The following is a 144,179-nucleotide window of genomic DNA, read 5'->3' on the forward strand; positions in this document are numbered from 1 at the left end:
AGGGAACTCGGTTCCAGAGATTTTTTCTCAAAAAAGTTTTTTTTTTATCTCTGGTTTTATGTGTCGGGCTTCAGTTGCCTTTGGCCTAGTTCAAATCTCAAATTTGAACACGGTCAATTTAGACACACATTCTGCGGCAACAATGCTGGTGTGCGAGGATTTGGTACCGTTTCATGTTAAGACTGATGACATTAAAAAACGTAATCCGCCCAGCTGTCCAGTTGTACTTGTTTGTGTTGTTGTTTTGTTTTTGAAAGTTGTAAACTCGAGAAGAACGGTTTGTGCCATGGAAATCGGATGTGCCCGACTTTATTGCCGTGTAGTGCTTGTTCTTGCCATACACTGCCAACACAGAAACACATCAAGAAACAAGTGCAACTAAACTGCATCAGTTCACGGGCGTATCATAATATCTACAAACCAGAACTTACAATATAAAGCCTATTAACATTACAAGATCACATCGCACAGACTTTTAGTTCAGTGTATGTACCAAACAATCCAGTGATGTCTGTAGATGAGACAAGACATTAAATGAAAAGCTCCCACCAACGTCCAACAGTTTAGAATATCACACTGAGCAAGTGAACTACCTAGTGCATGTTTGGAAACAGTATCTGCAGCCAAACATAATCCTTCACCAGTTGACCATGGTTGGATAATTTGTGATGGTCAGCTTATCCGTTTTCTAGTCTCCTGATGTCGCGAGATTCTGCTCCCCGTGGATTGCTTGAACTGCCAGCAGAGAGGTCTATGTCAATGCAGATAGACTGATTTACACAGAGGCATGTCTTTTTGTATGGCAGGTGATTGTTGCCCGAACAGCTTTAGCTGTTAGATGACTCCAATTCTGACATGATGTAACATATGATATGAAAGAAAATGAAGATGTGAGTTAATTGTGAGCTTCTGAATGTATCAAAAGTGATTAAGACATATCTGACAGACCACTATATAGCTACAAGAGCAAAGACGCAGTTATCGACCGTGAAGCATAGTTTTTTAATACTTTGGATTCATCAACTATATTAGAAAGGTGAAGCTTTTATTAACCATAGCACTGAAATTTAGTTTTTTTTCTCTACACTGTGTTAAACATGTGACACCAAATGAATTGTTTGTTTACATATCAGTACAAACATAATCCTCTGCTATGTGTAAGTAGTAAAACTACAAATGGCGGCCATCTTGAATTCTGGATAATTTGAAATATTTCCATATAACATGCGGTCATTCTAGAAGTAAACAGGAAACAAAATATGTCAAATTCTACATCCTTTTAGCAATACACGTGTCTTATTGAAAGTGATCAGACTGATAGTAGTAAAACTATCCATGATTAACTTTTGAGATGTTGTCGGGCACCAAACCAAATGTCATGAAAATGCTCACCGACCCCAACCACTTAAATGGCCTGTGAAAAAAAAACGATACCACAGTCTGAGAGTATGAAAGGCCTTTTCATGAGCCCAAGACATCATACTAACTAAAAATAGTGTTACTCCAAATCAGTACTGGGGAGGCTACATCAGATTTTTCCGCTGCCTCCTAATGGACTATGGGGCAGAGAAAGAAATACGAGGAACTTGATAAGAGACTTCTCATGTTCAAGACGAAAGTTGTAAGCTGCACAAGACCTCTAATGTAGCGAGCTGATACAGTGTCTCAACATATTTTTCACTTTGATATATTCTGCTATTATCTAGAATGTATTTTTTTATGTACGTGTGTTGTGCTGACGCTAAAAAAGAGTGCTAACTGACACAGATATATAGATCTAGGAGTGTCCACATATGATGGATAGATAGATAATCACACGTCTTTATAACCTTATATTCTTATGCGAGAGTTACAATTCTGCTTTAGGGGCGACTCGAAGTCCGATGTGAACAATAGCTTAATTGGCCATAGAAATATCAATTAACCGCATCGCTGCACAAAACTGACTTTGATATATCTGCCACAAGGGTGAAATACACAGACATGGGTTTAACCACAGAATGGCGTACAGGATACAACACTGCACAGTTAACCGAGGCACCAATTACATTAGTTACTGTTTTTCAAGTTTCAGGGGTGGGATAATGATTAACATAGATACCTACTCCATTTCAGGTGTGTTGTGCACATATTTTCTATTCTATTTTCTGATAACCATTTGACAAAATCACAAAGGAACAGAAGCAAATGTCGTTTGTATTTTTTTATTTCCCCTTTTTTACAGACTCCACTGCTTAGATGATGCCAATCTGTTGAGAGAAAAAAAAGGTGTAATGAGTATATGCAAAATAGGGAATAAGGCACTAAACATGTAAATTTACACACATTTTCAGTTTTCAAGCCATTGTGAATTTCTTGCAAAATTAATGCTGATTATTGAAATCTAATGAAATCAGCCGAAGTTTAGAGGTTTTGACATGCGGAAAACATGTCAAATTTCAAATCCAATCTCTACTTTGAAGTATATAGTCAGCAATATTACAGTGGTCAGCTATATGATGCAGGAACCCCTGAAAGGATGCAGGTCCCAGACAATAACACTTTGGGCACCTTAGCTGAGATGGCCATTCATGCAAACTTTGAGTATGAATAGAGGCTACAATCATCACAGAAGAAAAACAATTATTTGATGCAAGAACATGTTCTAATTTTAAGTTTGGGAAACAGTGTTTGACCAAAGGTCCAAAAATTTCATATTTATGTCTCCAACTTGTGGCCATGTGAAACATGCCGTGATCATGTGTTTACATCAAAGATCACTACATTGTGCAAACAAGCCATCATCTGCACTCTCTCCGCATGTCCGAAAGTACTGAATGTTGCTCATGAACGTATCAAATGATCAACTTGCCTTATTTGCAACATCCAGAGCATCGTAATCTGATGCTAGCCGCACATATGCCTTCTTCTCCCCATCAGGTCTGAAAATATGACAAAAGTATCACATGTATTTAACAAACAGGTGACATCAAATTTAATTATCTTTTACAACATTGATGACGGCATATTTGTGCTGGGGAAAGAAAAATACTCTCCTTTAACTGAAGGCACATCTTCAAATACTGTCTACACACAGGTAGTGACCATACGTCCAACCAAAAATAGGTGTTACCACTGTCAATATGTACAGAATGACACATATACCATCGAGTTCCAGGGAAACTGGTGAGTCAACATGGTCAAACAAATTTAACATGCAAAGGAAGCCCTCTCTCCCAGCAGTCCTTGAAATATGGCATGCCATCAATATCTGCACTGGAAGTTGGTTCCCACAGAAGCTATCTAATTTATGATCATTTACATATCAGCTACTCCAGCATCAGTCTACTTTCTGTTTTGGCACAACTAAGACTGCCTGATTGACTATTTTGTACAGTAAATGATGCTCACTAGACCGGCATGATGTATCTTGGCTCTCCTGTTGATCAGCTGATTGGCTGAACGTGTATCGACAACACAGTGGATCACCATTGACATTAATGTCACTGATGTTGCCTGATAATACGAGTATGGATAAGGACCCTGAGTATGGATTCGATCCTGACACTTCAAAGTTGCTGGATCGCTAGTCTGGGGCTTTAATCAGCTTGCCCACCGCTCTCCTAAACGCAGGATCTGGTGATCTCTGCTGACCCTGAATACCTCTACCTCGGAACTGCAGCACAAAGCACCAGAACATACCTGACCAATGTGTTTACTTTAGCAACTTCAATATCATACAGCTTCTTGACGGAGCTCTTGATGAGGGGTTTGTTAGCTCGCTTGTCCACAATAAACACCAGGGTGTTGTTGTCTTCGATCTTCTTCATGGCGGATTCTGTGGTCAAGGGGAACTTGACAATCTTGTATCTGTCCAACCTGAAAGAAGATCATCACAAGGATAGAAGTGAAAGCATTTGTGTAAACTTGTGTTTCCAGCAAAGAAATACCCATTAAAATCCTTTGGGCAACAGGGCTGAAAACCAACATTTTCACAAGTTTAGAAATAGGATTTACAGAAAGACACCCATCAAAAGGACAATACAGCTTTTGTGTACACAAACTGTCCCAATAAATGGTTGTGAAGCTGTAACCAAACAGTTTAACAAAAACCTGAACACTCAAACACCTAAAAAACCCAAATGAACAATAAAATGGTACTGAGAATAGTTGAGAAATGTTAATATCCACTATATTATTTCTACTATCTGTTTTACCTGTCCCTTCTTGCAACACTTTTACGGGGATATCTAGGAGCCCTAGGCAACTTAATGGTTTTAGGTCGCCTGAATTTGACAGAAGTCCTTGTTTTCCTGTTCCTTTTATCATGGACACCACGTAGGACTGCTTTCTTAGCTTTCAGGGCCTTGTCCTTGGCACTTTTAGGTGGTGGTGCAGCAGCCTTTTTGGCAGGTTCAGCTTTTGGCTTGTCAGCCTCTGAAGCAAAGTGTTATTGCAGCAATCAAACATAATTTTTCATCGACTTCATAGTGAGTACAGTGAGTGAGTTTAGTTTTACACCACACTAAGCAATATTTCAGCTATGTGGTTGTGGTCTGTACAAAATCAAGACTGGAATAGACAATGATGAACAGTACAGACCTGTTCAATGGGGAACCGAAGACATGTCAATCCAGTCATCGAGCCTGACAACGGATCCTGTTAGTTGCCTCTTACAATAAGCAGAGTTGCCTTTTGTGGCAAGCAGGGGTTGATGTAGGTAGACCTATTCTACCCTAGATTTTCACAGATAATAACAAAAATTGATCATGACATGGCTGAAATACTGCCAATATGACATCATGGAATTTTTTGTCAGTTTACTCAATAATGGCATTACTTCTATAAACTTTCTCTCTGACAGAACATCAAAAATGTAATACTGCCAGCAGTGCTCAAAATTAATTGGGATAACAAGCTCCTTCTAATACACTGACAAACTATCTTCAAGGTATGTTTGAAGCAACCTTGAAACCATGAACTGCGAGAAATGGAATTATAACAGAGACCCTTTGTCTTTTAAATGATTATACCCTCTTGTGACTCTTCAATGTGTAGATGCAAATGTCATGAATACTGAAATTTCACTGCTTATTAAAAAGACAATAAACTTAACCGCCACAGATCCGCCCTGACTTATCCACTTGAACAGTATGTCTCGTTAATATCACACATACTCCTGCTTGTACAAATTAGGTTTGAGGACATTACACACTTTCAGATACCAGTGTCAGACACAAGTGTGTTGCATCAAACAGACAATGCAAATTCTTGAATGAAGACTTGAGTCTTGGATAAGATTATCTTTTATTAAAATGCATAGGTACAATTGTGCATGCAACAAGCAAGAAACTATGGAAGTTCTCAATTGTCTGACAACTCAGCACAAAATAATTTTAAAAACAGCACACTGCCTTATATGCCTACAACTGACCAGTAGCAACGTCACATAACCCTGAACACATGACACTTTTCATGCCATACTTGTCCACTCTCAACAAAATCAACCATAGTAAACTGTGACACTTCAAGAACACATTGCTATCCAAGGAAAACCAAGACCTCTACATTTCCAGTGTGTACTCTTTTGTGTTTTAATCATAGATTCTTCGTCCTACATGGCTATAGATTAAGTCTTCTTATTTACAATATTATCACATATAATCCCAAACTAACTGGCTTTGTGACTATTGTTACCTTTGGGCTTCAACCACTTAGCATTTTGTGAGCATGTATATATGTATTATTTCTGTGCACTGACTTAGAATTCACCTGATATATAATAAGCTATGAAAAACATTATACAGAAAACAAAATGTTACCATACATGTGTTGATTCAACTTGTAAATGCCCTGAAAGAACATTATTTACATAAGCTTGAAGTTGCAACAAGACAAGTACTCTAAGAGGAGTGACTTAAGAATTCTTGAAAAAAATGTGAAATCATTATCAGACAGATATTCATTCAGTGTTTCAGGCCATGTGACCTATACTGTAGTACAGTTATGTTGTCACATGTTTTACATTGCAGTCTCGTAGATTGAGCGAGTGAGTTTACTTTTACCCAGAACTCAGCAATATTCCAGCTACATTGCGGCAGTCTGTAAATAATCGAGTCTGGACCAGATGATCCAGTGATCAACAACATGAGCATCGATCTGCGCAATTGGGAATCGATGACAAGTGTCAACCATGTCAGCGAGCCTAACCACCCGATCCTGTTAGCCGCCTCTTATGGCAAGCAAGGTCTATTCTACCCTGGGACCTTCACGGGTCCACAGTCACGTGGAATAAAAAATTTACAAACATATACTATTACATCATCAAAACATTATAGTGAGGTTACTGACCAACATGCCCCTAATGCACAGAATAATAGAATTAATCCGACATCTATTCCACTACAATTTTATGATGAGTGGGGAATTGTCCTACTAGTTACAGAACAGAAGTGGGGAAACGTCATATGGGGAGTTGTCCTGATGGGGAATTGTCGGTACACCAAACAATTAATGCATGCTGCCATTTTATGTGTTCACAATTGCAGATTTTCACAGATTAAAGTAATTTTAAGTCGCCTTAACTGTGTGTAAGTGATGTCAATGACACAGCCGATCTTATTTTAATACATGAATAACATTCACGAACGTGTGCGATCGGACCTCTTCAGAACACACATGTGCCTTCACCCCTTTCAACTTAACATGGGCATGGTTTTCCTTGATCCTACATTCTTATGTTCATATTTGATTGCCCAAAACAAGTGTGACAACTGCGAGGGTTGACGGTACAATTATATCCCGTGAAAGACAATTATTTAATGAGGTACATATCATGTTTTGTACGCACTTGCCGCTGGCTTCTTCTTAGCAGCCATGTTGGTGTGAAAGAGATCAAATTGGGGCTCCACGTGCTTGATCACGGTGGACGTGCATTAGATTTCCGCTTCCTGAATTCTGTTGCGCATATAAATATACGCGCTTCCGTTTCCGGTAAATTCCAAACACATGAACACGAGCAGTGTGCAGCTGGAGATACCAAGCCATGTATGTTAAAAATTCACTTCTGTATCAAAACATATCCTTTACTCAGAAATGCTGAACTGAACTGGTGTGCAGAGATAGTATTTTGCAGTGCAAACTAACGTTTTCATTGAAAAAACGATTTGTGTTACGATTCACGTTTTGGCATGACAACACTCTGAAAACGATATCATTCTCAACTTTGGTACAGCACAGGATCTGGTAAAAATGTAGCAACATTGATAAAAACGTATGTTCATTCCATTGGACAACATTTGTTGTTATTGTTGCATTATGTTTTAACTGTGATATGTTCGTTATAACTGTGTTATTACCTCGATGTTTCTTTAAGTTTAATTGTGTGTGGAGTGAATGCCAATTACCCGAATCAAATATTAATCTTTTAATAAAATGACGTTTGAATTAAATCTCCCACTCTTGGGAGATAAAACAACCACTGACCCCTACTGTCGAACTTATAAATGAGAACATTTTGTTGATAATGTTTTCTTCGCTACGGTGCAGATCTCACCGGTAATAACAGCATCGTTATCTTTCATAAATTTACATTTGTTCATTTACGATTTGTAAGCGCTCACCCCAGTGCCAGTTGTGTCGTAGCCAGCCATGCTTGTGCCCTCTTGTTTCTTACTGTGGTCCACATTGCCCTTACAGTTACAATATTCCTTACCACACAAAATCACCAGGAGAATATTTAAAAAAAAAAGAAAGAAAAAAAATCCCTCATGCATATTTGTTGGTAAAACCTTAGTACTTGTAGAGAACAAGCAAGTTGCAAACAAGTCTGACAGACAGTGCTGTGATCTCTTGAAAATGAGCATGTTACACTTATTTATCAGATACGAAATGTATGAGTCTCTGAAAATGATACAACATGTCAACATGGCAGATTCCTATTCTGTTAAAGGGGTACTGATGCGGAGCGAAAAATGTTTCTCGCCAACAGTCTAATTACAAAATCAAACTGCAAATTGGTCAGCGTCCACTCTCTCGACCATGACGGACAAAGGGACTGGGCTCCTGTCCATATTAGCAGAATTTCTTCGCCTAAACAGTCAGGAGGCCGGATGCATATCATATGCCATTATTTAAAAATATCCATGGTATTCCTTGTCTGATCGTAACAAAATATCCCAGCAGTGTAGTTTTTTTCGGATGCTTGGATGGTATAGTGACTGATCCAATTTGATCCTATTTCTGTGTTTTTAACCTCGATATTTAATCATGTTATGTGAAAATATGATGTCTACAGGCACGTAGCAAGCCATTTGTTTCAGTCCGAAAGATGGCAAAGCTTTATATTTAGATACTTTTTGGTGTTGGTTCAGCTGTGATAGCAAATACCATATGTAAATTTTGGTAGCTATGGTAGCTACCCTGGTATATTATTTATGGTAATAAAAACACACAGCTGATATATTTGAATTCATAAACTAAAAACGATGACTTTGCCTTTGGTACAGAAATATGAAAATCTTCTTACGTAAAAAAAACAACTTATTACACCTATTTATTTAAGTACACAGCAAATGCCTGTATGTATTCCTTATGTAACGAAGTTCCATTAGTATCCTCAAACCAGTTTGGGCCCGTAAGTGTTTTCAGGCTGCATACGACACAGAGATTACATCTTCCTTACTGTAACTCTCATTTGATGGTGTAAACCTACACGTGTTATTTGTCGTCATTCTCTGGATGGTCAGTTAATGAATTTATAACAGGTATAATTAGAAGGAACAACACTCAGGTTACTCAACAAAGGCTCCCATTTGGCATTTCTGCTGTCTGGAGTAAATACTCAACATCATAAATTAAGGTCTGTAATGGCAAATGTACTGTGTGTTATGTAATATGTGCATGTAAGTGATGCAAGAGGGTTTATCAGCTGAGTTACAAAAACAAACATTGATCAAAGGATGAACCGATAACACACTGATTGATGAATTACTTTTATCTTCTACAGTGGATTTGTCAAAAGGCAGTGTGTGTAGATGTACTAATCTATACTGACTACATCCTGTCGTAAAGTTCGAGTGTAAAAACAACATCCTCCCTTCAAAGAATTAACCACCTTTGCGTTGATTGATTGATTGCTCATGATTGGTTAACTAAATTACTTAGAATGGCGGACATGATACAATTAGTTGCCAGGTGATCTTGGGTGACCAATGAGAGGTTTATCAGGTTTTCACCAATGTGAAAGACGTTAAAAGATGTGTTACTTTTTCGCACATTAGACTGTTGTAAGACACATGACACAGAGCAGGATTATTTACCAGCTGCAGATGAATGGAATATCGTTCTTTTATGTGGATATTGATGGATACATTCTTGAACAAGGTAGTAGCCTGATATTGTTGCTATAAAATTAGTCTGTTTTACATTCATTATTTGCATTTTGTTTTAATGTAATGTATTCGTTGTAGCATTCAGCAGAATCTGTATGACAGAAAACACACACTAGATCGCGTATGTGTGTGAAATAGGAATCCACATTGGCAATCTATACAATGTACAAAATGTTGCTGTCATGTTAGAAATTTACTTTAAGTATAAGCAGGCCGTCTGTTCTTTTATTAATTTTCAAAATCATATGATTATGACAATAAACTAATTAGGGTTATGAGACAAAATACAGAGACGTACACTTGCTTCGTTGTTTTTCCGTCCTAATAGTTTTCTACCACTGGCAGATGATTAACCTTCAAAGTGTTTCATTTGTTTTCATAATACATTTGTAATGAAGTAAAATAACTTCACATTAGTTGATCGGTCTATATTTAAACTCTCAATTGCGCATACAGACTGCGCGGCAGAGGTCACGAACCAGTCACGAATTCTGGGATATCATCCGGGTACTCACGGGAGAAAAACAATAACAAAAGTTTACACCTGTCCACGGAAATTGCTCCGAATCAGTGCCCCTTTAACTGGTGTGCTGTTGTGGACAAATGATGTAATGAAACATCTATGACTCATTGCCAGTCTTATGAAACTTCCAGTTCAAATGCATAAGAGACATACCTCTATATCTGTCTGTATGTGGCATCATATACATATGGCTAGAGTTGGTTATAGATATAGACCATAGAGAACAGTGATTGTTAACTAAATATCAATTACTGGTAAATATTGGAGCAGTAACTTTGACCAAAAAGTACTCAAACTAAATAAATTCACATCATAATGAGTGGTGAGACATTTTTACAGAGGTTATTTATGAAAAAAACCCAGCTTTTTGAACTTATTTTGGAAGTGACCAGGTGATAAGGACATAACTTTATGCATTGTGTGTATGATTTAAAACTGTCTCATTGCAATAGTTCATGTAAGATAGTTTGAATGACACAGTTTTCATATCTATAATTGCTAATAATTCTTCCTGTCAACAGTATTTCTGATAATCAATCTTTTTGACCAGTTCTAGGAGCCCTGGTTGTGTTGGGCTAACAGTCAAGTCACATAAAACTTGTCCTGATTTTAGGAGTGTTCAATCAGTTTATGGTCGATTCTGCAAAAATCCCTCTTCAACTACAAAGAAAAGGTGGTCACTCAATTGGTCCCAAAGGGGAGTGGTTGAAGCACTGTATCACATCGGTTTTCATGCTTAAAAGCATTAGACAATATAGAGAGGACAGTTCTTTATTCCGACCAAGCAATATGACTATGAAAATATGATGATAACAATGAACAAATCTTTGAAGCTGGAACAGGGACTTTTTCTAGTGTCTGTTAATCATTAGACAGATCAGTTTTGGTGAAGCAGGCCTGCGCCATGGCCAGCATCATCAAGGTCAGTGAGAAGCTGCTCAGCGAGGTCAGACTTCAGGCTACAAAGTCTTTGTCTATCAGTCAGTATGTCCTCTTACAGATGGATGCTTATAGGTGGCCTTCTAACTGCTACACTTCAGTATTTTTTGTCCGTCCCTTCTTCCCCCAGCACGAAACTTGTTCCTATCTAAATATGAATTAATACCGTGTCCAAACTCAATGAAAATCAGCTGTACTTGTACATTAGGAATTGTGTTAGGTACATCATCATAATCATTTAGGTGTTATATGACGACTTCTTGCTGGGACTTATGCCTCCAACAGGGTATGTGGGAGCTAGTTAAATAAGTAAACAATTGTATATTATGGAATAAACTGCCGAAAAATGTAGATAATGGGATGTTAAACCCACCTGAATGTGCAATGAAACGTTTGAAAACATGAAATAAAACAAACAAAAGGCCAAGGTTTAGGAAGAGAAAATAAAAATGAACTGTTGTTTGGTTAGTAATAGGAGTAAAAAGAAAACTGTTAATCTTAATCAGTCAGTTTTTTTACAGGTACAGTCTCTTTGATTTTCATCTGAGACCAAGGAATTGCTAACTAACACAAAATCTAACAATTGCAACAAAACAACATTAGCAAACTCTTGTTTTGGTGTCTGTTTTCGTTATTTTTTATGACAAAATCGCAAAAAGTGACAACAAAGTAATGATGGTTAAACAACTATATTAATTATGACACAACTCATTAGAGTTTGTCTGCTGAGTTCATGTGCGTGCAAAATTTGGTTTCATTGCAATTATTAGACTTTGTGTCAGTAAGCAAGTCATCAGGCTCAGTTGAAATCAAACGCACTGTAGGTGCTGCTGTGTTTGTGTTGAGCTGGCACATACAAAGGTCGATCAGAAAGTAGCTGACCTCACCAAGACAATAATACAAATGTTATGTTTTCTGTTTCTGTTACGTTATCAACGTCAACCTCAAGCAAATTGTTTTTTATATGTTCCAGCCTCATGGTTGTCATTTTCTTCGAGTTTTTATCTTGATACTCCCCGCAAATGCCAGATCTTGAATAAATGCATCAAAACTTATGCAAGGAAACAAACCATGCAAACAGCATTTTGTGTGTTTGCAATAGTTTGAAGTTCTCTAGAATCAGTCTTGGGTATAAAGGTGCATTAAAATGCAGTTTGAAACTACAGTCACTTGTTGAAGTGACTCCCCCTTCATACTTACTAAAAGAATTTGTTTTGGAGACATACCCACTCCATTTCAGATGACGTCATCATAAAGACATTAGTTATTGTAATGTTTTCACTCATTCATACTTGATGCCAAGTGTTCAGACTGAATACTGAATGGTCACACAATTATTAGCTCTCAGGATAAAGCAAACAGGGCAGCCAGCTTGAATACTTGGACACAATGGTTTTGATTGACGGAAATGGGGATGTCATTAAAACATTTCCCATCTAAATATAAATAAATTAAGCAATCCAAATCTTTGACTATTGATTTTGAGGGAAAGTCATCCAATGTCATACAATTACTGAAAATATTTTATATGATATTATCTTAGGGCATATCATTATCAAAGAGGAACAATTACTAGAAGAGAGGTCAATTTTCGTTTTCTGCAATTTATGTTTGGAAATATTATAAGTTAATAGATAATAATAAGAGTGTTTATATAGTGACTTTCACCACACAAAGACAATGCTCAAAGCGCTGACAAGCATGTAACCCAGTGGGTGATGACTCACATATGCAAAATTTTGGATATGGCTTTGCTCACGATTCCTTCAAAATAACATGGAAGCTTTTCAAACATTGGACATCGAGAATCTAATTAACCTGACTATTTTTTGACTGACCCTCATGGGACTTAAGCTTATGTCTCATCTAATGTCATTTCATCACACTTAAATGAATATCTAAATATGTCGACTTTGAGTTAGACATTACACTTGCATTTCTGCCATGGCAACTGCATGTTTGGAGATGAGCCTAAGATGCAACCTGAAGCAACCTGGGTGAAACATCCTGGGGTGAAACTATGCTTGGCTGAACATGTTTGGGTGAAACTGTGCTGGCTGAACATGTTTGGGTGAAACTGTGCTGGGCTGAACATGTTTGGGTGAAACTGTGCTGGGCTGAACACGTTTGGGTGAAACTGTGCTAGGTTGAACATGTTTGGGGTGAAATAACTCATTGCTGTAAATTCCAGTACAGTGTTTTAGCTCCTCCATGCTACACTATACTTGATATATGCAACACCAAACGGATAATGGGAGCTTGTTTCTCTTTTCGTTTCTAATCTCTGATAAAAGTTTCTATTTTCATCATGTTCATTGTACTGGAAAATGACTCTCAATATATGAGAGCCATCCAACAGAATCTGCTTCAAAACTCTGGCTAGCCCAGGGAGATTCAAATCATCTGTCTGGATCGTCATGAATCAAAATGGCTGTTTAAACCATTCACAAGCAACTATTACATATACATCATGCAGGGCAGGTTTTTCCTGGGCAGGTGTGTTTTGGAGTAGTTTAGTCAGGGGCCATGCTGAAAAGACCATTTGCTGAACCTACTGAAATAGGTATTCCACCATTTTATGTCTTCCTTTCATCATGTTCATTAAGACTGCACAGGATTATCAGGATCCTGGTTCACCAATGTAAACTTTTCAAATGATGCATGTTTGACATTTGGTCGAGAGTGCTGTGTTCGGTAAATAAGAGATGTGAAGTTTTCTGATTATCTCTATCGTTTGAGTTAAGAATCTTAACCATCCATCCTAATTTTGAGACTGCTTTTATCACAACCCTAGCACTAGTTATTAAGACCTTAGTATGTACAAGGAGCAGCCTAGTGTTCAAAGCTTTTGCTCGTCATGTGGAAAACCTGGGTTCCATTCCCTTCATTGGTATAGTGTGTGAGGCATATATATTGCTGGGTATTGCTGGCATATTGCTGAAAGTGACGTAAAACCAAACTCACTCAGCCACACACTATGTACAAAGGGCGTGTTCTCTTTTTGCCTGCAGGTATTGTTATGGGATTAAAAGTGATAGACCGTAATAATCCTTACAACAAACACACTAGGCAGGGTTCATCTCAAACTTCACACCATACTTTAATAAAGAAAGTAATATACCACCTAGAAGTTTACAAATTCACATTTTAATTTATCATCACATCACAGTCACATTTTTACTTAAAGACTTCACAGTCACATTTTAAAATGCAATATATCATGGAAAATTTCATGAAGTTTACATCACTCCTATTTAAAATTTACATATATATCACGTATAATTTAGCCATATTTCAGTTTACAAGAGAACCACAGGCTCCCAGTTGCAGAATGGTCACTTCAGTATGGCATTGTTCAAATTTGATGATGTTAATCAGCTTGAACACATGTTGGAGAGCTACATAGCTACTATAGTTGGCAAGAGTTGGATGTTCATGAGATGGGCTTCTCAACGATGACCTGGAACAAAAAACGTATATGAATGTACCATTCACAAAGCAAAGGAATACTTTTTATGGCATATCATTGGGAATTGGGAACAAATTGAACACATGCCTCTGCCATTGTTGATTGTAACATTGAAAGTCAAAATTCTCAATTTGATTACTGGTGATCACAGATGATAACTGAGTTCACTTATTCTTATGGACCAGTGAAGTAGAATAGGACTTCAGCAACCTATGACTGCCGTATGAGGCGACTAATGGGATCAAGTGGTAAGACTTGCTGACTTGGTTGACACATGTCATCGGTTCCCAATTGCGCAGATCGATGCTCATGTTGTTGGTCACTCGGACTCGATTATTTACAGACCGCCATCATATAGCTGGAATATTGCTGAGTTCCGCATAGAACTAAACTCACTCACTCACTCACTCACTCACTCACTCACTCACTCACTCACTCACTCACTCACTCACTCACTCACTCACTCACTCACTCACTCACTCACTCACTCACTCATTATGAGTACACGGCAAGTGGGCGAACTCACGTGTGTGAGACGACCCCCGGCCTTAGATAAACACGGAGGGTGCTGCCCCTGACGACCTTTACTCCTAATCCGCTTATAGCCAATTAAGGTGCCGGCAAAAAGAGAATAAACCGTACAAAGTATGATCTACATGTAGAATCAGTGTCACTCACTTTGAAATGCTTCAGCTCCCAGTGTATCACAGTGTGTGTTGCAACCTGAATTAAAATATATTACAAAACAATTTACTTGCCCAAACACAGCCCTACCGTTAATAATATTTCCTCCATCAAGTTATATTACAATCTTTATGAACACGAAATATTTGGAATATTTTATCAACACTTTTATTTTTCAGTTGATATGCAGAAATAATCATTTTCAAGGCTTGTTGCAATCAGTCCGTCCATACACCACTGTGTCTGCTGTGTGACAGCATCATGTCTGCAGCTCGTACAATTACATCATCTGTGGCAAAGGACAGGGTCATTTCCAAGTTCCCTCAAGTAAGCAGTTCCCTCAAGTAAGGATGTACATTGTAATGAGGGCTTAGGCGTGGAAGTGTGCTTTTAATTTCACCCAGTGAAAGCTGTCATCATGAGTGAGAGGCCACATTGGTTGCATCCTGGAGACTATGTTTGAACTGATGAGTGCGTCTGATTTTTGAATTGATTGATTCACTGGCAGGTATCATGTTGTGTATATGTGTCTTCATTCCAGGCCTTCCATCCAGATGCAACTCCATATCAGAAGATGAACTTCCACCCCAAGGTGAAAGCAGCATGTACAGAAAACAAAACAGGAAGAGTCGGGTACGTAGTACGGTATACCCACCTGGCCCCATACACTCTCCAGGATCTATCCCAGGTACTCTCCAGGATCTGTCTCAGGTACTCTCCAAGATCTGTCCCAGGTACTCTCCAGGATCTGTCACAAAAGACTCTGCAGGATTTGTCCCACGGATTCTCCAGGATCTGTCCCCATACGCTCTCCAGAATTTGTCCAATACACTCTCCAGGATCTGTCCCCATACACTCTCCAGTATCTGTCCCATAGACTCTCCAGGATCTGTCCCATATGTTGTCCAGGATTTGTCTCCTTACACACACCAGTATCTGTCCCATACACTCTCCAGGGTCTGTCCCATACACTCTCCAGGATTTGGCCCATACACTCTCCAGGATCTGTCCCCAAAGACTGTCCAGGATTCGGGCCACTGACTCTCCAGAATCTGTCCCCAAAGACTACACACAATCTGTCCCTATAGACTGTCCAGGATCTGTCCCCATGCACTCTCCAGTATCTGTCCCTATGGACTCTCCAGGATCTGTCACAGATACTCTCCAGGATCTGTCCCCTATACACTCTCCAGAATCTGTCCCCATAGGCTCTCCAGGATCTGTCCCAGACGCCCTCCAGGATCTGTCGCAGACACTCTCCAGGATCTGTCCCATATAGACTCTCCAGGATCTGTCCCATACTATCTCCAGGATCTGTCCCATAGTCTCTCCAGGGTCTGCCTTGACACTCTCCAGAATCTGTCCCCAAAGACTCTCCAGGATCAGTGCCCAAAGACTCTCCAGGATCTGTCACAGACATTCTCCAGGATCTGTCCCAGATGCTTTCCAGGATGTGTCCCCAAAGACTGCACACAGTCTGTCCCTATAGACTCTCCATCATCTGTCCCCATATGCTGTCTAGAATCTGTCCCATACACTCTCCCGGATCTGTCCCCATAGACTCTTCAGGATCTCTGTCCCATACACTCTCCAGTATCTGTCCCATACACTCTCCAGGATTTGGCCCATACACTCTCCAGGATCTGTCCCCAAAGACTGTCCAGGATTTGTCCCACTGACTCTCCAGAATCTGTCCCCAAAGACTACACACAATCTGTCCCTATAGACTGTCCAGGATCTGTCTCCATACACTCTCCAGTATCTGTCCTCATAGACTCTCCAGGATCTGTCCCACAGACTTTCCAGGATCTGTCATCTGTCTCTACCTCACTCAAAGAAGAATTCATGAAAGTACCTGACAAATCATAAATGGTATCATTCTGCAAAGAAGTCTTGGAAGAAATGCCAGGAGGTGATTGTTTTACCATACACTGCTGGCTTGTGAGTTTGCACATTTCATCAACCATTGCTTGTCTGGTTTATGCTTGTTCCTTTCCAAATAGTGGTATTATACCTGGAATATTGTTAATTGTGCATCTGTCAAAATATGAAATTCAGTGATTACAGCCTTTTTTCTAGTTTGACATGTATCTGTCTTGTGTTCATATGCTTTGTAGTGTTTCCTTGGTTACAGGTCTGATGTGTTTGTTGTTGCAGGTTAAAGATATCCAAGGCAGTGCTAGTGGGAGATGTAGCTGTTGGGAAGACCTGCCTCGTCAATAGGTAAGGGAGACACACCTGGGAGGAAAGATGGCACAATGTGCTTGAGGTGCTGGGTAGGCTAATTGTATAAAACTCTCGCATTTACTCTCTTTGATTTCTAACAAAGGTAAGGTTTATGAAACTCAGCTTGTGAAGTGATGATGATGATGATGATGATGATGATGATGATGATGATGATGATGATGATTATGATGATTATGATGATCTGTTTGAGAGGCATTCAAGAAGATGTAAGCAATGGGTATGATAAGTCCACGTAACAAGATGGTATGTATCTACCATAGCTATATTTTGAGCCTTTCATAAAAAACTATCCATTCATTCATGTATAAGACGTGTGAAGAAGTTATGTATAAGAGACCAGTGACAATTCCAAAGTTGAGACTGTGTGAATGATCCCCAGATTCTGCCATGATGTGTTTGACCGGGACTACAAGGCTACAATAGGAGTGGACTTTGAAGTGGAGAAGTTCAGCATTTTGTCCACACCTTTCACCTTACAAATGTGAGTGGTTCACACCTGTTGTATCATACATGTTATGTATAGTGGTTAGTGAATAAGAACATAGGTACAGTATAAACATTACATACCAAGTATGGTCAGAAGCGAGCAGTTGGTGTGTTATTCCTTGTGTCACTGAAACGATAACAAATAAAGCTTTCTCAGTGCTGACTTAGACAATGTGAATTTATCATGACAGTGACCATGATAACATTGCTGTCCAGTGGACCATATATGACCATTATCCTTCATGGCTTGTATACAGTGCACTCTGTCCAACTCGGAGTCTGTCTTTCTTGGATTGCTGTATAAACAGTCCTGATGTAATCCTTCTTTGTTGTCATCATGAAAAAGCTATGTATCTCAGACTCTCATTATTTCAGATTTGGTACCAAAGTGTCACCCCAAAAAGGTAGTTACAAGTAAAAACATTGCCTTATAAGTCAGACTGAGCAGGAAGTCTGCTTGGCCAATAAACCTTAAATAAACAACCTGTTGATTGGTTTGGGTATTGTCTCCTATTTGCTGAGCAGTAAGTCCTCTTGGTCAAAAAAATCTTGAATAAACAACCTGTTGATTGTTTTGTCTGTTTGTGTGTAGCAGTGAATTTTCCTTTGATGCGATTAACACTAGTTTATGAACTATAATTGAGATGACACTATACTATAATTGCGATGATCAGGCATTGTTAACCAAAAGTTCAGTGCAACTCGGACTGCAGTCTGATTTGAACTTTTCACTTGGTTCAGCTTAGACAGAGTGCACTGTAGTTTCATTTTACATGTCACACTTGGACAGTGAAATTTAAGTTCAAAGTATCATTTTTAAAGACATTCAGAACATATGATTTGAGTGATTGCAAATAATGGGTTGAATTCATGAAGGGATATAGCATGATATAGTGTTATGATATAAGTGAATCATAACAGCCACAGACCACAGACATTCTCAAAGCTTTGTGCATTCTGTGAGCATACAGGCACTAAATGTTTTCCATTGAGGAGTAATGCAAGATAAGTGTTCAAATATGAAACATACTTACATCATGATTTTGGTGGTTATTTGGTTTATATTTATTGTTTAATACACATTATTTTATTTCCCACATGAGGAGCTGGTGCATTGTTTGTTGGTTTCCTGTACTGAGTTACCTCCCTTGTGTTAGCTAAGTACAGGCTAGAATGTAAGATGTGCCCATGATTATTGGTTTGACCTCATTTTTGCTCATGTGTTTCATCCAAGATGTACCATATCAAGCTGACAGAGTATCATTACAGAAATACTCTTCATGTCAGCTCAGGATACAGTCTGCTTTTAAATGTTAATTTTTAACTTACCTTACAATAGGACATATGCATATTACCTCAAGCTTCGGTTAGAAGAGATCAGACAGTCGTTGATTCGCCATTCTCATGAATGGCTATTCATGAATCAACGAGTGTATAGGCACGGTCGTAAGAGGCGACTAACGGGATCGAGTGGTCAGACTCGCTGACTTGGTTGACATATGTCATCGGTTCCCAATTGCACAGATCGATGCTCATGTTGTTGATCACTGGATTGTCTGGTCCAGACTCAATTATTTACAGACCGCCGCCATATAGCTTGAATATTGCTGAGTGCGGTGTAAAACTAAACTCTCTCGCTATAGACACGGAAGTGGTGTGATCTCCTGAACCATTCAAAATTCACTTTTACTTCAAGTGTCCTTGTGTACGGACGTTTTGTTTGGTTCGCTATAGTTTGAGTTTTCTCAGACTTCTACCTTGTTTTTGGTTATTCTTACAGCGGTAGGTATGTTTTTTGCTTTCATGTTATGTGAGTGAAGAATAGAATTAATTCACTTACCTGGCTACCTCATGTAAATTTATCACTTGCCATTCGATGTGGGTCCTTCGTTTTCTCACAACTCAGTGGTTCTTGCCTGGTCTTGGCATGGTGTGCGTAACTTGGGTTAGTTCCTACACCATCTTATACTTGACTTTCTTTATGGTTTATCCATTTGCTCTTTACTTTTTCCTTTTTTCTCACATAGCACATCTTTGGTTGTGGGGGCAGCCATCTTGGTTGTTGTCTCTGCCCCACCTTTGGACATGCCTATTTCTATTATTTAGGGGTGTTCGTCGCATTTTTTATGTAGGTGTGTTTTCTGCTACGCGAGTTTCCTAAGTTTTTCTCACTTGTTGTATGTTGCAGTAGCTGTTTATGACTCAACAGTTTTGTACTGTGTGTAAAGTCCTAAAGTCAGTGAAGGACCCCCCACCCCTGGTGTCCAGACTGTGCCATCGTTTCCTGCTCTCTTGACCAGTGCTGTGTGCATTGCAAGCCCCTGTCAACAGTTGAGTTCAAGGCTTATCTCACTGTGAGAGGGAAGCGTTTTTCACAAAGGAGCAGGAAGATGTTGTCAACAGCGATGTCGTTAGGATCCCGTTCGTCGCTACAGGAAACTGCCGATGCAGGATTCTACTCACGACTCAACATGCGATCAGCCGTCTCCGGAGCTGCAGTGTCCTGATTCCTTCATAGACTTATCTCACCCCGATGCTGGAGGTGGAGAAGCTGCTCCGGTCTTTATTACAGCCTGCTGTTGTGACGTCTCATCCTGGATCGTCGCCAATGCCAATGCAGTTGCTGCCTTCTGCTCCGATGCCAGTGCCGCCTCCCTCTACTGAGCCTGCTTTGTTGGATTCGGCATCTAAATCGTCTTCTGTGTTTCCTACGCTGACGCCGACTTTGGCGCCTGTACTGGTGCCGACGCCGACACGCCCTCATAGCAGAGGGAAGGGCAAGAGGCCTTATTCCTCCCGAACGCTCACGACTGGGTCCTCCCAGTCGTGCCTGTTCACCCAACAGTTGGTGGTAGACTAGGAATCTTTTGGCCAATCTGGACATTCCTAGAAGATCCCTACATCACAAACATCTTAAAGACCGGTTACAAACTTCCGATTGTCACCCTGCCACCACTAACATCTGCACCTCAGGCGCGAGTGTACTCTCAGGAACAGCAGCTCTTACTTGAAGCCAATATTCAAGTGTTGTTGGAGAAGCAAGCCATAGAGTTAGTAGTCGATCCCGTTCACTCCCCAGGGTTTTACTCTCCTATCTTCCTTGTCCCCAAGGAGGATTCAGACAATTATCGGATGATCCACAACATGACCGTGTATACCTTACGGACCCGCCTCATTTTTGTATGGTTACCCTAGATCTACTGTGTGCCAAGCTGCAACCAGGAATGTGGTTAGCCAGTCTCGACTTGCAGGACGCATACCCCCATGATCCAATTTTTCGACGCCACCGGAAGTTTCTTCGGTTCATCTTCAACAGGGTGCATTACCAATGGAGGATCGTCCCGTTTGGAATTTCTTCGGCCCCGTGGCTGTTTACAAGGATCACGTCTCTGATCGCCCCGATTCCATCAACTGAGGGCAATTGACTTCGATCCCTACATAGAAGACTGCCTCCTGAACAACATGGAGCCTCAGTTGCTTTGCAGACAGTTGAACTTCACCACTCGCCTTCTTCAGCAGCTGGGGTGGATTATCAATCTCGACAAGTCACATCTCTTGCTGTCACAGGAACTGACGTTTATAGGGGGTCTCTCTGTGACTCATTCCAGTCTGGTCAGAGTCCCTCCAGCCTATTGAGAGAAGATTCTCAGGTTTGCGACCCTAGGCCTCTCTCAGCCTTACCCTCACAGTGGTGGTCTCTGTTGGGCCTCCTCACTTTGGCTCAAGATCTTACCCACAGAGGTCACCTCATGCTCCGGAGACCCATGAAGGTCCCGGGGTAGAATAGGCCTTCAGCAACCCATGCTTGCCATTAAAGGCGACTCAGCTTGTCGTAAGAGGCGACTAACGGGATCGGGTGATCAGGCTCGCTGACTTAGTTGACACATGTCATCGGTTCCCAATTATGCAGACCGATGCTCATGTTGTTGATCACTGGATTGTCTGGTCCAGACTCGATTGTTTCCAGACTGCCGCCATATAGCTGGAATATTGCTGAGTGCGGCGTAAAACTAAAACTCACTCACTCATGCTCCGGACGCTTCAACGGTTTCTTCTACCTTTCATTCAGAGGGACGAACTACATGTGCGCTTCCTGTTACCTCAGCATCTACATCCATACCTCCGTTGGTGGAGGTACACTACAAGATCTGGATGGTCCCATCGAACATTTGCGCCGGCATCTCTTTGAAAGAATTCACCCACGATCACGAGCTGTTCATAGATGCGTCCGTCCAAGGATTGGGTGCCCATCTCAACGGGCAGACCACCTCCAGGCTGTGGTCAGGTGCAGAACAAAGCTGGCACATCAACATCCTCGAGGTGCAAGCGGTCATTCTGGCAGTACGCCATTGGATTCCTGTCTTGGAGAATTCCATACTTCTCATAGCGTCGGACAGTTCCACTGTTGTATGGGTCATTCGGAATCAGGGAACCACCCAGTCAAAGAAATTGTTAGACCAGATGTTTCACCTCTCAGAGCTTGTAGACAGCAACAACATCATAGCAACAGCTCTACATATTCCGGGTTGCAGGAACGTTCTGGCCGATGCTCTGTCCAGGCTCGGAAGACCATCTCCAACGGAATGGATGCTCAACCCAGAAGCGTTCCACCTTCCGTGCCAGAATCTCGGGCGTCCCCTGATAGATCTGTTTGCCACAAGTCTAAATCATCAGTTGCCGGTATACGTGTCCCCAATTCCAGATCCAGCAGCTTTGGCAGTCGACGGCATGTCCCTCTCATGGGAAGGATTGGATGTTTACGCCGTCCCTCCGCCAGTTCTACTGCCGGCAATCATCAGCAAAATCAGACAGACAAAGAGGATTCGTCTGCTTTTGGTCGCGACCGGGTGGCCAACCAGATCGTGGTTTCCAGAGCTGCGCCGTCTCGCTGACGGACATGTCCTTCCATTACCAGAGTGGCCCAACCTTCTGCGCCACCCTCACAGTCATCAGTTACATCCAGACCCGATGAGGTGTCATCTGCATGGATGGCTCATGTACAAAAGGCATTGAGAGCAAAGGGTTATTCTACTTAGGTATCTAAGGTCATCGCCCAAGCTCATCGTACCTCTACCAGATCTTTGTATGATGATAAATGGTTGTCCTTTGAGAAGCTCAGTGCCCAGAAGTCTCAAGATCCCTTGTCTGCTTCACCGCAATTCATTGCTGATTTCCTTATTTTCATCCACTCTTCTAGGCGTCTCAAGGGCAGTACCATAGGAACTTGTTTGTCAGCGTTGAACTCTGATCTGGCTGTCAAATGTGATAGACAAGTTTCTAAAGTCCCAGAGCTTACAGCTATGCTCAAGGTGTTCACACTAGAGGATCAGAAGATCAGATTTCATCCTCCAGCGTGGGACCTTAACATTGTCCTGACACATCTTCGAGGCCGTCCCTACGAGCCTTTGGAGGAGCTTCTTTTCACTTGTCCAGAAAGACAGTTTTTCTTCTGGCTCTGGCTACAGCTGCCAGGGTAAGTGAGATCCACGCTCTGGATGTTATGCGGATCAAGTTTGACCAGTCTTGTCATGGATGTGCCCATTTAGGTTTGTTATGGGACGTTATTGCGAAAAATCAGTTGCCAGGTCAGCCCGGTCAACTGTTTACCATTCCTCCTCTCTCTGTGATTTTGGCCTCTGACGATACGGATGAAAATCTACTGTGCCCGGTGCGTGCTGTAAAACTTTAAATAGCTCGGTCTGCTCCGAGACGAGGTCGGAAGAGATTGTTCATTCCTTTTTCGTCTACGTGCAAGGGCGAGGTAAATAGGAACACCGTTGCTTTATGGATGCGTTCTACAATCCTGGCCACTCACAACCCCCATGAAATTAGAGCTTTAGCTTCAACGATGGCTCTCCACAGGAATTGCACAGTTCCAGCTATAATGGAGGGTTGCTTCTGGAGATCATCAATGGTCTTTGCCAGCCACTACCTAAGCGACTTGGCAGTGGAGGACGTGCAAGGTCTCCAGTCCTTTGGTCCTCTAGTGGTCGCTCAACGGCTCGCCCGTCCTGCCACTCATTAGGTAACTACTGATTCTTACCTGTAGGTCTCATGGTTCTCTTTCATATTGTGCTATGATCGGCTCCATGGAGTTCCTCGAGTTACTACCTTTTTTCTGTTGTTACAGGATGTTTCCTGTACCTGACTCCAGTGGTTTCTCAGGATTGCATGATATCTGCTGGCATCAGTTGGTTTTGGTCCTCTGGAGCCCGACACCACCAACCTACTGTTGAAGCTTTATGCATATGTCCTGTGGTAAGGTAAGTTAAAAATTTGTTAAAATCTAAATATTTTAGATATTTAAATACTTACCTCACCATAGGATGGTGATTTCCCTCCCAACGCTGGATGCTTCTCCCCTCTTTGGACTCTTTGGACTGGATATCCTTTTTCAGTAAAAGTGAATTTTGAAAGGTCCGCGCTTGCACGGTTCAGGAGATCACGCCACCTCCATGCCTATAAACTCATCGATACAAGAGGTAGCCATTCATGAGAATGGCGAATCAACGACTGTCTGATCTCTTCTAAGCGAAGCTTGAGGTAACATGCTTATGTCCTATGGTAAGGTAAGTATTTAAATATCTAAAATATTTAGATTTTAACAATTCTGAATTAAAATGTCAAATAATTTACTGCTGTTGTTATCCCTTGTGACCTTGGTGAAAGTTATTTATAAGTTGTCACACGCGTCATCTAGATTAGAGATTAAAATGTGCTTATTTCTGTATTATGTCTCCAGGTGTTAGGATTACTTGTGAGACAGTGTCTACAGACTTATAACTCCAGCCAGGTTGTTTAGACACTTCCGTGCAATACGAGGACCCTACTGAGATAGCAGCCTGTTATGTATATATACGTTTTCCTGTTGGCAGATGGGACACGGCTGGCCAGGAGAGGTTCAAGTGTATAGCAGCTTCCTACTACAGGGGAGCCAACAGTGAGTGCACCAAGGGGAGATTACTCTGTCCTATTTCATGATCTCTGTTGCTCTCAAGTACTGACTGCTAAAGATGTTAAAGATGATAGATGAATGATTCTTCTTCCAAGTTGGACCACTTTAAAACATGCTGGAACCCTTAGGGCTTATTTAAGAATATATATTCCTTTCCTTGGATTTAATATTCAGTGTTTCTGATTAAATTGTAGACAGTTGTTCAGTGACTGCAACTATTCGACCTGACATGACTCTATGTCATTTGAAGAAAATTAACAATATCCCTCATTTGTTTTCGTTAATTCTTTGGTTTACATCTTGTATTTGGAAAGTCTGTGGCTATGCAATGAAATAGTGAGGGAGACTGTTTGTGTGTTTTTAGTTGTGATCGTTGCATTTGACCTGTCTGACGAGGCGTCATTACGGAGTGTTCCCAAGTGGATGGATGAAGCATGTGAGAATGCTGCTGACCCAGTCAAATGTCTGGTTGGAACCAAGAAAGATCTGATGGTACGTAGTGATTCCACCAAGAGAAGAGATTCCAGGTCTAGGCCCTATGTGAGTGTAGAAATGTGGACATGATTCACTATGTCAGTGATTACTGACGCATACATCGTTAAACTTGAAACATGCCGTTTCTTGGAAGAGACTGTTTGGAGAAGGTTATAGAAATTTTTCAGCTTTCATTTGTGTTTCCCTTTTATGTGTAAAATCCTGAGATTTCAATCATTACCAGTTTGGGAAGTTTGCCAAGGTAAGTAGTCAGAAACGGTAGTGCATGAGTTTAAACTGGACCAATATCATCATGATCATTTCATTTTTCTTATGATTGCCCAACAGAGATCTATGGATATCCAGTTCTCCCTAGGAAAAACTTGCATTTGGCATAAGAACATCAGAACAGGCTGCATGTGTTTTCTAATCATTTAATCTTGAAAGGGGTGAAAATAGGGTGTTCCAAATGAACATATATCTTGTGTAGATTGGACATGAGTAATGTTGCTATGTTTCATGTTTTCAGATTTTGTATTGAGATTTTTCTCACAGTAATTTTCAAAGAATATTTGGGATGGACATCATCATTTTGATGCAGTGGCTTTAAAGGGGAATATGAGACAATGGCAGTAATTTGCTGGGTGAAAGATAAAGCCATCAGAAACATATAACCATATATTCAATTAAAAATATCTATATTTATGTTTTAATCGTGAAAACAGTTTCTGTAATCTGGGCCTCAGCGATTATGCATATTGCGCTCAAACGTACCTGACCTTTCCACACGTGACATCAGATGTACGTAGAGTCTGCCATATGGTTTAAACATAGCTTATTCACTTGGAAATGGATTGGCAAACAAGCCTGAATGGCTTATATTAATGCCTCTCCAGAACATACTTTGTTTACATTTGTATGAGGAAATTTTACGTGATATTACTATACATTGACATAATGTTGTATTAGATGAGTCGTACGATAAACAAAATCAGTCATCAAGAACAGACTGCATTGGTATTATAAGCTTTAAGTGACATTAAGAAGTAAATGTAGTAGCTTTACTAATATTTGGTCATATTTGTTTTGTGGCCAGTTAATACACAGAAGTTATTACCTACTAAAACTTTTAAGAATCAAATCATTTCGATGCAATGATGAACTGAGTGTAGAATATCCATATTTGTCTGATATGAAACTGAATTATTGCCATTCAGCACATCCCGTAGTGTGAAACCTTTCTTATAGAAATATGATTCATATTGTATACTGTTATGTTTAGGACACTTGAAGAAATAATGGAAAGCATCCTCAGGAACATGTGAGCAGGAGCAAGAAGCATTATCAGAAATGAAACGGTTGTATTTGTCACTGTTTAAGTCACTGCATCCCAGCCTAAGGCGACTGTGAAATATTTGACAGAATAGACTACCATAGTCTAGATCAAACTAAATATCAGCATTTGCGCAGGATGTGATTTGATTCTTACACTGTCCAACAGAAAAAGCACTAGTCGCTTAAGTGAAGGTGTTCTAGTGACAATGATTGCTTTTTTGCAATTGTCCCAGAAATGACAACAATAATCAAATAGTTGTAGAATGAAGGATTTGTACATTGTGTCCAATGTTTCCAATATCTACAACTACGAAAACAATTAATCATGGGGATAATTTTGCTGATCATTTCATGTATGTGGGAGTGGTAAGGTAAGTTATCCTGAAAGGTAATACCTAAATGTTTATGAGTCTGAACTTCTTTTATGATGGTACCATTCATGGTGAGGGGAGGTTTTACAAAATGTTCAGTTTTACATGAGAATTGGGTTGTGTCAGTTTTGTGTGGATTAAATTTAACTTGCCAGATTTCTACCCATGGGGATACTCAGTCTAGATCTGGGTTTAGGGTAAATGCACTTGTATAAGGATCGTCAATTATCACATAGAGTGACTCACTATGTGCATCCACTAGACTTTCAAATCATCATTCCAGTCTGAATTATAACTTACAGCACCAAGTATAAGAACTTGATTCATGCTTTCTGTAAATTATGCAGTGCATCCTGTCTATTGAGACAAAAAAATGTGCTATTGAAAACATTCCTGTATGCACTATGTATGTTGTGATCTAGGAGTTCTCGAAAATGAGTACCTATTATTATTTGCATGTGAAAGGTATGTGGATGTCTGTAAAAAATATTTACATAGTATCAATTACAAAAGTCTATCTGTTCTTAACACTAAAATATGCAAACCAACACTTATCACAATTTTCATGAATCATGTTTTCCTTGTCATGAAGATGTACATATCTTCTTCCTGTCACGTGTTACAACTATGTTTTCACAGTCAATTGTACTTTGGGCCTCATTGCCAAAATACCGAATAAATGAATTGAAGGGAATTGAATTGAATCAAGTGGTGCCTTCATTTCGATGGATTCTTCTTTTTCATCTTTACTGGAAGTTTCTCTTGTAAGATGTAAAATCATCATGTCATGTGACGCCTACCTCTGCTCATTAACTGTTAGGTGTTTCTGTAATAGGTGGAAAATCAAGGATGTTTTTCACATTTCTATTGCAATTTTACAAACCTTACGTAAAATTTTAATAAGGAAAGGTGACTTTTAGGATTCCTTTTTCCATATAAAAAAAAATATGTTAGTACTCTCTTTTAACACTGATGAAAACTGTGTTCCCATTGACTTATGTCACTTTCTTGTTAGACATTTGAAGTCAGCCATGGATTACACCCCACTCAAAAACATTGTTACTATGGTTACTGATCCAAGCCAACAGGACATATTCACAGACCCACACTGGTCATCTCTTAATGATCATTGTCTGTGCTGAATTGTTTGGTGTTTTGTTACAAAAGTTAGGCCATAAGTGTCAAATCTGGAATAGTAAGTAATACAATTGCTGGTTAATTTCAGGATTAATCCCCTGTCTTTACTTTCCAGTCTCCAGCAGGATACATCGATGTTGAGTTCCGCGCCATGGCGCTGGCAAATCAGTTAGGTGCTGAGTTTTGGGCAGTTTCTTCCAAGACAGGTAACTTTGTGTAAAGGGAATTGAAATGACTGATGTCTTTGTAGATGTTCACTCACTGTTCCAACACCTTAAAATTATGACATTTTATGTCTTTAGGTTGTTTTATCTTTATTATTACAGGATGTTGCAAAAAGGTGATTTGTCAGTGAACTTCAAATTTATTAATACATTTGCAAGTGAGGTCGCAGAGAATACTTGTGTAATAATGGTGGGGTGAACACATCACATGATATTGACCTGAGTTATAGTATCTGCTTTGGTTTAGTCTATTCCGCTTGTGTGGTTTAATTTAAATATTACCTTTCATATATTGTTGATTCCCTATGTTGATAAGAATGTGCTAATATTAACCCCATGGTACATCCTGTGTTAATACTGACCCCCTGTGATACCCAGTGGTAATATTTACTCTGTTATCCTGTGTTCATACTGACCCCTATTGTACCCCCTGGCATTAATCCTGTGTTAATACTGACCCCTATGTGATACCCTGTGTTAGTACTTACTCTGTTACCCTGTGTTAATCCTGAACCCCAGTGTAGCCCCAGCTGTTACGTCCTGTTAATACTGACCTCCTGTGTTACCCTGGGCTAATACTGACTCCTGTTTTACCCTGGATGAATACTGACCTGTGTTACCCTGGGTTAATACTGACATCCTGAGTTACCCTGGGTTAATACTGACCTCCTGTGTTACTTAGGAGATAAAGATCATGTGTTATTGAGTATTTGAAGCACAGGAATATTTCATTTGAAACCTCTGGCTGAAATATTCCTGTGCTTCAAATACTCAGTAACACCCGGAAATTGGCCAACACATGATGTTTGTTGACATTGTAAACAAAAAAGTAAATTAAAGGGGTTTTACTGTCTGCACTCATTTACATTGAGTATGGGTACAGCAGTGAGGTGTCATCAGCTGGCCATTTCAGCTGGTTCCCATGGTAGCATCTGGAGTTGTTCATTTGTGACGTCATTCAAACTTTACGTCACAATATGATTTGAATTACGTCACCACTGTTAATGACACAACCAAACAATTGTTTACGTGTCAATACGCGGTGAATAGTCTTGCAGTTTCCGGGAATCTAATACCATTTGATCATGTTTTTCAACCAATCACATTACAGAATGCAGTGACTTTTGGTTTACAATCTGTGTTAATACTGACCACCCTCTGTTACCCTTTGTTAGTAATGACCCTGTATTACTCTGTGGCAATTCTGACTGGCTGTGTTACTCGTGTTAATACTGACCATCTGTGTTAGCCTGTGTTGATATACAGGTGAGAGTGTGGGTGCATGAGTATGCTGCACCTGTTTGGAGCTCTGACTTATCATGGATGTATCACATGAAGGAAAGTGCCTATAGTTGTGGTTCTTGGCAAGGATATGTATCAAGTATCTAACATCATGATAGTGTGCTTTTTGATGACACTTGGGTTATATTCTGGATAACATTTGCAGATACATACTTCATCAACTGTGAAACGAAATCATGTTTACTCATCCGCTCTGAAAGCCATGCCTATTGTTCTCCAATTAACTTATTCCAGTAGAGGTAATCAGCCATGACTCTAACCACGTTCTTGATTAGCTGTGTAAGGCTAACAATAATCGCCTGTCTACCAGCTGAAGTGAAATCTCTTGAGAAGCATGCTTGTCACACTGTTTCATTACCCATTCTCCATTTGTTGTTTGCACTTACCACTTCTAAATTGAAGAAAACCTGTTGGAGGACCAAGGGCAGGACTTTCCTTCAAGCATGTACCAATCAGACTGTTACATTCAGTAAGATCTCTAAAGGCATGTACATCTTACATGGATGAGAGTGACTCTGTGAAAGATCTATAATAATCTTGCCATTCTGGTAATGACAGAAACATGGTTATGGGGATGTAGATGTAGATGATCTCATGTGTAATAAAATAGCACCATCAAGTTACAAACCTGTACATAATCCCCGGAAATCAAAATTTAGCTATGTATAATATACTCCACGGCCAGAAACAGTCACAGCTTTGGCTACGATATCAAGGCAACAATATTTTGTCAATGCTGTTGACAGGACCAAGAACCAAAAGGACATGTATCAAACAGACTGTTCTTCTGGCACTAAGCCAAGAAATGCTTTAGCAAAGGAGTTCTGTCAGTTCTTCCAAGACAAGATACAACTGATTAATTCAAGTCTCAAAGCAACTAAACCTCCAAGTACAGCACCAAGTGTTTTTCAAGCCCCACTCCAATCTCTGTCTAATTTTTTACTTTCAATAGAACAGAACAGGAAATCAAACAGATCATTCTGAAATCACCAACCAAATGGATCCATTACCCATGTGGCTGCTCAAGGAATGTTTTGATGAAACTCTGCCAGTAGTCATACACATTATGAACCAGTCCCTTGAACAGTATACTGTACCCAGTAACATGAAACAGGCCTTAGTAATAGCTTTGATAAAGAAGGCTAACCTAGATGCAGAAGTTCTCAACAACTACAGGCCTGTCTCCAATTTGTCATTTGTATCCAAACTATTGGAGCGAGTTGTAGCAGCAAGGCTAAACCAACATGTTATGGCCACTGGCAATGCTGAAGTCATGCAGTCAGCGTATTAATGCCATCACATTACTGAAGCTGCACATTTAGAGTACAGATAGACATTTTGGAAGCTGTTGATCAGTGGAGCTGCAATTGTTGTATTACTAGATCTAATAGCTGCATTTGACATAATCAACCAGACCATCTTGCTGCAGACCCTAAACCAAACATTTGGTGTTGACAGTTCCGCATATGACTGGCTTTAATCCTATCTATCAGGACATACTCAAGACATGAAGATGAAGAATAGTGTATCTAGGAAGGAACATGTTCGGTATGGTGTGTCTCAGGGATCTGTTTTATGGCCAGTCTTATTCACCTTATATACTTCACCTTTTGGAGATATAGCATGCCATCATGGTTTGTCCACACATCTCTATGATGCATTCGAACCCACCATCCAGACATCTATCAGCTCGGCTTTCAGTCTGATGACGCTCTGTGCACAATACATAAAACAGTGGATGGCTTGCAGCTTCTTAAAGCTGAACAGTGAGAAAAAGGAAGTCATTGTCTTTTGTGCCAATTCTGCATGACAGATGTTGAGTCTTCCATCATTTCACATTGGAGACCATGTCATAAAACCAGCACAGGCTTTGTCCTTGAATCAACTCTTTCAGCTGAATCACACATCAGCAAAATATGTGACAGGGCATATGCCAGTATCTGCAATATCAGCCAAGTAGAAGTTCCTCACTACCAAAGCTGCTGTTTCACTGGTCCAGTTGTGTGCTCTGACATCTGGACTATTGCAACGCTCTGTTGTATGGACCACCCAAGACCCTCATCAATAAGTTTCAGTGAGTACAGAACTCAGCAGTTAGAGTGGCAACAAGAACATGGAACTCCGATAGCATAGCGCCTGTTCATTGGTTAAAAGTGGAACAAAAGATGAAATACAAAGTACTGATGATTGTGCTTAATTCAAATCACAAACTTCCTCCATTCTATCTTCAAGATCTTATCACAGATTATCAGCCAGACAGAGCCTTATGGTCAGCTAGCCAGAATCTGCTTGATCCCCTATCTTCAAGGTCAGAAACTTATGGTGACTGTAGATTTGCAGCAGCAGGCCCAGCACTGTGGAACTTACTTCCAGAAAGCATACTGTCTATTTCATATCTGTACTATTTCAAGAATGGCATCAAGACTCATCTGTTCCAGGAGGATTACGAATAGACATTTCCTAGCATTGTGTATATCCATGTGTTGTCACACTTGAGCAGCACTTTTGAGCCGTTATGACACATGAGAGTCCCGGGGTAGAATAGGCCTTCAGCAACCCATGCTTGCTATAAAAAAGTGACTATGCTTGTAGTAAGAGGCGACTAACGGGATCGGGTGGTCAGGCTCGCTGACTTGGTTGACACATGTCATTGGTTCCCAACTGCGCAGATCGATGCTCATTTTGTTGATCACGGGATTGTCTGGTCCAGACTCGATTATTTACAGACCGCCGCCATATAGCTGGAATATTGCTGAGTGCGGCGTAAAACTGAACTCACTCACTCACTCACTTTGAGTCGTTAAATCTATAGTTATTATTGTCAATATGGACCCCCTGTGTTTCCCTGTGCCTATGACCTCTTGTGTTACTCTGTGTTAGTACTGACCAATTGTGTTACCTATGATATTACTGACTCTGTCTGTTACCATGTTACGCTGATACTCAGTGTGACAATCAGTTGTGCATGTTCCATACTGTCAATATTTTCAATCATTTTGCCAGAATGTTTAGTCATCCTTCATGTTCTGATCTCATTTCAGGTGAGAATGTGCGTGACTTTGTCTTCAGAGCAGTGTCATTGGCCTTTGACAGTGCTCTTCTTAAAGAAGTTGATACCTCTTCCACTTCTCCCACAAAACAAATAGGAAATGACTTGATAAGTGAGTATCACTATTGTCTTCACATTTAAACATTTGAGTACAGATACAGTAGTATAGGGAATGACAGTTCTGGACCACTTTCAAGAAATGTCTCTACAAAGCCTTATTTACTAAATAAGGCTTTGGTTGGGACCTTAGATCTTGCTACTATTACCCCTACTACAAAAAGGTTGGGTGCCTATGTCACGTTTATATCGATGAAACAGTTTAACGTGAACCGCCTACGATCTCTTTGGTGTTCATAATAAAGGCTTGCTGGGCTTTTTTGTATCCCCTGTGCTATGTACTTTTTTTTCTCGTCCTCGCTGATAGCAGACTTACGAGACTTGGATCGAATATCTTGTTTCATTCCGTTATATTTTTTGAGTTCAGAGAGGATTGAACGAAACTCCTCTTCTGAGATCTTACTATCAGAGAGTGCCGTGGAAATACGCTCACTCACTGTGTTCAGTTTTGCTTCGGCCAGAACCCTGATCTCGTCGTGTTTCAATGCCTTACGATGCAGTCTGCGTGATACCAACTTAAGCGCCAACCCTAACACCCCCGCTATCCCAGCTGTTATTTCAAAACCTAGCACTATAGGTGCAGCCACGATGGTGGTTAACAACCCAACACCTGCAGCCCCTAGTCCCATGCTGGTTGCCGTAAGGGTAGTGTCAGCCCCGTCCACGATATTGAAAGCTCTATTGTACTTCTTACATAGTGCTTTCCGCGTGTCACGGTCTTGTTCTAGTTAACGTTTTACATCACATAACTGCCTCAAGCGGAACCCATCTACGGTTTCCAACGTCTTCGCTACTTCCTCTACGACTGGGTACAGACCCATCCTATAATATATATTATGAAAGATATTTTAATTGGGTTTCAGTTAATACTCTATCAATGTATTTGAAGTCTACAAGATTTAGACTATTAGTCAGGGTAATAGGTGAGAGGCTAATAGACTTTCCTGTTGTAACAAAAACCCCACTGAGGTTTATTAAGTGGTTTATAGGACCCGTGGTATCCTGTTGTATAACAATATGGCAATATTGGTATATATGTTGTTGGTCATACCAGTGTATTGACACCCCGGGTAAAATTTGGTGTACTCTTGAGATGTTTTCATTTTCTACAGGCAAAAAGAAGACTTCTATGATGAGCGTGAAAGGGGGGTATATTCTATAAGTATTATAGCTAAATGTTAATTTATTTTTTGATTCAGACTTTAACCCTATTTTTGTCCTGTCCACAATAATTATCATGTGTAATTCCCTCTCCGGAATGAAATCCCCGGGCCAGATACCGTTGTTCCTAATCTTAGAGACCAACGTATTGTTTAATGTGATATAAGGTGAGGTGAGTGTTAAGTTGATCAACCATTTGGGCTCTTTAAAATCTGATAACGACACCCGTCTGTACACGTTGTCTTTGAAGTGTAGGATGTATAATTCATCTTCCTCACCAGGCTGATCGAATCCCTCCGTATCTCCTAGGTCGTTAAGTGTAGTGTTGGGTCGATGACTGGTCATTATTATACTATTATGATATAATTTCCAACTGGTTTTTTGATAATAGTTCAGGGGTGAACTTCATACCCATGAAGTGTATGTTGTCAGGCAGGAAGATATTGGTTAGTGATATCTTGTTTTCCACGATCACGTTGACCCCCTGCAGACTGGTGTTGGAGTCGGAACCCACCCGCACGTAAACGTTACAAACTTGATACTGGTGTCGTTTCACCCACCCGAGTTTGATCCCCTTCACGATCTCGATATTATTCCCTGATGGTTCCCCTAGGTAGACTTTGATGATCAGTGTTGAGTTTGCCGGTAGACTCTCTAGTATACTGACCACGCCTTTGAATTCAGACACCAACTGCAATTTCACGTTTTGTATGGCCGGTTTACTCGATAGCATGTGGGCTGCCATAGTGTCGAGTGGGCTGACGACTATGCTACGTCTCTGAGTTGGGACGTAAGCCACGAGCAGGGTTCCATTGTTCACGACTTTGTTTAGGTGGTTGTCTTTGTTATCCGTGAACACGTCGGGAGAGACGAGTCTAATATTGAGAAACCAGTCGTCGTTATTGGGTAACAACACCCACTTGTCATCTTCAGTGAAGACGAGCATATATGGTTTGTTTTGGACGACGGTAGTGCTCTCAACATCGTCTAAGTCGAACAGTTTACCACCGAACGATGGGTATATTATCCAATTATTATCACCGGTGTTGACAAGGGCGTACTTAGTGTTGACTGTTGCTCTTGTGGTATCTACTATATCACTTAGGGTTCCACCGGAGGGGATTTCAACGCGTTTGTAAATGTTGTTTTTCAGTTGAAAGGCGTACAATTTACCATCTACTCCGGGAGCGTCGAAACCGCGCGTGTCTCCGAGGTCGGAGATCCCGATATTGACGCATTTTTTCACTCCGGGCCCTTGTGCGCTGGTCATTTTACATGAAGCGTTAAGCTGAGGTATCCTATATTTACAGGATTATGATTTATATCTAACACCGATATTGTCAGCTCAGGTATGTTGCCCTGGATTAATCTCTTATACTGCCGTGGTGAAAACGACTCGGTTCTACCGTCGTTGTATTTCTCAGTTTTCACTGGCACTGCTCTCAGTATAGTGGAAGGGTGACCTCCTTGAATGTTGTACGTTGTGCTCACCTGACTGAGATGAATGTACAGCTCTCGGTACGGTACTAGGTCGGGTAACTTCGTGCCTGTGACGGTTGTTGTTGGTTTTATCTCGTCAGGAGACATACCGAGTATCCTCGCTAATGGTCGGCCGAGCCTCAAGGGGTTTCTTCCGTTGTTGATTAACACCACTGTACCGTTTGAGTCGTTCATCTTGAGTTCGGCTCCAAGGGGTTTGAAGACCTCGTCGTTTAGAGAGCACACGCTGTAGTAGCCGTCAGTTATCTGGCTGCGAGTTCCACTGACGAACAGCTTATTGTTGCTGACGTTGATGTTAGTCCATTGCGGTAGGTAGGTGATATCGAAGAGTGCGACTTCGAGTTGGCCTGACGTGTTATCGATCGCGTGCGTCAGCTGAACGGCCTCACCGCTCGTTATTCCTGGAAGTGTTATGTACATATTATAATATATAATTTATATATTATAATATGGACTTAGCACACTTGAAAATCGTGGTGGTAGGTAGTACGGGGTTTAAAACAACCTTTATTAATATCTTTGAAAACTATGTCGTGTCCGTTAATAACGCGCAGGCGGTGGTAAACTGGAATCAAAACCCAATGCAGTTTTGGCAGAACCAACTCAACTTTGCTGTGTGGTGTGCGACGACAGGGTCGGGTGTGACACTAGACTACAGTATAGACGAACTGAGTAAGGCGGTTATTTTGTTTCATATTTATTATCAAACGAGACGAATATTGAAGGAAATAAGTGCTCCTCTTCCCCAAGATAAAGCGTGGAGTATGACAAATAACCCCTATGATAAACGCGCTTATGAACGTGTTTGTGGGGAGTTTGAGATTCCAACGAATAAAGACTTTCGCCTTCCTGGTGTGAACCATGGTCTCGGTATAGTTCTCGTGTACTTCTACAGGTCCGGAACATATCAGGCCGGTTCTAAAGATGGTTCATACAACCCACACCGTCATACATTTACAGGCCCCACAACGAATGAACAGATCCATGTCAGCTGTATAAAGCAAACCAATCCTGATGCAGCCACAGCCTGGACTAAAATGATCTCAAAAACATCGAAAGAATTCACTCGTGCTGGTACAATACGCTTGAACGACTCGATTCGAACGTACGTGTGGGCGCTGTTGGGTGCGCAGTCTATGACGCGTTCCAACATCCTCGGTAAGGGAACTGCTTACGACGCTCAGAAACAGTTCGTTTCTAACGTTGAGGATGCTATCAATTCTCCAGTTGATCTCCCGCGGGCCATCGAACGCTACCAAAACGTGTTAGAATACGCCAGATCGAAAGTCAATTACGTGTTCGGCGTGGGGTTGTACATGGCTCCGAGTGATATGCAACTGAGAATAAAAAAAGTGGTGGGTTATAACAACAAAATAGTCATAGCCACGAAGGATCAAAAGTTGGGTATCAACCCCGATATTAACACCGCCTATATCCCACACATCCCACCACGTGAAACGGGTATAGTGGCGCCACCCCCGGAGTGTAAAGTTCAACCAACACCACACCCCCATATTCATGTGGGGGTACCCCCCTATCAGCAGCATATTGATAGTAAAACGGCCCTGGTGGTTGGTGGGGTAGCTTTGGGACTTATTTGGTTAAAGATTTTTTAGCCGCTACGTACACCAGACCCGCCACGGCGACGATGGCTGCCCACAGGTTTTGACTGAGCCACATGGCAGTTTTAGACAGAGCGCTCAACAACCACGAGACGATGCTACCCAGGATGCCGGGAAGGGCTTCGGCGGCTTTACCAGCCAGTTTAGCTAGGCCTTCCCCGAGTTTTTTTATCCAGTCTTTAACACCACCGCCTGTGGGAGTGGGAGTTCCCCCGCCGGCAGGTGTGGGGGTTCCCCCTGTCAGTGACACCACCAAGGTTGATATGATGAAACCCAATGCAGTCAGAATGCTGGCGATGGCGATCCCTTGCTCCCGGAACAATATCCTAATCCTGTCTGCTAACGTGGTGTCTCGGTAGAGGACTTGATTGATGGTTTCCCGCACACGGTTGACCTGGGATCGAAGCTTTTCTTTGTAGCCGGACGCTGTCTCCAACCAAACCTGCCTTTCATCTTCCAAATTACGTATTCGTTCCTCGATGGTGGCTTTCATAGACTCGTCCTCAGTTTCACCGAGTTTTTCCTTTTCACGGGCGATGTGGTCGTCTATCTCACTCACTTTGGCCGTGCTTTTCCAGAGCTGACCACGAATGGTTTGCATCAACAGGTCCAACCCCTTAAGTTCCCGAAAGGTAATTTCGAGGCCCGGGAAGGGCTTGTTCTCGTAGTCGGCCAACACCTTTTCAATATTATAAGTCATGTTTTGAACCGATGTGGCGTCCCTGATGACTTCCAGATCTTGATTGACCTTCGGGGGAATCTTCTTCGGTCGCGTGCCACCGTACTCTGTGAAACCTAGTTCATCTTGGACAAAGCCAATATTATGGTTTTTTCTCAGTGTTGATAAAGCAAGCGGTTTTCTCTTTGTTTGATGAAAGAGATCGATCTCCGGGTGATCCTTCAAAAACAGCTTACCCTCGTCATCAACGGTAAACTTGGTATAGTCCTTTACCAACGGCTTGATTTTGTCTCTTTCTGCAACTGCGTTGTAATAAGCGTCGACGGCGTCCTTCAAGAGTTTGGTCCTTGGTGAGATCTCCTGCTCGACAGCCGGCTGTAGGCTGAATGAGGTCTCCTGGTCATCATTGAATGCCTGGGCACTATCGTCCCACATCTCCCTCATAGGTATGTCTTCATCCATTATTTAGTATTAAAAATATATTTCATATATATATAACAATGTACGGCAGAAAATTAGATCCTTTCAGAAGATTGAGAGAGCCATTAGGAGCCAGAGCCGTGCGTCAGTCGGTGACCATCACCAACAATCCCAGCAAGATAGACCAGAATCAAACTCTGCTGGTTAGATTTCCAAACCTTGGTGAGAATGACCTCATTGTACCAGGCACTGTTCGACTGGCGTTCAATATCACGTTGACCTCCGACAACGACAAACGCGAGCTAGTGCGGAACGTGGGGCGAGCCATCATCAAGAAAACGACCGTCAAGATCAGCGGTAACGAGGTGCTGAGCATCGACGACAGCGACGTGTTTCACTGCTACAGGGATCTCTGGAAAAGCGAGAGAGAATACATACTTATGGGGAAGACCGAGGCCTGTGGTAGGAAATGCAGGAATCAGGGGTTCTGTTGTTTCCATATGGGAAGTCCTAACTACACGTGTTCTGTGTGTGGTATCGGGGTTAAAGGACACTACTGTCTATGTAAAGCTCACGGAGCGAACGTAGTCAGACATCAACTCATCTACGAGAATAAAAAAGGCTACATAAAAGAACGTAGGCGACTGCTCAAGATAGACTCCAATTACAGTGCGTGAAACAGCCACTTAAGGGTTACCTCCCTTTACTGTGAACCAATTAGACATTGGTTCTCTTAGGTGTAAACACTATGTCTACTGTACGCGAGCTGAAGCGGGTCGCAAAACAGAGAGGTGTGATCGGGTATTCTCGAATGCGGAATTGTTGAGATTACTAGGTTTAGAAGCCCCTCCTACGGTAACACAATTAAAAGCTCAAGCAAAACAGCTTGGATACACGGGTTATTCAAACCTGGGGAGAGCCGGGTTAACCGCATTGTTATCACATGCCCCCGTAGCAAAACCTCCCACTGTAAAACAACTGAAAGCCGAGGCACACGATTTGGGTTTAGGCGGGTATTCCCGTATGAGAAAACCACAGCTTGTAGAATTATTACGACAGAATAGAGCTATTGACCTACAGTTCGTGCGCACTGAGCGCGCTGTAGGCAACTATTTGAGAGGTTGGCGCATGCACGTTGATAGAAACATAGACATTACAGATATCAAGCCTCTGATAGCTGATAAGGTCAACCAGGAACTAAATAACCTAGGAAGTATCAAGTTTCAGATCACAGTGAAAATGTCGCTCGATAAGCAGGTTGGGAGTACCACTGAATATGTTCAGCCTTACTTCCGAGGTCAACAAGAGGTCGTCACACATACAGAGACCATTGACGCATCAATCGATACCAGTTTTCAGCAGATACGAGAATACCTAGAACGCTACACACACTTGGGGTCCGGGTGGGCTGTAGATAAAATCGATAATGTCTATCTAGACATAGCTAACTACGTGCCGTTCAGAGGCGGGTCATACCTAGCCTTGCCTCCCTACTATAAGAACAAACATGCCATAGTAAACGTTAAGAATAGAGGAAACGATTGCCTGAGGTTAGCTATCAGGTCAGCCTTATTTCCAGCTGGCACTCATTCAGATAGGCTTTCTAGCTATCCCCAAGACGATGGGCTCAACTGGGATGGTATAGATGAACCCACCCCCATATCCCAGATCACTAAAGTAGAAAAACAGAATAATCTGGCTATAAATGTCTTTGGGCACGAAGGTAACACAACAATAGTACACAGGGTCAGCCCGGTGAAGGATCGCCAAGTTATCAATATATTCATGATCCAACAAGGTGAAAAGTATCACTACACGTGGATAAAACATCTCAGCCGGTTGTTGCACGACCAGTCGAAACACGATGGGGAAAAACACTTTTGTGTACGATGCCTACACGGTTTCAGTCGAGCTGATTTATTAGAATCCCACCGGGATGATTGTCAAGGTGTGGGGCAGACGGCCAGACCAGACTACCCCCTATTGACTGTTTTTATAGCAAGCTGAATGAGGCGTCCGTCTCACGAGATGATTACTCGCACGCGACTAACGTATGGAATAAACTGGGTTGTAAGAACCTGGGTGATTATCACGACCTGTACTTGAGGACAGATGTACTGTTGTTAGCCGACGTGTTTGAAACGTTTAGGCGGACGTGTTTAAAGCAGTATAAACTCGACCCCGCATGGTATTACACCAGCCCAGGTCTGTCGTGGGACGCCTTGCTTAAAAAAAACGGAGTTAATTTGGAATTGCTCACAGATTACGACATGCACCTTTTCATTGAGAAAGGCTTGCGAGGTGGGATTTCCATGGCATCCAAACGATACGCTAAAGCAAATAATCAATACGTGAAAGGTTACGATCCTAACAAGCCAACCAATCACATTCTCTACCTCGACGCAAACAACCTGTACGGCTGGGCCATGAGCCAGTATCTACCTACAGGGGGATTCAAATGGGTACCCCACGTTGATGTTATGGGGGTTGCACCAGATTCGAACAAAGGGTATATCCTCGAGGTTGACTTAGAGTACACCAAGGAATTACACACATCACACAACAGCTACCCCCTGGCCCCCGAACGTATGAGGGTTAACCCAGACTGGATGTCTGAGTACCAACATAACTTGTCAGGTGGTCGTGTGACAGACGTTGAAAAACTCGTGCCTAACTTAATGAATAAGACCAAGTACATCGTTCACTATCGCAACCTACAGCTGTACCTGTCGTTGGGTATGAAGCTGACCAAAATACACAGGGTGCTCATGTTCGACCAGAGCCCATGGATGGAGCCCTACATCAGAATGAACACAGACCTACGAAAAAAAGCCACCAGTGATTTTGAGAAAAATCTCTACAAGCTCATGAACAACTCGGTGTTTGGTAAGACTATGGAGAACCTGAGGAAACGCGTGACCGTGAAGCTGGTTCGGTCGAGTGAGGAAGACAAGCTCAGGAGATTGATAGCCAGTCCGGCATTCAACCGTAGTAAGATATTCACGGACAACCTGGTTGCCCTACACATGAAGAAAAGCCACATAAAATTCAACCGGCCTGTTTACGTGGGGATGAGCATCCTCGATTTATCCAAACACCTGATGTACGACTTTTACTACAACGAGCTCAAGAAACAGTACGGTGACACGTGTGAAGTGCTGTACACTGACACGGATTCCCTGCTGATGGAGATTCGAACCGAGGACGTGTACGAGGACATGAAAAAACACCTCGATTTATACGACACCAGCGACTACCCTAAGACCCATGCCATACACAGTACGGTAAATAAAAAGGTCCTAGGTAAGATGAAGGACGAGTGTGCTGGCACGCCCATAGCCGAGTACATAGGTTTGAGACCTAAGATGTACTCCATACTGAAAGCCGACAATAGTGAGATCCGGAAGGCTAAGGGGGTTAAGAAGTATGTGGTGAAACAACACATCAAACACGCCAGATTCAAGGAAGCCCTGTTCAAGACCCGTACCTTTAGGCATAAAATGAACACACTTAGAAGTGATGGACATAAGATATACGGACTGACTATAAACAAGACGTCCCTGTCGCCTATGGACACGAAACGTTGGATAGCTATTGATGGGATAAACACATACGCGTATGGACATGAAAAAATTTGAGGCTATTTTCTACAGCCCGCGTGGGTACTGGAAAGGAGCTAGCGCAGTAGATAAGCTAGCTAAAATAGCGCCAGTACCCCCGGAGGAAGCCAAAGCGTGGCTTGAAAAACAAGCCCTGTGGCAGATCTATTTGCCGGCACCACGCTACGTGCCTAGAAGGAGGTTCGGTATTAACATACCTAATAGCGTTCACCAGGCAGACCTACTGTTCCTACCCCACGACAAGAGGTACAAGTATGCCTTAACCGTAGTGGACGTAGCCAGTCGTTACAAGGAAGCCGAACCCTTGACCACGAAAGATTCGGCCCAGGTAGCCAGAGGATTCGAACGCATATACAAACGCAGCCCGCTGACGTGGCCAACAGAGCTGCAAGTTGACCCCGGACGGGAGTTCATGGGTGCCGTGTCACAACTGCTAGCCAAACACGATACAAAGGTCAGGCGTGGCACGGCCGGAGCCCATCGCAGCCAAGCCATAGTTGAGAGATTTAATAGGACTTTGGCTGAGCGCTTGTTCGGCTATCAGTATGCTAGGGAGATGGCCACCCCTGGAAAACGATCGACTGAATGGGTCACGAGGTTACCCAAGGTGGTGTCGGCAATCAACCATGAAGTCACCCGTCTCACCGGTAAGAAACCGGCAGACGCTATCAAACTAAAATCAATAGTTGCAGAGTCGGCCGCTCCATTGCGTGGGAAGGAGAAACAGATACCAGATAGGGCCCTAGTGAGGTATCTATACCAGCCGGGGGAACACGAGGGTGATAGCCGTAAGCGGGCCACCGATCCTATATGGGTCAGTCAAAACTTACAACATAGATAAAGTAGATATGAAAGCCGACGAACCTAACTTGTACTACTTGAGGGATGGGCCGGGTAGGGGTTTTGTAAGAGAAGAATTATTGATCGTACCGTACGGCACAGTGTTACCTCCTACCAACACACGGTAATAGTAGCAAGTCACGTTTGTAGTAGGGGTAATAGTAGCAAGAGCTAAGGTCCCAACCAAAGCCTTATTTAGTAAATAAGGCTTTGTAGAGACTTTTCTTGAAAGTGGTCCAGAACTGTCATTCCCTATACTACTGATACCCTATTATCTTCACATTTAAACATTTGAGTAGTGATACCCTGTTATCTTCACATTTAAACTCTGTATAAACTTCACATTTTAATGTTTGAGTGAGTGAGTGAGTGAGTTTAGCTTTACGCCGCTTTTAGCAATATTCCAGCAATATCACGGCGGGGGACACCAGAAAATGGGCTTTGCTGAATCGAACGCGGGTCTTCGGCGTGACAAGCGAATGCTTTAACCACTAGGCTACCCCACCGCTCCTTTTAACATTTGAGTACTGATACTGTATAATCTTCACATTTTAACATTTGAGTACTGATACTGTATAATCTTCACATTTTAACATTTGAGTACTGATACTGTATAATCTTCACATTTTAACATTTGAGTACTGATACTGTATAATCTTCACATTTTAACATTTGAGTACTGTAATCTTCACATTTTAACATTTGAGCACTGATACTCATCTTCTGTTGACTCTTGTTTTAATAGTGGAAATGCTTATCTTTTGTTATTTATTATGGGAATATGTTCATAGCTCTGGCAATAGTCATAATTCTTACAATAACTTTGATAAAGTGAGAATTATCTCTGTAACTCTGTGTAGCTTGAATCTGACAATAACTTTGTATGTAAAAAGATTGGATTGAAAAATCATCGTCCAGTACCAGATGTGCAGAGTCCAATTATGTGGGTACATTTAAAGATGGAACGTTTACTTTCACTAAAAACTCATGCGGAAGGTGGGGTTTCCAGAAATATGGAGTCCTTGTAAACGGGGCTCGCGTGTATTGGAAATTCTTTCTGTAACTCTGAATACATTTGGAATATAGGTACTCCTTGACAAACACTCTAAATTTTCAGATGTACAGCGGGAAAATACAGACATGTTTGAAAGACGGAAAAAGAAGATGAACTGTTGCTAGTGAGGACAGTGATGGGATGAGGGCAGGAAGTATCTACTTGCTGCTTCTGCTGCTGCTGCTGCTGCTGATGATGATGATCGGATGAAGACTGGCTGCATATACTTCATGCTGATAGTGTGCTGTGGTAGACAATGCATACTTACATAGAAAAAAGTAGCATTAGTTTATGACCAAAACTGTCCAATCCAAGCAGGCTAATCTCTCATTAAAGGCTAATGTACAGATTGTAGAAGCAAGTTTGGACAGTTGATAAAATTAGCCATAATGATTTTGAAGAGTGATGTCCCTTTGCCACGGGCTGGATCACATAGATATGGCTCTGAGATTCCAGTCAATCATGTAGCATCATGTCTGTGCTTATTGATGTCTGGAGTCATGCTGATACGCCTGATTGACTACAGATGGCACTGAAGTTGATGGCTGAATTAAACTGTGGTTTTGTCCGTCCCTCTGTATGTACAGATTGAATTATCTTAAGAACCGTTGGCTTGATTCTTTCATGCTTGGTACCTAAGTTCATCACACAATGGGTTCTTGACCTTCATTTCCAGGTCACAAGGAGACTTTGACATTTTACCTTTGTCAGTGGGATCATGTCTTACATTAACAACCTTGCCAGCTTGTTTTCTGTGTTTTGGTCCTATGGATAGAGGTCACCCTGTCATGCTAAAGTGTGGGCTGAGTTAATCGTGTAGCAGGACCAACATACCATAGCCCAGCATCAAGGAAGCTCATGACTGACTCAGTAACTGGCTTTATGCTGTTAACTTACACTCAGAGATGGACACCATTCAGGTCAAACATGAATCTCAATAAGGCCTTTAAACTTCAATTAGTTGGTTAATAGCACATGGCATATTACCAAAATCATATAGGCTTTTATAATGCTTGTATAGTATAATTACATAATCATGGCTCTAAGGAAATGGTTGAGGACCCAATACATGTAATGTGTTATCCTGGTTAATGTTGTTAATGTTCCACCTGTATGCCAGTGTGCTGTGTTTGATTAAAGAAAGGATGGCTCTGCATAGTACACTTTCTTTCTTAATCCTGACCACGTAGCTGGAATATAGCTGAGTGTGGCTTAAACTAAACTTAAACCTGACCACATAACTGGAATATAGCTGAGTGTGGTTAAAAGTAAAGTGGAATTTCCTGCTTATTGTTTCATGGAAATTAAATGACTTACCAGGTCTACAGTCTCAGTGTTATTTTATACAGTTCAGTGTGTTTCTAGTTCAGAGGGAGGTTGACCCAGATGTTGTCACTGACATATATTAAAGTTATGCCATATTCTGTTTGACTTGTGTTCAATCAGCTGCTATTTGTTTGTATATAGCATGGACACCTGACCCACCTAATGAACACACTCAGTGATATATGATGATGTGATAATAATGCAAGTGTCACAATGTTCATTCTTGGGTTGCATTACATAGCATTCTAGAAAGGTGATGATTTACATTTGTGATTCAACTTCATAATTCCTGTTGTGACTGAAACAAGGTTTGTGAGGACATATGTGGTATTACTCTTTACTTCATAGTGTCACAAGACTGCATATAAAACACTACTAAAACTAGGGTTAGCTTACAACATGATTCTTTCAGCAAGGCCTGAGATATTTGTTCAATAGCTTTTATGGGTGAAATGATTGATGCACAAGATTTGTAGTGATTTGTGTTTTTGTTTTATACCATGAACATGATGAATGACATCAGAAGGACATTCCTGCCTTGACAGCTGAGGCTGACAAGCTGCGATATTAATGTAACACTTGCAGATACTTTGAGTTTTGAACTCCTTGCCTTTCTGTGCAAAGCCATTTATAAGATGTGTATTACTTTACATATATTTTTAGTAAGATGTATTTTGTTAGATATTCTGCAAATTTTATCACCATAACCGTCCATAGACTCTAGTTGTACTTTCATGGCAAATCTGTTTTTAAATCAGAGGATAATTCCCACCTGACTGTTGTTTTGGTATCATGCATGTGTAATTGTATGACCATTGAATTAAACTCCATGAATAAAGTTGCCATGTTATGTGTGCTGATCTAATTTTTAAGTGTAATGTAGTTGAAGGTGACTGTGTAGGTTATCAAGGAACCAGGACTTACCCCACAACAATGTGTTGTGTAGAGAACTGTTAGCAGGACCAGTGTGTCCCCTGTTTGGCCTGTCTGCCTTCAGTGACATAACACAGGGAGGGCAGTGCTGTATCCTATGTTTGGCCTGCCTGCCTGCCTTCGTGCCTTCAATGACATAACACATGTTGGGCAGTGCTGTGTCCTATGTTTAGCCCGTCTGCCTTCATGCCTTCAGTGACATAACAGATGCAATAACAGGTTGGGCAGTGCTGTGTTCTAGATTTGGTCTGCCTGCCCTCGTGCCTTCAGTGACATAACACAGGTTGGGCAGTGCTGTGTTCTAGATTCGGTCTGCCTGCCCTCGTGCCTTCAGTGACATAACACAGGGAGGGCAGTGCTGTGTCCTGCGTTCGACCTGCCTGCCTTCGTGCCTTCAATGACATAACACATGTTGGGCAGTGCTGTGTCCTATGTTTAGCCCGTCTGCCTTCGTGCCTTCAGTGACATAACAGATGCAATAACAGGTTGGGCAGTGCTGTGTTCTAGATTTGGTCTGCCTGCCCTCGTGCCTTCAGTGACATAACACAGGTTGGGCAGTGCTGTGTTCTAGATTCGGTCTGCCTGCCCTCGTGCCTTCAGTGACATAACACAGGGAGGGCAGTGCTGTGTCCTGCGTTCGACCTGCCTGCCTTCATGCCTTCAATGGCATAACACAGGGATGGCAGTGCTGTGTCCTACGTTCGACCTGCCTGCCTTCATGCCTTCAGTGACATAACACAGGGATGGCAGTGCTGTGTCCTACATTCGACCTGCCTGCCTTCATGCCTTCAATGACATAACACAGGGAGGGCAGTGCTGGGTTCTAGATTCGGCCTGCCTGCCTTCATGCCTTCCGTGACATAACACAGGGAGGGCAGTGCTGTGTCCTACATTCGACCTGCCTGCCTTCATGCCTTCAATGACATAACACAGGGAGGGCAGTGCTGTGTTCAATGTTCAACCTGCCTGCCTTCATGCCTTCAGTGACATAACACAGGGAGGTCAGTGCTGTGTCCCGTGTTGGTCCACAATCTTATCCATAAGCAGATGATTACATGTACAACATGTACAACTTACATGTACAACTTGGGCCTGCCACCCGGATGGCATGAGGCTGGAATCATTCAGCCTGAAAAGAATGTTTATGGAATAGATGTTGAACCTTACTCACTTACACACAACATACAGATTGTGTGACATTGTCAGGCAATATAGCACACACAGCTTGTCACACACATTCTTTCCTTCATGTTCCAAGAACCTGTTCACCCATTAGCATATCTCCACTGTCATTGTAGTCAGTTCAAAGTTCACATCTGTTAAAGAGTTTATGTTCAGCATGTTCAAAAGAAATGGCATAGAAAATAATGTGTTGTTTATACATTTTGTACATGTCCACATAAAGATCTTGTCAGATATTTTCATTTCGTTTGATATTTTTCATGTTGCAGTTTTTGCTTTTCCAGGGTATGTGTTCATAATTCTACTTTGATCATGGTTTACAAAGGGTCTCATGCTGAGCATAATGATGTATTATGAATGGTATAAGCTTATGAAAGAATAAATATGGCTTTAATAAAATTAATTATTTTTGCTTTTATTCTGTAAGTGTCTTCAAATGTTTGAAATATACGCTGTATTTTGTGTGCTGTATTTTGTCATCAGATGTTATTGATTGAGAATGAACACTACAAAACAGCATATACAACATGAAGATGATGGTTGAAGACACACAGCGTTATGTCAGTGTGGGATAGTGGCAACATGTCATCTCCACCCATTGCATAGATTTATACACATTTGGTTGATCATTTGATTGTCTGATTCAGTTGCAGACCTCCCTCATATAACTGGGATATTGTTGAGTGTGGTGGTAAAACAACAGACATCTAATCCACTTGTAACAGCTCTGGGTCTGGGTGACGGTAGGTTTATGGTGCATTGCCCAAGAAAGAAAAACTCCCTGTGTGCAAAATACGGCGTCACTGCGTTGCGAGAAATACATGGGGCTGGGCATTAATGTTCACAACGAGGACTGATGGTCTCGGGAGTCCTTATAATTTGTCTGTGTGGGGCATTAATGCTCAACTGCGGCATGGTATTTCAGTGAGCTGGCACTATAAAACCAGCTGAAGTCAGGACTAGTACATAGTACCACACATACACACGCATGTGAGCGAAGTATTCTTAAGTACCATGTTAAACCCATGTCACGTTTTTACCTACTATTCCATACCACAGGAAGCCACAATTCATTCCCACGGAGTTGAGTGTCCGAGTCATGTATCTCCTTCAGGCTCCAGCTTCAGTACCTCGTGGATTTCTCTAGTATGTAATAGGCCACGAATTTCTTCTATATATATATATCAAGTAAATACACAACGAGTATGTCTAATTGCAGAATTGTATTTGCAACACTTCATTCAGATATAACATGTATAATATAGCACATAATTGTGCCCAATATCAGTTTAACAAACCTGCTTACATCTCCATACGAAGGACAATTGCATATTTAGACAGTGATAGTTACAAGGAACACAAAAGAAGCGGGTTAGCTACCCAACAGGAAGTAGGTCGGCACAGCCGAGGACGCACAGGACATGGCACAGATGATAGCTGTTGTTGAATTAGGCCGTGACAGGCACAACACGATGCAAAATGAATATGAAGTTTACTTGAGAGTTTTAACAAGTTAAACAGTATCAAGACTTGTTTGTTTGTAGAAACTAGAACAGCTCGCCGGGGTCGCAAAGAATCCAGAATCGAGCCTGAAAAAAACGTTAGTAGTTTTGAGATTGTGACGGCATCTGCTAACGAGTTTATTGAAAATGAAAAAAAAGCTTTTTATTTCTTATAATTTTTATATCCCACAATAATTGTATTTACGAGCTGAAATTGGAAAGACCTAGGTAACGTGTTTATCAAATAATGTTCACGGTGATGTTCATAAAAATCGACCTTGACAAATTATGCTTTTGAGAGTACAGCTAACATCAATTTAACAACTACTCCCCGTTAAGGATGTGTCTTTCTATAAGTACATATTTTCTCTTTTGGTACAAACCAGTTGATGTGACACGTTGATGTTGGTTATAGAGGACTCGCACAAGAAGACTGGGAATTAAGCGTGTGTATGTGCTGATCACTATGTCTGTGGACACATGAGACTTACCCAGTCAACGAAGCCTACAAACGACTTATAGAGGTAGCCCTGGCCAACCTGGACTGGACATTCACGGGTGGAGATTTTACCTGGTGGAAAAAGAGGAGGACCAAGGAATGAAGGGTAGTATATGTGTTCCACAGTCAACCATAACTGATATGCGAAACAGTTGACGAGTCGCTCAACATTCAATGCAACCCCCAATGTGATCGTACCATCATATCTAGCGTTAACGGTTTAATGAATACGTAAATGAAGCACATGCTTTATGGTTTGGACCCTACTATCCGATAACTATCATATTCACCTGGTGTCGCCAACGCACCATTTGTGAGTTTACCCAACTCACAGCAAGTCGTGGAGCAGGAACTCACCTCCAACTGTCACTGTGTCAGTACGGCTGACTCCACCTGCCGTCTGTACACTTCCTGTCAAGTCGTATGCTCCTCCCTCAGTTCGCACATACCTTAGCTCCAGAGTGACCCAGCCCTGAAAAATACATATAGAGATCAAGTCATCTCTAGATAGGTTGCATGTATGACGTTGGCCATAAGCACGGGAAGTCAATTCACTGTTTGGGGTTGCGCTCCTTGGCTTGCCAATATTTGCCTTGATTATGATCATAGTTTTGCCAACATCTCCCTCATGATCGTAGATTTCACTTGGATATCAAGCGCTCCTCGTCACGGAACTTTATCCCACAATAAGTTAAGACATGTTTTAATGAAAAGTTGCACAAAGTGAACTTTCCAATCATAACGAACTTACATCAGAGTCAGTTGTATAGTCAAGGCCGACTGCTGTCTCTTGGCTGTTACCCTCAGCAACCACCTTGAAGTATGCTCTTCCGCTACTGGAGCTGGTCGGGACTACGGTGATGGCCATGCTAGCAGTAACGTTGCAGTCACCGTTGCTGATAACGGCGTATTCTTCACCGGTGGACAGGAGGGATGTTTGGATGCGCACACGGGCCACAAACACGGGGTTGTGGAAGCCAGACTTAGTGAAAGGATTGATGAACACGCGGCTGTTACCGGTGAAATTACCAGCTTTTCTGTCGGCACCAGTTCTTGTAACCAGATCGACGTTCTCGAACCCGAAAGAGCTGTTGCTTTTATCGTTAAACTCAATGGGCCAGTCAGCACTGACACAGGAGTCTGCAGTTAACGAAATAAATCAATTTGAGATCAAACAAAATCCAGTATGTGGGCAATAACGATCAGTCATAGCTTACCAACATGTCTAATGACACAGCAGTTGGCAACAGTGTGTCTCCAGGATGTGGGAACATTGTCTTTGGAACCAACGACAAGCATAAACCGTTCTTCATTCAAAGTTTAAGACTGAAATCAGACAATCCACCGACTTGCCAAAATACAGTACCATAGGACTCGTGAACCTTCACTTAATATAAGATCGGTATAATCTGCTTTGTGTCAGGGCTGGCTGATAATTCACTGTGGCCTGTCAGTACACCTGGTCTACAGTTTCACTATGTGGTTAATGCCTGTCCCAACACCGTGTTGACAACAGCGTCAAACTTAAACACACCCACTAACTCTTTGACCGAGCGCGGCCCTGAGCTTACCGACTCGCTGTCTGGGTCTTGTGTCACGCACACATACGCAGTTGTCCAGATCGAACACGGTGCCTGGGCCACAGGTGAATGTCTCCCTCTCAAGCCCACTCATCATGTAGAAGGTTCGCGGTTCAGCTGGCTCAGGAATTAGGTGACATCCTTGAAACAACAAATGCTTTTATCGTAAATAGAGGAAGGCAGGGCATTTTCTACACTCTGAGAAATAACGGCATTATAACACCATGTTACCAAGGACCGCTTATACATTAAGGGGGACCGTGTTGTGGCCTAGTGGTTAAAGCATGGCTCGTCACGGAGACCTGGGTTCGAATCCCCACGTGTGTACAATGTGTGCAGCCCATTTCTGGTGTCTTACGCCGTGATATTGCTGCAGTATTGCTAAAGCGGCGTCAGAGTTCATTCACTTACTCTATAAGGACTGCTCAGTTACATCAGGAAACCCTTACCAGTGAAGACTATTTACGTGTCTCCTGTGTTGTGCTGACGGTGAGATCGGTCTCAAGTGGGATCTCATCCCGGCAGTAGAAGTCGGCGCCATTTTTAATTAGCTGATGGCAGTCGGAAGAGTTAGACGGGATATATGTGCCGATTGTAGCGGTTGCGTTGCGTTACTTACGCAGATTGGTATGGTATACTGCTGTGTCTCTTTACGCCACACCTGCACACTTGGATAGGTTAAAACGTCAACTTATTTTTGTGTCAAACGTGTCATAGTAGCGACTGTTGACCGACATACCATCAGGCTCTATGTTTCAGGACACAGACAGTTTGTCCCGCGGTCTTGTGAGAGCTGAGAAATTTTCAACATCCAAGCCTCACACATATCATATCGTTTCCACGATGGCTGATCTAGCCCTAATTTTTGGAGCATGTTCATGCTTGAGTTGTATTAGACATTAAGATGTCTTGATGTTTCTTTTTTTGATTTGTCTTGATGTTTTTCTCGATTCCATATAGAAAGTTTTGGTGTATTGTAAAAGTGTCACATGAATAAACTGTTTTGTTAATTCAGGCATCTTTATCTTTTTGCGGGTTTGTAGCGTAATCTGTTTTACGATGATGGTCTTAAACGTTAGACGTGTTTTACCGCGAATGTCTTGAACGTAATACTTGAATATGCGAACACTTTCATCACTTTATGACGTCATATAACCCAAGGTAAATATCAGTTGAGCAATTTAGTAACATCAATTTTGTAAATTCGCTGTTATGTTTTGATGACGACTTTAACTACTTTCTCTTTGGCTCCTTACTCTTTTCTCCAGGGCATGGCGGTTTGCTAGTCTCGTCACGCTCGCAGGTTTCGGCGCAGTTGGGGTCAGGGAAGCAGTCACCCAGTAAGCGGTCGTAGGCCTCCCCGGCGGGACAGCACATGCTCTGGGCGGTCCTTCCATTGAAACAACGCCAGTAGGGCTGGCACTCCCTGATATGGGAGTACGTGCTGTTGTTTGCTTTACCAATACAGAAGTCTGGAAATGGCATGAGATGGAAAATATTCTTTTACTGTCATCAGGTGATGTTAGGTGACCATGTGGTCGTTAAGAGCATATATAAATACTAACAAGATCTGAATCTTGTTCAGAAGGGGACTCGATGTTTTAACCAAACAATAATATCTTTTTAAAATATAGGGATAGCTATCTTAAAATTTTCAAAATCACTTTAACGTGCTGCTGTGTCAGGTGGAAGCCCTGATAGAGTTGCAAGGGCACCATGATCATGATCACTGGGCACCCCGGCATATTCAAATGGAGAATGGGGACTGTCATTTCAGGATACCTTCTTTGTATACGGTACGCACAATACGCGTATGCTTACACACTCCTGGGCGGATTGTAGCAGTATGTTTGTTGATAAATATTTTATGTTTTTAGAATATTTAAACACATTTGCGAGCACACCCTGTTTGTATGACCTTACCGTCTCTACAGGAGACCTGGGCGGGGTGGTTGCAGGTAAGCGTTCCCTGATCGAAAAGAGTTCCAGGAGGACACTCAAAGATGGTTGGCACTGGTGGCCCGCTGATAGCCTCCACACAGCGCACAAACAAGTCACATCTCTGCTGGACACCAGTGTAGCCAACGCCGTTCCGGTAGGTACAGTTATCACATAGGTTTGCTGGAATCAGTGCGTCGACATTCAGGAAACAACGTTAACTCATGGACACTATTAGACAAGCATACAGGAGTACGTATTACATACTTAATTATACTGATTCTTTAGATGCCATATACCTTGTCAGAAATGGGAGATATAATTTCGGTTTTAACCTAAAGTGACTGGGGACACTTGACAATCAAACAATTGCAAAGGTTTAATGAGTTCCCCACTGGCTCATAAAAGTTATACCTCTCAGTTCAATATCACATCGAGGTCCTCCCATAAATCTTGGACATGTGGTGCAGGCACAGCGGCCATGACAGTCTCTGGTGGCCACGCCTCCTGGACCGCAGAGTTCCTCGGAATTGTCGCAGGTAAGTACCCTTGTAGCTGGAGGAAGAACAGAGAGGCACCACTTAACTCAACCCACCCACTGCCGCGAGATCCAACAAATAACCTAACACCGAGACATAAGAGCCCAGCGTCTCGATCCACATACAGTCGACATCAGTAGGTTTACAACAGGTCGTAACGTTACAAATGGTTTGTTATTTGAACCCTGAGGTTTGTTTCCAATCCATGTCTGTTGAGTGTAACGTCATGCCGCCAACAGTGATATATATTATGCATTGGTTTCTAAGGATAAAATAGAGAGGAAATGATGGCAAGATTTCTCCGGAAGTTACTCACTACTATCTGTGAACTGACACAAATTCCCAGTGTAGCCAGGGCGACACTGACAGTAGCACGTGTTTCTATCCAAGGTACCCCCATTCTGACAGTTGTCACACGTGGAAATCTCATCTGAAATATAACGCAACATTGACATGAATATGATTTTGTGGGTGTGTTTGTGAAAACAGCGTAGAACAGCGTTCAGTCACCCCGCGGACATTTTTCTGACCGACATGAGTCTCTCGGGTTTCAACGTGACACGTGATTGGTTGGTACCTACCGCTGCAGGTCAGCCCAGTGAAACCAGGATCACAGTTACACGAACAGGCACCATTAGAGGTCACAGCTCTGCCGTTCCCGCAGTAGGTCCGACTGCAGTCTGAAAACAATTGTCATTATTACATAGAGTCAATTTCGGTAGGTACATGTATCCATATGTTTATGGAGTGTACGAGTGCCGGTGTTTGATACCCGACAGGTTCATGGCCTGGTGGCTGTGTGGGGCAATACAGCGTGACACAAGGATCTTCCCACATAGGGATAGGATACATGCCATGAATTTTACTGATGAAATGTATCTGTATCCGTAACGTGCTCCTATGTTTGTAAAAACTGTTTCCTCTGTTAATTATCTCCCCCTGAAGTCATACCGGGAGGATTGTGTCCCCTTGACGTCATTTCACGTGAATTCTCTGATGGTGTCGAATCTGAGTGACCAGCCTGGCGTAGTTATTTTACATTTGTGAAATCGTAGAGGGACTCTAATAGACATTTCATATGGTAATAAAAGTGTTTTGGTGGTAATATGTAAAGAACAGACTATTGAAGAGCATACAAATCAAGACGTGGATGTACACGGTTTTTGCTGCGGTGCTGTCTAAAATCACAATATGTCCGCCGGACAATCAGAATATGTTCGCTGGAGCGGATGGTTGTACTGGTGACAAAAAGCCCAAACCCCTGGAATGTACACGATTTGGTATACGTAGCAGTGGTATGGCACAATACTGATTAATACATGCCGCTCGCTGGCTCACGGTGATATTCGTCAGAAAGTCGGAATCACATTGTTGTAACTGAGGAGCATCGTATATGACAAATCACGTGACTCCGTACATAATAATCATTTGATCACACAACAAGATTTGGCAAGCAGACAGGATTAAGTCAACATGGTACTGACCGAAACTGGAAGACTTTGACTACATAACCCGAATCTGAGCATTTACCTCGTGGAACAATTTCACACTTGAGACCGGAAGTTCCCACGGGGCATTGGCATCTGCAGGTGCTTCCAAATGGCCTGTTGATTCCGCCGTTCTGGCACTCCCTCTGGTCGCAAGCTTTAAGACAACTTACAATTACACTTCACACACACACACCTTGTAAGTACAAATGAAATTTGTGATAATCTAAACGAGTCCATAACAGAAATGTATGATAACTACGATGAATGAATGAGTTCTTGTTGAACCAAAAATCTCCACTAAATTCCTGACAAATTCATTTTGATGCCATCATCAGTCCATATTGTAGTGGAAGGAAGTCCTTTTCAAAATACTTTACAAAAGATTGAGATTTAAATGATAATAAATAAAAATCTCATGATCACATATGCTTCACGTATTCCTCTACACACTTGGCCACATTTATCATCGTTTCGAAGAAATAAGCCTGCACCTATTTGTAAAAGCCGAAGGCTTTCTTACTGCCTGGCTTAATACTACTGGGCATGCGCAGTTACACTGTGTGTTTGATCATGGGAATCCTCCGTTTTGACATGGATTTGATGCATACGCGGAAACCATCAATTTGTTTTCACATGTTGTAACAACTCGTCTTTGACATGTCGCCAGCTGCACTAATCTTGTACGGAAGTTAAACCCATTTGACTGAAAACTCGTTCAAAGTGACGTTCCACTCAACTACCCCCAAACCCTTTACAGTGGGCTATGCTGACACTCACTGTCACACTGCTCTCCTGTATATCCTTGGTTGCACCGACAGAAGCATGGCCTGTTGGCTGTGGCCTCGACCAGGGTACCAAACCGACACGTCAGCGAGCACCTGAGCCGGGAATCTGGGGGAGAAGTTCCACATTACATAAATAGTAGTCGGGGGAGACTGAAGTTTATCTCATCCAGTGATACTTGTATGTAAGTATTTTCGGAGGTAATTATGTGTTTTGTTTCATAAGAATAGATCAATGTTCTATTTATGAAGTATTTTTGGTGATACGTGCTATGGAGTTCTGAAAACAGGGAAGACTAAGAGTAGTTCCGGAATGAACATCTTTAATAAAGTCATTTTTTCATTCCGGTGAAATATAGTTGTTATGTTTTAGGAAAATCAGTACTATGAAGGTTTAACTGTAATAATTGGTCGCACCTATTTCACACTGGTTACCAGAGAAATCAGGAAGACAAGTGCATGGACAGACGCCATTGGATGGTCGAGGGACACGCTGGGGGGTTCCCCCATTCAAACAGATCTGGCTACCATCGCAGACTAAAGGAAAAGATAACGTTGCAAACACCGTCAGAAAGATCTTGTATACTTCATTTGAACGTCATGTACAAGCGTTATTATGGGTACATCACAGCTGTAAATGCCATGAAGTCAATCACATACAGTTAGTCTCTGTTACATTGACACAGTAGTCACTGCAAGATCGTTTTGTTCTGAGAAATTTTGGTCAGAAATCTTTACGGAATCTCACAGTAACAACGCAAACTTGACAACACAGAACTGATCTGCAGAGCGCAGGAAGAGTTCTCTTCTTGTGTTCCTAAGGTTGAAGTGTTTTTTTTTAATTACTCGACACAATGGAAAATATCGTTCGCTTTAAATTATTTGGTACGAGGAAAGGAGAGAACGAAAAAATTGTGAAAGTTCTTACATGGTGTTTCACAGCGACCCCCTGTGTAATCTGAGGGACAAATACAGACACATTGGCCGTTCTGCTGGCTGACACGTCCGTTGTTAAGACACGAGAATGATGCACATGGGTCGACTGAAAGCAATCACGATCATTTATCACCCTCATGATGAGTCTTGCAACGAAGCTATTGCAGTTGAAAAAGCTTCATTTCCTCAAACATACGTTATTCCATGTGTTTGAGGACCATGCGGATGATACCTGTTCCCTCAGTCCTTATACAAGCGGACCCCTTGTCAAAATAAACATGTTTTAAAGTAAACGACTGCTGTTTTACAATTTCCATACCGTCGGTGCTCCTCATTGTGATGTTAATACCAGACTTGTATATACACGTGATGAAGGAGCAAGTATTAGCTCCGACACGTCGTGTACAGAATGAAAAGATGTTGCTATCCATAAAACTTACACTAATCTTGTACGGAAGAAAAACCCACCCCATTTTTCACCTCACTCTATTCTATCTAGGACCTCAAGAACCCGATCGATCACCGTTTCTTCACCACCTGAGCTAGTATCTTGATCTGAACTTGTAAACATTTACTGGCTTAATTAAAGGGTTGTCCTGCAGCGTAGTTATGTGAGGCTTTGACTTAACTGAAATATCGTTCAAAGTGACGTTCCACTCAACTACCCCCAAACCCTTTACAGTGGGCTATGCTGACACTCACTGTCACACTGCTCTCCTGTATATCCTTGGTTGCACCGACAGAAGCATGGCCTGTTGGCTGTGGCCTCGACCAGGGTACCAAACCGACACGTCAGCGAGCACCTGAGCCGGGAATCTGGGGGGAGAAGTTCCACATTACACAAACAGTAGTCGGGGGAGACTGAAGTTTATCTCATCCAGTGATACTTGTATGTAAGTATTTTCGGAGGTAATTATATGTTTTCTTTCCACAAGAAAAGATCAATGTTCTATTCATAAAGTATTTTTGGTGATACGTGCTATGGAGTTCTGAAAACAGGGCAGATTAAAAGTAGTTCCGGAATGAACATCTTTAATGAAGTCATTTTTTTCATTCCAGTCAAACACAGTTGTTATGTTTTGGGAAACTCAGTACTCTGAAAGTTTAAATGAAATAATTGGTCGCACCTATTTCACACTGGTTACCAGAGAAGCCAGGAAGACAAGTGCATGGACAGACGCCATTGGATGGTCGAGGGACACGCTGGGGGGTTCCCCCATTCAAACAGATTTGGCTACCATCGCAGACTAAAGGAAAAGATAATGTTGCAAACACCGTCAGAAAGATCTTGTATACTTCATTTGAACGTCATGTACAAGCGTTATTATAGGTACATCAGACTTGACAACACAGAACTGATCTGCAGAGCGCAGGAAGAGTTCTCCTCTTGTGTTCCTAACCACTACTTGTTGATTTGACTTATTTTTAATTACTCGACATCAAAATATGATTCAAATATGCATATAATAGACATAGAGACACAAGCACACATACACATTCACCACCACCACAAATGAAAAACAAATGATGGTGGGGTAGCAAGGATCAATTGCTGGTTCGGGACAATATCCTTGAAGAGGCAGAAACTTTATCATCTTAACCTCTAAGCAGAAACGACTACGATTCTGTACCCCACGAATGGACCATTCAGTCACATGAATGTATTCATCCCTCTGAACAATCACATCACAATCACAATTTACTCAGATGTTAAATGACCAGCTGGTCAACCCAGCTTGAGATGCATTACAAGGCCAGGTGCTGATTTCAGAACCCATTTCCAGAAACAGGACTATTCACTTTTCTGTGTGCGTGTGTGTGTAGAAGGGACAAGGGGACAGAGGTGATAACGAGCTTACCCTGGATCAGGATCATCACCACCATCCACACTGCATCGGCATTAACAATAACATAACCATTCCAAGCGAATACTCCTAACAGAACAATAACGATTTTAGTTATTACTGATTCTGGACACCATTTTCATGTGCTACTCACCGGGTGTTTGGCAAAATTGCCCGCTAAATGGTACTGGGCATGCGCAATTGCACTGTGCGTTTGGTGATGGGAATCCTCCGTTTTGGCATGGGTTTGATGCGCACGCTGAAATGATCAACTTGTTTTCATATCAGATGTAGCAACTCGTTCTTGTACGGAAGTTAAACCCACCCCATTTTTCACCTCACTCTAGTCTTTCCAGGACCTCAAGAACCCCATCGATCACCGTTTCTTCAATCCCTGAGCTAGTATCTTGATCTGAACTTGTAAACATTTACTGGCTTACTTAAAGGGTTGTCCTGCAGCGTAGTTATGTGAGGCTTTGACTTAACTGAAAACTCGTTCAAAGTGACGTTCCACTCAACTACCCCAAACCCTTTACAGTGGGCTATGCTGACACTCACTGTCACACTGCTCTCCTGTATATCCTTGGTTGCACCGACAGAAGCATGGCCTGTTGGCTGTGGCCTCGACCAGGGTACCAAACCGACACGTCAGCGAGCACCTGAGCCGGGAATCTGGGGGAGAAGTTCCACATTACACAAACAGTAGTCGAGGGAGATTGAAGTTTATCCCATCTAGTGATACTTGTATGTAAGTATTTTCGGAGGTAATTATATGTTTTCTTTCCACAAGAATAGATCAATGCTCTATTTATGAAGTATTTTTGGTGATACGTGCTATGGAGTTCTGAAAACAGGGCAGATTAAAAGTAGTTCCGGAATGAACATCTTTAATAAAGTCATTTTTTTTCATTCCAGTCAAACAGAGTTGTTATGTTTTAGGAAACTCAGTACTCTGAAGGTTTAAATGTGATAAATGATCGCACCTGTTTCACACTGGTTACCAGAGAAGCCAGGAAGACAAGTGCATGGACAGACGCCATTGGATGGTCGAGGGACACGCTGGGGGGTTCCACCATTCAAACAGATTTGGCGACCATCGCAGACTAAAGGAAAAGATAACGTTGCAAACGCCGTCAGAAAGATCTTGTATACTTCATTTGAACGCCATGTACAAGCGTTATTATGGGTACATCACAGCTGTAAATGCCATGAAGTCAATCACATACAGTTAGTCTCTGTTACATTGACACAGTAGTCACTGCAAGATCGTTTTGTTCTGAGAAATTTGGTCAGAAATCTTTACGGAATCTCACAGTAACAATGCAAACTTGACAACACAGAACTGATCTGCAGAGCGCAGGAAGAGTTCTCTTCTTGTGTTCCTAAGGTTGAGGTGTTTTTTTTAATTACTCGACACAATGGAAAATATCGTTCGCTTTAAATTATTTGGTACGAGGAAAGGAGAGAACGAAAAAATTGTGAAAGTTCTTACATGGTGTTTCACAGCGACCCCCTGTGTAATCTGAGGGACAAATACAGACACATTGGCCGTTCTGCTGGCTGACACGTCCGTTGTTAAGACACGAGAATGATGCACATGGGTCGACTGAAAGCAATCACGATCATTTATCACCCTCATGATGAGTCTTGCAACGAAGCTATTGCAGTTGAAAAAGCTTCATTTCCTCAAACATACGTTATTCCATGTGTTTGAGGACCATGCGGATGATACCTGTTCCCTCAGTCCTTATACAAGCGGACCCCTTGTCAAAATAAACATGTTTTAAAGTAAACGACTGCTGTTTTACAATTTCCATACCGTCGGTGCTCCTCATTGTGATGTTAATACCAGACTTGTATATACACGTGATGAAGGAGCAAGTATTAGCTCCGACACGTCGTGTACAGAATGAAAAGATGTTGCTATCCATAAAACTTGTATACAGTGCATGTGGTGTGCTTGACATAACAGGTATGCAGCAATATGAACATATCCTCCCTGAAACCTGCATGGTAAGCCTAATAACCATACACATGATACAGCATTTGGATACACTGTGTGAAAATGTGAAAATAAACAAATAAACAAATGCCTGAAAACAAAATTCGATAAGATTACGGATGTACAATATCCTTTATGTTCAAAGCTAGTGCTGTATTATTAAAGATATTCATATTATAACAAGCTGAAAGTCAATATACAAAGCAAAACTGGAACATACATCAGCATATGTAAAAATAACAGATTAAAATGTGGCAAAACGAACCGCAAAAAGAGCACTTTCTGTTCAACAGGTAACATTTTATAATCCCGTAATAGAAAGAGGAACATTTTAGGCAGCCCCTACTTATATAAGGGAAAACCAGAAAAGAAATCAAGTCAGCTTGGTTTACCGAGTGTGAAAAGTAATACAATCAAATATATTCAAGATGTTCACTTCGATAGCATGAGAGGAAAGGCAGGGAGACTAGATATGTTCACGGTGTGCTCTTTTCCTGCAGCAGACCGTAGAGAAATATTTATAACATGCACAGACATAGACATGCCCATAACCCCGGCAAAGCGTCACACATTGAAACACGAGGTGTCGATATGGCGTCATCGTGCATATGGACAAAGAACCAGGCAGCATGTCTTAAACAAGAGGGACGAGTTAGCTTCAACATGCATACAGATAGTCAGTTCTTACGTAATGCACGAAAATGCCACCAAACCTCGTATCAACAAAGCATCACACGAGAAATACAAGGATACTGAAATGGATTCATCATTAAGGAAGAAAATTTGTATGAAAGGTTTGAACACTTCTTCACACATGTTCCGAACACAAAAAAGACATGCATAGTACAGGACAGGGACATCACATCATGCGGTCATACTTCCAGTATTCTCGCATCGCAGTCCAAAGTATCCGTCCATGCATGCACACTGGCATCTTTCCAGATCGATATCCCATGTACCCTCCCGGGAACAGTCGAGATCAGCAGCAGTGCACTGTGGACCTAATGCGCGTAAACAAAATGCGACGACAGAGTGAAAGGGACAACAGAGAAAAAGCAAAACGAATCACTCTTTCAGGAAAATATCCAGTATTCCTATTAAAACATCAAATCGGAGAGTAAACCAGTTCATCTTAAAGTAAACAGACAGCAGCATAATGCGGAAATTTCGCATTTGAACAGAATACTAACACGAGAAGACCTTTGAATGTATCAAGGAAAGAACATGTCGAACCTAGGGAAGACTAAATGAATGTGAATAGAAAGAGCTTTCCTCTTATGAATGAAAGGAAAGAGAATCCTACTCTGGTCTTCACAGGTGTCTCCAGTGAAACCAACTTTGCAGAGACATGTACAGGAACCGGTGTCCGTCTCTGCGGTTCCAGCTGTGTCACAGCTTAGACCAGGACAAACTGCAGACACGTCATCTGAAACATTGTCTTGATTGAAAAGAACTGTACTTGTCATAAATTATATTTAGGCTTCCAGCAATATCAACCCTTTTTTTCCGCAAAGTGAAGCATTTACATCATGTCCTAAATGCCAATGGAACCAACTGAACTGGTTGTTGTCACATGTGTGTAACGTTAGAAACTGTTATACCCCATTGACAGGAATCTCACAAGTACTCAGGTTTGCTGACAATAGCCAGTTGTTCACATCCCTGAGGATGGTACCATCTCTCTTACAGGTCTACTGTCCAGGCGGACTGGTCGGTGGTTGGGTTGGTTAGACCTAACCATAAGCAATTTTAGTCCCAATTAACAATGGAAGTCACATAACTACTAAATGAAACGAATCTAACAGATTCCGACCAGCTGTTTCTATGACTGATGCTAATCCAATTCAAATTATCAAGGCCTTTACTGAAAACTTGAAGGAAACTAATAGAGAGTGATATAGAAAAGAGATTAAAAAAGTAACTTAAAAAGAAAAAGAAAACAGAAAAAACACACTATTCAATTCCAGATGACAAAAATGTATAAGAAAGAGGAAATGCACATTGCACAGCCAATAGAGGGAAAGCAAGAGTTACCCCTCTGAAAAAAGTTCCCAGAATATCCACGTTTACAGGTATATCTACAGTAAATGGGTTACCAAAATACTACCTTCAGTGGTGAAGGAAGTGCACAGGATAGACCAAGTCCAGTGAAGAGGTGAAAAAGAGAAAGAAGAGTTACCCCTCTGACAAGAGTCCCCAGAATATCCACGTCTACAGATACATCTACAGTTCCTGATATCTCTCCTTGCTGTCCCCGCCTGGTTACAGTTAAGGCTGGTACAAGTTTGTCCAGGTGGGCCAGTTGGGGATGGAGTTGTTCGTGGTGGCACTCCTGGTCCTACATATGTATTTAGCACAAGGGTCAGTAAAACGATGGACGCATGAATGTAAAGATTGAAAGAAATTTCAAAATTGCTTAATGACAAAACTACCTTATATGATGATAGAAATGCACAGGATAGACCAAGTCCAGTGAAGAGGTGAACAAGAGACAGAAAAGTTACCCCTCTGACACGAGTCCCCAGAATATCCAAGTCTACATTTATACCTACAGTAAATTGGTTAGCGAGAATACTACCTTGTATGATGATAGGAATGCACAGGATAGACGAAATGAAGTGAAAAGGTGAAAAGGGAAAGCAAGAGTTACCCCTCTGACAAGAGTCCCCAGAATATCCACGTCTACAGATACATCTACAGTTCCTGATATCTCTCCTTGCTGTCCCCGCCTGGTTACAGTTAAGGCTGGTACAAGTTTGTCCAGGTGGACCAGTTGGGGATGGAGTTGTTCGTGGTGGCACTCCTGGTCCTATGCATTTATTTAGGACATGCTTCAATAAAATGTTCACTACCCAAATGCACTATGGCTTTGGAGATATTTATTGAATGAAATCTTGTAAAAACACAGAAGAAATCAGTGTCTTGTAGATGAAAGATATTAATATGATTGATGAAATACACATCGAAAAAGTAGAAAAGGGAAAGCAAGAGTTACCCCTCTGACAAGAGTCCCCAGAATATCCACGTCTACATTTATACCTACAGTAAATTGGTTAGCGAGAATACTACCTTGTATGATGATAGGAATGCACAGGATAGACGAAATGAAGTGAAAAGGTGAAAAGGGAAAGCAAGAGTTACCCCTCTGACAAGAGTCCCCAGAATATCCACGTCTACAGATACATCTACAGTTCCTGATATCTCTCCTTGCTGTCCCCGCCTGGTTACAGTTAAGGCTGGTACAAGTTTGTCCAGGTGGACCAGTTGGGGATGGAGTTGTTCGTGGTGGCACTCCTGGTCCTACACATGTATTTAGCACATGCGTCAGTAAAACAATGGACGCATGAATGTAAAGATTGAAAGAAATTTCTAAATTGCTTAATGACAAAACTACCTTGTATGATGATAGAAATGCACAGGATAGACCAAGTCCAGTGAAGAGGTGAAAAAGAGAAAGAAAAGTTACCCCTCTGACAAGAGTCCCCAGAATATCCACGTCTACAGATACATCTACAGTTCCTGATATCTCTCCTTGCTGTCCCCGCCTGGTTACAGTTAAGGCTGGTACAAGTTTGTCCAGGTGGACCAGTTGGGGATGGAGTTGTTCGTGGTGGCACTCCTGGTCCTACACATGTATTTAGCACATGCGTCAGTAAAACAATGGACGCATGAATGTAAAGATTGAAAGAAATTTCAAGATTGCTTAATGACAAAACTACCTTGTATGATGATAGAAATGTACAGGATAGACGAAATGAAGTGAAAAGGTGAAAAGGGAAAGCAAGAGTTACCCCTCTGACAAGAGTCCCCAGAATATCCACGTCTACAGATACATCTACAGTTCCTGATATCTCTCCTTGCTGTCCCCGCCTGGTTACAGGTAAGGCCGGTACAAGTTTGTCCAGGTGGGCCAGTTGGGGATGGAGTTGTTCGTGGTGGCACTCCTGGTCCTACACATGTATTTAGCACATGCGTCAGTAAAACAATGGACGCATGAATGTAAAGATTGAAAGAAATTTCAAAATTGCTTAATGACAAAACTACCTTGTATGATGATAGAAATGCACAGGATAGACCAAGTCCAGTGAAGAGGTGAAAAAGAGAAAGAAAAGTTACCCCTCTGACAAGAGTCCCCAGAATATCCACGTCTACAGATACATCTACAGTTCCTGATATCTCTCCTTGCTGTCCCCGCCTGGTTACAGTTAAGGCTGGTACAAGTTTGTCCAGGTGGGCCAGTTGGGGATGGAGTTGTTCGTGGTGGCACTCCTGGTCCTACACATGTATTTAGCACATGCGTCAGTAAAACAATGGACGCATGAATGTAAAGATTGAAAGAAATTTCAAAATTGCTTAATGACAAAACTACCTTATATGATGATACAAATGTACAGGATAGACGAAATGAAGTGAAAAGGTGAAAAGAGAAAGCAAGAGTTACCCCTCTGACAAGAGTCCCCAGAATATCCACGTCTACAGATACATCTACAGTTCCTGATATCTCTCCTTGCTGTCCCCGCCTGGTTACAGTTAAGGCTGGTACAAGTTTGTCCAGGTGGACCAGTTGGGGATGGACCTGTTCGTGGTGGCACTCCTGGTCCTACACATGTATTTAGCACATGCGTCAGTAAAACAATGGACGCATGAATGTAAAGATTGAAAGAAATTTCAAAATTGCTTAATGACAAAACTACCTTGTATGATGATAGAAATGCACAGGATAGACCAAGTCCAGTGAAGAGGTGAAAAAGAGAAAGAAAAGTTACCCCTCTGACAAGAGTCCCCAGAATATCCACGTCTACAGATACATCTACAGTTCCTGATATCTCTCCTTGCTGTCCCCGCCTGGTTACAGTTAAGGCTGGTACAAGTTTGTCCAGGTGGACCAGTTGGGGATGGAGTTGTTCGTGGTGGCACTCCTGGTCCTACACATGTATTTAGCACATGCGTCAGTAAAACAATGGACGCATGAATGTAAAGATTGAAAGAAATTTCAAAATTGCTTAATGACAAAACTACCTTGTATGATGATACAAATGTACAGGATAGACGACATGCGAATTGAAAAAGTGAAAAAGAGAAAGCAAGAGTTACCCCTCTGACAAGAGTCCCCAGAATATCCACGTCTACAGATACATCTACAGTTCCTGATATCTCTCCTTGCTGTCCCCGCCTGGTTACAGTTAAGGCTGGTACAAGTTTGTCCAGGTGGACCAGTTGGGGATGGAGTTGTTCGTGGTGGCACTCCTGGTCCTACACATGTATTTAGCACATGCGTCAGTAAAACAATGGACGCATGAATGTAAAGATTGAAAGAAATTTCAAAATTGCTTAATGACAAAACTACCTTGTATGATGATAGAAATGCACAGGATAGACCAAGTCCAGTGAAGAGGTGAAAAAGAGAAAGAAAAGTTACCCCTCTGACAAGAGTCCCCAGAATATCCACGTCTACAGATACATCTACAGTTCCTGATATCTCTCCTTGCTGTCCCCGCCTGGTTACAGTTAAGGCTGGTACAAGTTTGTCCAGGTGGACCAGTTGGGGATGGAGTTGTTCGTGGTGGCACTCCTGGTCCTATGCATTTATTTAGGACATTTTTCAATACAATGTTCACAACCCAAATGCACTATGGCTTTGGAGATATTTATTGAATGAAATCTTGTAAAAACACAGAAGAAATCAGTGTCTTGTAGATGAAAGAAATTAATGTGATTGATGAAATACACATCGAAAAAGTAGAAAAGGGAAAACAAGAGTTACCCCACTGATAAGATTCTCTAGAATATCCACGTCTACATTTATATATACAGTAAATTGGTTAGCGAGAATACTACCTTGTATGATGATAAGAATGCACAGGATAGACGAAATGAAGTGAAAAGGTGAAAAGGGAAAGCAAGAGTTACCCCTCTGACAAGAGTCCCCAGAATATCCACGTCTACAGATACATCTACAGTTCCTGATATCTCTCCTTGCTGTCCCCGCCTGGTTACAGTTAAGGCTGGTACAAGTTTGTCCAGGTGGACCAGTTGGGGATGGAGTTGTTCGTGGTGGCACTCCTGGTCCTACACATGTATTTAGCACATGCGTCAGTAAAACAATGGACGCATGAATGTAAAGATTGAAAGAAATTTCAAAATTGCTTAATGACAAAACTACCTTGTATGATGATAGAAATGCACAGGATAGACCAAGTCCAGTGAAGAGGTGAAAAAGAGAAAGAAAAGTTACCCCTCTGACAAGAGTCCCCAGAATATCCACGTCTACAGATACATCTACAGTTCCTGATATCTCTCCTTGCTGTCCCCGCCTGGTTACAGTTAAGGCTGGTACAAGTTTGTCCAGGTGGACCAGTTGGGGATGGAGTTGTTCGTGGTGGCACTCCTGGTCCTACACATGTATTTAGCACATGCGTCAGTAAAACAATGGACGCATGAATGTAAAGATTGAAAGAAATTTCAAAATTGCTTAATGACAAAACTACCTTGTATGATGATACAAATGTACAGGATAGACGAAATGAAGTGAAAAGGTGAAAAGAGAAAGCAAGAGTTACCCCTCTGACAAGAGTCCCCAGAATATCCACGTCTACAGATACATCTACAGTTCCTGATATCTCTCCTTGCTGTCCCCGCCTGGTTACAGTTAAGGCTGGTACAAGTTTGTCCAGGTGGACCAGTTGGGGATGGAGTTGTTCGTGGTGGCACTCCTGGTCCTACACATGTATTTAGCACATGCGTCAGTAAAACAATGGACGCATGAATGTAAAGATTGAAAGAAATTTCAAAATTGCTTAATGACAAAACTACCTTGTATGATGATAGAAATGCACAGGATAGACCAAGTCCAGTGAAGAGGTGAAAAAGAGAAAGAAAAGTTACCCCTCTGACAAGAGTCCCCAGAATATCCACGTCTACAGATACATCTACAGTTCCTGATATCTCTCCTTGCTGTCCCCGCCTGGTTACAGTTAAGGCTGGTACAAGTTTGTCCAGGTGGACCAGTTGGGGATGGAGTTGTTCGTGGTGGCACTCCTGGTCCTACACATGCATTTAGCACATGCGTCAGTAAAACAATGGACGCATGAATGTAAAGATTGAAAGAAATTTCAAAATTGCTTAATGACAAAACTACCTTATATGATGATAGAAATGTACAGGATAGACGACATGCGAATTGAAAAAGTGAAAAAGAGAAAGCAAGAGTTACCCCTCTGACAAGAGTCCCCAGAATATCCACGTCTACAGATACATCTACAGTTCCTGATATCTCTCCTTGCTGTCCCCGCCTGGTTACAGTTAAGGCTGGTACAAGTTTGTCCAGGTGGACCAGTTGGGGGTGAAGTTGTTCGTGGTGGCACACCTGGTCCTATGCATTTATTTAGGACATTTTTCAATACAATGTTCACTACCCAAATGCACTATGGCTTTGGAGATATTTATTGAATGTAATCTTGTAAAAACACAGAAGAAATCAGTGTCTTGTAGATGAAAGAAATTAATATGATTGATGAAATACACATCGAAAAAGTAGAAAAGGGAAAACAAGAGTTACCCCTCTGATAAGAGTCTCTAGAATATCCACGTCTACATTTATACCTACAGTAAATTGGTTAGCGAGAATACTACCTTGTATGATGATAGGAATGCACAGGATAGACGAAATGAAGTGAAAAGGTGAAAAGGGAAAGCAAGAGTTACCCCTCTGACAAGAGTCCCCAGAATATCCACGTCTACAGATACATCTACAGTTCCTGATATCTCTCCTTGCTGTCCCCGCCTGGTTACAGTTAAGGCTGGTACAAGTTTGTCCAGGTGGGCCAGTTGGGGATGGAGTTGTTCGTGGTGGCACTCCTGGTCCTACACATGTATTTAGCACATGCGTCAGTAAAACAATGGACGCATGAATGTAAAGATTGAAAGAAATTTCAAAATTGCTTAATGACAAAACTACCTTGTATGATGATAGAAATGCACAGGATAGACCAAGTCCAGTGAAGAGGTGAAAAGGAGAAAGAAAAGTTACCCCTCTGACAAGAGTCCCCAGAATATCCACGTCTACAGATACATCTACAGTTCCTGATATCTCTCCTTGCTGTCCCCGCCTGGTTACAGTTAAGGCTGGTACAAGTTTGTCCAGGTGGACCAGTTGGGGATGGAGTTGTTCGTGGTGGCACTCCTGGTCCTACACATGTATTTAGCACATGCGTCAGTAAAACAATGGACGCATGAATGTAAAGATTGAAAGAAATTTCAAAATTGCTTAATGACAAAACTACCTTATATGATGATAGAAATGTACAGGATAGACGAAATGCGAATTGAAAAAGTGAAAAAGAGAAAGCAAGAGTTACCCCTCTGACAAGAGTCCCCAGAATATCCACGTCTACAGATACATCTACAGTTCCTGATATCTCTCCTTGCTGTCCCCGCCTGGTTACAGTTAAGGCTGGTACAAGTTTGTCCAGGTGGACCAGTTGGGGATGGACCTGTTCGTGGTGGCACTCCTGGTTCTACACATGTATTTAGCACATGCGTCAGTAAAACAATGGACGCATGAATGTAAAGATTGAAAGAAATTTCAAAATTGCTTAATGACAAAACTACCTTGTATGATGATAGAAATGCACAGGATAGACCAAGTCCAGTGAAGAGGTGAAAAGGAGAAAGAAAAGTTACCCCTCTGACAAGAGTCCCCAGAATATCCACGTCTACAGATACATCTACAGTTCCTGATATCTCTCCTTGCTGTCCCCGCCTGGTTACAGTTAAGGCTGGTACAAGTTTGTCCAGGTGGACCAGTTGGGGATGGAGTTGTTCGTGGTGGCACTCCTGGTCCTACACATGTATTTAGCACATGCGTCAGTAAAACAATGGACGCATGAATGTAAAGATTGAAAGAAATTTCAAAATTGCTTAATGACAAAACTACCTTATATGATGATAGAAATGTACAGGATAGACGAAATGCGAATTGAAAAAGTGAAAAAGAGAAAGCAAGAGTTACCCCTCTGACAAGAGTCCCCAGAATATCCACGTCTACAGATACATCTACAGTTCCTGATATCTCTCCTTGCTGTCCCCGCCTGGTTACAGTTAAGGCTGGTACAAGTTTGTCCAGGTGGGCCAGTTGGGGATGGACCTGTTCGTGGTGGCACTCCTGGTCCTACACATGTATTTAGCACATGCGTCAGTAAAACAATGGACGCATGAATGTAAAGATTGAAAGAAATTTCAAAATTGCTTAATGACAAAACTACCTTGTATGATGATAGAAATGCACAGGATAGACCAAGTCCAGTGAAGAGGTGAAAAGGAGAAAGAAAAGTTACCCCTCTGACAAGAGTCCCCAGAATATCCACGTCTACAGATACATCTACAGTTCCTGATATCTCTCCTTGCTGTCCCCGCCTGGTTACAGTTAAGGCTGGTACAAGTTTGTCCAGGTGGACCAGTTGGGGATGGAGTTGATCGTGGTGGCACTCCTGGTCCTACACATGTATTTAGCACATGCGTCAGTAAAACAATGGACGCATGAATGTAAAGATTGAAAGAAATTTCAAAATTGCTTAATGACAAAACTACCTTATATGATGATAGAAATGTACAGGATAGACGAAATGCGAATTGAAAAAGTGAAAAAGAGAAAGCAAGAGTTACCCCTCTGACAAGAGTCCCCAGAATATCCACGTCTACAGATACATCTACAGTTCCTGATATCTCTCCTTGCTGTCCCCGCCTGGTTACAGTTAAGGCTGGTACAAGTTTGTCCAGGTGGACCAGTTGGGGATGGACCTGTTCGTGGTGGCACTCCTGGTCCTACACATGTATTTAGCACATGCGTCAGTAAAACAATGGACGCATGAATGTAAAGATTGAAAGAAATTTCAAAATTGCTTAATGACAAAACTACCTTGTATGATGATAGAAATGCACAGGATAGACCAAGTCCAGTGAAGAGGTGAAAAGGAGAAAGAAAAGTTACCCCTCTGACAAGAGTCCCCAGAATATCCACGTCTACAGATACATCTACAGTTCCTGATATCTCTCCTTGCTGTCCCCGCCTGGTTACAGTTAAGGCTGGTACAAGTTTGTCCAGGTGGACCAGTTGGGGATGGAGTTGTTCGTGGTGGCACTCCTGGTCCTACACATGTATTTAGCACATGCGTCAGTAAAACAATGGACGCATGAATGTAAAGATTGAAAGAAATTTCAAAATTGCTTAATGACAAAACTACCTTGTATGATGATAGAAATGTACAGGATAGACGAAATGCGAATTGAAAAAGTGAAAAAGAGAAAGCAAGAGTTACCCCTCTGACAAGAGTCCCCAGAATATCCACGTCTACAGATACATCTACAGTTCCTGATATCTCTCCTTGCTGTCCCCGCCTGGTTACAGTTAAGGCTGGTACAAGTTTGTCCAGGTGGACCAGTTGGGGATGGACCTGTTCGTGGTGGCACTCCTGGTCCTACACATGTATTTAGCACATGCGTCAGTAAAACAATGGACGCATGAATGTAAAGATTGAAAGAAATTTCAAAATTGCTTAATGACAAAACTACCTTGTATGATGATAGAAATGCACAGGATAGACCAAGTCCAGTGAAGAGGTGAAAAGAGAAAGAAAAGTTACCCCTCTGACAAGAGTCCCCAGAATATCCACGTCTACAGATACATCTACAGTTCCTGATACATGTATTTAGCACATGCGTCAGTAAAACAATGGACGCATGAATGTAAAGATTGAAAGAGATTTCAAAATTGCTTAATGACAAAACTACCTTGTATGATGATAGAAATGCACAGGATAGACCAAGTCCAGTGAAGAGGTGAAAAGGAGAAAGAAAAGTTACCCCTCTGACAAGAGTCCCCAAAATATCCACGTCTACAGATACATCTACAGTTCCTGATATCTCTCCTTGCTGTCCCCGCCTGGTTACAGTTAAGGCTGGTACAAGTTTGTCCAGGTGGACCAGTTGGGGATGGAGTTGTTCGTGGTGGCACTCCTGGTCCTACACATGTATTTAGCACATGCGTCAGTAAAACAATGGACGCATGAATGTAAAGATTGAAAGAAATTTCAAAATTGCTTAATGACAAAACTACCTTGTATGATGATAGAAATGTACAGGATAGACCAAGTCCAGTGAAGAGGTGAAAAGGAGAAAGAAAAGTTACCCCTCTGACAAGAGTCCCCAGAATATCCACGTCTACAGATACATCTACAGTTCCTGATATCTCTCCTTGCTGTCCCCGCCTGGTTACAGTTAAGGCTGGTACAAGTTTGTCCAGGTGGACCAGTTGGGGATGGAGTTGTTCGTGGTGGCACTCCTGGTCCTACACATGTATTTAGCACATGCGTCAGTAAAACAATGGACGCATGAATGTAAAGATTGAAAGAAATTTCAAAATTGCTTAATGACAAAACTACCTTATATGATGATACAAATGTACAGGATAGACGAGATGCGAATTGAAAAAGTGAAAAAGAGAAAGCAAGAGTTACCCCTCTGACAAGAGTCCCCAGAATATCCACGTCTACAGATACATCTACAGTTCCTGATATCTCTCCTTGCTGTCCCCGCCTGGTTACAGTTAAGGCTGGTACAAGTTTGTCCAGGTGGGCCAGTTGGGGATGGACCTGTTCGTGGTGGCACTCCTGGTCCTACACATGTATTTAGCACATGCGTCAGTAAAACAATGGACGCATGAATGTAAAGATTGAAAGAAATTTCAAAATTGCTTAATGACAAAACTACCTTGTATGATGATAGAAATGCACAGGATAGACCAAGTCCAGTGAAGAGGTGAAAAGGAGAAAGAAAAGTTACCCCTCTGACAAGAGTCCCCAGAATATCCACGTCTACAGATACATCTACAGTTCCTGATATCTCTCCTTGCTGTCCCCGCCTGGTTACAGTTAAGGCTGGTACAAGTTTGTCCAGGTGGACCAGTTGGGGATGGAGTTGATCGTGGTGGCACTCCTGGTCCTACACATGTATTTAGCACATGCGTCAGTAAAACAATGGACGCATGAATGTAAAGATTGAAAGAAATTTCAAAATTGCTTAATGACAAAACTACCTTATATGATGATAGAAATGTACAGGATAGACGAAATGCGAATTGAAAAAGTGAAAAAGAGAAAGCAAGAGTTACCCCTCTGACAAGAGTCCCCAGAATATCCACGTCTACAGATACATCTACAGTTCCTGATATCTCTCCTTGCTGTCCCCGCCTGGTTACAGTTAAGGCTGGTACAAGTTTGTCCAGGTGGACCAGTTGGGGATGGACCTGTTCGTGGTGGCACTCCTGGTCCTACACATGTATTTAGCACATGCGTCAGTAAAACAATGGACGCATGAATGTAAAGATTGAAAGAAATTTCAAAATTGCTTAATGACAAAACTACCTTGTATGATGATAGAAATGCACAGGATAGACCAAGTCCAGTGAAGAGGTGAAAAGGAGAAAGAAAAGTTACCCCTCTGACAAGAGTCCCCAGAATATCCACGTCTACAGATACATCTACAGTTCCTGATATCTCTCCTTGCTGTCCCCGCCTGGTTACAGTTAAGGCTGGTACAAGTTTGTCCAGGTGGACCAGTTGGGGATGGAGTTGTTCGTGGTGGCACTCCTGGTCCTACACATGTATTTAGCACATGCGTCAGTAAAACAATGGACGCATGAATGTAAAGATTGAAAGAAATTTCAAAATTGCTTAATGACAAAACTACCTTGTATGATGATAGAAATGTACAGGATAGACGAAATGCGAATTGAAAAAGTGAAAAAGAGAAAGCAAGAGTTACCCCTCTGACAAGAGTCCCCAGAATATCCACGTCTACAGATACATCTACAGTTCCTGATATCTCTCCTTGCTGTCCCCGCCTGGTTACAGTTAAGGCTGGTACAAGTTTGTCCAGGTGGACCAGTTGGGGATGGACCTGTTCGTGGTGGCACTCCTGGTCCTACACATGTATTTAGCACATGCGTCAGTAAAACAATGGACGCATGAATGTAAAGATTGAAAGAAATTTCAAAATTGCTTAATGACAAAACTACCTTGTATGATGATAGAAATGCACAGGATAGACCAAGTCCAGTGAAGAGGTGAAAAGAGAAAGAAAAGTTACCCCTCTGACAAGAGTCCCCAGAATATCCACGTCTACAGATACATCTACAGTTCCTGATACATGTATTTAGCACATGCGTCAGTAAAACAATGGACGCATGAATGTAAAGATTGAAAGAGATTTCAAAATTGCTTAATGACAAAACTACCTTGTATGATGATAGAAATGCACAGGATAGACCAAGTCCAGTGAAGAGGTGAAAAGGAGAAAGAAAAGTTACCCCTCTGACAAGAGTCCCCAAAATATCCACGTCTACAGATACATCTACAGTTCCTGATATCTCTCCTTGCTGTCCCCGCCTGGTTACAGTTAAGGCTGGTACAAGTTTGTCCAGGTGGACCAGTTGGGGATGGAGTTGTTCGTGGTGGCACTCCTGGTCCTACACATGTATTTAGCACATGCGTCAGTAAAACAATGGACGCATGAATGTAAAGATTGAAAGAAATTTCAAAATTGCTTAATGACAAAACTACCTTGTATGATGATAGAAATGTACAGGATAGACCAAGTCCAGTGAAGAGGTGAAAAGGAGAAAGAAAAGTTACCCCTCTGACAAGAGTCCCCAGAATATCCACGTCTACAGATACATCTACAGTTCCTGATATCTCTCCTTGCTGTCCCCGCCTGGTTACAGTTAAGGCTGGTACAAGTTTGTCCAGGTGGACCAGTTGGGGATGGAGTTGTTCGTGGTGGCACTCCTGGTCCTACACATGTATTTAGCACATGCGTCAGTAAAACAATGGACGCATGAATGTAAAGATTGAAAGAAATTTCAAAATTGCTTAATGACAAAACTACCTTATATGATGATACAAATGTACAGGATAGACGAGATGCGAATTGAAAAAGTGAAAAAGAGAAAGCAAGAGTTACCCCTCTGACAAGAGTCCCCAGAATATCCACGTCTACAGATACATCTACAGTTCCTGATATCTCTCCTTGCTGTCCCCGCCTGGTTACAGTTAAGGCTGGTACAAGTTTGTCCAGGTGGACCAGTTGGGGGTGAAGTTGTTCGTGGTGGCACTCCTGGTCCTATGCATTTATTTAGGACATTTTTCAATACAATGTTCACTACCCAAATGCACTATGGCTTTGGAGATATTTATTGAATGAAATCTTGTAAAAACACAGAAGAAATTAGTGTCTTGTAGATGAAAGAAATTAATATGTTTGATGAAATACACATCGAAAAAGTAGAAAAGGGAAAGCAAGAGTTACCCCTCTGACAAGAGTCCCCAGAATATCCACGTTTACAGGTATATCTACAGTAAATGGGTTAGCGAGAATACTACCTTCTATGGTGATGGAAGTGCACAGGATAGACGAAATGCAGTGAAAAAGTGAAAAAGGGAAAGCAAGAGTTACCCCTCTGACAAGAGTCCCCAGAATATCCACGTCTACAGATACATCTACAGTTCCTGATATCTCTCCTTGCTGTCCCCGCCTGGTTACAGTTAAGGCTGGTACAAGTTTGTCCAGGTGGGCCAGTTGGGGACGGACCTGTTCGTGGTGGCACTCCTGGTCCTACACATGTATTTAGCACATGCGTCAGTAAAACAATGGACGCATGAATGTAAAGATTGAAAGAAATTTCAAAATTGCTTAATGACAAAACTACCGTGTATTATGATAGAAATGCACAGGATAGACGACATGCGAATTGAAAAAGTGAAAAAGAGAAAGCAAGAGTTACCCCTCTGACAAGAGTCCCCAGAATATCCACGTCTACAGATACATCTACAGTTCCTGATATCTCTCCTTGCTGTCCCCGCCTGGTTACAGTTAAGGCTGGTACAAGTTTGTCCAGGTGGGCCAGTTGGGGATGGAGTTGTTCGTGGTGGCACTCCTGGTCCTACACATGTATTTAGCACATGCGTCAGTAAAACAATGGACGCATGAATGTAAAGATTGAAAGAAATTTCAAAATTGCTTAATGACAAAAGTATCTTATATGATGATAGAAATGCACAGGATAGAACAAGTCCAGTGAAGAGGTGAAAAAGAGAAATCAAGAGTTACCCCTCTGACAAGAGTCCCCAAAATATCCACGTCTACAGATACATCTACAGTTCCTGATATCTCTCCTTGCTGTCCCCGCCTGGTTACAGTTAAGGCTGGTACAAGTTTGTCCAGGTGGACCAGTTGGGGATGGAGTTGTTCGTGGTGGCACTCCTGGTCCTACACATTTAGTTAGCACATACGTTTGTTACAGGATAGAAATTAAAATAAATCTTGTTTAAATAATACACCAGAGACCAGGAGGAGTGAAGTTGATGCAGATTGGGTTTGTGTTGCCTGAGTTGGAACACCAGGGCCCTGTGCCTACGTGGGCACGTGTGGGAGTTCGTTATTTCTATTTGGAAGATACTGATCTCTGAATGCCAGATATTTCGGTTCAACTGAATGACAATATGTACATGTAGAGGTGATGTAATCACTTTCTGTGTAAGAATGATGGTAAGAGAAGAATAGTACTTATAACCTAATCTATTGCTTTTGCTGCGAAAGTATTATGACGAAACAAGCGAAGGGCATTGTTGTTACTATCTTCAGCAATATTTCAGCAATATTATAATGTGAGACACCAGAAATAAGGATGTCTCATTGTATCCATCTGGATAGTGGATCCCGGGGACGTTTGCGTGATAACCACGCAGGTGGCCAAAAGCCAAATACAGATGTTCTGTCTGAGAATGTTGTTGATAAGCAAGAAGAAAATGTATGCCTATTACTGGAACAGTCTTGTCCAGCGTAGCCGTAATGGCATACACACTGACAGTTCAGCTCATCAACAGATGCTGTTCTTCTATCGTCACATTGCAGGTCGCACCTTGGAGCTGAAATACAACAGTTGGATTTCCGTCAGAACGGAAGGATAGAGAACAGATCAATTTTATAAGAAACAGTCATAAAGATTGCAGCAAGATAACTGTAAACTGCTGTAGGCATGAAGGCATGCAGGTAGCTGCACATTTGCAAGATGTTTATGAACGTCCATCCAAAGAGGCAAAACATGGAACAAAAAGACATACCTTCGGGGCTCGGAGTCTGACAATGAAATGAATAGTGAAACAGAGATCAAACCAATGTAATATGCAACTGGATGCTCCTAGAATGTACGCATGTGTGTGTGAAAGTGTGGCCTCAGTAAATGAAGGACATTTTACTGGTGATACTTAACACTGAAAAAGAGGAATGGGTACAATGGGTTAAAAGACAGAATAATCAAACTTAGCGGAATTTGCAGTTATCTAACAGCTTACTCCCACACTCTTTTAACGTAGTATATTTGTGTTGAACCATTGCGCTGATTTGGGACTTGAAGTTAAACAGACCTTGAGTTTGACAGCTATTCCCTGTGTATCCAGCAGGACACTGACATCTGCATGTACCAAACCGGTTCACTACTACTCCGCCATTTTGACAGGAAATCTGTCTGCTGCAGTCTGGGAAACCAGGAAGATCGTTGTGAGCGGAGTATTGCTTTATCAACAATATCGTTTTATTAGCGATATCGGTTTACCTACAACATTGGTTTCACACATTATGACACATGTTGGTCATCGACCGGAATAGGCTACGAAAGTTGAAAGATCAACTGTCATGTAAGATGCAAGGAAGAAATGTTTCCTATGTGTTAATGAACGCTTCTGGTTCTCTAAATATGTAAAATCCCCTTTAATTTTGTACCATTAATACATCTATCACCCGTTACGGTATATGACAGTATATCGTTTGTTTTCAGTTTTATAATTTAATAGACTCGGACTCACCGACGTTCGCACAAGTTGGTCCTGAATAGCCATTAGGGCAGCGACAAGTGCAACTGCCAAACTGTTCAATCGCTGTCCCCGAGTTCTGACATATGATTTCTGTCGAACAGTCTGAAGAAAAAGACATTCCTGTGTCAAGATATTGACTGTAAACACGGTAGAACATACACGTTATGACAGTGCATGACATCAGCATAATAACAATGAAGGACGCCACGTTAATGCTAGTGTAGCACGCCAAAATAATGACAGTGTAGTGCGCTAAGATAATGGACAGTTTAAGACACGAGGTTATAGTGTAAGGCATCAAGATAATGACAGTCCAAGACACGAGGTTAATGACAGTGTAGGGCACCAAGATAATAACACTGTATGATATCTAGATAATGATGACCACCGTATCGGTGCCCAAGCTGTTCACTTACGTACACTAAATGTAGTATTAGCCCAAGTGTAACCGAACATGTATCTCATTCATATTTGATCATCTGAATGTAAGACCTATTTCTTCTTCATAACACACTGGGGCCTGAATTGGACATACCTCGGGGGTAGGTTTCAAAGGTAAATAAATACAATTAAAAAGTGTATTGCAGTAACGATGTCAGCAGACAATGACCTCTGGTCTGACAGTTGCTTCCAGTATAGCCATTTCTGCAGCTACAGATGCATCGTCCAAAAGAGCCAGCTGTAGGAGTTCCGCCATTTTGACAGCTGATGTCAGCGCTTGTGCACACTAAAGGTGGGACAATATTTTACAAAATGGGCTTCACTGAAATCTAAGTCAAGAGACCCTAACTTTTATCAGTTTTCTTTCCTTCTTAAACATTAGATGAACCTCAAGAGTTAACACACCCGATGTATTTGTACATACACATCATCAAATGTTTTCATCATATCATTTGGAAGACATTTGGACAGACCGACAAAAGCAATGGAAAATGTGTGCAGTTGCTTCCAGTATAGCCATTTCTGCAGCTACACATGCATCGTCCAAAAGAGCCAGGTATAGGAGTTCCGCCATTTTGATAGCTGATGTCAGTGCTTGTGCACACTAAAGGTGGGACAATATTTTACAAAATGGGCTTCACTGAAATCTAAGTCAAGAGACCCTCCCATTTGTCAGTTTTCTTTTCTTCTTAAACATTAGATGAACCTCAAGAGTTAATAGATCTGGTGTATTTGTACATGAACATCATCAAATGTTTTTATCATGTCATTTGGAAGACATTTGGACGGATTCACAAGAAGCAATTAGAACTGCAGTCTATAAGGCCTGCGTACTCTGACCTCTGGTCTGACAGTTGCTTCCACTATAGTCATTTCTGCAGCTACATGCACAGCTCCCCAATGAGCCAGATACAGGGGTCAGCCATTTGGACACCTGATGTCAGCGCTTGTGCATACTAAAGGTGGGACAATATTTTACAAAAATGGGCTTCACTGAAATCTAAGTCAAGAGACCCTCCCACTTATCAGTTTTCTTTCCTTCTTAAACATTAGATGAACCTCAAGAGTTAAAACATCTGATGTATTTGTACATACATATCATCAAATGTTTTCATCATATCATTTGGAAGACATTTGGACAGACCGACAAAAAGCAATGGAAAATGTTGATCATAACGCTCGCGTGCACTGACGTCTAGTCTGACAGTTGCTTCCACTATAATTATTTCTGCAGCTACATGCACAGCTCCCAAATGAGCCAGAAACAGGGGTTCCGCCATTTTGACAGTTATTGTCAGCGCCTGTGTATACATTTGTCAGTTCTCCTTTCTTCAAACATTAGATGAACCTCAAGAGTTAAAACACTTGATCTATTTGTACATACACATCATCAAATGTTTTCATCATGTCATTTGGAAGACATTTGGACAGACCGACAAAAGCAATGGAAAATGTTGACAGTTGCTTCCAGTAAACTCATTTCTGCAGCTACAGATGCATCGTCCAAAAGAGCCAGGTATAGGAGTTCCGCCATTTTGATAGCTGATGTCAGTGCTTGTGCACACTAAAGGTGGGACAATATTTTACAAAATGGGCTTCACTGAAATCTAAGTCAAGAGAACCTCCCATTTGTCAGTTTTCTTTTCTTCTTAAACATTAGATGAACCTCAAGAGTTAATACACCTGATGTATTTGTACATACATATCATCAAATGTTTTCATCATATCATTTGGAAGACATTTGGACAGACCGACAAAAAGCAATGGAAAATGTTGATCATAACGCTCGCGTGCACTGACGTCTGGTCTGACAGTTGCTTCCACTATAGTTATTTCTGCAGCTACATGCACAGCTCCCAAATGAGCCAGAAACAGGGGTTCCGCCATTTTGACAGTTATTGTCAGCGCTTGTGTATACATTTGTCAGTTCTCCTTTCTTCAAACATTAGATGAACCTCAAGAGTTAAAACACTTGATCTATTTGTACATACATATCATCAAATGTTTTCATCATGTCATTTGGAAGACATTTGGGCAGACCGACAAAAGCAATGAAAAATGTTCAACATAACGCTTGCGTGCACTAACCTCTGGTCTGACAGTTGCTTCCAGTATAGCCATTTCTGCAGCTGCAGATGCATCGTCCAAAAGAGCCAGCTGTAGGAGTTCCGCCATTTTGACAGCTGATGTCAGCGCTTGTGCACACTAAAGGTGGGACAATATTTTACAAAATGGGCTTCACTGAAATCTAAGTCAAGAGACCCTCCCATTTATCAGTTTTCTTTCCTTCTTAAACATGAGATGAACCTCAAGAGTTAATAGATCTGGTGTATTTGTACATGAACATCATCAAATGTTTTTTATCATGTCATTTGGAAGACATTTGGACAGACCGAAAAAAACAATGAAAAATGTTGACAATGTTAACCTCCCATTCATCAGTTTTCTTTTCTTCTTAAACATTAGATGAACCTCAAGAGTTAATAGATCTGGTGTATTTGTACAATAACATCATCAAATGTTTTCATCTTGTCATTTGGAAGACATTTGGACGGATTCACAAGAAGCAATTAGAACTGCTGTCTATAAGGCTTGCGTACTCTGACCTCTGGTCTGACAGTTCCTTCCACTATAGCCATTTCTGCAGCTACATGCACACCTCCCCAATGAGCCAGATACAGGGGTCCGCCATTTGGACAGCTGACGTCATAACGTTCGCGTGCACTGACGTCTGGTCTGACAGTTGCTTCCACTGTCATTATTTCTGCAGCTACATGCACAGCTCCCAAATGAGCCAGAAACAGGGGTTCCGCCATTTTGACAGTTATTGTCAGCGCTTGTGCATACATTTGTCAGTTCTCCTTTCTTCAAACATTAGATGAACCTCAAGAGTTAAAACACTTGATCTATTTGTACATACACATCATCAAATGTTTTCATTATGTCATTTTGAAGACATTTGGGCAGACCGACAAAAGCAATGAAAAATGTTCAACATAACGCTTGCGTGCACTAACCTCTGGTCTGACAGTTGCTTCCAGTATAGCCATTTCTGCAGCTACACATGCATCGTCCAAAAGAGCCAGCTGTAGGAGTTCCGCCATTTTGACAGCTGATGTCAGCGCTTGTGCACACTAAAGGTGGGACAATATTTTACAAAATGGGCTTCACTGAAATCTAAGTCAAGAGACCCTAACTTTTATCAGCATTCTTTCCTTCTTAAACATTAGATGAACCTCAAGAGTTAACACACCCGATGTATTTGTACATACACATCATCAAATGTTTTCATCATATCATTTGGAAGACATTTGGACAGACCGACAAAAGCAATGGAAAATGTGTGCAGTTGCTTCCAGTATAGCCATTTCTGCAGCTACACATGCATCGTCCAAAAGAGCCAGGTATAGGAGTTCCGCCATTTTGATAGCTGATGTTAGTGCTTGTGCACACTAAAGGTGGGACAATATTTTACAAAATGGGCTTCACTGAAATCTAAGTCACGAGACCCTCCCATTTGTCAGTTTTCTTTTCTTCTTAAACATTGGATGAACCTCAAGAGTTAATAGATCTGGTGTATTTGTACATGAACATCATCAAATGTTTTATCATGTCATGTGGAAGACATTTGGACGGATTCACAAGAAGCAATTAGAACTGCAGTCTATAAGGCCTGCGTACTCTGACCTCTGGTCTGACAGTTGCTTCCACTATAGTCATTTCTGCAGCTACATGCACAGCTCCCCAATGAGCCAGATACAGGGGTCCGCCATTTGGACAACTGATGTCAGCGCTTGTGCATACTAAAGGTGGGACACTATTTTACAAAAATGGGCTTCACTGAAATCTAAGTCAAGAGACCCTCCCATTTATCAGTTTTCTTTCCTTCTTAAACATTAGATGAACCTCAAGAGTTAATACACCTGATGTATTTGTACATACATATCATCAAATGTTTTCATCATATCATTTGGAAGACATTTGGACAGACCGACAAAAAGCAATGGAAAATGTTGATCATAACGCTCGCGTGCACTGACGTCTGGTCTGACAGTTGCTTCCACTATAGTTATTTCTGCAGCTACATGCACAGCTCCCAAATGAGCCAGAAACAGGGGTTCCGCCATTTTGACAGTTATTGTCAGCGCTTGTGTATACATTTGTCAGTTCTCCTTTCTTCAAACATTAGATGAACCTCAAGAGTTAAAACACTTGACCTATTTGTACATACATATCATCAAATGTTTTCATGATGTCATTTGGAAGACATTTGGGCAGACCGACAAAAGCAATGAAAAATGTTCAACATAACGCTTGCGTGCACTAACCTCTGGTCTGACAGTTGCTTCCAGTATAGCCATTTCTGCAGCTGCAGATGCATCGTCCAAAAGAGCCAGTTGTAGGAGTTCCGCCATTTTGACAGCTGATGTCAGCGCTTGTGCACACTAAAGGTGGGACAATATTTTACAAAATGGGCTTCACTGAAATCTAAGTCAAGAGACCCTCCCATTTATCAGTTTTCTTTCCTTCTTAAACATTAGATGAACCTCAAGAGTTAACACACCCGATGTATTTGTACATACCCATCATCAAATGTTTTCATCATATCATTTGGAAGACATTTGGACAGACCGACAAAAGCAATGGAAAAAGTGTGCAGTTGCTTCCAGTATAGCCATTTCTGCAGCTACACATGCATCGTCCAAAAGAGCCAGGTATAGGAGTTCCGCCATTTTGATAGCTGATGTCAGTGCCTGTGCACACTAAAGGTGGGACAATATTTTACAAAATGGGCTTCACTGAAATCTAAGTCAAGAGACCCTCCCATTTGTCAGTTTTCTTTTCTTCTTAAACATTAGATGAACCTCAAGAGTTAATAGATCTGGTGTATTTGTACATGAACATCATCAAATGTTTTTATCATGTCATTTGGAAGACATTTGGACGGATTCACAAGATGCAATTAGAACTGCTGTCTATAAGGCTTGCGTACTCTGACCTCTGGTCTGACAGTTGCTTCCACTATAGTCATTTCTGCAGCTACATGCACAGCTCCCCAATGAGCCAGATACAGGGGTCCGCCATTTGGACAGCTGATGTCAGCGCATGTGCACACTAAAGGTGGGACAATATTTAAAGATATGGGCTTCACTGAAATCTAAGTCAAGAGACCCTCCCATTTATCAGTTTTCTTTTCTTCTTAAACATTAGATGAACCTCAAGAGTTAACACTCCTGATGTGTTTGTACATACATATCATCAAATGTTTTCATCATATCATTTGGAAGACATTTGGACAGACCGACAAAAAGCAATGGAAAATGTTGATCATAACGCTCGCGTGCACTGACGTCTGGTCTGACAGTTGCTTCCACTATAGTTATTTCTGCAGCTACATGCACAGCTCCCAAATGAGCCAGAAACAGGGGTTCCGCCATTTTGACAGTTATTGTCAGCGCTTGTGTATACATTTGTCAGTTCTCCTTTCTTCAAACATTAGATTAACCTCAAGAGTTAAAACACTTGATCTATTTGTACATACATATCATCAAATGTTTTCATCATGTCATTTGGAAGACATTTGGGCAGACCGACAAAAGCAATGAAAAATGTTCAACATAACGCTTGCGTGCACTAACCTCTGGTCTGACAGTTGCTTCCAGTATAGCCATTTCTGCAGCTGCAGATGCATCGTCCAAAAGAGCCAGCTGTAGGAGTTCCGCCATTTTGACAGCTGATGTCAGCGCTTGTGCACACTAAAGGTGGGACAATATTTTACAAAATGGGCTTCACTGAAATCTAAGTCAAGAGACCCTCCCATTTATCAGTTTTCTTTCCTTCTTAAACATTAGATGAACCTCAAGAGTTAACACACCCGATGTATTTGTACATACACATCATCAAATGTTTTCATCATATCATTTGGAAGACATTTGGACAGACCGACAAAAGCAATGGAAAAAATGTGCAGTTGCTTCCAGTATAGCCATTTCTGCAGCTACACATGCATCGTCCAAAAGAGCCAGGTATAGGAGTTCCGCCATTTTGATAGCTGATGTCAGTGCTTGTGCACACTAAAGGTGGGACAATATTTTACAAAATGGGCTTCACTGAAATCTAAGTCAAGAGACCCTCCCATTTGTCAGTTTTCTTTTCTTCTTAAACATTAGATGAACCTCAAGAGTTAATAGATCTGGTGTATTTGTACATGAACATCATCAAATGTTTTTATCATGTCATTTGGAAGACATTTGGACGGATTCACAAGATGCAATTAGAACTGCTGTCTATAAGGCTTGCGTACTCTGACCTCTGGTCTGACAGTTGCTTCCACTATAGTCATTTCTGCAGCTACATGCACAGCTCCCCAATGAGCCAGATACAGGGGTCCGCCATTTGGACAGCTGATGTCAGCGCATGTGCACACTAAAGGTGGGACAATATTTAAAGATATGGGCTTCACTGAAATCTAAGTCAAGAGACCCTCCCATTCATCAGTTTTCTTTTCTTCTTAAACATTAGATGAACCTCAAGAGTTAACACTCCTGATGTGTTTGTACATACATATCATCAAATGTTTTCATCATATCATTTGGAAGACATTTGGACAGACCGACAAAAAGCAATGGAAAATGTTGATCATAACGCTCGCGTGCACTGACGTCTGGTCTGACAGTTGCTTCCACTATAGTTATTTCTGCAGCTACATGCACAGCTCCCAAATGAGCCAGAAACAGGGGTTCCGCCATTTTGACAGTTATTGTCAGCGCTTGTGTATACATTTGTCAGTTCTCCTTTCTTCAAACATTAGATTAACCTCAAGAGTTAAAACACTTGATCTATTTGTACATACATATCATCAAATGTTTTCATCATGTCATTTGGAAGACATTTGGGCAGACCGACAAAAGCAATGAAAAATGTTCAACATAACGCTTGCGTGCACTAACCTCTGGTCTGACAGTTGCTTCCAGTATAGCCATTTCTGCAGCTGCAGATGCATCGTCCAAAAGAGCCAGCTGTAGGAGTTCCGCCATTTTGACAGCTGATGTCAGCGCTTGTGCACACTAAAGGTGGGACAATATTTTACAAAATGGGCTTCACTGAAATCTAAGTCAAGAGACCCTCCCATTTATCAGTTTTCTTTCCTTCTTAAACATGAGATGAACCTCAAGAGTTAATATATCTGGTGTATTTGTACATGAACATCATCAAATGTTTTTTATCATGTCATTTGGAAGACATTTGGACAGACCGACAAAACCAGTGGAAAATGTTGACAATGTTAACCTCCCATTCATCAGTTTTCTTTTCTTCTTAAACATTAGATGAACCTCAAGAGTTAATAGATCTGGTGTATTTGTACAATAACATCATCAAATGTTTTCATCTTGTCATTTGGAAGACATTTGGACGGATTCACAAGAAACAATTAGAACTGCTGTCTATAAGGCTTGCGTACTCTGACCTCTGGTCTGACAGTTGCTTACACTATAGCCATTTCTGCAGCTACATGCACACCTCCCCAATGAGCCAGATACAGGGGTCCGCCATTTGGACAGCTGATGTCATAACGCTCGGGTGCACTGACGTCTGGTCTGACAGTTGCTTCCACTGTCGTCATTTCTGCAGCTACATGCACAGCTCCCAAATGAGCCAGAAACAGGGGTTCCGCCATTTTGACAGTTATTGTCAGCGCTTGTGCATACATTTGTCAGTTCTCCTTTCTTCAAACATTAGATGAACCTCAAGAGTTAAAACACTTGATCTATTTGTACATACACATCATCAAATGTTTTCATTATCTCATTTGGAAGACATTTGGACAGACCGACAAAAGCAATGAAAAATGTTCAACATAACGCTTGCGTGCACTAACCTCTGGTCTGACAGTTGCTTCCAGTATAGCCATTTCTGCAGCTGCAGATGCATCGTCCAAAAGAGCCAGCTGTAGGAGTTCCGCCATTTTGACAGCTGATGTCAGCGCTTGTGCACACTAAAGGTGGGACAATATTTTACAAAATGGGCTTCACTGAAATCTAAGTCAAGAGACCCTCCCATTTGTCAGTTTTCTTTCCTTCTTAAACATGAGATGAACCTCAAGAGTTAATAGATCTGGTGTATTTGTACATGAACATCATCAAATGTTTTTTATCATGTCATTTGGAAGACATTTGGACAGACCGACAAAACCAATGGAAAATGTTGACAATGTTAACCTCCCATTCATCAGTTTTCTTTTCTTCTTAAACATTAGATGAACCTCAAGAGTTAATAGATCTGGTGTATTTGTACAATAACATCATCAAACGTTTTCATCTTGTCATTTGGAAGACATTTGGACGGATTCACAAGAAACAATTAGAACTGCTGTCTATAAGGCTTGCGTACTCTGACCTCTGGTCTGACAGTTGCTTGCACTATAGCCATTTCTGCAGCTACATGCACACCTCCCCAATGAGTCAGATACAGGGGTCCGCCATTTGGACAGCTGATGTCATAACGCTCGCGTGCACTGACGTCTGGTCTGACAGTTGCTTCCACTGTCGTCATTTCTGCAGCTACATGCACAGCTCCCAAATGAGCCAGAAACAGGGGTTCCGCCATTTTGACAGTTATTGTCAGCGCTTGTGCATACATTTGTCAGTTCTCCTTTCTTCAAACATTAGATGAACCTCAAGAGTTAAAACACTTGATCTATTTGTACATACACATCATCAAATGTTTTCATTATGTCATTTGGAAGACATTTGGGCAGACCGACAAAAGCAATGAAAAATGTTCAACATAACGCTTGCGTGCACTAACCTCTGGTCTGACAGTTGCTTCCAGTATAGCCATTTCTGCAGCTGCAGATGCATCGTCCAAAAGAGCCAGTTGTAGGAGTTCCGCCATTTTGACAGCTGACGTCAGCGCTTGTGCACACTAAAGGTGGGACAATATTTTACAAAATGGGCTTCACTGAAATCTAAGTCAAGAGACCCTCCCATTTATCAGTTTTCTTTCCTTCTTAAACATTAGATGAACCTCAAGAGTTAACACACCCGATGTATTTGTACATACACATCATCAAATGTTTTCATCATATCATTTGGAAGACATTTGGACAGACCGACAAAAGCAATGGAAAAAGTGTGCAGTTGCTTCCAGTATAGCCATTTCTGCAGCTACACATGCATCGTCCAAAAGAGCCAGGTATAGGAGTTCCGCCATTTTGATAGCTGATGTCAGTGCTTGTGCACACTAAAGGTGGGACAATATTTTACAAAATGGGCTTCACTGAAATCTAAGTCAAGAGACCCTCCCATTTGTCAGTTTTCTTTCCTTCTTAAACATGAGATGAACCTCAAGAGTTAATAGATCTGGTGTATTTGTACATGAACATCATCAAATGTTTTTTATCATGTCATTTGGAAGACATTTGGACAGACCGACAAAACCAATGGAAAATGTTGACAATGTTAACCTCCCATTCATCAGTTTTCTTTTCTTCTTAAACATTAGATGAACCTCAAGAGTTAATAGATCTGGTGTATTTGTACAATAACATCATCAAACGTTTTCATCTTGTCATTTGGAAGACATTTGGACGGATTCACAAGAAACAATTAGAACTGCTGTCTATAAGGCTTGCGTACTCTGACCTCTGGTCTGACAGTTGCTTACACTATAGCCATTTCTGCAGCTACATGCACACCTCCCCAATGAGTCAGATACAGGGGTCCGCCATTTGGACAGCTGATGTCATAACGCTCGCGTGCACTGACGTCTGGTCTGACAGTTGCTTCCACTGTCGTCATTTCTGCAGCTACATGCACAGCTCCCAAATGAGCCAGAAACAGGGGTTCCGCCATTTTGACAGTTATTGTCAGCGCTTGTGCATACATTTGTCAGTTCTCCTTTCTTCAAACATTAGATGAACCTCAAGAGTTAAAACACTTGATCTATTTGTACATACACATCATCAAATGTTTTCATTATGTCATTTGGAAGACATTTGGGCAGACCGACAAAAGCAATGAAAAATGTTCAACATAACGCTTGCGTGCACTAACCTCTGGTCTGACAGTTGCTTCCAGTATAGCCATTTCTGCAGCTGCAGATGCATCGTCCAAAAGAGCCAGTTGTAGGAGTTCCGCCATTTTGACAGCTGACGTCAGCGCTTGTGCACACTAAAGGTGGGACAATATTTTACAAAATGGGCTTCACTGAAATCTAAGTCAAGAGACCCTCCCATTTATCAGTTTTCTTTCCTTCTTAAACATTAGATGAACCTCAAGAGTTAACACACCCGATGTATTTGTACATACACATCATCAAATGTTTTCATCATATCATTTGGAAGACATTTGGACAGACTGACAAAAGCAATGGAAAAAGTGTGCAGTTGCTTCCAGTATAGCCATTTCTGCAGCTACACATGCATCGTCCAAAAGAGCCAGGTATAGGAGTTCCGCCATTTTGATAGCTGATGTCAGTGCTTGTGCACACTAAAGGTGGGACAATATTTTACAAAATGGGCTTCACTGAAATCTAAGTCAAGAGACCCTCCCATTTGTCAGTTTTCTTTTCTTTTTAAACATTAGATGAACCTCAAGAGTTAATAGATCTGGTGTATTTGTACATGAACATCATCAAATGTTTTTATCATGTCATTTGGAAGACATTTGGACGGATTCACAAGATGCAATTAGAACTGCTGTCTATAAGGCTCGCGTACTCTGACCTCTGGTCTGACAGTTGCTTCCACTATAGTCATTTCTGCAGCTACATGCACAGCTCCCCAATGAGCCAGATACAGGGGTCCGCCATTTGGACAGCTGATGTCAGCGCATGTGCACACTAAAGGTGGGACAATATTTAAAGATATGGGCTTCACTGAAATCTAAGTCAAGAGACCCTCCCATTTATCAGTTTTCTTTTCTTCTTAAACATTAGATGAACCTCAAGAGTTAACACTCCTGATGTGTTTGTACATACATATCATCAAATGTTTTCATCATATCATTTGGAAGACATTTGGACAGACCGACAAAAAGCAATGGAAAATGTTGATCATAACGCTCGCGTGCACTGACGTCTGGTCTGACAGTTGCTTCCACTATAGTTATTTCTGCAGCTACATGCACAGCTCCCAAATGAGCCAGAAACAGTGGTCCGCCATTTGGACAGCTGATGTCAGCGCATGTGCACACTAAAGGTGGGACAATATTTTACAAAATGGGCTTCACTGAAATCTAAGTCAAGAGACCCTCCCATTTATAAGTTTTCTTTCCTTCTTAAACATTGGATGAACCTCAAGAGTTAACACTCCTGATGTGTTTGTACATACACATCATCAAATGTTTTCATCATATCATTTGGAAGACATACGGAGAGACCGACAAAAGCAATGGAAAATGTTGATCATAACGCTCGCGTGCACTGACGTATGGTCTGACAGTTGCTTCCACTATAGTTATTTCTGCAGCTACATGCACAGCTCCCAAATGAGCCAGAAACAGTGGTCCGCCACTTGGACAGCTGATGTCAGTGCTTGTGCATACTAAAGGTGGGACAATATTTTACAAAAATGGGCTTCACTGAAATCTAAGTCAAGAGACCCTCCCATTCATCAGTTTTCTTTCCTTCTTAAACATTAGATGAACCTCAAGAGTTAACACTCCTGATGTGTTTGTACATACATATCATCAAATGTTTTCATCATATCTTTTGGAAGACATTTGGACAGACCGACAAAAAGCAATGGAAAATGTTGAACATAACGCTCGCGTGCACTGACGTCTGGTCTGACAGTTGCTTCCACTGTAGTTATTTCTGCAGCTACATGCACAGCTCCCAAATGAGCCAGAAACAGGGGTTCCGCCATTTTGACAGTTATTGTCAGCGCTTGTGCATACATTTGTCAGTTCTCCTTTCTTCAAACATTAGATGAACCTCAAGAGTTAAAACACTTGATCTATTTGTACATACACATCATCAAATGTTTTCATTATGTCATTTGGAAGACATTTGGACAGACCGACAAAAGCAATAAAAAATGTTGAACATGACGCTTGCGTGCACTAACCTCTGGTCTGACAGTTGCTTCCAGTATAGCCATTTCTGCAGCTGCAGATGCATCGTCCAAAAGGGCCAGTTGTAGGAGTTCCGCCATTTTGACAGCTGATGTCAGCGCTTGTGCACACTAAAGGTGGGACAATATTTTACAAAATGGGCTTCACTGAAATCTAAGTCAAGAGACCCTCCCATTTATCAGTTTTCTTTTCTTCTTAAACATTAGATGAACCTCAAGAGTTAATAGATCTGGTGTATTTGTACATGAACATCATCAAATGTTTTTATCATGTCATTTGGAAGACATTTGGACGGATTCACAAGAAGCAATTAGAACTGCTGTCTTTAAGGCTTGCGTACTCTGACCTCTGGTCTGACAGTTGCTTCCACTATAGTCATTTCTGCAGCTACATGCACAGCTCCCCAATGAGCCAGATACAGGGGTCCGCCATTTGGACAGCTGATGTCAGAACGCTCGGGTGCACTGACGTCTGATCTGATAGTTGCTTCCACTGTCGTCATTTCTGCAGCTACATGCACAGCTCCCAAATGAGCCAGAAACAGGGGTTCCGCCATTTTGACAGTTATTGTCAGCGCTTGTGCATACATTTGTCAGTTCTCCTTTCTTCAAACATTAGATGAACCTCAAGAGTTAAAACACTTGATCTATTTGTACATACACATCATCAAATGTTTTCATTATCTCATTTGGAAGACATTTGGGCAGACCGACAAAAGCAATGAAAAATGTTCAACATAACGCTCGCGTGCACTAACCTCTGCTCTGACAGTTGCTTCCAGTATAGCCATTTCTGCAGCTACACATGCATCGTCCAAAAGAGCCAGCTGTAGGAGTTCCGCCATTTTGACAGCTGATGTCAGCGCTTGTGCACACTAAAGGTGGGACAATATTTTACAAAATGGGCTTCACTGAAATCTAAGTCAAGAGAACCTCCCATTTATAAGTTTTCTTTCCTTCTTAAACATTGGATGAACCTCAAGAGTTAACACTCCTGATGTGTTTGTACATACACATCATCAAATGTTTTCATCATATCATTTGGAAGACATTTGGACAGACCGACAAAAAGCAATGGAAAATGTTGATCATAACGCTCGCGTGCACTGACGTCTGGTCTGACAGTTGCTTCCACTATAGTTATTTCTGCAGCTACATGCACAGCTCCCAAATGAGCCAGAAACAGTGGTCCGCCATTTGGACAGCTGATGTCAGCGCATGTGCACACTAAAGGTGGGACAATATTTTACAAAATGGGCTTCACTGAAATCTAAGTCAAGAGACCCTCCCATTTATAAGTTTTCTTTCCTTCTTAAACATTGGATGAACCTCAAGAGTTAACACTCCTGATGTGTTTGTACATACACATCATCAAATGTTTTCATCATATCATTTGGAAGACATACGGAGAGACCGACAAAAGCAATGGAAAATGTTGATCATAACGCTCGCGTGCACTGACGTATGGTCTGACAGTTCCTTCCACTATAGTTATTTCTGCAGCTACATGCACAGCTCCCAAATGAGCCAGAAACAGTGGTCCGCCACTTGGACAGCTGATGTCAGTGCTTGTGCATACTAAAGGTGGGACAATATTTTACAAAAATGGGCTTCACTGAAATCTAAGTCAAGAGACCCTCCCATTCATCAGTTTTCTTTCCTTCTTAAACATTAGATGAACCTCAAGAGTTAACACTCCTGATGTGTTTGTACATACATATCATCAAATGTTTTCATCATATCTTTTGGAAGACATTTGGACAGACCGACAAAAAGCAATGGAAAATGTTGAACATAACGCTCGCGTGCACTGACGTCTGGTCTGACAGTTGCTTCCACTGTAGTTATTTCTGCAGCTACATGCACAGCTCCCAAATGAGCCAGAAACAGGGGTTCCGCCATTTTGACAGTTATTGTCAGCGCTTGTGCATACATTTGTCAGTTCTCCTTTCTTCAAACATTAGATGAACCTCAAGAGTTAAAACACTTGATCTATTTGTACATACACATCATCAAATGTTTTCATTATGTCATTTGGAAGACATTTGGACAGACCGACAAAAGCAATAAAAAATGTTGAACATGACGCTTGCGTGCACTAACCTCTGGTCTGACAGTTGCTTCCAGTATAGCCATTTCTGCAGCTGCAGATGCATCGTCCAAAAGGGCCAGTTGTAGGAGTTCCTCCATTTTGACAGCTGATGTCAGCGCTTGTGCACACTAAAGGTGGGACAATATTTTACAAAATGGGCTTCACTGAAATCTAAGTCAAGAGACCCTCCCATTTATCAGTTTTCTTTTCTTCTTAAACATTAGATGAACCTCAAGAGTTAATAGATCTGGTGTATTTGTACATGAACATCATCAAATGTTTTTATCATGTCATTTGGAAGACATTTGGACGGATTCACAAGAAGCAATTAGAACTGCTGTCTATAAGGCTTGCGTACTCTGACCTCTGGTCTGACAGTTGCTTCCACTATAGTCATTTCTGCAGCTACATGCACAGCTCCCCAATGAGCCAGATACAGGGGTCCGCCATTTGGACAGCTGATGTCAGAACGCTCGGGTGCACTGACGTCTGATCTGATAGTTGCTTCCACTGTCGTCATTTCTGCAGCTACATGCACAGCTCCCAAATGAGCCAGAAACAGGGGTTCCGCCATTTTGACAGTTATTGTCAGCGCTTGTGCATACATTTGTCAGTTCTCCTTTCTTCAAACATTAGATGAACCTCAAGAGTTAAAACACTTGATCTATTTGTACATACACATCATCAAATGTTTTCATTATCTCATTTGGAAGACATTTGGGCAGACCGACAAAAGCAATGAAAAATGTTCAACATAACGCTTGCGTGCACTAACCTCTGCTCTGACAGTTGCTTCCAGTATAGCCATTTCTGCAGCTACACATGCATCGTCCAAAAGAGCCAGCTGTAGGAGTTCCGCCATTTTGACAGCTGATGTCAGCGCTTGTGCACACTAAAGGTGGGACAATATTTTACAAAATGGGCTTCACTGAAATCTAAGTCAAGAGAACCTCCCATTTATAAGTTTTCTTTCCTTCTTAAACATTGGATGAACCTCAAGAGTTAACACTCCTGATGTGTTTGTACATACACATCATCAAATGTTTTCATCATATCATTTGGAAGACATTTGGACAGACCGACAAAAGCAATAAAAAATGTTGAACATAACGCTCGCGTGCACTGACGTCTGGTCTGACAGTTGCTTCCACTGTAGTTATTTCTGCAGCTACATGCACAGCTCCCAAATGAGCCAGAAACAGGGGTTCCGCCATTTTGACAGTTATTGTCAGCGCTTGTGCATACATTTGTCAGTTCTCCTTTCTTCAAACATTAGATGAACCTCAAGAGTTAAAACACTTGATCTATTTGTACATACACATCATCAAATGTTTTCATTATGTCATTTGGAAGACATTTGGACAGACCGACAAAAGCAATAAAAAATGTTGAACATGACGCTTGCGTGCACTAACCTCTGGTCTGACAGTTGCTTCCAGTATAGCCATTTCTGCAGCTGCAGATGCATCGTCCAAAAGAGCCAGTTGTAGGAGTTCCGCCATTTTGACAGCTGATGTCAGCGCTTGTGCACACTAAAGGTGGGACAATATTTTACAAAATGGGCTTCACTGAAATCTAAGTCAAGAGACCCTCCCATTTATCAGTTTTCTTTTCTTCTTAAACATTAGATGAACCTCAAGAGTTAATAGATCTGGTGTATTTGTACATGAACATCATCAAATGTTTTTATCATGTCATTTGGAAGACATTTGGACGGATTCACAAGAAGCAATTAGAACTGCTGTCTATAAGGCTTGCGTACTCTGACCTCTGGTCTGACAGTTGCTTCCACTATAGTCATTTCTGCAGCTACATGCACAGCTCCCCAATGAGCCAGATACAGGGGTCCGCCATTTGGACAGCTGATGTCAGAACGCTCGGGTGCACTGACGTCTGATCTGATAGTTGCTTCCACTGTCGTCATTTCTGCAGCTACATGCACAGCTCCCAAATGAGCCAGAAACAGGGGTTCCGCCATTTTGACAGTTATTGTCAGCGCTTGTGCATACATTTGTCAGTTCTCCTTTCTTCAAACATTAGATGAACCTCAAGAGTTAAAACACTTGATCTATTTGTACATACACATCATCAAATGTTTTCATTATCTCATTTGGAAGACATTTGGGCAGACCGACAAAAGCAATGAAAAATGTTCAACATAACGCTCGCGTGCACTAACCTCTGCTCTGACAGTTGCTTCCAGTATAGCCATTTCTGCAGCTACACATGCATCGTCCAAAAGAGCCAGCTGTAGGAGTTCCGCCATTTTGACAGCTGATGTCAGCGCTTGTGCACACTAAAGATGGGACAATATTTTACAAAATGGGCTTCACTGAAATCTAAGTCAAGAGAACCTCCCATTTATAAGTTTTCTTTCCTTCTTAAACATTGGATGAACCTCAAGAGTTAACACTCCTGATGTGTTTGTACATACACATCATCAAATGTTTTCATCATATCATTTGGAAGACATACGGAGAGACCGACAAAACCAATGAAAAATGTTGAACATAACGCTCGCGTGCACTGACGTCTGGTCTGACAGTTGCTTCCACTGTAGTTATTTCTGCAGCTACATGCACAGCTCCCCAATGAGCCAGAAACAGGGGTTCCGCCATTTTGACAGTTATTGTCAGCGCTTGTGCATACATTTGTCAGTTTCTTCAAACATTAGATGAACCTCAAGAGTTAAAACACTTGATCTATTTGTACATACACATCATCAAATGTTTTCATTATCTCATTTGGAAGACATTTGGGCAGACCGACAAAAGCAATGAAAAATGTTCAACATAACGCTCGCGTGCACTAACCTCTGCTCTGACAGTTGCTTCCAGTATAGCCATTTCTGCAGCTACAGATGCATCGTCCAAAAGAGCCAGCTGTAGGAGTTCCGCCATTTTGACAGCTGATGTCAGCGCTTGTGCACACTAAAGGTGGGACAATATTTTACAAAATGGGCTTCACTGAAATCTAAGTCAAGAGACCCTTCCATTTATCAGTTTTCTTTCCTTCTTAAACATTATATGAACCTCAAGAGTTAACACTCCTGATGTGTTTGTACATACACATCATCAAATGTTTTCATCATATCATTTGGAAGATAAAAAGCAATGGAAAATGTTGATCATAACGCTTGCGTGCACTGACGTTTGGTCTGACAGTTGCTTCCACTGTAGTTATTTCTGCAGCTACATGCACAGCTCCCAAATGAGCCAGATACAGTGGTCCGCCATTTGGACAGCTGATGTCAGTGCTTGTGCACACTAAAGATGGGACAATATTTTACAAAGATGGGCTTCACTGAAATCTAAGTCAAAACACCCTCCCATTTATCAGTTTTCTTTCCTTCTTGAACATTAGATGAACCTCAAGAGTTAACACTCCTGATGTGTTTGTACATACATATCATCAAATGTTTTCATCATATCATTTGGAAGACATTTGGACAGACCGACAAAAAGCAATGAAAAATGTTGAACATAACGCTCGCGTGCACTGACGTCTGGTCTGACAGTTGCTTCCACTGTAGTTATTTCTGCAGCTACATGCACAGCTCCCAAATGAGCCAGATACAGGGGTCCGCCATTTGGACAGCTGATGTCAGTGCTTGTGCATACTAAAGATGGGACAATATTTTACAAAAATGGGCTTCACTGAAATCTAAGTCAAGAGACCCTCCCATTTATCAGTTTTCTTTTCTTCTTGAACATTAGATGAACCTCAAGAGTTAAAAGATCTGATGTATTTGTACATACATATCATCAAATGTTTTCATCATATCATTTGGAAGACATTTGGACAGACCGACAAAAAGCAATGGAAAATGTTGATCATAACGCTTGCCTGCACTGACGTTTGGTCTGACAGTTGCTTCCACTGTAGTTATTTCTGCAGCTACATGCACAGCTCCCAAATGAGCCAGATACAGTGGTCCGCCATTTGGACAGCTGATGTCAGTGCTTGTGCATACTAAAGGTGGGACAATATTTTACAAAAATGGGCTTCACTGAAATCTAAGTCAAGAGACCCTCCCATTTATCAGTTTTCTTTCCTTCTTGAACATTAGATGAACCTCAAGAGTTAAAACATCTGATGTATTTGTACATACACATCATCAAATGTTTTCATCATATCATTTGGAAGACATTTGGACAGACCGACAAAAAGCAATGGAAAATGTTGATCATAACGCTTGCGTGGACTGACGTCTGGTCTAAAAGTTGCTTCCACTGTAGTTATTTCTGCAGCTACATGCACAGCTCCCAAATGAGCCAGAAACAGGGGTTCTGCCATTTTGACAGTTATTGTCAGCGCTTGTGCATACATTTGTCAGTTCTCCTTTCTTCAAACATTAGATGAACCTCAAGAGTTAAAACACTTGATCTATTTGTACATACACATCATCAAATGTTTTCATTATGTCATTTGGAAGACATTTGGACAGACCGACAAAAGCAATAAAAAATGTTGAACATGACGCTTGCGTGCACTAACCTCTGGTCTGACAGTTGCTTCCAGTATAGCCATTTCTGCAGCTACAGATGCATCGTCCAAAAGAGCCAGTTGTAGGAGTTCCGCCATTTTGACAGCTGATGTCAGCGTTTGTGCACACTAAAGGTGGGACAATATTTTACAAAATGGGCTTCACTGAAATCTAAGTCAAGAGACCCTTCCATTTATCAGTTTTCTTTCCTTCTTGAACATTGGATGAACCTCAAGAGTTAAAACATCTGATGTATTTGTACATACACATCATCAAATGTTTTCATCATATCATTTGGAAGATAAAAAGCAATGGAAAATGTTGATCATAACGCTTGCGTGCACTGACGTTTGGTCTGACAGTTGCTTCCACTGTAGTTATTTCTGCAGCTACATGCACAGCTCCCAAATGAGCCAGATACAGTGGTCCGCCATTTGGACAGCTCATGTCAGCGCTTGTGGACACTAAAGGTGGGACAATATTTTACAAAATGGGCTTCACTGAAATCTAAGTCAAAACACCCTCCCATTTATCAGTTTTCTTTCCTTCTTGAACATTAGATGAACCTCAAGAGTTAACACTCCTGATGTGTTTGTACATACATATCATCAAATGTTTTCATCATATCATTTGGAAGACATTTGGACAGACCGACAAAAAGCAATGAAAAATGTTGAACATAACGCTCGCGTGCACTGACGTCTGGTCTGACAGTTGCTTCCACTGTAGTTATTTCTGCAGCTACATGCACAGCTCCTAAATGAGCCAGATACAGTGGTCCGCCATTTGGACAGCTGATGTCAGTGCTTGTGCATACTAAAGATGGGACAATATTTTACAAAATGGACTTCACTGAAATCTAAGTCAAGAGACCCTCCCATTTATCAGTTTTCTTTTCTTCTTACATATTACATGAACCTCAAGAGTTAATACACCTGATCTATTTGTACATACATATCATCAAATGTTTTCATCACATCATTTGGAAGACATTTGGACAGACCGACTAAAAGCAGTGGAAAATGTTGATCATAAGGCTTGCCTACTCTGACGTTTGGTCTGACAGTTGCTTCCACTATAGTCATTTCTGCAGCTACATGCACAGCTCCCAAATGAGCCAGAAACAGGGGTTCTGCCATTTTGACAGTTATTGTCAGCGCTTGTGCATACATTTGTCAGTTCTCCTTTCTTCAAACATTAGATGAACCTCAAGAATTAAAAAACCTGATGTATTTGTACATACGCATCATCAAATGTTTTCATCATGTCATTTGGAAGACATTTGGACAGACCGACAAAAGCAATTGAAAATGTTGATCATAACACTCGCGTGCACTGACCTCTGTTCTGACAGTTGCTTCCAGTATAGTCATTTCTGCAGCTACAGATGCATTGTCCAAAAGAGCCAGGTATAGGAGTTCCGCCATTTTGACAGCTGATGTCAGCGCTTGTGCACACTAAAGTAGGGACAATGTTTTACAAAATGGGCTTCACTGAAATCTAAGTCAAGAGACTTTCGCATTTGTCAGTTTCGTTTTCTTCTCCATACATTAGATGAACCTCAAGAGTCAATACATCTGGTGTATTTGTACATACATATCATTAAATGTTTTTATGAATGAAAACGCCGACAATAACGATTGCATACACTGACCCCTAGTCTGGAAGTTTGTTCCAGTATATGCAATTCTGCATCTACAAACACATCGTCGAAAAGTGCCAGATACAGGGGTTCTGTCAGTGTCAGCGCTTGGGATCACTAAAAGCAATATTGCTCCCAATTAAATGCAATTGACATTCAGTCTACGAATATACAATATCTATTTGTACTTTATCACTTTCTTACAATTTAGATTTCATGTATTTTTTCCTTGATGGAGCCAGATACAGCCAGATATAGAATTAATGTCAGCATTTGTGCTCAACACAAGTTGCTCAGGTTGGTCTATACTTATATGGCATATTTTTTTTAATTTGTAGTACACGTACTTCCATAATTTCCTGTTGTTAAGGATGTTGATCATTTCCAGGTCAAACTGAGAAACATAGACGGAAAATTGAATCTTTTCTTGAGGAAACGTATGTAGTGCAATATTTACGGTTGAGTGGACTGACACAAGCTGACTGACTGAACAGGCTGACTGACAGCTTAACTCACTATTCACATTGCCTCTCACCTCTGATGTCACATCGTGTTCCGCTCCAGCCGGCACTACACGCACAGAGACAATTGCCGAAGTTGTCAGCTTGAGCGACACCATTGATGCAGCCAGTGAGAGCGTTCGTACATACTGCGAAAAACCGAAATTTCAGTGAAAGACTGTTTTCGTGGACAGAGAAGGTAGTATGTAAGCAGCAGACTTAGTGTGTCTCCTCCACCAACACAGCACTTCATTCTTCTCTCTCTCTCTCTCTCTCTCACACACACAGACACACACACACACACATACACAGACACACACACACACACACACGCACGCGCGCACTCACTTACCACGGTTTTCACATCTGGATCCGGTGTAGCCAGCGGCACAGAAACAGCGACAGACATTGGTGTTGTCGAAGTTAGCATTACCGTTGATGCATCCGATTTCAGCATTTGTACAAACATCGGCTGTAACAGTCTAGCAGGCTAGGACAACGCATACAGTTATATCTCAGCACAGATAGCCTCACACAGTTTGGAAACAAGAAGTAAAAATCATCGGTAATGGTTATGAAAACTTATAAAACCATCATAACGATTCAGTAAATGTCAATGGAATATTTATAAAAATATTGAAGTATGTATTTTCATGCACAGATAAGCACCCATTTATGTGCCATTCACCGCACTTCTGAAATGAAAGAATATCACACAGTTTTAAAGTGTTGTGTAGTGTCTAAATAGCATGCCTCTTTGGATGGACTTGTATTTGAAAAAGGTGCGATAAATTAGGAAAAGCATACAGAGGATAACATCACAAAGTGGGCGACTCGCGAACAATAATCGCAAAACCAATGCCAAATAAAAGGAAGGTAACCCACTATCTGTTTCACTGCAGGTAGCTCCGATGAACCCGGGGTTGCAGACACAGCCGCAAATACCGTTGAAGTCAAACTGGGGGTAGCCGTTGATACAACCAGCGATGGTATTGTCGCACACGCGAACAACACCTGAAAAGAACATTGCAAACTGTTACGTATGGGTTCTGCAGAATAGATGTCCAGAATCTTCACTCTATTCATCGGCTGTTGCTTTAGGGGTATGTTGTTGTAGAAGTGTGTATAGTGCAAGTACATGTAGATGTTGGTATTTTTAGCATAGTGCTATTTGTAACGGTGAAAGAAGTATAAAGGCACCTACCTCCACAGAGCAATGAGCTGAATTCAACAGAATATAGTTCCAGATAGGTGTTGATCTCGAACAGGTTGTCGCGATTGTTGCCAGCAAGGCTCAGAAGGTCGGAACTTCTGATGTCGTCACCGACTCCGATGACGATAACTTCATAACCCGCCCTACGAGCGTCGTTGACAGCATCGATGGCGTTCTCCAAACTGAGTGGAGGCCCATCGGTGATGAGAACAAGTGCTTTTTCGTTGTTTCTCCCAGCCTGGTCGAGGAGTTTCTGGGCTTCGACAATGCCGCTCGTGGTCCTAGTCCCGCTCAGAGGAAAGTTCAAACCATTTATCTCTGCTTCTACAACCATCTTGTTGGTGTTCGGAGCAGCCTGACTACCAATTTCGGTGCCGAAGACGGTCACGCCTATGGCGTTGGAAACGTTCTCATAACGATGGATGGCGCTCTTCAGATAGGCCTTGACAATGTCCTGGTGGTGGCACAGACTATCCGAGCCATCCACAACGAACATGAAATCACGGCAATCTGTGGAAGGAAAGCGTTTACTATTTGATTTTCATGCAAGCTAACAACTATTGTAGGCACAACTTACATACACTCATACCACTGAGCGTATAGTAAAACCTTCATCTAAACATACTGGAATTGAATACATGGCACGCTTTGTGGATGACAACTTCTTTTTATTCTGTACACGACGTTTCAGAGATAATTCTTGCTCCTTCATCAGGTGAATGAAGAAGAAAGAATTAGCTCTGAAACGTCGTGTAAAGAATAAAAGGAAGTTGTCATCCATAAAACGTGTCATGTATTCATATTCGTTCAACTTCTAAATGGCTTTCCAAAACTTACTCGAATTGGCTGGGATCCCGGGGAGAATGACCCCTGCAACAAATGACAAAACTGGTGTTAGGTCACGGTAGAGCTGGTTTGCTACCATATTCTGATATACAATGTCTAACAAACGTGACAACTCAGTGCCGTTCTATACAGCTCACTGAAGTCCCAAACAAGGTAATGTCGTCCTATACAACTTGATGTAGTCCAATACTACTCAATGAAGTATAATGCAGTCCGGTACAACTCAATGTAGTTCAGTGTAACTCTGTTCAGTCCAGTACAACTCAATGTAGTTCAGTGTAACTCTGTTCCGTCCAGTACAACACAATGCAGTTCAGTGTAACTCTGTTCCGTCCAGTACAACACAATGTAGTTCAGTGTAACTCTGTTCCGTCCAGTACAACTCAATGTAGTTCAGTGTAACTCTGTTCCGTCCAGTACAACACAATGCAGTTCAGTGTAACTCTGTTCCGTCCAGTACAACACAATGTAGTTCAGTGTAACTCTGTTCCGTCCAGTACAACTCAATGCAGTTTTATGCAACTTCGTCTAGTTTAGTACAATTTAATGTATCTTTCTGCTACTAAAGACAGTCTAATGCAGTCCAATGGAGTCCAGTACAGCCCTTCAGCCATCACGTAACACAAATCTGTAAAAATAGAAATCATTCTTTTTACACCTGTGTACTGACCTGGGCACATGAGTATGTCGCTCCAGTCTATAGACGTATTACCGTCCTGGATTCTACTTGAAATCTTCTTTTGGAGGCTGATTTGGGGTTCCTCAATCCCCATGCTGATAATGAAGATGCCCTCCAGCCAAGACAGAAGAGCCTCGTTGACAGTTGCGTGGAGGTTATAGGGACATCCGTCGGAGATAACAACTATGACGTTACCCTCCATCTTGTACTGCTCAAGAAGCTGTCGTGAGCGTCGCAGGGCTGTTGTTAATTCCGTCTTGTCCCTTGGCTGCTGTAGGATGTCGATCTCGTTGTACAACTGTTGGAACTGAGCAGCGTTGCGTGTTTGGAGAGGCATCTCACGGTAGATGCCGTCGCTGAAGAAGAGGACACCGACGTCGGTGCCAGCGAAAGAAGATGTCACGGATCTGATTTCACGCTTCAAGGTGTCTTTGGCCTTCTGGAAGCCATTTAAAGAGACGCTGTCGGAACCATCCACGACGAAGACGACATTGGCGGGGCATCTCTTCACTTTAACACAAACAAGGGCAATCAGCATCCTATTTTCCCCATGCTTGAAGGGGCACAATAAAACGTTGTTTCACTTTCCTTGTAGTCAGATTTTCAGTCGGTAATAACACAGGCGATTAATACAATAAATATTAATCAACTTAAGCTGCGGGCAGTTATAAAGTGAAAACGTGGTGCCATTTTACAGCTCCGGATGTCCTCAAGTGAGACATGAGCATTGAGACATCCCCACCTCGATACAGCTACCTCCTTTGAAGTCGCATAGAATATGTGTTTGACCAGTGATTTGTCCCCGATGTGTGTCACAGTCTGAGGATCATGGTTCCCGTTTTGGCAGAAACTGTGTTTTTATGGGTCTTTTTGTTTTGTTTTTGTTTTTGGGGGTTTTTTTTATTTGTCAACACCACGCTTGTAGGTTTTAACAAAGTGGTAAACGGTAATAACCTAGGACGCTTCAGTCTTCAATCCCACAATAAGCTTACTCACCTAACTCCCACCTAACACACCCACTCACTTACTCACTCACTGATTATCCCTCTTAATTCCATTAGCTGTTAGATATTTTTGCCACACACTCAAAAGTCACAGTTTTTAACATTAGTGCATTTCATTCTATAATAACTACCAGCCTAGGAATATACAGACACCATTGCTGCTATCGTTGCCTGAACTCTGCCTGCTAAACTTTACCATGTGGTTACATACCTTTAGTTGATCCCCAGTTGTAAAATTCGAAGCCCCAGCTCCTGGCTGTCGGTTTTGATTTGGGCTTCGTTTGTTGACCAGTAAGTGTGTCTACCCAGCCCCTAAGTAGCTTGGCATCTTGACCATAGTTCGCCCTGATATTTCCGGCGTGACCTTGACCTACCAAGCATGCGAGGGCGCATACCGCCAACCACAGCTTCATCCCGCTGGCACTGTGCTGAATTAAAGAGGGTACATTTGTAACTGATGATATGTTATTGCAAACGTCTCCACCTGTACAACTGCGAGGTTTCGGGGGTCGGCTCACAGATATAGAACAGATATAGTTTGGAAATTCAGATAGCACGTTTCACTCAACAGTTCCTATCTCAAAACCCCAAATCACTTAAAGTCGTAGCTCGGAGATATTACGTAAGTGCCGAAACAGGGAAATAACAATATTGAAAATTGACAAAGCGATGCATGCTCAATGCGCAAGAAATGAGAGGAAGGACACACGTAGTAAAATCATAGTATAAAATAAAACCTATGAATGATAACCTGAAATAAGGCCTTTGAATAATAGTAGGAGATAATGTCCATAAACTAAAGTCAATGAATAATAGCCTGAACTAGGTGCGTCTAATGCAGTTAATGGTGATGAAAGTTTGATGTCCAGTGGACTTTAGTTACGTTGTCGAGGAGTTGCGTGAGTATAGGAGATCTGTTCACAGGTTAATGAGTTCTGAAGAGTCACATTTTGAGATCGAAAATCTTTATAGGGATGTAGTCTACTGGTGTATTAGAGATGGTGCAATGCCATTTTCATATTTGTACACCATACATAGAACTTTATTTTTTCCTCGCTTCAAATGAAAGTCAGCGCAAACCCTTAACAACATGTGTTAACTGTGATAACAGTCATACAACGCATCATGACCCAGAGCCCCGGGCATTATAGAATGTCCGGTATTATATGAGGGGGACACAAGCCGGATATAAGAAACCCAATTACCCTTGCTATTGATGGGCGGGAAACCAAAACCTGTTCCGGTTCAACCTTTCTATCTACGTCTGATTCAGAATAATGGTTGAACCATTACATCTGTAGATAAATCTACATATTCTAGTCTATATTCTCCAGCCTAATTAAACACGGTGTGAACAATAAAGCATCCCTAACTTGACTTTCAATTTGTCCGCTATAAGTTCTCACTGTGGGGAATTACCCATAATAAGAAATTCTAAAGTACAAAAGGCATACTATTCATATTGAAAGCATGCCAGCTATTGCGTGTACAAGGATAGGGTAGGTTATACTCGACGCTCTATTGCCATTATTGAGACACTTCTGCCAGCAAATGACAAATCCAATTAAATGCAACTGGTGTGTTTGAGGTGATTACAGACTACCGCAACAACATCTCCACAAACATGTGCATATGTACATAAATATATAAACCAAAATGTACCTTTAGGTATTGTCTCCTAAAGTTCCTTTCGAAAGTAGTATACAACTGGACAGTCAGAAGACGTCTCGTCACTTGGTCGTTTGTCCGAGCACTAGTCGTGTGGAAAGTCGGATTAATCTAGCCACACAATTGAAGAAAAGCACTTCATAGACCTACGTCATTTTACCAAATGGCAGGAGAATGTGTTTGTTTAGGGATGCGTGATCTGAAAGTTCCATGGGTTGTTCAAACTAGAAGTTGTCGCGTCCGAGCTAATTGCAGGGCCAGTGTGCTGCACGTTCATTGAGCGTTAATTGGAGCTGAGGGGGACACAAGAGACGACAGGACTCGACGTTTGTTCTTGGGGAGGAGCTTTCATCCACGGTGTTAACCGACCTCTTCAACCCGTGACGTCATCGCCCACCACAAGAAAACCGGCGGGTATGATGAAGAAACTTTTTGACAGGTCTGCACGAAATTTCGAGTGTGGCAGAGAATTCGTGAGGTTACAAACTTCCGTCCTTTCAAAAGAAGAGTATGCATACCAGAGGTGGTATGAATTGATGTTATATGTAGTGGGTTGTGATACTGCAGTTGCGCACCAAGCCTCAGATCATTTGACCCCAGATTTAATTGTTAAAGTTGAGCTGTGATTCAAAATTGGCATTTCCTTAAACCTCTATAGAACATGATATATGTTTAAATGCTCCAATGCAGGCTTTAAACAAGGTGCATGGACTACATATAATAACTTAGCACCTCAATTAAGAGTATAAACAAGTTTTTCATGCCTCTTTACCGTAAAGACAATGCCGAAACGAGCGGTGACCTGTGGGTATTCAAACATAACGACACTTAGACAGGGAAAGAACAAACATCTACAGAATAATAGTCTTCCGTGCATTGAAGAAAACCAGGCAAATAGTGGAGGCTGACAAGGTGTATTTGGTTGTCACGCCTATCCACGTTTACTATTCGGGAGTAGGTCAAGAAACCAATGTCCCTTTACGCATTTGCAGCAGAGCGATATCCACTTTGAAGCAACCTCACCAAATAACATGTCTCTTATCGATTCCCCTCTGTTTCCGTACTGCTGTGCGTTCCCCCGGATTATTACAATTCACACACACACACACACACACACACACACACACACACACACACACACACACACACACACACACACACACACACACACACACACACACACACACACCTTCTTGGTTTAATTAAGTCTTTTGATCTTCAAACAGTTCGGTTTTACTTGGGAAAGAGTTACGTGACCTGAGGACGTCCAGTTTATGTTTACTCTGTTGGGGAAGAGGGGTAGAAGAAGGAGGTGGGGAAAAGTTCTCGGAAACCTTGAAGATTGTAAAAGGATTCCTTAGTGTGCAGGTAACAAGACGACATATTAACTAGGTCATAGACCACTTGGTCGTTCAGATCGAAATTCGAATGTGCACGAGACAACTGTAAAGCCCATGTTTGTGCCCACCGCCGTGATGTTGCTGGAATATTCCAAAAGGCGGCTTAAAACGATACTCACTCACAACCCACTTTCAATCATGAAACTGTTAACTAGTCCACAAGCAGAACAACAGAGAATGGCGGAAGCGACTATATGTCCAGGAGGTACTTGTGGTATCCTGCATGCACCGAGTAGTACATAGTCACCTCACGTCACCACGACATTTTGATTAACGACATTGACACAAACATTTGTTGAGTCATATAAGAAAGTGAGGTGAGGCATATACGTCTCATGGTGTATAATAGTATGGGCTTCAATAAGTGCCACATTAAACAGCAATGTAAGACTGACTTCATACACCCAAAGACAAACCCACCCCCACCGTGGGGCAAATACTCATGTGTTTGTTAGATATTGTGGTCGTTTTGGAAAATGCCAATTAGATTTATACTCATCTTAATCTTAAAATCTTAACTCGCAAATGATTGGTAAAAAATGGAACTTATCTTCGATAAAGACGTTTTGCGAGATTTGATAGTAGAGTGTGTTTGCAGAGTCAGCAATGGCGTGTTTGGTTCTGTAGCCGCTGAACTCTTGAACCTGGAAACACTTGTTCCCATTACGGTCTAGCCAGACATTGTGATGTGGGGGATTGTTTTAATTAAGTCCATAAATTTCCAGATTGTATGTATTTGTCAGATGAGGAAACATTAACGAAAATATTTCAACAATACCACACATACTATATATTTGCCCAAATCGGCTATGAATTTTTTTTCAAACATTCAGTTGTCTGCAATACGTACACGCATTACTCACATTTTATTTTTTTGGAGAAGTAACTCATCCGCACTCGCGACAGTATCCTCCGTCTAGCTCAGATCTACTCATGGAAACCAACAAGGATACACATGAACGTACCAGTGTTCCTTTATTCTTTTCCACGTTACTTCACAAGCTTTGTATTGCTCTATTGGTGAAATACTGGATAGGAATAAAGGAACACTTGTACTTTCAAGGTTCCCTTGTTTGTTTCTATTAGTAAATTTACAAAATCGTTTTGTCTTAGGCTAATGAACATTAAACATTCAATATAAAAACATTTCTGAAATACCTGCGTACTTCTCTTGCTATCTGTACCAGTAATCTAGCCACATTGTCACCAATGTGATATTTGCTTTTCTTAGATTGAACGGACAGTTGTGCTGTGCGAAGTAATGTCTTGTTACAACATGCCCTTTCAACAACCAGTCTGTCCTCATCCGGGAAATACTCTAGTTCAACATAGTGCACCGATATCTCCCCCCGAACTACACGTCAGATCAAATGGGAGCTCTCTAGGTGGAAGTTCGCAGTTTCACCATTTCGCATATGTAATAGAAGACTTGGGACAAACAACATTATTTGATCACGCTGAAGTAACAGTCATTCAACTCTCTTTTCAAAGTCCAAAAAGTGAGACAACTTAATACACTTTCCTACATTCATGAAAGTCACCATAGTATGAGCATGTTTGTCTGTCATGAGCTTTAATGTACAGTATTTTGAAAACATTTAATGAAATTTAAATACCAAACGTTGTGTGACCATTCAGTCCCGTTGTTTATATTTCAATCGACCATTTTCATACAGACTTCAGCAAGGTATTTTAGTGCTTTGAGATGAAATGTTAAAGTGCAGGTGTGACCTCGGAAAGCTATCTACTACTCGTTGCACGCAGGGTAAGACAATCACCACAATTATCTCCTGAGCGCATAGACGCTTCCGCCATTCTCTGTCGTTCTGTTCGTGGACCAGTAAACAGTTTCACGACTGAAAGTGAGTTGTTACTGAGCTGGGTTTTACACCGCTTTTAACAATATTCCCGCAGTTTCACGCCAGGAGACGTTACAAATGGTTTTCACACATTGTACTTACGTGAGGAATTGAACCCCGGTCTTCAGCGTGAACATTTTAACCACTTGGCTACCCCACCGCCCCTGACAAGTAGTTGCTAAAGCTACTGTTATTCATAAGGCAGAAACTGACACAAAGTACTAGGGACTAAAAACGCCCAGCAGCATATTAATTCATATCAGAACCAGGAGTATGAAACTGAATACGAGTTTGAAAGCATTTCATAGATATAAATCAGGGACGAAAATAATTCGATAATTCTATCATGATACGTGTTGTTCTTAACGGAAGCGTAGTAGGACCACGGTAAAAATGTTTTGGGTGTCACGAGTAGGTGTCACTAGTATCTCCAATGTAGGACTTACCTAGGATTTACTATCTCCTACATAGGACATGTATCCTTTTAAAGCTTCGGATTATGAAGTGTGGTTATTATATTGAGAAATGTTTGGTTATGCAGGACGTTAGGTGGCACAAATGTACGTCAATGCGTAAACATTGCTTGTCCTCATATGAGGTTAGGCTGGATCAGATATAACGTTTGTTTGCGGTTTGTTTTTTCGTGATTGGTTACAAGCAGACTTGACTCAGGTGGAAAAGTGTTGATTGCGGCGTAAAGCAATACGGAATTAAAAACGGGAAAAAATGTCATTATAATTGTTTGTATAAGTATAAGGGAATAAGTATGCATAGATTGGCCTAAGACACGTCTGTGCACGCAAGTATGACTAATGTGCAACGACCTCTGAAGTATCCAGCGCTTAATAGAAAAATGTAACAAAGTGCAACATGTAAGAGTGAACTAACTGCAACGCGTAACAATAGGGCACACTGAACGCGAGGCAGTAGAATACAACAGTCGATCCAAGACATGAATGTAATATGCAACAATTATACTACTCATCAAAAGTCTAGACTCACTTAAAACACCCGCTATATGTTATACATGTGTACATGGTTACAACGAAGATGAATTTCTCCACCAACTTGGGGGAAACAACTGCAAACCTTACGCAGATCTGTTGCACGAGGATGATTCGTCAAATTGTTGAAACGTACTTGCAAATATCGTGCATGTAAAGTGATGCGTTTTGGTGAAGAGTTTCATCGTTTGTTGGACGCATGAACATAATCTTGTCAACGTTACGAATTTTTTTACTATACATCAGTACATGCGTAAACAGTACTTTTAAACGGTATGCAATATCTTGCAAAATCTAGTTTACAACAGTTGACTGAAGTATGCGGCTACATGTACACTAGTGAGTCTAAACTTTTGATGACTAGTAAAGTTGAACACACGAGTCTAATGGTGAAGGAAACAGTAGACTCTTAGAGTAAATGAAACACACGATTATAATGTTTTAACATATATCGAACATCTGCTACAGGAGATGCTATATCCTACGTCGGTTATAGTAGGTCCTACGTAGGTGATAATAAGTCCTGCGTAGATGATAATAAGTCCTACGTAGATGATAATAAGTCCTACGTAGATGATAATAAGTCCTACGTAGGTGATAATAAGTCCTGCGTAGATGATAATAAGTCCTACGTAGGTGATAATAAGTCCTACGTAGATGATAATAAGTCCTACGTAGGTGATAATAAGTCCTGCGTAGATGATAATAAGTCCTACGTAGGTGATAATAAGTCCTGCGTAGATGATAATAAGTCCTACGTAGGTGATAATAAGTCCTACGTAGGTGATGATAAGTCCTACGTAGGTGATAATAAGTCCTACGTAGGTGATAATAAGTCCTACGTAGATGATAATAAGTCCTACGTAGGTGATAATAACTCCTACGTAGATGATAATAAGTCCTACGTAGATGATAATAAGTCCTACGTAGATGATAATAAGTCCTACGTAGGTGATAATAAGTCCTACGTAGGTGATAATAAGTCCTACGTAGGTGATAATAAGTCCTACGTAGGTGATAATAAGTCCTACGTAGATGATAATAAGTCCTACGTAGGTGATAATAAGTCCTACGTAGGTGATAATAAGTCCTACGTAGATGATAATAAGTCCTACGTAGGTGATAATAAGTCCTACGTAGATGATAATAAGTCCTACGTAGGTGATAATAAGTCCTACGTAGGTGATAATAAGTCCTACGTAGGTGATAATAAGTCCTACGTAGATGATAATAAGTCCTACGTAGGTGATAATAAGTCCTACGTAGATGATAATAAGTCCTACGTAGATGATAATAAGTCCTACGTAGATGATAATAAGTCCTACGTAGGTGATAATAAGTCCTACGTAGATGATAATAAGTCCTACGTAGGTGATAATAAGTCCTACGTAGGTGATAATAAGTCCTACGTAGATGATAATAAGTCCTACGTAGGTGATAATAAGTCCTACGTAGGTGATAATAAGTCCTACGTAGGTGATAATAAGTCCTACGTAGATGATAATAAGTCCTACGTAGGTGATAATAAGTCCTACGTAGATGATAATAAGTCCTACGTAGGTGATAATAAGTCCTACGTAGATGATAATAAGTCCTACGTAGGTGATAATAAGTCCTACGTAGGTGATAATAAGTCCTACGTAGGTGATAATAAGTCCTACGTAGATGATAATAAGTCCTACGTAGGTGATAATAAGTCCTACGTAGGTGATAATAAGTCCTACGTAGGTGATAATAAGTCCTACGTAGGTGATAATAAGTCCTACGTAGATGATAATAAGTCCTACGTAGGTGATAATAAGTCCTACGTAGGTGATAATAAGTCCTACGTAGGTGATAATAAGTCCTACGTAGATGATAATAACTCCTACGTAGATGATAATAACTCCTACGTAGGTGATAATAAGTCCTACGTAGGTGATAATAACTCCTACGTAGATGATAATAAGTCCTACGTAGATGATAATAACTCCTACGTAGATGATAATAAGTCCTACGTAGGTGATAATAACTCCTACGTAGATGATAATAAGTCCTACGTAGATGATAATAACTCCTACGTAGATGATAATAACTCCTACGTAGATGATAATAACTCCTACGTAGGTGATAATAAGTCCTACGTAGGTGATAATAACTCCTACGTAGATGATAATAAGTCCTACGTAGGTGATAATAACTCCTACGTAGGTGATAATAAGTCCTACGTAGGTGATAATAAGTCCTACGTAGATGATAATAAGTCCTACGTAGGTGATAATAAGTCCTACGTAGGTGATAATAAGTCCTACGTAGGTGATAATAAGTCCTACGTGGGTGATAATAAGTCCTACGTGGGAGATATTAAGTGGTTAGCTCTACGTAGGACTGCGGAACCGTAGAGGGGACATCGGGTGAGTAAATAAATAGCAACGAGGTAGGAGATAGTAAGTCCTACGTACGAGAATGAGACTAAAAAATTTGTCATCGTGTTTTTTTCACACAGGCTGCTGTTTGGTCCTTATCGTCGGTGATGTATCTACTTTAGACTATAGTCTGGGTGATGATCACATTAAATCACATCAATCACACAAAGTCCACAGACGTTGTGCAAGCCGAGAAACCATCAGATTCCAGACGTAAAATTTGCTAAACAAAATTTCAGAAAGTGTACTGTACACTTTCGTTTAATCAACACTTGGTGTGTTTTCGGCCTCAGACGTTATGTCCACCACGTCACATGCTTAACCTTCCATCATAACATAGGTAGGTGTGAACTTTACAAAACATCACACACGTTTCCCCATTCTCCAGGGATCACAGTCTTTAGTATACTTACAGGGTAATCTGCATACTTGATTGGATTGTGTGTCATTCTTCGACACAGACCAACGGCGTACGTTATGGATGACAACTTTTTTGTTTTTGAAGTGTAGCGTTCAATTCGGTTTCTTGTACCATTGTCATTTTTTGACGTGTCACTCTTAGACGCAGAAATGACCAATATGACTTTGTCACTGCACTGACTAGAAAGTATGTCCGGCTCGCTACTAAGACAACATATAAAATATATTTACATAAAACATGCTTGTAAATCCTGACAGGCAACAAAACCACATGCTGACAAGGATCAGGCTGGGTTCCCTGTAATCAAGGTTAAAACCCTGACACATCATGGCTGGTATGACGTGTCTCTCGCACCAAAGTGGAACATGGCCTCACACCTTCCTAAGTACATTTACACAAGAAGAAGCAATCCGATAGCTTTGTGTGATCACAACCATCATTCGGTTATGCCTCTAGAACAATCTTTCAGTCATGCTTTGTGTGAGCAGAACCATCAGTCATGCTTTGTGTCAGAACAATCATCTGTCAGTCATACTTTGTGTCAGAACAACCATCTCTCAGTCACGCTTTGTGTCAGAACAACCATCTCTCAACCATGCTTTGTGTCAGAACAACCATCTCTCAGTCATACTTTGTGTCACAACAACCATCTTTCGGTCATACTTTCTGTCAGAACAACCATCTCTCAGTCATGCTTTGTGTCAGAACAACCATCTCTCAGTCATACTTTGTGTCAGAACAACCATCTCTCAGTCATGCTTTGTGTCAGAACAACCATCTCTCGGTCATACTTTCTGTCAGAACAACCATCTCTCAGTCATACTTTGTGTCAGAACAACCATCTCTCAGTCATACTTTCTGTCAGAGCAACCATCTCTCAGTCATGCTTTGTGTCAGAACAACCATCTCTCAGTCATGCTTTGTGTCAGAACAACCATCTCTCAGTCATGCTTTGTGTCAGAACAACCATCTCTCAGTCATACTTTCTGTCAGAACAACCATCTCTCAGTCATGCTTTGTGTCAGAACAACCATCTCTCAGTCATACTTTGTGTCAGAAGAACCATCTCTCAGTCATGCTTTGTGTCAGAACAACCATCTCTCAGTCATGCTTTGTGTCAGAACAACCATCTCTCAGTCATGCTTTGTGTCAGAACAACCATCTCTCAGTCATACTTTGTGTCAGAACAACCATCTCTCAGTCATGCTTTCTGTCAGAACAACCATCTCTCAGTCATGCTTTGTGTCAGTACAACCATCTCTCAGTCATTCTTTGTGTCAGAACAACCATCTCTCAGTCATGCTTTGTGTGAGCAGAGTCATATGAACTTGCATATCCCATATGTAAGTGACTATTACCATGTTTTCTTTTTTTTCTAGATTATAAAATCTTATAAAAATCAATTTTTCGACGTAACTTATGTTATTGAATGGGTTTTTGGCAAAGCAATTGTAGGTAATAATATGCAAATGGGTGCTTAATACAAGATCCTTTCACTGTTTTCGCTAGTATGACCATACGCACGCACACACACACACTTAGATAAAAAAAATAGTCTGATACAACGTCTAGAAAAGTTAAATATCAGAACCAAACCGGGGCGAGCGTTGTATTGACTTTGCGAACGCTGAGGTGAAATCAGACACCAATGTCAGCAAGCATCCCACATCCCGGTCTGAGCAAATAAAGGCTTAATTCTGAAGTATTTCTCGGAAATGTTTTCCTCACGCAATGGCGTAACGCAGCTTAATTGGAGAAAAACCTCAGCCAGACTTGATCGTGGTCGTATCCGAAAACAGCACCATTTGATAGTTTATTAGCAGTGTTGATAGGTCCTGTACTAAATGGTTATAGTGTCTTCATTTCTAGATTGTACTGATGCGTACGTCATTGACTATATAGTTACAGTCACGTTACTTGGAAACGTGTCGATACGCCCTGGTCTTAATAGTTATAGTGTCTTATTTCTAGATTGTATTGATACGTCATTGGCTATGCAGAATTTATTACCCATATATTGAAACATGTATATCATATATGCACATGTGCACACTTCACTTTTTCCTAGTAACCATTGTTTCTGTATTTTATCGTCTGTGACGTCATTAAACAATACAAAGTGATGTCAGTGAAGAGGGTCGTCAGAGTTGCTTACGGTGTTTTACTACACAAATGTTCTTAAATAAAATGGATTATTTAGAAGTTATTACACTCGTAAGTATGCCATACGACATATATACTAAACTCGTGCAATGTGTGTACCAAAAATACTAAATTTACACTGGTTTCGTAGAAGTCGTATGACACGCTTGCGGAATAATCTCACTATAAAGTTACAATGCCGATATATGGACCCAGTGTTAACACGTTTTGCTTTATGTACATGTCAGGGCTAAACAGTTACTGACACGTTATACTGAGTCAGTAGCTCGAATGTTTCAAAGTGACAGATAATTAGGTTCAATGGATAAGGACAATGAACTCCTGTCAAGTACTGATGTCGATTACTTAGTGATTGTGGAATTCCATCAAATACATTTTAAAGAATTTATGCTACATATACCTTTACGGTATAATAATGATAAGATAATAACATTCGCTGCATTTACAAGACATGTAAGTAATAGTCAATAGTAAGATTCAGACACATATGATTGAGTATGGTCACTTACCTGTTGCTGTTGTGTTGTAAATAGATCCTAAGCAGATAAACGTAGGGTCCCTTGAAGACGAGCGATATTGTACAGGAGACGTCTTACACAGCAGATGTGGCCTTTTATATGTACGATGACGGGTACAACTCATTGCAGTAAGCCTTGCATCATGGCTGCAAGGACTTGCGAATTAACAGCACTCAGCGTATGAAAGCAGCCACGCCTGTGTGTACCCGAAATCAGGGGCGATAATTAGCAGACCCGGATTACGAAGTGTTTAAACCAGCATTTGATTGGCCCAAATTGTACGAGATGAGAACCGAGTGGGATCTGATACCACCATTGGCCAAACAGTCTCCGTCATTTGCCTCGTGCGCACACCGTAGAGAAGTCTGGCGAATTTAAAACAAACACAGGCAGGCCTACATCTTATTTGCCCTTTTATAATTGCTGGAATTTTGCGCGTACCTTGTGCCGCAGCGAATACAGTTGTGAATTATCTGTGAAAGTGCTGTGGCTGTGTGTTTGCTGATGGGTGACAGGTCAGGACCAATGTGTAAGAAAACTCGATTCCGACACTTTCTGCAGGGCAGGTCAATGTGGCAGCCCGTCCCGAGGCCTTGTCCGTTCATACGCCATGCCGTAACACGTAGACAGGTCCGCCTATCTTGTGCTACATTCAGGGCGAGTGATACCAAAGGTTACTAACGGTTAAACTCACAGGTGCAACTGTCAGGTTTTAAACATTTGTTGAGATTCTCAGTTACCAAGCCCGTTTGTAGATTCATCGCTAAGCGACTGTCATGCACGTAGACTGAAAAAGGCCACTTTCATTCAAAGTTGAAGAAAACTGACACCATCACGGAATATTCTTCAGCTGGCTAGCTTAACCCCTGTAATGTTTCTGTTTCAAACCAAAATACAAAATATTTCCCACAAACAAGAAATGTTTCTCCTTTAACTAACAAATTAGTCATTAACGTTTAAAAGATGAACCACATTTAAATAGAAAATCCCAAATGCATTTGATTTTATTTTTTCAAGCAATAACAATTTCCTTGACTTTGCGACTCTCAAACTGAATTATACGAACGTTCTCTCGTGCAAATAATGTTTTCAAAACTGTGTGAGTTATTTCTTTGTTTAGACAACAGAAGAAATTGTCCGTTAGTGACTCTTCCGTGATCTCAAATTAAGAAAGCAGTTGGCTGCACCATATTTCAGCAATGATTATAATGGCCGTTTAGAATACCATAACTCCACTCGTCTCAGTCAGGAACTGGAAATGCAGAATCTCTTATATTCCTGTAAACAGTAGACGGTACGGTACATTTTGATTTTGAAATAAAAATATTTACAGGATTTACTTGGCATTTGTCTTGAAATAAACATTGTAAATCTACGGAAGCGTATTAGGGCCACGGTGAAAATTATTTTTCAGTCTCATTATCTCCTACGTAGGAGATACTAAGTCCTACGTAGGAGATAGTAAGTCCTTCGTAGAAGATACTAAGTCCTACGTAGCGGATAATAAGTGCTACGTAGGAGCTAGCATCTCCTACGTAGGACTTAGTATCTCCTAAGTATGACTTATTATCACCTACGTACCACCTACGTACGACTTATTATCACCTATCACCTGATCCAACCTAGCTAAACTTTCGCAGGACGTGTCATAACGAGACTTTCATATCAGAACAATCCCCCCCCCCCCCTCCCCTCTGTGTGTGCGTGTGTGACTGAGGTGTGTGTATCTGTGTGTGAGAGAGACTGAGAGAGAATACCCATAACTGCAATTAACTGCACACACACAAACACACACACACACAAACACACACACATACTAACACTAACACTGTGTAGTTTCACTGCGTTAATGTCATAAATATGCATTGACGTGCATTTAATTTCTACTTGCTAACGTCTTGCATAACCAAACATTTCTCAATTTAATAACGACACTTCATAATCCGAACCTTTAAAAGGATATATTAACATGTCCTACGTAGCAGACAGTAACTCCTACGTAGCAGATAGTAAGTCCTACGTAGGAGATACTAAGTCCTACGTAGAAGATAGTATGTCCTACATAGGTGACAGTGACACAAAAACAAATTTCACCGTGGCCCTACTATGCTTCCGTACAAATCCATGCAATTTTATCTTGCCAATTGAAAAATTAAGCCTTAGAATTTTATACAACTTAGGATAAAAGTTGTTTAACAAACGATCATAGATTCAAATCGTTATTACTGGTTTGTATCACAAGGGGTTAAGCGCAGCAGTTAGAACAGTGAAACAAGAGCACGTGCGGTACGTGATGAGCGTTAACTTCGACCAACCCAACTTCTCCTCGGCGTTTCATTTAATGTGCATACCCCCTTGTAAAACAAAGTGATTTGAAATTATGATCGTTTGTTGAACAACTTTCGTCCTAAGCTGAATAACACTCTAAGAATCAGATGTTCAATTGGCAAAATTAAAGGAAAAATTATGAGAATTTGCAATTTTAATTTCACTTTATTCGATTTACTTTTTGGCTTAAAGAGACATTCCTCTGTGCGTTTTACGGCAAACAGACTGTAGTCGCAGAATAGCACGAGTGAGTCACGAATGCGATGAGCAGTGATAAGCACATCACAAATTAAAACATTGCCACCCCCAGACGACAGTTTGTTTTAATTCATTTGCATTGAATGAGCCATACACCTATGTCACTTCGAGTTTAACTTGTAATTTAAAATTTACAATGCGTCAAACCTGTATTGTATTAGTCCTTGATTATGTTTTAATTATATTGTCCTCCATAAATAAATCTGCAATTAATGAAAGAAATTTTTGTTTAGTTTTGTTTCAATAAAGCATAATACCAGGTCTTACTTGGCTCACGCTAAATCAGAAAACATGTCTCTGTGCAAAAACTTGTGATTGAGGTGTTTTCAATAGCTAATAACTGGGATTAGGTTGCATAAGGTCATTGATTTGCGAGCGACTGAAGCCCGCTTGGAATCTGAGCACCGACTCACAATGATGTGAAATATTCGTCGTGAGGACAGAAAGTCTTGAAATCCTGTAGAGGTATGACGACTTCAAGGATTCTTCGGAAGGGCGACAGTGGACCAGTCAGACAGGTGTTTCCAACTCTATTTGGAAGAAAATATTCGTCTTCATGAATGTTTGTTTAATATACAATGCACACTCATTCTCTCATAGTATACAGCCTTTCAGGTATAGATAGGAAAGGTTGATACTGGTTTCTGCATGTAAACGGAGTGATAGTGTAACCTAATGGTTCAAGTGTTGGCACACCATGTTCAGTGCCAGTGGTCGAGTCCCCACTTAAAAACTATGTCTCACGCCCACTTCTGACAACCGTCGTTGGAATATTGTCCAAAGCGGCATAAAACAACACTTACTCGCTGTTGTTAAACCAATCTACATACGCGAGAAATGTGCTTCCTGATGTTCATGCATGACTCTTTTTCTTTCAGACGCAGGAACCCTGGCACATTCTGGATTTGGTGTTGTGTCCCTCTAAACCCTTCCACCCGGACTTTAGTACACTTTCTTTCCGAGGGACCGATGGGATGAGTTTTGTCTCATGGTGGCTCCATAGTACGTCCGCTCTCCGTGTAGCCCCCCGCCGACTGTACATGGAGTAGGTTCGGTGCCAGGGCCTGATTGTACAGTCAGGATGGTTGTTACAGCAACCCAGCTAGTTTAGGGTTGGCACACTCTGTGGCCCCAGTCTTTTCAGCATCCCCGGTAGACCCAATGCTGACTGCACTTGACAGATAGATTTAGGTGGTAGTGTAGATAGGGCCCCCTTCGTGCATGCCCTGTACGATGCTATCTAAAGATGGCATAACTTAGTGTTAACCCACCATTCCGTCCTTCAGTAGGTAGTTCGAGACAAGATGAGTCCCGGATGGTCACTTTGAGGGTCAGTGTACTGGTCGCCTGCGCGGCCACCTGATGGTAAAGTATTTCAATATTTCAGTTTATTATTTAGTTTAAAATTTGTTTTCGCGTCCCGACATATTTGTTTTGCATTTAAATCTATGGGGATCGTCGGATAACCGAATGGTTAAAGCGTTCGCTCATGACGCTGCAAACAACCCTAATTCTATTTTCCACATGGGAATCATGCGTGAAGCATATATTTGTTGTTTCTCGCCGTGATATAGCTGGACTTTTTTCTAAAAGCGGTATAAAAACAACACTCATGCAATCTTAATATGAGTGGGAAGTATGTAGAATGCTGATGTAGAATACTATGTAAAATATGTTTACCTTTATTATCAGGAGCGTGGATGCCGTCGTCCTGGGGGCGGAAATGGACCCTGAAGTCCCCCAGAGGCAAGGACAACATTCCAACCAACAAGACATTCCATGGACAGAAGTTGATCAAGGATTCGTCTGGAGCAGGATGTGGATGTGGATGTGGATGTGGATGTGGATGTGGATGTGGATGTGGATGTGGTTGTGGATGTGGTTGTGGATGTGGATGTGGATGTGGATGTGGATGTGGATGTGGATGTGGATGTGGATGTGGTTGTGGATGTGGATGTGGATGTGGATGTGGATGTGGATGTGGATGTGGATGTGGTTGTGGATGTGGTTGTGGATGTGGATGTAGGTGTGGATGTGGATGTGGATGTGGATGTGGATGTGGATGTGGATGTGGATGTGGATGTGGATGTGGTATGTTTTACTGTACTATGGGTGTCTACTACTGTAAACCCTCCAGTAGAATAGGTAGCGTTGCATTCGTTGAGGGAACACGGTTCCATGGTTGTTGTTTTTCTCAAAGGTTTTTTCTCTCTGTTTTTACGTGTCGGGCTTCAGTTACCTTTGACCTTTTTCAAATCTCAAATTTGAAGAAGATGAAAAATTTAGACACACATTATGCAGCAACAATGTTGGTGTTCGAGGATTTGACACTGTTTCATGTTGGGAATGATGACATTAAAAATGTAATCCGCACAGCTGGTCCAGTTGTACTTATTTGTTTTGTTGTTTTGTTTTCAAAGGTGTGAACTGGAGAAGAACTGTCCATGGAAATCGGATGTTCCCGACTTTAGGAGTGCCTGTTTTTGCCATACACTGCCATACACTTTCAACACAGCAATGCATTCCACTTTTATTACAATATTGTAACCATTTAATGATCAAACCTTTATACAGGGCGGTAAATTGTCTTACAGAATACAGAAATTGTACATCCACAGAAACAGTCTTCATCCCTATTCTACCCTACTTTTAGAATCTAAAGTCGTCAGGGGAAATAACGCACATGTATACTACTGCCAACTGTAAATTGTTCAACTTGACAATTCCTTTTAACTAAGCTACCCACCGAAAACAAATAGTCCAACATTAAAACAAAAAGACATCAGTACACGGGCGTATTATAACATCTACGAACCAGAATTTACAAATTAGGCTTTTTGAAAGCTGAGATACCCAGTGATCGACAATGATCAAAGGTTTGTTACTTTGACCAGGGAGCCGATATAGATGGGGAGAAGAAACTCCTCGAAAAGCCGCTGAACGAATGTCTCGGGTCGTTACGTAACCAGTGTAGCCAATATGGTGGCAGCGTAGTATTTAAGATTGAGCCCGGTTTATTTTCAACAGCTGATTCGCTGAGCGTTGTAACAACTGAAATCCTACATGTAGAAGATAGGTTAACTATTTTGCCACTTCAGTTTAAGTCAAATAATTGGTATTAGTGTCCGTATTAGGACAGTAGATTTGCAGTAAAGTTTCAAGGAAAGGAAAACATACTTTTGGTTGAAAGGTATTTGCAAGTAATAGTGACAGTTTTATGACTTTAAAAATTGTTAGGGTGCAATTGAGGTGTCTGAAAAATGTGACATATCGCCTATCTGCTCTGATCCGCCATTGGAATGCTAGACGCCGTTGTTTGAGTGTTTCTAGTTATTACTTCAAAAACATATTTCACATACACCTGCAATTCATATGAGGGAAATATACTGTATGGTGAAATGTATTTACAAGTAATAGTGATAATTTCATAATCTAAAACAAAATGTTAGTGTGTGTGAAAAACAGGACATATTGCCGATCTGATCTGATTCGCCATTGATGTTTGAGGGTTATAGTTCCATAACTTCTTTCTTTCTTGTTGATCTTATTATTTGACAAAGCTGGAAAGGTGTTTTAGAACGCTTTGTGACACTTTAACACTTTATTTTTGAGGGCAGTGTGTGACAGTGTCAGTTAACTTTGTGTTAATGTGAATTCCATTCCCCACATGCAATAAGATATTTGAATTAATTATTAATGTAAACAAAAATGTCTGAAAGCAGATTTTTTTAAAGGACAGCTGATGTTAACACATGTGTAACACACGTGATTTCGCGATACTTTTGTGTTTTTTAACATGTTTTGTGAGGGAAGGTCGCGGTGTATCATATATTCTTTTATTTATTCACATATGTACTTCTTTCTTTTAATCTTTTTCTTTCTTTCATTCATTCATTCACATGATTCTTGCTCTTAATTCTTTCTATAATTCATTCATTCATTGTAAAATTTCGACTGATACAATAAGCTGGTTAAAGTTCTGTTAAACACAGCTGAAGTTGCGCTGGGAACGAACCAAGTCACTGTGTGCGTTGGAGCATGACGAGGCAAAGATTAATTAGTACAAATGGTAAAGAAAGCAAGCGAGTGACCTGTCCCTGTTGTAGAGTATCCCTGCTTTGACCTAAAGGTCGAACTCACGAGGCTACTCCGGTACGATGTGGGCAGACCAAAATAAAAAAAATAATAATAATAAAAGTGCATGGTTCTGCAAAGGTTACACAATACTCCTTCCCAAAAATGGAGACTTGACTGATCTCCCAAACTTCCGCCCTATGACATGTTTGAATACTCACTATGGAATCTACACAGGGTGCTTGACACGTTTCGTTTCATCTTACTGCTCTTAAAACGATATAAGATATGGGGAGCAGAAGGGAGCGAGAAAGGGAAGAAGATTTTCGAAGAGACTGAAGCATATCACCGCAACTTCTCCATGTGCTGTCCTCACGAATGGATTTGAAGTCCCCTAATTGTGTTGACCTCCCTCAGACACTGCTTTACTTACTCAGGTCCTGAAGGCGTTGCTGCTGGACTCAGCTTGAGATGTGCTCGCAAGGGCAGATGCTGACTTCAGAGTCTATTCCAATCAGGAAAACATTTTTTTAAATCGGTATAAATTAGCAGAGTTAAGTCAAAATGAGTTGGACTTCGTGTCATGACATTCATAAATGTTCTTACATTCAATTACCACCTGCAAAACATGGGAAAAAAACATGCATTTTGAGTGAAAGCAAACATTTTCGCCCATGGGCGAAAAACATTTTTAAATCGCTCTAGGTTAGCGGAATTAACTCAAAATGACTTGAAATGTCTGTCATGACACTCATAAATGTACTTGCATTCAATTACCACCTGCAAACAATGGAAAAAAATATTTTGAGTGAAGGTAAATATTCTCGCCCATGGGCCAAAATGTTTTTCGCCCATGGGTGAGATTTTCTTAAATCGCTCTAAATTAACGGAATTAAGCCAAAATGAGTTGAAATTAGTGTCATGATACTTACGACCATACCTTTATCCATTTACAACCTCCAAAACATGGAAAACAATATGTGTTTTGAGTAAAAGTAAATATTCTCACCCAGGGACCAAATGTTTTTCGCCCATGGGCGAGATTTGATGAAAATCACTCTAAATTAGGAGAATTAAGACAAAATAACGTTAATTTCGTATCACGACACTAATAAATATACTTTCATTTAAAATTGTATTTTTCAGTGAAAGTTAATATTCTCGTCCATGGGCCAATTTGTTCTTCACCCATGGGCGAGATTTTCAAAAATCGCTGTCAGCGTCAAGTCACAAAGAGCTGAAATTTGTGTCATGATACTTACGAACATTTTTTCATTCATTAAAAACCTCTAAAACATTTATTCTGGACGAAATTAAACATTCTCGCCCATGGGTCAGGAGTTTAAATTTTGAGTTTTCGAAAAAAATTTTCTTCATTTGTTCATCATTAGCGCATATGCATAACAGCTGTATGTTTATTTTAGCCAAATCCCTTGTGAGAGAGTGACCACAGTGCGGAGAGTTTCTTGACTTTTGTGACGTGTTATAATAGAAAGGTGATAGGAACAAATCATTATTTTCCAACAGATTAAGTCAAAGACATACACTCATATCACACTGAAAACGCAGACATACCACCACTCGTTTAACATTATGCGTATACATATATTTGTTCATACTTGCTTCGTTATGTTTATGCAGAAGTGAAATCGGTTCGTTTCGTAGATGAAATGCAAGCAGTTCCTTTGAGTTTTTAGAAACAACATGGTATCAATTCCGCTTATCTCAAATACTTTTCTGTTCATGTAGAGCTCTTCCTTGGTTGTATTAAAGAAAAACAACATGTTAATCTATGAAACTGAGAGTTGATGTGGCTTTGCAGAACCTAGCAAAATGTCTTTCTATACGGATGTTTAGGGAGGCATTGGAATCCGGGGACAAAATGTTAATAATATTTGATGTCAGTGGGAATAACTACAAACTTTTCATGCAGCACAGCCAGACTTTGAGATCATTCCTATACTGCTTCAGACCACACTGACAAAACCCAGTCTGAAAGATTACAGGTTCCACTTCTCTTTTATCCCATCCTATGAGCATATGCGTCGGCATTATCTATAATTATTTTAGAGTTGCAGCTCGTGATATTTTCAATAGCCAACGAAGGTTGTTATTGTCAACAGTGGAGGTAATATAATGATATGACCTACTGGTTGGCAGCAGGACAACGAGTCTTGCCAGTTACCTGAGGTGTCTTTTAATCTTCCAACTCTAAGTAATCCTCACACACCAAACTGGGACATTGTCCTCTAACTTGGGGGGACACTTCAGAGTCCCCTAAATTTTAGAAATACTTTAAACGATATGTGTCTACTTCATGAAACACATACTACTGGGGCGGTGGGGTAGCCTAGTGGTTAAAGCGTTTGCTCGTCACGCCGAAGACCCGGGTTCGATTCCTCGCATGGGTACAATGTGTGAGGAGATTTTCAGGTGTTCCCGTGATAACGCTGGAATATTGCTATAAGCGGCGTAAAACCAAACTCACTCACTCAAACACTCACATACTACTCTTGAGCAAACGGACACAATGTTGCCGATAAACATCTGTTTAATATTCTTATTGAGATGTGGATTTCCGGTAACTGCACTCTTCTCTTGCTCACTAAAGTTTGAGCTTCTTATCCCCCTATATTACTGACACTGTCTACAGTATATAAGACAATACCGTGTACGGACTGGTTATATCGCCACATCGTTTAACTTATTCTCTATTAAGTTACCCCGTACTAAAAGTATTACCCTGAAACTTAACTGAAAAATTGCCGATGCGGTGTTAACTTTAATTTCAATCACTATCCCAAAGCAAACAAAACATATACAGCACTTAAATGGTGAACGATTCACCATTTTTTTAATATTGGTGACTATGGCTCTAAACATCACTCTCACTCACTCACTCACTCACTCATTCACTCACTCACTCACTCACTCACTCAGCATATGTGATTGATCTGGGGAAATGAGAACAGGTTCTCAAGGTGCGGTGCTCATAACTCACACATAGTGACTGTAGACCGTAGACAGTTGCTGGACTTGGGACTCTGCTAGACTAGATAACCACTCTACGGGTCTGCAGTTTGTTACTCAGTAGTCGTATTAGTTTGGGGTGTTTTGTTTAACATAGTCAGTAAAAAACCCATTGTAGGTACCGTCAGAGCTTGTAAATGGATCCCCGCCATATAGCTGTAATATTGCTGAGTGCGGCGTAAAACTAAACTCACTAAAACTGTAAATGGATCCATTGGGGTCTTCGGGATAAAATTAATCGCCGATAAGAATGTAAGAAAACGTTTCGTGAGGATCTTGTGACTCATCCATGCGGTGTAAGGTTGAAATAGTTTAGTTCGTAGGATTGGTCCTTGATAAACCCAACAGGAAAACAAAAGCCAACATACGGTGTTTTCATAGCAGATGCTATTTTTTGTGTGTGATCGGAAAATCCTGGTACTGCCTTGGTACCCACAGCAATCCCACCGAACGCCTGTGAGAGTTACTAGGACATCGTGCACGGCAACGTCCTGCGACCGTTCATGTCTGGACCAGCCTATGCTCCGGGTGTCATTTTCGTAAGTTTCGTCAGTTTCTCTAGAGAGACACTTGCCTCCCTCTCCTCCTCCCCTCCTCCTCTAGAGAGACACTTGCCTCCCTCCCCTCCTTCTCCTGCACCTCCTCCGCCCCTCTTCCTCTAGAGAGACACTTTCCTCCCTCTACTCCCCACCCCCCTCCTCCTCAAAAGTTACAGCCTCCTCAAGGGACACCCTCCTAAAAACCACATACATACTCCACAAGAGAAATGCCCTCTTTGCCAAGATTACCAGCAGCAATACTAATTCCCTCGAATCCACTTGTGGACCCAGTGGCTATGGAAAGTCTGTGTTTACCTCTCATGTGGTCCAACATGGCCTGATCCAACCCCAACCTACCCGCGTCAATTGGTGTTATATTCAATGGCAGCCATTATATCAGGATACCAGCAAGCAGCTGCCTCAGGTGACCTTTGTAAAAGGAATTCCTTCTGATATCTTATACAAGGATTCCTTTGATGCTGGCCTGTGGAATGTGTTGGTCCTGGATGATTTACGTAGGAGATACTAAGTCCTATGTCGGAGATACTAACTCCTACGTAGGAGGTACTAAGTCCTTTGTCGGGGATACCTACGCCTACGTAGGAGATAGTAAGTCCTACGTAGGTGATAATAAGTCCTAAGTAGGAGATAGTAAGCCCTAAGTAGGATATAGTAAGTCCTACGTAGGTGATAATAAGTCCCACGTAGGTGATAGTAAGTCCTACGTAGGAGATAGTAAGCCCTAAGTAGGATATAGTAAGTCCTACGTAGGTGATAATAAGTCCCACGTAGGTGATAGTAAGTCCTACGTAGGAGATAGTAAGTCCTAAGTAGGATATAGTAAGTCCTACGTAGGAGATAGTAAGTCCTACGTAGGTGATAGTAAGTCCTACGTAGGAGATACTAAGTCCTACGTAGGAGATAGTAAGTCCTACGTAGGAGATAGTAAGTCCTACGTAGGTGATAGTAAGTCCTACGTAGGAGATACTAAGTCCTACGTAGGTGATAGTAAGTCCTACGTAGGAGATAGTAAGTCCTACGTAGGTGATAGTAAGTCCTACGTAGGAGATAGTAAGTCCTACGTAGGTGATAGTAAGTCCTACGTAGGAGATAGTGACACCAAAAAACTTTTTCACCGTGGCCCTAATACGCTCCCGTAAATACGCATATCAAATGCGCTGAAACCAAAGAGAAAACGACCCAGGTATGAGAGAGACAAGGAGGACAGTAAGGATGATATTAACCTGCCCACCCAAACAGGTGGCTGTAAAAAGACGGTGATATGGAAGCCGAGGGGTGGAAAAACATGGGCTTACAACGCTTCTGGAATCGGGTGTATGACATTTATCGTGACAAGATGAAACTGCGGAGAAAACAGTTCAAGCAGCGGGGAAGAGCAGCTGAATGTGAGAAAATGAATCTGCCAGTTGTCTGATCTCAGCGATGGATTATACCCAATTCTTTAAACATGCACCTCTGTTTCTAAATATTGTAGACAGTCAAGGAGATATGAATCCTTCCGCGGATTAATCCGTTCTCAAAAATAAGATCAAACTCCTCCTGAAACCGAAAATAAAAGCCATTCTGAGTCGTATAGATATGCCGGAAATACAAAGGATAACGACGGTGACAACGAGAATTGATGAAGAGGAGCAAAATGTTTGAGGAAATAAATACCGGTCATTATTATATCAGACAAACAGACAAAAGAGAATGCCGTGTCAACGTCACACGTCTAGTTTGATTCATATTTTGAAAACACCTAATAAACTGACACTTTTGAATGATTAGAAATGTCGAATTTCTCTCTACGTGAGAGGAATTGTGAAACTGGGACCCCCTGGACAGAAATCATTAAAGGCAATGGATAGAACACAGACTTCAGATACACATCCAACCTTACAACAGCATAGGGAAGGTGTGAAATGTGTGACAAAACATGTAATTGCTGTTTAATGGCGCCTTAAAGTAGCAGCATGTGTATAGGAATTATTAAAGTGTGTGACTGAAATGTTGCATAGTGAACCCTAATGTCCATTTGTATATCACAGATTTGTATTGAAACGACTAAGTCAGTAAATGAAATGAATGAATCGTTTGTTTTTGTCAGTTTTTGCATGGTATATACACCTGGAAATTAATCAAGCAACACCCCAATTTTTTCTATTGGAGCAACTTTGAAGTGTTCTGACAATCAAAATATGCCGGGTTGATATAGTTTGACACTTTTTTATTCAACAGACGATCTCTGACAAACAACTTAAAGGGAAAAAGTATCAAGACTTTGCTTTATTGAAACGAAATCCAAATTCTTAAAACTGTCTTAAATTCATGAAAAAATGGACACAATTTACTATTCATCCACAGACGTTGTTGTCAGGTGTATTAACACAAATGTCACATGGAAAGAAAGAACAGTCATCTGAGAGTCTGCACACCGACTTTCATCAATATCTAGTGTGTCCTCCCTGCGCACGCACCACCGATTCCAGACGCCTCCTCATTCCTTGGATGAGTCTCCGGATCTGATTCTGGGGGATCCTGTTCCACTCCTCATGCAGGGCAGCCGTCAATTCGTTGAGATTATGGACTGGTGGGTCTCTCTGCCTCACACGACGGCCAATAAAGTCCCACAAATGTTCAATGGGGTTGAGGTCAGGGCTCATGGCAGGCCATGGAATTCTGTCAATTGCATTTTGCCGCAAAAAATCATTTACAGCATGCGCCCTGTGAGGTCTAGCATTGTCGTCCATAAATATGGGTCTCGTTGCCAGAGGATGGTTCTCAAAATGAGGTACCACAGCCCTGTCAAGAACCTCCTGTTGGTAACGAACACCGTTAAGGTTGCCACGGATGGTAATGATATCCAACTTGCAGTTCATGGAAATGCACCCCCATACCATAACGGAACCTCCCCCAAAGGCCACAGTCTCCTGGATGTTCCGTGGAGCCATTGCTGTGTTCCTCTGCCTCCAGACCCGAGTACGACCGTCCACCATGTGCAGCAAGAACCGGCTCTCATCTGAGAAATGGACCTTCCTCCAAGAGGCAATGTTCCAGTGCAAACGGTCATTACACCAGGCCAGTCGGGCTGCCTTATGGGCTGGAGACAGTCTGGGTCGCTTGATTGGCCTCCTTGCCCGGTATCCTGCAGCTTTCAGACGATTCCGAACAGTCCTGTTCGAGATGGGTCTCCCTGGAAGCCACTCCTGTCTCAACCGAGAGCTCGAGTCGAAGGACCTGCGCCGTACAAGTCTCAGTAAAGCTCTGTCCTCCCGGACTGTGGTCTTCCTGGGTCTTCCTGGTCTAGGCAGGTCTTTAACTTCATTAGTGGCCCGGTATTTTTTCAAAAGTTTTGAAATTATGGAATGATGTCGTCCGATTTGAGTCCCGATTTGTCTTAGAGACATACCAGCATTCCTCATGCCGATTATTTGCCAACGAGTGGCCTCTGATAATTTCCTACGTGCCATGACATTGAAATGAATGAAAAACCGAATGCAATCGACAACCTGCGCTTGTAAACACCCCAGGGAAAAAGTGCATTTTTCGAAAGTTGAGGTTAAAGCAATGCACGTGCGCTGTGCAAGCTTCACGCGCGTCATATCAACCCATGAAAAGCTCATGCTGTATGTCAATACATCAAAATTGAATAATCAATCATCAAAATTACTTCGTTAAACTTTGTTAAGTTTTTATGTGTCTTTGAATTTGGTGTTGCTTAATTAATTTCCATATGTATATATTCTTCATCATAATCAACCCGTGAAGGTCCGGGCTAGGTCTTCCGTAGCTCATGCTTGTGGTATGAGGCGACTAAAGGCATAGGTTGGTTCGTGTGGCGGACAAGGGGATACTTGTCATCGGTTCCCTATTGCACAGATCGCTCCTCATGCTGTTGACCACTTGATGGTCTGATCCAAACTCCTTCATTTACAGACTGCCACCATAGAGTTGAGTGAGATACTGCTGAGTGAGACATGGACTCAAGCTTTACAAATCAATGAACCTCCTATTCATACCAATACTTCTAAAAGTTATGTAATCAACTGTGAGTTAAATAGCGTATTCTACACAAACACTGGCTAGCCTTCCGGTTATCAATGTGTAACTGTTTACAATTTAATGTTTACAGTTCTGAAAATATGTTACGTTGACCTTAGACATCTGTGAGTACATTCATCAGAAATCTGTTACTTACTTAAATATAGAACTGCCAACCAAAGTCTTATCATTATTATTTCATGAAGTGGTAGTTGGTGTATTGAAAGTCTAATCCTGGTTGTGTACACAAACAAGTAAATAATCTACTAGTTACATAATAAAACTTGTTGATTGTGATAATCAGCCTCTGTCACAGAGAAAGCTCAATGTCTGGTTTGTTGATACTTATATGTCTGCCTGCCTGTCTGCTAAAGACAATATGCAATACACAGCTTCAATCATTGACCACATGCACTTTGAACTTAACACCTGTCAGGCTATACGCCATAAACAAAATAAATTGATTTATGACTCATGCACCCGAGTCCTGTCTCTGTCACATTATGTAATTAGGTAGGTGTACACATGACCTGCTTTTATGTCTGTGGGTTGCAAACAAACTGCATTTTTCTCGGATGGCTGGATCTGACGGCAACTGGTGCAAACTGTTGTGAGTTTCAAGTCCTGCTTTGTACTTGGACGAATGACGGTTTCCAGCCACGCAGTAGTTCACCATCTCTACTGAGATGATTTTTGATTGGATCGAACGCAAACTCAGAGAACATGTATTTACAAAACACACAGACTCTATATACATTCTTTATGGATAACAACTGCTTCTAGTGTATATGATTTTGTTTGACAAGGGTCTATGAATCAATACGGAAACGACGCACAAAGTACAATGAAAGAATTGTTATCCATAAAGAGTCTTACTTTCTTGTGACTAACCCTACTTCTGAAATGCCCATCAAACAGATCATCCTTCTGTACACACAGTGAGCCCTCAGCGTATTAGCAAATGAACCAGCCAATCGGAAGCCGTCGTTACACTTGAGTGCATACCCACCCGCTATGACTGGGTTCGGTCTCCCGAGGGCTTCGTTTCGATGGAAGTAAGCCCAAGTACAAAATACTGCACTTTTGAATCGCAATAGTACGCATGTAATGTTGTTTATTTGGGTTTTTTTGCAAGCAACAAATGTATATTATATGCCATGAATAAATGATAATTGTGTTTTAATTATGTTTGATTTTTTGGTTGCATGTGACCTTTAGTATATAGCAAATATGGTACACTGTCCTCACACTTTATGAATGGGACGTTTCACTGGTAGGCGAGGCCGGTATATGTTGACACTGTTAAACCGGTATGTTGACATTGTTTTTGACATTGTCAGTCACTTATATCTGCTTCACACTAGGGTGATACCCACGTATAACCGTGGTTACTTGAAATTGGACCCCCTGGAGTGAAATCGTTAACATAAAGCTAGTGTCTGTCTGATGAAGTTTACAACACTTGAATGTGCGAGCGGTGGGCACCTTAACAAATAACATTCAATACTACGGATGTCGAAGGTGTTACTTCATTTCAGAACTGATGCCGGATATTCGGTAATCAATGTAACATTAGCGGAAACAATTCAGTGCATTGTACTTTGTATAAATGATTGAGAATATCTGTTCATTGGCATCACAGCTTGGGTCTCAATAAAACAGACAATGGCTCATTCACATATACAAGTCAACATTAAGGAGTATAGACACACGCGACTTGATAAGTCAACCAATAAGTCAAACTAAGAGAAACCACCTGGACTATTTCAAAAGAAGTGTTTACCTAAAACATACAGTGTATGTACGACTGTGATTCTAAATACTGGCAGCTCAAATTTTTTTCAAACTGATACAGAAAATATGTCCGTATCTAGGTGAATAATTTATGATAGCATACAGTTGATTGTCTTCAGAGTTATTCATGTGTACACACCGAGAACGTATTGCCGCAAGACCCCGCGTGCTGAGTTATGCCTGACCAACTGAGTTTAAGTTGGGAGGGAGGAAGTGAAAGAGTATATGCAATATCTTTCGCGGGGTTACAACATAGCAAATCCCCATACTGTTTCGCTATGTCTTTAACCCCATTGTTGTATTTACCAATCTAATGATAGTGGACAATCCGCCAACAAGGCATGCTCGGGTACCCCTAGATCCTCTCCCTATTCATGCTTTGCTATGAGGGAGAGTACACCTCTATGCGGGGCGCGCTATTTTTAAATGGAACTTGTGTACCTTGATAAAATATTCCCGAATGAAGGATGAACATCGCAAACATTAATCCGTGAATCTGGCTGTATGGTCACACGGGGAAAGATATTGAACACTGTTTCACATCCCTCAATTGCGATGTTATCCGGGCTGCATTGACTACCTCAGTGCCTGTCTTCATTGAGCAGCTATGGTATACAATCTGTCCATGCTGTCTAGAATGTGATGCTATCTACAAATGTCGTTGTATTTAGTTATTTCCAAACATACACTGATAGTTTGCGAGTACATCCATACATGACTGAGGTATGACTTTCCTAAAATAAGCAGTTTCCTGGCCTCCATATTATATTGCTTCCATCTCTCTCTCCAAATGACGATGACTTTCATGGTGTTATAGTGTGCTGTATGATATTTATATGATGCGATCCATGTGTAATACGAACTATTTGTTTATAAAACATCATACTCTGACTGCTGCCTTGAAGTAAAACTAAAACTGTACTATACATTGTTTAGTTTACTCGTTTAAACTCAAACAGTACAGTTCATTTTTTTTCACAACGTTATATTTAAAAGGAAAAGCTATCGGGTGTGACTTTCCCAGTCGGTTCAAGGCTGAATAATTCGGCGGCTTCTTCACAAATTGTTAACAACAGTTTCAAGTCGTACGCTATGCCGAACGCGGGTTATTTGAAAGGAAGGGGACACGTGAGTTGTTAAGGGCGTTCAATTCAGATTTGGCTGACAGGTACTGTCTGTCTATTCAGGGTTATACATAGCTCTATTCATGACACTTTGCTGTTGTTTTTCACGTCATGTAAAGGTTTTCTACAAGATTACACGATACACCCACCTTTCATTGACCTTTCCTGAACTGTGACGTCATGCCTACACTACTATATTCATCCCCTGGCCAAGAGAGCAGTTAAGTCACACCTGAACTTTTTTAATTAGTGCTACTTTTTAAAGAAGAGCAGTCCAACAAGGTGGCATACGAACTTCAACTAGAGGGCGGACAACGACCACCAAAACGTCGCCGTGTGGAAGATGAAAATTCTCAGCTGTACAAACTGGGACTTCAGTACATGTTATGCGACAGAGATATGATTTCGTACATCATTGGTTGTGGGTCATTGTTGGCTGGTCTCTTCTAAAGAATGAATACTGATACTGAAGTGAAATAAAATATATAAATCAAAGTTGTATTTTCTTATTCCTTCATGTTTTCCACTGATTCAATATCGTACGATGGCCCACTCAGTCACTCATTAAACATACAATGACCCACACAAGCACGAGCTTGTAAAAAGGTGTGAACATTCGTGGCCCAGTCAGCCACAGCCCAATCCGGGCATAAACCCTTTTGTCCAAACATTACCTCGAATCCGGCAAAATGGACCTGTGAGGACTTCAACATTAATAACCAAATGTCCAGGGATCACAAATAAGCTGTGCTTTTGGTTTGTTCTGTGCTGTAAGTTCCATATTGGTTTACAACGTTTAAAGAATAAATGTCATGACTCGGTCCGACTCTGAAATGTGAAAATTCAAATGTGAGATATGTAATGATTTGTGGATCCTTCTTTGATCGTATTCAAGGCCTTGTCACTGGGAACAACAACGAACTTTTCATGTAAGACAGCCAGACGGGATGAGACAGATTAGGTTTATTCCTGTTTTGTTTTCTCTTTTCAGTTTCTACCAGTGACACCGGCACACACTGATTTTACCCCCTGGTCCACTGTTAGACACATGCATCGGCAGCATATCTTATGATTTTAAAGTTGTAATCTTAATGGATAATGTTCATCATATTTTGGTACAAAATAGTTAGTTCTTGGTACTTATTATGCAGTGAATAGACTGCGGTCTATTACAGAAATTAACCCATGATGGTCTGGGTTAGAATATTGGCCTTCTCTAACCCATGCATGTCATAAGAGGCGGCTAACAGGAGGTCAGGCTCGCTGACGTGTTTGACACATGTCGTCTATTTCCAGTTGCGCAGATTAGTGGTCATGCTGTTGATCTCTGGATTGTCTGTTCGACACACGTCCAGACCGTTGCCACATATTGCTCAGTGCGGCGTGAAACTAAACTCATTCACTGCAGGAATTCTGTAGCATTCCTACCGTGCGTTACCATTACAAGAATAATGCAGATATGGAGACGTATCATATAGGTAATTCTCATACACCCTTCGGCAAAACAGAACATGGTCATTGACCTGGAGGAAGCTTCATTGTCCCCTAAATTTGAAAAAAAAATACTACACAATATGATTTTACATTAGAGAATTTACACACATTGTAAATATCGGCGCATAGGCTGTATTTTCTGCGGGATTTGTTAAAGTCACAACTGTCCATCATCAAATTACGGGTAATCTCCTCAGCTATTCAATACACGCACAGACGTTCACATACACATTGACAGACGTGTCAGATGCATTAGAACCGGGCTCTGTTGGGAACAAAAACGTTTTCACATATACACGAAACAGTACCTAATGACCCGACTTTTCCAAATATTCTTTTTTAGCTTAGAGAATCCTTGCGTTGAAGTTACTTAGCTCTGATAACCAGGCACATGTGGCAGGTCCATATGACGCAACCATATGCTGGAGAAACATGAAACAGCGAAAGTCCGTACACAATACCAGACAATCTGAGCAATGGTAAATCCAGAAACAATCAATGAAGAATTTGTATGTTTCCATGTCGAAAGTATAACGGTTTTTATGGTTTGCGACTAGATTAAAGAAGAAACCAATTTTGCCCCGTGTGAGATAACAATGTAATTTGCTTAAAGCTCCGTTGTTTGGGGAAATTAACACGTATCATGGTATAGTTCATTTTAATGTAATATGATAAGAGTAATAGTGTTGTTGGAAGAGACTATTTTCCCTTTAGTGATAGCACTTAAAGCTTTAAATATGGATCAGTCAGTAAGGTTTTTGTACATGAAAACAAACTGGTTAGGCTAAATTATATTGCTCGGCTATGCTGCAACACAACAAAACGTTCAACCACAAGTAGTGTGCGAAACAGCTCGCGAGCCAGTAGCCGTGGGCTAGTAGTTCTCGAACATAGCTGGATGTCCGGCTACCAAAATCTGAAAACTATTTCCAACACTGACAACGAGGATCTTCCCACTCATCGCATCATTTTTAGCGTAGCTGAATGTATTTTCTTTAATTGTGTTTCACGTTAAATACACTGTCGACCAAAAGCACCCCATATAGAGATGTGAGGTAAACAGGCTGTCTTCCTTCGTTCTAGAATAGACGGACCCGGCTTTCATCAGTGAAGACGACCCTCTGACCGTCACGTCACTGCCATCGATGACCTTTCTATCCGACGGCGATGTAGTTCTGTCAATAAATGTCATCTCCAAGGTTTGTGAGCCTCAGTCGAATGGTCGCTGACTGTTCATGTTCCCTTTGTGATCTTTCGTGGCTGATAACCACGTCCCAACATGGCAGTCTGGAATCGAGGGTATCGATATTCATTGGACGTAGTTAACGTCAGTCTTCAGGTTCCTGGTCTGTCTGTAATGATAACGGCAAAATTTCCTCTAATGGACATTCGTGGTTAACTACTACAACCTTCTGGTCCTAACTGTTACATAAATATGGGATCCTGTGAACGTAAACGTATATGTGAAAAGACACGGCTTTTCTGATTTACCAAAAGTTATGAATATTACGCCATTTCTTGTGGTAAGAGGAGTGCATAAAGCACGTTGTCTGGATTAGCAGTTACAAGGCCTCCATATTTGTGGAGGCTGAGTGGGTTTGATAGCAGACTGTGTGAGGGGCGATTAGGCTCCCTACCCTGACAGTGTGAATTCACAAACAAGCCACATACTGACGACACTGCAAGTAAATCTCTTAAAATATCTTTACATGGAGTAAAGTTTCATATGAAGGAGGAATCGTTAAATCAAACAGGATTTGAAACAATACGTATAATTCAAACTATCGCGATACACATTGTTTTAGTAAGTAAAGCGTCTGCATCTGTGCTTATGAAACGATGTATCCCAACAAACTGCTCTTAATAAAATATCACAGTTCATGTTCTTAATAGGACAGGCACGGGCATGCGTAAGTAAAGACATAACTCAACCATACTTTCAACTTTTTTGCAACTGTACAATCGGATTTGGCGGAGGCAGTCACAAAAAGCACCTAAAACGTCACTGATGCATAATTGTATGTTTCCACATCACTTTACATTGTTTAATTTATACGGTGTTAGTCACCATAAAGTAGTGTTCAGGTACGTATTATACTATTATACAGATGCAAACCGATAAGGCAACACATCTGTGATACATTGGTGTTACGAAAGCCTAATGCTGCCACTTTTGCAGCATAAGATATTTTTTTAAAGACAATTCTCGTTACTTCAATTATTTACTCGTTGCTTCGAGTATTTTCTCGTTATTTCAATGATTTTCTCGTAACTTCGAGTATTTTCTCGTTATTTCAATGATTTTCTCGTAACTTCGAGTATTTTCTCGTTATTTCAATGATTTTTTCGTTGCTTCGATTAATTTCTCGTTACTTCGAGAATTTTCTCGTTGCTTCAAGTTTCTTTCAAAAACTTGAAATTTCGAATATTTTCTCGTTATTTCAAACATGTTTTCTTCGCTTCGATTGATTTCTTGTTGCTTCGAGTATTTTCTCATCGCTTCAAGTTTCAGTCAAAACCTTGAAATTTCGAGTATTTTCTCGTTGCTTCAAGTTTCAGTCAAAAACTTGAAATTTCGAGTATTTACTCGCTGCTTCAAGTTTCTTTCAAAAACTTGAAATTTCGAATATTTTCTCGTTGCTTCAAGTTTCTTTCAAAAACTTGAAATTTCGAATATTTTCTCGTTACTTCAAGTTTCTTTCAAAAACTTGAATTTTCGAATGTGGAAACCGCAAAAGGTTCATATCTGGGTTTAAACCCCAAATGGCAAACCTATCTATCATGCTTGAGACGTGTTCCTAGTCTGATGAGGTTATCATGATCTGCTTGGGACGGTATCGACCCCCCAAAAGAGAGACCACTTAAAACAACGCATTTTATGGTTGGTTGCACAAGGCTTAATTAAGATGTGTCGTTGAAAATTGTGGTATGTGTCCTGATAAAAAAGACAACATTAGGTTTAGAAATGGTTATACGACCTCTGGCCATATGAAACTTTAAGTGTTATTGGAATTGTTCATTTAATATTTTCAAGAAAACTGCTTCGCCACATGTTGTATGTGGAGATTGGAAGCAAACCAATTCGTACTGATATTCATACCAAAATGGTATGCTTTTTGAACAAATTGACTTCAGTCAAATCCTCAAAGTTATCGAATATATGGTATCAATTCATAGTTAAGTCTTATTTGCGGTTCACTCTAAAATGACAGACCTCCTGTAAGATAAATTCAGTGAGTACACTAATTAGCTCAGCCATGCTCTCCATCCCTATTCCATTAATGAGTTCACTTGGAGTCAGTACATAGTATACAGTCTGTTCAATCTTGGAATTCAAGCAATACTCAATCATCAAAAGGATTTCATATCACACTGTATGAAATTGCACTTATTCCAGAACCTTATCTTAAATTAACCTTACAAAGTAGAATTTCACTGACAAAATTTAGGACAACAAATCATAGGTTACCAATGGAAACAGGGCGCTGTCTGAATGGTTTGAAAGAAAGCCGACTTTGTAATCTTTGTAGTCAAGCCATATGTGACGAATTCCATGTTTTACTAATATGCCCACCACTTGTCGAACAACAACGAATATCATTTTCAACAAAATACTTCTGTGTGAATCCTTCTACCTGTACATGTATTTTTCTCATGAAATGTGATTATCAACCACTCACTCTCAAATTATACAAATATATGAAACAATGGGCCTTTTCAAATGATGTCATGTAAATATATTAATTATATTCACATATACATGTATGTTCTATGTTTCACCTTTTGTGTTTTTGAGAAAAGAATGAAAATTCTGTTTGTTCTTCTACCAGTCACTACAGAGTATAGTAACAACACATTTCCATCTTTCTTAGTTTACTTGTAATTAGAGCGAAATGTAGTCGAGAACTGAGTTGCTTGAGAAGTTGAGAATGTTCTCAAGCACGTTTAATATAAAAAGTCTTAATATAAAAATCATAATTCATTACATGAATTAAAAAAAAGTATAGTTTCCACATCTGGGCACATGTTATTATTATCAGCTTAATTAAGCCGTATGCAAGCAACCCTTAAGTGTGTTGTTTTAAGCGGTCTGTCTTTTGTGAGGTCTGCTTTATGGGAAGATACCGTGGTTGCAAGGGTGCGCATCCTCCCTATTGAACTGAAAATTGTTTTATGACCACTGAAACTCGGGTGGTGTAGGGTGTAGGGTGTAGGGTGTAGGGTGTAGGGTGTAGGGTGTAGGGTGTAGCTTGTAGGGTGTGTGAGACTATGAGGATGTCATCTTGCTCGGGGCAGATCTCCTAAAATATACATGCTAGCTTCATCAAACTTAGAAATTAAGAAAAATAAAATCGAAGCAACGAGAAAATACTCGAAATTTCAAGCTTTTGACTGAAACTTGAAGCAACGAGTAAATACTCGAAATTTCAAGTTTTTGACTGAAACTTGAAGCAACGAGTAAATACTCGAAATTTCAAGTTTTTGAAAGAAACTTGAAGCAACGAGAAAATACTCGAAATTTCAAGTTTTTGACTGAAAATTCTCGAAGTAACAAAAAATTAATCGAAGCAATGAAAAAATCATTGAAATAACGAGAAAATACTCGAAGCAATGAGTAAATAATTGAAATAAAGAAAACTGTCTTTGAAAAAAATATTTTGTGCAACAAAAGTGGCAGCATTAGGCTTTCGTAAGCAGCATTAGGCTTTCGTAACTTTTAACAGCCGAGGCGGACCAACTATGATCCACATTTAAAATACTTCACTTTATTGGACCATTTTACTGTTTAGATAGATTTACTAGTATTTTACAGAAGTAAGCATGTTTCATGATACATCTGTGATGTATATATAGATTATAACAATCCGAACAATGCCGGACCGATATGACAATATGTTGGTAATGGGGCGATAAAGGTCTTCACTGTGAGTAGAGTGTTCCTTAAAATACCACGTAAATACTACGTATTTGGGGGGTTTAACCTTGAATCCAGACACAGTAAAGATGAACCAAGATTGCTATACATTAGGCTAATAAGGAGCAAACAACACCATCATCTCCTTGACTCTTGGACTTATGTTAAACCTCTATTAAACGTCTTTTAAACGTTTAGATGGGGTCTAACTTTGAACGTCTGAACAACGTCTAGACTTCAACGTCTTCTGGACTTTCATTTTAAACAACATTTAGTTGTCTTTTCAACGTCATTTAGACGCCTATTAGATGTTTATGTGCCTGCTGGAACAATTTGAGACATTGCAAAGTGGCGTGCATTCAAGCAGATTTAATACTATTCTATACATTTAAACATAGCCCATTATATTCACCTGTAACGTTTGCGCAGCTTGAAACCGGCCGGGCCAAGACGAAAAATATTTTTTGATAGAACAAGCATGTCTTCTCTTTCAGCTAAATGTCCCTATCGCAATCACACTGAATAACTGTTAGATTAGCATGGAAGTTGTGTACGACAGCGTGCTGTGAAGCCTGACGCTCTGGACAAGTGGGGAGTCGTATCTCATCAGCACCATGTCCAGATACTGTCAAACCGTTGGTATAACAATCAACTACATGTAACGTCTTTGATTAGTATATCCCTGTTATGTATAAAACAAATGCCTCAAGGCATGCCACTATTTCTCGTTAATCTAGTATGTCCATGTTGATTATTTAGATAGTTTACAGCTGGATAAACGTTAACGGTTTCTTTGGACAGCAAGAGTAAAAATCTGGTTTGGTTGACAATGTGACTTAGGAGTGTGAACAGGGTCTTCATGGTGCCCCGTGCGCTTAACTAATTATCCTTTGTCTCGAGGAGAAATTTGTGAACAGACTGTGACATATTTTCTCTGCGGTATTTGTGGCTGCTTGGAGAGGAGAGGTGTGCAACATGAAGCCAGAGAGATTACCACAGGGCTTTTTACAGCGACCCATGGCGTACCCTTTAAATCCAACTATGCTCACATAATTGGAAGAGTTTTACTTTTGCACGACAAAATGTTCTACTTAGATAATGGTCAGGGTGGTCTGGCCTGAGGCCTGACAATGACGCTGCGTTACCCATGTCATCGTATCCCAGTTCATTACTGGATTGTCTGGTGCAGACTCCATTTAGAGGCCGTAAAACTAAACTCACTCACTCATCCCCGATTAAACTGCATTGTATTAGTTCCCTTTGTATAGCTGTGAAGAGTCTATATTTAGGCGATTGGTTGTCTGGTTGGCTCGCTGGCCTGGTTGACACATATCATCGTATCCCACTGGACTCCCTGGTCTATTATCATTAGATTATTTACAGGCGGCCGTCATATAGCTGGAATATTGCTGAGTGCAGCATAAACCTAAATTCACTCACTCACGCACACCCCTGGCCCATTGTCCAGAACTAATAATTATGTTCCTCTATGACACAGCACAAGTTAAACAAAAGAAAATCCTCACTAAGTCAGATTGCTTCACTTTAACATGTAAGTGTGCATGTTTGTCAACAAGAACTGAATGTTGAGGGCTTAAAGATGTCCTGATCTGCCTTTTGTCATCGCCCTACCTCGGCTTGCGTCCATCCTTTGTGTGCGTGTGAGTCAGTATTTGCCGTCAACACAGACAGAAAGACGTTGTTAAACACATCCATCTTCACCCCTACTTAAGAAGCTCTCAGGCTCCATGTGTATTGTGGGAGGAGGCATGGCGACACCTAGTGTCAAGCACGACAAGGGGAGATAATGAATGGGCGTGACAGAACCAACATAACCTTGCTGTGTGGCGTGATATATCCCCGTCATCAGGTGCTCTTTTTTTAAAAACAAGACGGCTTCATGAGATCGCGATTCAAAGATCAAATACCTGAGGCTGACAATGCATGTCTCTCTGACGCAACGTGCATAAATGTTGCAAGCCTGGGTTAAGAAATATTGGTGCTTTGTGAGAAACTGTCATATGGTACCAAATTGTAAAGGAAACTGTGATATGGTACCAAGCTTTGGAAAAAATATGCTATGGTACTATAAACCCCACATAATAACAGCAATGGTTAAACTAGCAATGCTACTGCGGCTGCGGCTGCTGCTGCTGCTGCTGATGATGATGATGACGACGACGACGACGACGATGATGATGATGATGATCCCACTTTTATTAAGAAGAATGCTAGGATGATAGGGATGTTCATTAGTGAACTATTTGGGAGGTATACAAATGACGCACTTTCCATATAGGTGTAGACAAGACTATTTCTGTGTTATGAATCGAACGCCTTAGATAGGAACAAAACAGGATTAAAATGTCTAAGCGTCTTTGACATATAATTATTCATTAAAGTACAACATACTTACTAGTGAATTACCACATACTTATCGGGAAGGTTTTGTTTCCTTTCTTGCAGTTGTACCTAGGGATAACTGTGGTCTTGTCATTTGTCATATCAACACTGTTTTGTCTTGCCATTTGTCATATCAATACTGTTTTGTCTTGTCATTCCAAAAATAGGCCAGTGAAGTGAATTGGTGTTTTGAATATGTCACTTATAACACCGCAAACGCGATAAACGTAATCTGTCTTAAGTTTACTTACTCCAGCTGAAATTTGATCCCTATTGATTTGTGCATTGGTGGGCATATTTAGGACAGTACAGTAAAACTATCAAGATAATAATGATTAAATGGCATGTAAACTACCCATCAAAAGTTTAGAGAAACTTAAAGCACTCACTATATCTTACACATATACATATGATGACATCGAAGATATATTTTTCCACTAGTTTGCGGGAACCAACTGCAATCTTTATGCAGATGTATTGCACAAAGATCATGCATCAAATGCTGAAAAGCATGTGCAAATATCGTGCATGTGAACAGTTGCGTTTTGGTTTAAGGTTTTCTTAAACATTCGCCAATTTTCACCAAATTTTATCATTTTTGAACTCATGACAATAACATTTTCAACGTTACAAACTTGTTTTACAACACATGGGGATATCAAAAGGTAATGAGCCTAACTTTATTCTCGATGTCCGATGTTTGTAAAATTTCCATTTCATTGTGAAGGGATCATTAGTGAAGCCACATTCAAAGTTTCACATATGTGGGTAATGTGGCTCACGAGATATGAGTCATCACAACACATTGGGCTTATAATCTTTGTAAAATAATTGTAGAAAATGGAAACGATATATCGTTTGGTACACATCTTTGCTAATAGTATGTCATCAGATAATATCATATAAAATATGTTCAGAATGGTATTAAACAGATTTAGATTTAGGACAGCAGATATTCAAGCTGGCACTGTTTACAATATATTGGGAGCTGATTTCAGAGCTATTTTCAGACTACTTTTTATGTACTATAATATATGAGTTTCATTCTAGCGGACTTCTACTTACCTCAAACACACAAAATGTTTCTTGAATATTTGTTTCCTGAAGTTTGTGATACATTTATTGCAGATTTTGCGAGAAAAAGTAAAAAAAATTGGGATCGTGAGGCTAGTACATAGCAAACCAATTTGCATGAAGGTGGTAGATATTATGTGGAAAAATAAAACACAAAAACCAGCTTCATTTCTAGCATTGTCCAGGTGAGGTTCACGACGTGGTGATATCCCCTCGTACATCAGTTCATGTGTAAACGCTGCCAGGAAACAGTATGCAATATTTTGTAAAATCCAGTTTAGAACAGCTAACTGAAGTAAATGGCTACATCTACAGTACTGAATCTAAACTTTTGATGGGTACTCTGCTATAAAATATCTGGACATATCCCCTGTACATAAGATACAGACAAACACGTGGTATATGTACTGTGCAATGTAAAGACATCTCATTTGTACACACAGTACAGGCATCGACTATAGAAGATATGTCATCTCTGAGTGCGAGGGTCAGACAAACAGGTGTTGCAGGTAGTGATTGTCGGATCATGCATGTACACATATGCAGGATCAGGTTAAGAATGTGACGTTCCTACCACGCCACTCCACAACCAACGTCCGCATTCCTGCAAGTCGAGTGTGTGTACTGATCTACTTGCCGTGTGTATTTGCAGGCTGCGTGGCGGTGACTCCTGAATATATCCATGACAATCAAACACACGTGTGACTAATGTATGCACGCGTGGTATAGCACACGGACTCTAGCCCCCAGAAGCCAGAATACCACCTGAATTAGCAGTTCGTGCCACTGAACGAAGCCGTGACTTAGTATATAATTGCCATTCGCACTCTTGAATGTCACTTTCACAAATGGAAAGCGTTTTTCTTCAATCTTAAATCAAATTTAAAAGTCGTAAAGGAGAAAAACAGGAAAGTAAAGGATATGGTTGTGTCACATTTGTACTCCTCTTGAGAAAACCTAAACATACACTTTCATATACAGTCTAGATTGACGTACAAAAGAAAGTACACACATGCTGCTCTTTGTCCATAGATCAACGAAAATGTTTTGAAAAGTGATTACATTGTGACTTATATGTCACCAACATTGTGCACATAATGCCAGGACACCACAGATAGGGAAGGTCCCTTATATTTTTGTTGCTTATGTAGGGCTATGGTAAGTTCGCTCGGTATCAGCGTCACCCACCTCCCTCTACCGACACACACTTCCATGTTTGTCATCCAAGAAGAATCACTGAAACATTGATTTGCGTCTACTTTGACTAAAAAGTAGGGAAACTGTACTTTCAATGTACGATTGTCGAAATAGGGAGATATATGGGATTGAATCAATGTTGATACAATAATATTGGATGTTTTGAGAATGCATCAGCACATAGATTTCATTCAAAGCAAAGCTGTTCGTTCAGTTATCCAACTTGTTAGGTGACTCGAGTATGACATGAAAATTTCAGGTATATTATTTATCGACCTGCCTGTAAAACGTCAAGATTCACAATGACACCCCATGCAAGTGGAGGAGGCCCCCACGTTCTGTACGTGCTTCCCACCCATTGTGTTTGCGTGTGGTGATAACGTGAAATAATGCGGCATACACAGGATGAATGTCATTGCAACGCTCCTGAATGGGTTTTCTTTCTATCAGACTTCAAAGTTCAGGTTCCCTACGTTTTTTCATTCGTGTAGTGCTCATAATTTATATCCACAGATGGCATCATATTTCTCAGTCGAGGTGCAGTATTGCTGTTTCTGACAATTTGTTCAACTGGGGGAAAACCGTTGACTTACGATCAATGCATTAAATTAGTAAATGGAGGACAACTGCAGTGACCCATGTTGTAGTGGACTAAAGTTTTCTGAAAAGCGTCTATGCTTAAAGCCCCACCTTGAGAACTGATTTCGCTTTGTGTCCTCATAAAGTTCCAGATGTGATTTAGTCGAATCAGTTTCGTAATGATTCTCTATCCTTCACCGTTGACTGAACAACACGTCATTTTCACTGAGTTATGGATATCCTGCAATTTGTCCTGGTAAGCACTGTTGTCAGTACTTTACTTAATGAACATTGTGTGAGCGTGAAGCTGGCAGTGTATTATTTTCTGATTTAGTATGAAAAGTATTTGAGTTGTCTTGGCCGTCTATAGATTATAATTAAACATACAATGCTGAATAACTAGCGGTCAGTAGGCCCGCAGCTGGTACTAAGTGGAATCCTGGCAGCTGGCTGTAAGTGGGACCCTGGCAACTGGCGGTCAATGGAACCCTGGCCACTGGCAATAAGTGGGACCCTGGCCACTGGCAATAAGTGGGACCCTGGCCACTGGCAGTCAGTGGGGCCCTGGCAAGTGGCAGTTAGTGGAACTCGCAATCAGTGGAACCCTGGCAGCTGGCAGTCAGTGGGATCCTGGCAGCTGACGGTCTGCTGGATCCTGGCAACTGGTGGTGAGTGGGACCCTGGCCACTGACGGTCTGTTGAACCCCGGCAACTGGTGGTGAGTGGGACCCTGGCAACTGACGGTCAGTCGGACCCTGGCAGCTGGTGGTATGTTGGACCCTGGCAACTAACAGTCAGTGGGACCTGTCAGCTGGCGGTAATTTCAACCCTGACAACTTCACTTGTACATTAAATGTGACCTCGAGTGGTACATGAATACTGAAATGCAAACACAGCACGAACTTCCCTCCTGTAGTTTATACTGTGGCGTAACTTTACGTCGACATCACCCCACAACTTACCCAAACACTGTGATGCAGCCTTGCCATGGAGTCTAATTAGCGGCTTACAATGACAGTGCATTACAAAGGAGATTGAAAAGTTAAAATCACAAATGACTGGTGTATTAGAGGCCAAGTGTCTCGAATTCCTCCCATATTCAATGTCGAAACGATTAAAACTTCAAATCAAACCTATAATGTTCTACTTCCTGCTGTATTTGCAAAACTCAGTCAAATCTGACAAAGTGATGCATTAAGGTATTACAGAAGAAATTTTGAACAATTCGGACTTTGAATGAGCTGCGCAAATCTATACCGTCCCTGAATAAATTTGCTTTTGGGGAGGCGAGAAATGGTGTTAAACGCCACACAATGTGGCAAGTGTAACCTGTAATTAGTCGCTCTTTGTGTGAGGAAACGTTGAATTCGAAAACAACCAGTGACAAAAGTTCCTTGTCTGTACCTCGTTTTCACCTTCTGTCATTGTTGATCCGATCGTCCGCCATTTTGAATTTTATCGGAAAAAACATTGGAAGCGTTCTTCAGTTCTTTATTGGCATCACGCAGTAGACACTGCCACGTGTGGTGTGAGGTGAACTACAGGTCACATGTAACTTTGTGGGGGGTACGATTGGGTGCCGCGAATTGTATTGTAGGCATGTTTTCATATTCTACCGTCCGCCAAATGCCAGCAGAGCACTCACAAGGTCAGTGCACCTTTAACATTCACATGTACAGTTGTCAATTACTTTGGCAAGTAAATAAATGCCATTTGCAGCCTTTGGTAGACGTTTAGAAATTTATAATGTCGAAAGGAACGTGTGGAAAGAAATGTTTTGAAAGTGATTGGAAGAAACTATTGGTTCGAAGTGCCTATGATATTCTTAGGCCATGAAATCTAAAACAAATAT

The 144,179-nt window shown here is 41.2% G+C and overlaps 2 protein-coding genes and 1 pseudogene across 2 annotated transcripts; 1 reads left to right on the plus strand and 2 right to left on the minus strand.

Moving 5' to 3' along the window:
* Positions 1-2,188: 2,188 nt before the first annotated feature.
* LOC137296213 (large ribosomal subunit protein uL23-like) lies at positions 2,189-6,935 on the minus strand. Its single transcript, XM_067827952.1, has 5 exons — positions 6,830-6,935; positions 4,197-4,416; positions 3,682-3,858; positions 2,852-2,921; positions 2,189-2,249 (listed from the first exon to the last, which is right to left on the minus strand). Exons 1-5 carry the CDS (start codon positions 6,855-6,857, stop codon positions 2,235-2,237), a joined length of 510 nt encoding a protein of 169 aa, XP_067684053.1. The 5' UTR covers positions 6,858-6,935; the 3' UTR covers positions 2,189-2,234.
* Positions 6,936-6,953: 18 nt separating this feature from the next.
* On the plus strand, positions 6,954-45,755 carry LOC137296203 (ras-related protein Rab-34-like). Its single transcript, XM_067827939.1, has 10 exons — positions 6,954-7,026; positions 15,166-15,313; positions 15,528-15,619; positions 17,144-17,209; positions 17,613-17,714; positions 24,595-24,659; positions 25,039-25,166; positions 28,107-28,197; positions 32,559-32,678; positions 43,643-45,755. The coding sequence occupies exons 2-10, from the start codon at positions 15,248-15,250 to the stop codon at positions 43,702-43,704; spliced, it is 792 nt and encodes a 263-aa protein (XP_067684040.1). The 5' UTR covers positions 6,954-7,026; positions 15,166-15,247; the 3' UTR covers positions 43,705-45,755.
* A 2,812-nt stretch (positions 45,756-48,567) lies between these two features.
* LOC137258534 (uncharacterized) lies at positions 48,568-102,449 on the minus strand (annotated as a pseudogene).
* Between the last annotated feature and the right edge of the window lie 41,730 nt (positions 102,450-144,179).

The sequence above is a fragment of the Haliotis asinina genome, chromosome 1 (assembly GCF_037392515.1).
Source record: "Haliotis asinina isolate JCU_RB_2024 chromosome 1, JCU_Hal_asi_v2, whole genome shotgun sequence".
Lineage (NCBI taxonomy): Eukaryota > Metazoa > Mollusca > Gastropoda > Lepetellida > Haliotidae > Haliotis > Haliotis asinina.

What these genes read in the sequence shown, in the direction of transcription:
- LOC137296213 (XM_067827952.1), bottom strand. Translation starts at nt 6,857, where the DNA reads ATGGCTGCTAAGAAGAAGCCAGCGGCAA. An exon ending in TAAGAAGAAGCCAGCGGCAA is followed by an intron (nt 4,417 to 6,829) that starts GTGCGTACAAAA and finishes ACTTTGCTTCAG; the next exon opens with AGGCTGACAAGCCAAAAGCT. An exon ending in AGTGTTGCAAGAAGGGACAG is followed by an intron (nt 3,859 to 4,196) that starts GTAAAACAGATA and finishes ATCTTCTTTCAG; the next exon opens with GTTGGACAGATACAAGATTG.
- LOC137296203 (XM_067827939.1), top strand. Translation starts at nt 15,248, where the DNA reads ATGTCTGCAGCTCGTACAATTACATCATCTGTGGCAAAGGACAGGGTC. An exon ending in TCATTTCCAAGTTCCCTCAA is followed by an intron (nt 15,314 to 15,527) that starts GTAAGCAGTTCC and finishes TCTTCATTCCAG; the next exon opens with GCCTTCCATCCAGATGCAAC. An exon ending in AAGACCTGCCTCGTCAATAG is followed by an intron (nt 17,210 to 17,612) that starts GTAAGGGAGACA and finishes AATGATCCCCAG; the next exon opens with ATTCTGCCATGATGTGTTTG.